The following is a 144,179-nucleotide window of genomic DNA, read 5'->3' as shown; positions in this document are numbered from 1 at the left end:
GCGACCCCAAAAACCCCCGAGTGACAAGTTTCAAGCAAAGTTAAATATTTTTGAAAATTTCCTCCATTTGTTTATAATGTTGTTTAAAAAAAGTAACTTTGGTCGCCATTTTGTGACAGCCATTTAAAAATTTAATCCCCAAAATAGTCCTATCTTGTAGCCCAACTTTTTTTGACGCGATATTTATAACAGTAGAAGGTATGCTGAAGGGTTAAGCTATAAAAAAATTTAAAAAACCAATTTAAAATTCTTAAAAAATCGTGTTTTTTGTTATAAATGGTTAAATAAAGTGTTTATTTAACATTTTTTAGTTTTTTTGAGCACGCCATTCGAAAGAGGGACTCTTGAAACATAAGAAATGTGTACTCAAAAAATTTTCTCTAAGCATTTTATTATTGAAATATATCCTTAAACATTGTTTATTGGAATTAAATTGCTCATAATTAATTATTGTACAAAATTATGGCTATGTGGATTCTAAAATTTAAAAAATTTATATGACTAAAAACAATCCATTTTTTCCATTTTGATAGTTGTTATTAGTAAATTACTAAAAAATGTTTACGTTTCATTTTTAAAAATTAGATGGCTGATAAAAAGTTATTGATAGTTTTTTAAAAAATAATAAGGAGAAAGAAGGTGTCAATTTAACTTCTCAAAATTATGAGCCTGTTATTAAAAAACAAATTCTTATGAAAGATCTCATTTAAGTATTATTAACAATTACATTTCATTATGTAAATAAAACTTTCTAATGTAAAATATCGACAAAAAAGCTATTATATTTTCATGTTTTATGTTTATAAATCAAAATTTAAAAAAAATGTTGTGAATTCCTATTTTTAGTATTTTTTTTCTTTCAATTTTTTGGACAACAACATATATTCACTTAATTTTCTTACTTAAAAAACTAATTTTACTTCATTTTTAATATGCTACTTTTTGCTACTTTTTTTCAATTTAGAAGACACTTTTTTCTTCCAAAATGCTACTTTTTCACACTTTTTTTGACCTGCTACTAGACTTCGAAGCCTGTACAGTAGATTTAGTGAACAAAACTACTTTTGTTAATTTTTAGTATCCCCCTCAACATTTGCAGCAAAACTTAAAACAATAAATTTAAAGTTAAGTTAAGGGTTACTAAAAAGTTTCTAAAATCACTAATCAAGGGTTTCTGAAATCTCTGATTTCGAAATTAAAATGGCGGATAAAAATGGCGGACAAGTTTTTAAAAATAGATCGAATTCGTCTCAAATTCGCTACTCGGGGATTTCGGGGTCGCTGGTTACGAATCCGATGTCAGATTTTGAATATTTAAAATGGTGGATTCAATAAGGGAGTGTGGGGCAAACCAGCCTTACCTACGGCTTTTTTACTCTTGTGACTAAACGAATCAACCGATTTCATTTTTCGATGGCTTGTTTGAAAGGTCATTTAATTGCGCAACTTTTTCCCAGAGACACCTATACTTTATCTTTTGTTGTTTAGTTGCTGTGTTAACTTTAAACAATTTTGCAAACGGTCCGGTTTGCCCCACCCCCTGGGGTAAACTGGTCACCTACGTTTTTTATCTATAATATTGCATTTTTATAATCTACAATAACAACAAACATAAAGAATCATGTGAACAATGGTTGTAATAATCCACTCTATTATATTAAGTTAGAGAACGACCGACCGACCGACTCACACCTCTTTCTATCTGTCTAACATCTATTAGAATACTTCACTCACACACATGTCCAAAAAACATTTACCCATGTATGTACACATATACGCTAAACACATACATGTCATGTCACGCATGCGCAGTAGTATTCCATGAATGTCACGCATGCGCAGTAGTGTTCTATTAATGTTACGCATGCGCAGTAGTGTTTTATCAATGTCACACATGCATAGTAGTATTCTATCAATGTCACACATGCAAAGTAGTATTCTATCAGTGTCACACATGCGCAGTAGTGTTTTATCAATGTCAGGAATGCGCAGTAGTGTTCTATGAATATCAGGCATGCGCAGTAGTGTTCTATCAATGTCACGCATGCGCAGTAGTGTTCTATCAATGTTATGCATGTGCAGTAGTGTTCTATCAATGTTACGCATGCGCAGTAGTGTTCTACCAATGTTACGCATGCGCAGTAGTGTTCTATCAATGTCACAATGCAAAGTAGTATTCTAGCAATGTCACACATGCAAAGTAGTATTCTAGCAATGTTACGCATGCGCAGTAGTGTTCTATCAATGTCAGGAATGCGCAGTAGTGTTCTATGAATATCAGGCATGCGCAGTAGTGTTCTATGAATATCAAGCATGCGCTCAAAACACCCACACATGTATACTCACACATATACACTAATCACTAATTACATACACATGTATACTGACTCATATGCAGATATAAAGTTATAAACTCCTACATATACACAAATCACATATGTATATAGATTTAGTAAACGATTGATAATATAAATTGTTGAATTTTTTAAGGTTCGTTGATGCACGTAGTGTCTATTGAAATTTTTTTAAATATACGTAAATACCTCACCCGCTAATGCTGCGCTGTCTGTGTTGTAAGGGAACTTATTTATTTACTTGTGTATTTACTTATTTATTAAATTTGTTTGACAGAAATCAAAAATAATTTTTTAGATGGATAATCAGTGAAAAATGACTTATATAACTGTAAGTGTAATTTTCAACTGACTTTTAGTAAAATTATTTGTTTGACAGAAATTTACAATAATAAATAAATCACAATAAAATAACAATCAATGAAGAATGACTGATATTTTAGTACTTTTCAACTGATTTACAGTAAAATTCCACTGATTATGAATCCAAAGTCACTTTTTAAAAATACAAAATGGCGAATCCAGGATAGCGGACGAAAATGAAAGATTTAGTAAGAGAATACGTAAAAATAACGGTAAGATAAGTGAACGACCATTAGTGTGAGAGAGAGAGAATAACTTGTGGTTTTCGAGTAGGTATCTACTTTATGTGCACGGCGTTCATTTTTCGAAAGAACTGGAGTGAGTACTAGTTGTTCAATATTCGCTTCTATTATTGACTTGTGTTGTGTACACTGCCGCATTCTTTTAACAATTACATGAGAAAGTAATTTCTCATTCCAATTTTTTATACTCTTATTCCCTCTTAGACTATATAAATACTCTTGTTTAAGGTATTTGTCGCGCGACTGGTCACTGTCAAGAGTTTGTATCCGTTGACTGTACTTATGAAACGATTATGAATGCGAGTTTCCGAAAAACTTTTGCGGACGTACAGTTTGACACACAGATGTTCTCAAAGTATATTCATAACCTCTCGCATGAAAAACGATCGTGGCAACGTCGCAAGTTTGGCGTATGGCCGTCTATAAAATTTCGCGCCAAAAGTAGCAGACAAGCTGTATTATTTAACAAGTGCTATTGCCACTTTTACAAATTCACCTGTCATTTACAGTAAATGTTAAAATAATTTTTCAAGTTTGATGTTAAATATCTTTTAAACAAAACGGTGAAAAATTTTCATTTTTTTTATAAAAGTTCATTTTGGTTCAATAAATAAAACTTTAGTTTTTCTAAAAAATCTGTCGATTAGTATAAGTGCAAAAATTAAAAATCTGTGGTTTTCATATGGTTTTCCTATACCGTACATGTTAAAAATCGAAACTTTGATTTCATTTTTTGAGACTTACAGACGGTCAATTTTATTTTAATAGGCCTTATTTTGTAGATAAATATCCAAAGAATAATTATGTGAAATTTAAAAAAATTCTGTCGAAAACGAATTTACGCGACAAATACCTTAAGCTGATAAATGGGATAACTTGTGTTGAGTCCCAAAGTGTTCAGCTATGAAACTTCTAATACAGTCAACTCTATGAATAGTGCCGCTATCAATAGTGCCACTTCTCCTCTTTCTCGCTCGAGCTCTATCCCCACTTTAGCGACTCTAGCACGGCTTCTGAATTTCGAGTTTCCCCTAAGAGAGAAATATACAAACAGTGGGGGTACTACAGTTCCAAGAAAAGTCGTAAACGCTGTGCAATTTTGCGGCACTATTCATAGAGTTGACTGTACTATAGTGTGTACCTGTCACATATTATTCTATAAAGGAGTACTATACTGACTGCATAAATCATTTTTCCATTTTTCTCCGTGTAATTAAATTTGTTAAAGAATTTCATTAGAAACTTTTTAACAAATAGAATTTTCAAAGTATTTTAATTTAATAATTGATTAATAATTGAATATTATAAAGAGTTAAATTCTAATGTATTCATGTTTCTTACTGCAAAGATTAATAATTAAAATTTTTATTAGTTAATTTAAAAAAATATACATACTTAAAATTGTTTAATAAAATTGAACTTTCGCAAATTTTTTTTTTTAATCTGAAAAATAAGATTGTTGTTATTTTTCAATTCTATTGTTTCAAGATAATTTACTTTTTCTAAACAAATAATTGAAATTTTTTGAAATAATTGAAATTCCTTTACATTTTTTGAAAAATAATTGAATTCTTTTAAAGAATTTTATTTAAATTTTTCGAAAATAATCAAGGGAAGTTAGTGACCGTAATTATAATTTTATTTTTAAAATTTAAAGTCCCTTTTACAGTTTTAAAGCAATTTTTTGCTTCTAAAAATATTATTGAACTTCTCTTAAATTTTTATAATTGAGGGGACGGATTCTAAAAGGGGATACGCGTGGATTCACGCGTTTAAGTTTTGTCCACTAGGTCAATTTTTGAAACTATTACAAATTGCAATTTGAATTACTGAAGTTTGTAGAGAATGAAAATGCGCATCTTTTTTCTTTAAGAAATAAATTTATATCTTTTTTAGTTTATGAAATAATGAGAAAAAACTAAATTTTTGAAAACCAAAAAATTTAAATGTTTTACGTCTTTAACTCGTGCTGGCGTTTTTGATTTTTCATATTTTGTAATCAAACAAAAACGAACTTACAGATTAAGACTTCCTGAAACCAACTATACTTTTAAAACTACAAAATCTTAATTAATAAAAAGTTTATTAATTTTTTCGAAAGACGTTGCAAAAAACGTGTTTTTCCAACTTTCAACGCTTCGTTTATCGAGGAAATTTTAAGGTACAAAAAACTTCCAGTGACAAAGTTTTTCATTACTATACGGACAAGTTTTCTGTAAAATTTTATTAACATGATATGAATGCTTACAAAGTTATTAATGTTTAAAGCGTATGGTGCGTCAGATTTCTCGCGCCTCGAACACATTGAGTCCCAAGGTGTTCGTTTGTAACAGATTAAGACTATTTTAGTTTATTCATTTGTTTACTTAAAAAAAATACAATTTTTAATGAAGTCACAGATAACTTTTGGAATCGCAGTTTAGTTAAAAACGATTATTTATTATTAAAAAGTAACTAATAATAATTAGCCAAAATCGTCTGAAGATAGTTAAAATTGACTGACATACAAATAATTAATGCATAGTTATTTTGACATAAATTTAATGTTAATTAAACTAATAATTGTTGATTAAGAATAGTAAAAATATTATAACTTTAGTTATTGACTAGTTTTTTGCTATCAAAGTAATTATTTTTAAATAATATTTAACTATGAGATTATGACGATTTGGCTAACTTTATATAAAAGTAGCATCAGTTTATTTATTTTAACATGTATTCTAAGTAAAAAACATAATATAAGAAATATTTTTTTAAAAAATATTGCAAAATAATTTGTACAATAATTCTATATTTTCTATATTCTATATTGTCGTTAAAACATATTGCTCTCTCATAGAGGAAGTATTTTTATTTTATTTATATCTGTATTTTGTCAGACATTTTCATAAAATAGAATTTTTTTGGTTATCATGTGCACTTTTCGAGGAAGTAACCCTTTTTTAAATGCTATTTTCCTCAAACTTGTGATTTGTTTTCATTCTAAGTAAAATATGGTATCCAGATGGGTCGCGGCTGCCGCGACCGTTGACTGCAAAAAAAAGGGTTCGGAAAAACCCAATACAATTTTCCCAGGATTTCGAGATTTTTTTATCACAATTGAGAAAACATTATGGCCATCTTGGTCAAGAACCGGACCAAGAAGTAATAATCCCGAAAAATGTTAAAATCAGTGAAAGCTACGCAATTCAGTATTTACCAGAATCAAGAATAAATACTTTTGAAAACTATAGATTACAAAATCCTTCCGCTTTCAAAATTGAATCAAAATGAATGATGTAAAAAGTTAAGTACGATATCTTTCTCCAAACGGACAGGAGTTTTTTAATAATTATTTTAAAAACATGAAATGTAGTAAATGAGATCATTTTGACAAAGAGTGGAAGCCTTAAACTAAATAAAACAAGAAAGTTAAATACAAGAAATATTATTGTAGTTGAGTTTTTTATATATAACAAAATAAAACATTTATGTTAAAAATAAATTTTATTAAATTTTATTTACTGTGAATATTAATTAATAATATTAATATTCAATATTAATTGACAAACACATTTTCAACGCGTTGCAAACGAACACCTTGGGACTCAATGTGTTCGAGGCGCGAGAAATCTGACGCACCATACGCTTTAAACATTAATAACTTTGTAAGCATTCATATCATGTTAATAAAATTTTACAGAAAACTTGTCCGTATAGTAATGAAAAACTTTGTCACTGGAAGTTTTTTGTACCTTAAAATTTCCTCGATAAACGAAGCGTTGAAAGTTGGAAAAACACGTTTTTTGCAACGTCTTTCGAAAAAATTAATAAACTTTTTATTAATTAAGATTTTGTAGTTTTAAAAGTATAGTTGGTTTCAGGAAGTCTTAATCTGTAAGTTCGTTTTTGTTTGATTACAAAATATGAAAAATCAAAAACGCCAGCACGAGTTAAAGACGTAAAACATTTAAATTTTTTGGTTTTCAAAAATTTAGTTTTTTCTCATTATTTCATAAACTAAAAAAGATATAAATTTATTTCTTAAAGAAAAAAGATGCGCATTTTCATTGTGTATAAATTTGTGTCATTAAATTTGAAAATTGAAAATGTTTGAAAATCGCACTATTGGTCAATAGTTATACGTGACAATCCACGCGTATCCCCTTTTAGAATCCGTCCCCTCAATTTTAAATTTCTGATTAAATGTTTATTACTTATTAAGTAAATAATTAATTATTAATGATTATTATTTTCAAAAATTTTAATAAAATTCTTCACAAGAATTAAATTATTTTCATAAATAATAGCATTCTTTGGAAGGATTCAATTGTTTTTATAAATAGTAAAATTTTTTGCAGAAATTCACTTATTATCAATATAATTCTAATAAAATTAAAAAATCAAATTTTCAATTATAATTATAAAAAGACAAGATTATTTTTAAATAATTAAAAAAATTCTTTGTTTAATTCAATTATTTTCCAAGTTTTCAATTAGAATTATTGAAAAAAACATTTTCAAAAAACTTAAAGATTTATTTATTTTCGAAATCAAATTTAAATTTAAATTTGATGAGAAAAAAAACCGGGAAAAAATTTGGACATAACCGGGAAAATCCGGGAAATAACCGGGAATTTTGTTGAACGAAAATACTAGATACCCTGGGCCCACAATTTTCAGTAGTTTCCCTGAATCAGACTTCTCTGAATTAGGGAAGTAAAACCAAAAGACAAAGTTTAAAACAATAATGTAGATCAAAATTTCTTTTGATTTTAATCAAATTTCAATTATTAAAACATAGAAAAAGCGAAATATTTTTAGAAAATGGGAAACTAATTAGCAAAACAAATAAAGTATGGGACAATTTATCACTAGAATAAATTAGATAATCGCCGAATAATAAACAAAAAATGTTTGAAAACTTTTTACTCTCTAAAACTGAATCAGTGAAATTTGACTGATTTTCAGTGACTCTATTCTCGCGATTTGAATCAGTGAAATTTCACTGAAGATCAGTTAAAAATGATTGAAATTTCAGTCATTTTTCACTGATTGGCCAATTAAAAAAACTGAAATTTTCAATATGTGTGACAGAAATTTTCAGTAGTTTTTTAATTGGCGAATCAGTGGAAAATGACTGAAATTTCAGTTATTTTTAACTGATTTTCAGTGAAATTTCACTGATTCAAATCGCGAGAATAGAGTCACTGATTCTCAGTGGAATTTCACTGATTCAGATTTAGAGAGTATAAATTTCTTCTTTAAAAAACAATTATTTTCTAGAATGTTCAATTAAGATTTTTTTCTGAAATTATTTTTACTATTCTTAAAAAATCATTCAAGATTGAAATTATTTAGATACAAAAATAAAATTTTGTATCATAATTTTAACTGTAAATCTTTATTTTTTTAAAGTAATTAAAGTCAATTATTGAAAATATATAACCAAAAATGTTGAAAATAATTAATTTAAACAAAATTGCAAAAAATTTTTTGTTAGTTTTTAAAAACATTTTAGAAAGACAATAGATTTTTTAATTATGTAGAATACAAAAATTTTCCAAATAATTGAATTTTAGTAAAATAATTTAAAAATCAATGAACTTTCAAAATTATCAGGCCTCGGATCTACTTTGAGGAGAAAAAAAGTTGCTTTAGTCGATTAAAAATACGAACAAAGTCGAAAAATTAGTTTATTTAATTCATATGAAGTAATGTAACAAGAATTTTATTTTTTAAATAATTTTTGAAAGTTCATAGGTTTCTAATTTATACAATAACAATTTTGTACAATTAAAAAAAATTAATTTTTTTTAATTTTAATAAAAAATTTTGAACTTGATTGTTTTCTCCAAAGGGTTAAAAATATTTCTAAAAAATTTTAATGTTATTTTTTTGTACGAATTTAAATTTTCGGAAACATGTAATTGAAATTATTGAAAATAATTGAATTTTAAAAAATTACAAGGAAAAAATTCTATATGTATGTATTACTTTTTTCAAAAATATTTTATTTTAATATAATTTTTAGAAGCTAATTTTTATTCATTTTCATAATTTATAAATTTACACATGAAGATTTGTCATTGAAATTTTTGAGAATTCAATTATTTTCAAAATTTGCAATTAAAACTCCTCAAAAGTTGATTGTCAAAAATTATAAAAAAATACTTGGAAAAATTAGATATTTTCAGTTAAATTTTACAAAATTTCAATTATTAAAAATTTGTTAATTGTTTATTTAAAAAATTTAATTAGAAAAATCATTCAAAAATAATTTTTGAAAGATTTGTCTATAGTTATACTTTTTACACTATAAAAATCGGAATAAATTGCATTTTATACCAAAAATACTGTTTTTGTGACAAAACTTGGAAAAGAAGTCGAAAAAGTCGCAATTTTTTAAGAAAAGTCGAAAAAAGTCGCATTTTTTGAAAATAGTCGAAAAAGTCGTAATATCTTAGGCCTAAATTATTTAAAAATCATTAAATTTTTAACTAAAATTTTGAAAATATTAACCCTAGAAGGAGTAACTGGGGTTTAAAATACGTCTCAAAACTTAAAAAATTATTTTTTCGTTTTCAAATCCTAACCATTATTTAATTTTTTTTTAATTTATGAAAAAATGAATAAAACCATTGCTTTTCTTACTAAAAAGTAAAAAACCATTAAAATTCACTAGGTACCATTAATTGACTTTACGTCAAATAGTAACCTTTCAAAACGAGATTCAAGTTTGGATTCAGCGACCTCGAAAACCTCCGAGTAGGCATTTTCAGACAGATTCGTTAACCTAAAAATTTTTTTGGGCGCTATTTTGAATTTTGAATTTTCGACAACGGATTTGAAATCAGCGACCTAGAAAAACCCCGAGTAAGCATTTTTAGCCAGATTCGTTAACTTTTAAATGACTTTTTTCGATGGCCCTATAGAGCCCATGGACATACAGGGCACGACATTTTTATGACTTTATAGAGCTCAGTGACAGTGAAGGGGTTAAATTCAAACACTTGAGTGAATTCCAGTACTCGATTAAATTAGAGCACCCTGAAAACCTCCCGGTACAAAATTTCAAGCAAATCCTGATTTAAAATGTTTTTTGTCCGCCATATTGAATACGCCATTTTGAATTTTGATTTTAGATTCATAATTAATTAATTATGGACCCTGAAAAACCTTTATATACCAAAAATGGTAGAAATTAAATTAATTAAAATAATTCGGAATTTAAAGAGTTAATGAAAAACAAGGACAAAGGACAAAGTCTCTCTGCCCTTTTTAGATTTTTTGTTAAATTATAATATTAATTAATTTTGATTGTGGAAACTTGAAGCCTAAATTGAGCCGAAATTTTTCGTACATAGAAAAAGTCTCAAAACGCCATTTTAAGCATTTTTGAAGGTGGTTCTGCCAGCTTGAAGTAAGGCTGACAAAACCATGCATTTTTTTAAAAAAATGAAGGGCCGGAAATTCGGCAATGGGGCATTAAATTAGCCCTAAATGAGCCCTTAATTATGCAATAGGTCCCATCGTGATCCGACAATATGGTTCTGTCAGGTTTACGTAGCTCAAAAATAATAACATATGACTTTCATTACAATTACATTAAAGAGACTTTCAGTGATTCTGCAAAATTACTCTACACAGATACTGACAGTCTTGTTTATCATATTACAGTGCCAAATTTTTATGATTATATTAAAAGAGATTTACATAAATTCGACACATCCGATTATCCTGAACACAACATTTATAATATACCACTTGCAAACAAGAAAATCTTGGGTCTTATGAAAGACGAAAATAACGGTAAAATTGTAGACGAATTTATAGGTTTAAGATCAAAACTATATGCATTCAAGTTATGGGGTGATGAGGAAGCTAAAAAGAAAGCAAAAGGGGTAAAATATTCAACTTTAAAAAAAATAGGTTTCGATGATTTTAAGCATACTCTCAATGAAAATGAAAACCTGATCCGATCTCAGCACTTTATACGCAGCAAAAAACATGAAGTATTTACTGTAAAACAAAATAAAATTGCTTTAAGTTGGCAGGATGATAAAAGAATTTTGATACCAGGGAAAACTGACACCCTTCCTTGGGGTTACCAACACCAAGAGCCAATGGAAATAGATGAAATTGATGTATAAAATGTTAGTTTGTATTAGTTCTCTATTGTTTACTTTGTACAATTTTTACAATAAATTATACTTAAAAATATTGTAATTTATTATAATAAACAAATGTAATCAAAATAAATGTTGTTGTTTCTTATACCTGAAAATAATAGGGTTAGGTTAGGAATAATAATTACAGTCCAATTGATATTTTGTAATTTTATTGAGGAAAAAAATTGAATACACATTTTAAACTAAAAATACTTAAATATTACAGTTTTTGCAGAACCAAGTTTTTAAGTTTATAACATTCTGAAGAGCACAAGTAAAAGTTTTATTGTTGATTAAATGTTTTGAACAAGTTCCAATACATGTTTCAATGTTTAACTTTTTTAATGAAGGACAATTTAAATCATTCATGTCGATAATTTCAATACAATATTTTTCATCGATTAAGCTTTTTAACCATTTTTTCTTCTCTAAACCTTTAACATAAATTGTCTTTGCTTCTTTAAACACATTTTCTAAAATTTCTTTTAAATAAACGTACGGTACATTACCAGCATTCCAACGAATACCATGGAAATTATTTTCTAACCAACGATTGATACATTTATATTTGTTTGTGACGCAATTCCATGGACAAGGAGGTTGGAAAACCATATTTATTGGTATTGAATCATTATTTACAGAAACTATAGCTAATTCTTTTAAAACAAATTCATTAATTGGCAATTTAAATCCTTGCACATCCATCAAGTACTGCATTTTTAAATCAACTAATCTCATTACGCTTAAAGAGTTAAATATATATAAGCCTAAAGTTAAACAATTTTTTTAACAATTCCACTGATTGGTTTATATTCAACGATGCGGTCATGCAAAACTAAGCAATAAGCTGAAGTATTGGCGGGAAAATTTTCTTTTGATTCAAATTCTAAGCGGATATCAACTGGTCCACTTTTTAAAGACTCATTTTGTTTTGAACAATCTACTACAACTAAAGGAGCATATTGTAAAAATTCTTTTTTTGATAAAATTGGTTGAGACTCTTTACTATAATAAGATGCTTGAAAATTTGTAAACATTTCATATAAAGTAGAGTACTGATTTCTACCAATATTGAGATTCATGTTACCATAAGGATAACATTGTGAATTTAAAAATAATTTTACATCAGATAAATCACAGTGATCGAAACAACTAGAGTTTTGAACTGTATTATTTTTTCTGTTTCTCTGAAACCCTAATACAATAAATCTAGGTTTCTCTAATTGACTTGAAGTTTTTACACTCCAAATATGCTTAGGAGTAATTGGTAATAAAGGATATTCATACAATTCCCAAGTTCTAAAACTTATTGGAATAGATGGATCTTTTTCAATATATTTTAATAATTTAAATTTTCGAGCATCTGATAATTTTATGTATGGTAATAACCATTCAATTTTTTCAATAACAATTTTAAACTCTTCTAAAGGTGCTACTTGCAACACTGCGTTAGCATCCGTTCTTGATCTGATTAAAATAAGCTCATGTTTAGCGTTAATAATAACTTTTTGGTAATCTTCAGCAAAACCAAAAATCATACTTAAAGGAATACAAACATCAAAATAACCTTGTGCATTTGTTAAGGTTGGTTCATTTGTAAATTCTAACCAGCCAACATTTTCAAGAAATTTATTTTGACTAGCATCCAGAGAAATATAATTTTTCATTAAACTTGTAAGACCAACATTTTTATTTTTATCAATTTCTACACCATTAAGTTCATACTTTGCTTCTTCAAATAAATGACATATGCCATTAGAAATTAAATTTGTACGCTCTAGAGCTGTTCCATCAGGTTTCACAAGTTTTCCAGTGATGTGAATCGAGCTTTTGCTTGGAAATAAGCAATGATCCTGATTTTGTACCGTGATGCGGATTTCATCACTATTGTTGTATGTTGATGAGGTGTATGGTTGTTGCGCATGAACTTCATAATGAGCAATAGATTCATCAAAAATTACTGGTGAATCAATATTTAAAATTTCCCCTTCCATAGCAAATAATAATACGTTGAAATACAAAGGCACAAATACAAGTAAAAATAACCTTAAATCTCTTTTTTACTCTCTTCCTTTTTTTACAATCTTTAGACCGAGATTTTTTAGTAGTTGCTGGTTCTGAGGTGTTAATCTCTTCAAGATTCGCCGACGACTGATTTGCTTCTGGCATGGTGTCTTAATTTTATAACCAAAACCAATCCTTTTTCTATTATTAAAAACAATACCCATTATTTTAAGGATTTAATATGAAGTCTTATTGTTAAAGTTTCCCCTCGAAAATTAACTAAATTTCCGTCTTGGTCTACAATTCGCAATTGAATATAGTCTATTGTCTTGACAGCGACTGGCAAGTAAATGACGTGATTTGGTACTTCCACTATTTTATATCCTGGTGGAACAATAGGAAAAAATTCATGAATTGTATGCACTTTTTCACCATTAATGTATGCTCCCGTTGTTATATTACATTCTACTCTTAATGAATTTATTTTAATGATTGATACTGGTTGATCAGACTCATGGTATTCTTGAGCTTTTAATTTGCGAGGAGAAAATCCTAACAAACTACCTATAGAATCATTGGGTTTAAAATTAATTTCTTCATCACAATAAACTGTACATTTCAATGTATTATTGTTTGGTTTGATTCTAAAATTAATTCCTTTATTTTTTAAAATTAAATGCAAAACTTGATCAATATCACTAACTTCATAACTTCCTGTGGTATAATAATTTCTTCATTTCCTACGTAAAATTTATTCTTTCCAACATCTATATTAGGAATAGAATTAAAAGTTAAAAATTCAACAAGACCAAGAGCATAATTTTTAAAATTAGACAACTCTATTGGTGGAAAAAATTGAGATTCTAAGATGGAAGAATTTCCAGACAATGTTAAAATAAGTGAATCGTCCATGATGAGGTCAAATTAATAACTGACATTTAAACTAAGAATATCATTTATTTATATGCAAAGTATACAAATCAGGAATATTCAATTGTTTACATAAAAATTTAAGACATAAATGTCCGCACACATATGTATTATAGTTTTTATATCGTTTATGATTATATTTTATGCTACCAACACCAAAATATTTAACAAGATCCGAAGGTGGTCGAAGATTACCAAAGCTATCAAAATATATGATTTTATTTTTATTCTTTTTATATGCACACCAATGTGTACCAGGACCATTTTTATCATCTAGATTAATAATTGCAAATTCAGTTTCTTTAGGACCACGCATAGGTAGTTCATTTCGCATAAAAACTCCTCGAAAATATGGAATTTTTAAACTTTTTGCAAATTTTAGTAAATCTAAATCTGTTAGCGCACGGTGAGGTAGCTTTACTTCAAGTTTTTTGACTTGCAACCTTGTCCTAATTTGTAGGGTTTTAGATGAAGGCCTAGTCCTGCTTTATATGGTTTTAGAAAGAGACCTTTTCCTAAGGCAATAGATTCCATTGTTTGATTATGTCGCTTGCTTTCCTCTAGTTGACGTTTTGCAGAATTTGCATCATTTACAGCTTTTGCTATGCCAGCTGCTCCCCCTGCTAGAGCCCCTGTTGCACTTAAACCCGCAAACAAAGGAATAAGAAAAGGTAAAATTCCTCCCACTTTAGCAGGTATCGGTAAAACTCGAGGTTTATTAATTTTTCGCCTGCCACCAGCAATTTTAACTGCCAAACGTGCACCCTCAAGTGCTGATTTAATAGTAGACTGTGCATTTGTATCTAATTTCATAGATTTTTTCGCTGCGGTTACAATCTTTCTCAACGTTGATTTTTTATTTTCCCTCTTTTTCTTCATATTTTCTTTTGACTTGATTCCCATGCCCAATTTTGATTTGACCTTCATTGCATTTGTTATTGCGTAAGCTGCAGCTCTTTCACTATAATTTGCGTCAGGAGCAAACACACGATGCCAAGCTTTGTCAGCAAGTACTCTATCAGCTGCGTTTCTCGCTTCTACACTTTCCCTATTTTTTGAAAAAGAAATATCGTGCTGTTTACAAGCAGCGTCGAGAGGGTTGATTCCTGGATCACCTCGTGCTAATCTTTTCGCCAATTTTGTTCCTGGACCACAGTATTGATAGCCAGGTATATGAAGTTCAAAAGGTAATTTATTGATAATTTTATTTAAAATACCTCTACCTCGTCTTACTCTTTTCGAAGTTTTCTTTAAACTAATTTGTTTTTTATTTACACCCATATTTATATTCTTTTCGGTAGGAAAACTTTTTTAAGACTAAAGTGGAAATCTATATAACCAATGTATTTATAGTTTTTTGTCATTTGACTACAAACAGTCAACCTTTAATGATCTAACAAAAAAATTATGACAGTAATAGACAATTATCACAGTAATAGTCAATTATCCCAATTGCCTCCGACAGTAGGAAACGTGGACCTTGCCCAAAGCATGAAAGAGTTGACGATCGACACCAAATCGCAAACCTCTCCTAAAAAACTAGACCTAGCAATCAGATGTTGTAAAGTAGCATGGACCTTATTATTGGACTTGCATGCAAACGTTACAAGCGACTACAGTAAACTGACATTGAAACTATTAAAAACCTTGAATATAGTCTATTGTCTTGACAGCGACTGGCAAGTAAATGACGTGATTTGGTACTTCCACTATTTTATATCCTGGTGGAACAATAGGAAAAAATTCATGAATTGTATGCACTTTTTCACCATTAATGTATGCTCCCGTTGTTATATTACATTCTACTCTTAATGAATTTATTTTAATGATTGATACTGGTTGATCAGACTCATGGTATTCTTGAGCTTTTAATTTGCGAGGAGAAAATCCTAACAAACTACCTATAGAATCATTGGGTTTAAAATTAATTTCTTCATCACAATAAACTGTACATTTCAATGTATTATTGTTTGGTTTGATTCTAAAATTTCAACCTCCTGTATTGGTCAATCAACGTCAAATTGTCAATGTGGCCCCGACCGTTGCCATCGTAGATGATCCTCATCTTCCTCAACAAGAATTGCCACCGCTACCATTTCCACAGGAACAACCAATTGTTGAGGAAGATAATGTTGCAAACGAGTTGTCTTTGAAGGCAAGTATTTTCGAAAATTTAAAAATTTCAATTTAAAAGAATAAATAAACAAATCAATAAATAAATAATTCAATAAATTAATATTAAAATAATAACTTATATGTTTCAACTTTTTTTCAGTATAAAATGTACATCACTAGAAATGAGAAAGAATATTTCAAAGAAAACTCTCCAAAAATTCTAAGTAGCTTATGCTATAAAGATCTGTCTGCGATGGGTGCAGTATTGTCCGTAAATGAGTTCAACGAACAAACAAATGTTGTACGAAATCATCGTACATTACGTACACTAGCAAAGATGCTTCCAGGAACACGGGAAGAATACGAACAATGCTACTCCAATAATCCTCAAAGCACGATTCAACCTTATGATGGTTCATTATTAAATGTAACTTGTCGTTATAAGGCTATGAGCATTAGTGGACAACGGCCTCAACAACCACAACTATCACGGCTACCTTTCACAATTACTGCTGCTGCAGCAACAACAGCTGGATCATCATCACCAGTATCAGGATCTGCTGAAGCATCAACATCCGAATTTATAAGAACATCGTAACAGCATCTATTGTTCAAGTACCAATAGCAAATCAATCTGCTATGCATCCATTGGTTGTACTTGAACGTATGCCAATTGCTAATTCCTCTCGTCCTCCTCATCATCAACAGCAAAAAAAGTGAAAAGATTTGTCCTGGACGTCGGAGAATTTTACAATTATCAGATGATGACAGCGATAGTAGTGCGATTAATGATGACGAAAATAATGACGAGTAGTGAAGTGTCATTTGTAGTTTAATCGAAATAACAATTGAAAAACTATTGAAAAAGTTAACAATTTTTATTTATATATATATATATATAAATTTTTATAATTGTTCATGTTTGTATGTGTGTATTTATGGTAAATATTTATTTTTATATATATATATATAAAATTACATATATAGAATTACATATTGAGTTCTGCCAAATACGAAATTGCTAATTTAAGAATTTTGTTCAAAACTAACAATTACTTGACACAAAAAAATGAATTTCTTTCTTGAAATAAATATGAGATTACTTCAATGTAATTTTTAATCCACTTGAAACAAATATTTACTTGTATTAACCTTCCTATTTTCTTGAATCAGAATTATATTAGCGTTGAATGAAGTAAAAACTTTTTTAAAAGAAATAAAAAAGTAGATGAGAGTCTCCAGTTGTAAGACACCTCCACTTGTGAGACAGTCAATTTTTTTTAACATGCAATATTAAAAAGCCGATTGGTTTATATAAAAACATTTCTTTTTATATGAACCAACTTTTTTGTGTACGCCGAAGCGGATATATAAACTGTTTTCGATAAATACCAACACTGTGTGTGATAATTGACTAAAAAGCGTTTTTTCAATAAATACAAAGTACTTTTTTTTCAAGTTAATCAATTGGAAAAATTAAATGTAATGCATTTTCTTTTAGTATTTTCCTTATATTTTGTGATGCAATATTGCATTGTTCCAATCTACGATTGAAAATAATAATTTAATTTTCCTTTTTCAAAATAGCGCCAATTTCTGGGTGTGAGACACAACATATCACCAGTTGTGAGACGGTGTCAACACTCATCTGGGCAGCATAAAAAATACGACTTTGCAGGCATACTATTTAAATGTTGTTTTGATTTTTTTTCTAGTATTTTTGGGCATGTCAAGTGGATAAAAGTCAATCGATTCAGAAGAAATCAATTTTAATGCTTTTTTTGAAGCTATTTAATTGTGTTTATTTGATAGTCATATTTTGGCGAATAAATATAAATATTTAGTATATAATAATATATATATTATTAATATATTTAATTATTTCTACTAAACATAACGTTTTAAGTCAAACTTATTAAATTTTAGCAATTTTTAATGAGTGTCTCACAGCTGGAGAAATTTTTTTTTTTTGAAAAAAGCGATGTTCTCGGAAAATGTATCGTAAAATTTTTTGAGTTCATCGAAACACTATACTTTCTTTTAATAAAAGTTGCGTATTTCTGTTACCTTTCGAACGGTGTATTTTATTTACAATTTTGTTTACCCATTTACAATTTACGGGTAAAAAATGAAACCCGTCTCACAACTGGAGACTCTCCCCTACATAAATATTTAAATATAAAGAAAAGAGTGAAAAAAATTTTCAACATACTTTTGAAAATTTGGTAAATAAATGAAAATCTTGTTATAAAACAATTAAAATAAAATATGATTTTTCAATAACAAATTATAATCTGAAAATTATTTTTAATTGTATTTAAAGAAATTGCTGATTCGATTTAAATTTTGACTTATTTCAAATTTTTCCAATTAGAAAATATAACAATTTTTGTTACTATTTTTACTGTTATTCTTAAATTCTATTTTATATTCTTTCTTTCTTTCATATTGGACATTTTTTTCACTCTCACTCTCACTCTCTCGTTTTTTCTATTTACTTTATTTTGGTTTTTTTTTAATTGTTCTTTTCTTTTCATTTACAATTTCTTTCTTCATTTATTTCTATTTAATTCATTCTTTTTATTATCTATAAATTATTTTTCTACTTTAATTTAAGACAATTTAGTATAAAATGAAAAAATTATAAATTTTTTATTATGAAATTTAAAATAAAAATTTATATTATTAATCATTTTTGCATTGTTATCAGGAGTAAATTAATAAGGGCAAAAGTAAAAAAGGGCATCTTTCATCTTACTCTTTTTTAACTTTACAAAATGTTTAATGCTATAAATTTTTAATAGTGCAAATGATGAGGGCAAAAGTAAAAAAGGGTTATCTCTCATTTCGCTCATTATATCATTAAAAATTTTTGAAAAAAAAGAATTTTAAATATATAAAATTAATTTAATAAATTAATTTTATTAAAAATTACTACATTTTTTATTTTTTTTATTTTTTTTTTATCTCAAAATTTTTTTTATTTTTAATATTATCCTAATGATTTTCTTTTTACTTTTTTAATATATCCAACTCTTATTATTTCCTTCCTTTGTTTTTCATTTAATTTTCATCTTCTTTCACTCTTATGTATTTTTTTTCTCACTTTAATTGAGATTCATTGTTTTTAATTTCAGAAATTCTTCCCCTTCTATTTGCAAAAATTGGTGCCTAATAGCCCAACAAAAACTGAAGAGGTAGAAGAAGTAATTGCTGGACCATCAACCTCATTCACGACGAACAGAAAACGAAAGACCGACAATGACACTTACAATGACAGAAGTAAAATTAAAATGAAAAAAAATAATATTATTCACGACAGTGACGACAGTGATGACGCCAACGACACTGTTGTGAATAATAATAAAATTAAAATTCCCCAAAATGACGAAACTGACGTGGACAGTGACGACAGTTATTTTGTTACAATTAAGGACAGTGACACTACCAGTGATGACGAACCGATTTTTAAAATTAAAAAAGACAAAAACACTGACAGTACTGATGACACAGACACTGACAGTACTACTGACAATATTGACACTGACGATGAGGAAAAATATTATAAACGTGTAGAAAAATTCACAAGCAAATTAGTAAAAAATGTGGATTTCTACTACAAAAAAGGAATGCGGATTCCGCTTGGCAATTTCCGGAAGATATTGCACAAGAAAAATAAGAGAAAGAAGCAGAAGAGTAAAGCATACTCTAAAATAAATGGAAGGTTATATCAGCCCGAGGAAATGTTAAAATTTTTTAAATATTTCCTCAAGCAGAAAGAGTTGAATGTAACCAAGTCACATTTAACTGCTCTCTCGAATGTAAGTTTAATTTTTAATGTTTTTTTCTACCCATATTTAATTCAAATTTTTAATCCAATTTTTTTTAAAATTCTATCTTTATTTATGTTTCAGACCTTGGAAAATCGGACAATCCAATCTATCAAAACATTTTTATATTCACGATTAAAAAAGCACTACCGAACATTAATTAAAGATGCAAAGTTAACAAAAGGGGAAAAAAAAATTTATTTACAAAATGTAAAGAATATTACAAAGAATAAAAAGAAATTTTCTTTTTTCTTTTTGCAAAAATTTTCTTTTTCATTTTATTTTAATTGCTCGTAATAAATGTTTGGTAGTGTTTTTTATTATTGTTTTTTCTTTTTCTTTTTTTTTTTTTGCTGAGAAGAAAATTGTCTACTTCTTTTTGTAATTTCATGTTTTCTTTATTTTTAATTAAAAATGTGAATTTTCTTTTTTCCGTATTATCTATTTCTTTATTAGTTTTCTAATTAATTTTGTTTTTCTTTTGTTTCTTTTATTATAATTCATTCCTTTTTCGTTGTTAATTTATTTAAAATTTTTGATAATTGTTAAATTTTTTTTTCAAATTTTTTCTGTTTAATAAGATATCGATAATTTTTTTCAATTTATTTATTTTTTTTAAAAACATTCTTATGATATGAAAAATGTATTAGTTTTTGTAGAAAATTGAATTTCAATAACTTCATGAAATGTTAAGATTTTGTTGTTCATTGAGTTTGTAAAACGTCGTATGGAAAAAGTTTCTGTAAATATAGATGTTTTTAATGTATGAAACAGAAATTCTAATTCGTCTACTTAAAGTGTAAATAATGTATTTTTTTCTATGTTTTTGCTACATTTATTCTTTATATAAATTATATTGTTGAATAGTAATTGAATTTTTTTACAATAAGAAGAAAATAAAAAAAATGTTGATTTCTAAAAATATAATTTCATATTTAAATGATATTTTCATTGTATCCTATCAATAAATTTTTTTTAATTAAATAATTTATATTTCTTCCTTTTTTTTCTCGTTATTGTTGTGTTTATCGTGATTGTTATTTTATGTAATGTCTGTTTGCTTTCATTTTTTTTTTCAAATTTTCTTTTTCTTTCTTCTCTTTTCAATTATTTTATTTATGATATTTTTTTAAAATAATAATTGAAAACATAATTTCATTAGAAATTATTCCAATAACATCTTTTAAAGTTATTTTAATATTTATCAGGTTTTGAATTGTCTATGTTTAAAAATATTTACAAAGAGATGAAAATTTAAAGAGAATAAGAGAAAATATAATATATAGATGAAATGATTGAAAGAGACTAAAAAACAAATTTACAGTAAATGAAAAACAAGAAGTAAACTGACAATATTTTCATCGAATCGAAATTGTTTCCATATACAGAGTTTTATTTATAAAATATTTTCAAAATCAAAATACATGAAACTTAAAGAATACAATTGGAATAAACTTTTATTGTATAATAAAGTTTTCTCATTGTGAATGCAAATAAGAGTGATTACATTTTTTTTAAAAATTGAATATTTAATTTTGTCATGAAACGTTTAAAGCTGGTTTTTTATATGGAATGAAAATATATATATATATATATATATATATATATACATTCTCTCTTTTTCTTTTTCTTTCTCTGTTTCTCACTCATTTATTCTCTCTCTCTCTCTCTCTCTCTCTCTCTCTCTCTCTCTCTTTTGTTTCTTTTGTTTCTTTTGTTTCTCTCTTTCTCTCTTTTTTTCTCTTTCTCTCTCTCTCTTTCTCTCTTTCATTCCTTTTCGTTTTATCGTAAATACCATTCAAAAATTACATGATACCATTTTGTGTGAGTGTTGTTATTCTCACCACATTTTGTTCCTTTCTTTATTTTCAATGTCATTGCTTATAACAGTAGTGCTACGTGATTTTAATAATAAGAAACATTTCCTTATTGGTACATTTCACTCTCAGTTATTCGTTTTTGTGCAGCGATATAAAAAAAATTTATTCATCTACATTTTTCATTAATAATTGTAAGTAAGAAGAAGAATTTTTTATTAAAATTTATTAAATAAAACTATTAATTGTTAATAAATTAAAAAGTTTATTTATATGTTATAAACATTTTATGTGAATTTTAGTAATTCATTAGTAAAATTTGATAATTCTACTAATTGAAAAGTTAAAATTTTTACTAATTCAGATTGAGAGAGTATGATTATTAATAATTTTATATTATTAAAATATTGCAAAAGTATACAAGCATTTTAATTAAAATTAAAAAAAAGGAATTGAAACTTGTATAGTATATAAGAAAATAATTAGTTAATCAGAATTTATTTATAAAAACGTTTAATGATTAAAATTCTTGAATGAATGTATATATATATAATATAACTATATATACCTATATATAAATTATTTTCTGTATTAAAAGTGTTAATTTCAAAATTGGTTTATTCAATTTTCTTTTCGTCTATGAAATACTTCAATTTGTACCAATTCAAATAGGTTCTTGTTGTGGCTTGTGCAGTTTTTTCTCTTAAAAAAATTTTTTTTCTCTTTTTTTTAAAATAAAGTTTTTACAATTCCTTTTTATTTTAAAAGCTATTATTGATAATGAAAATCAATGTTTATTTTAGTTATTTGATAATTTTTTTTATTTAAGAGGTTTGATTAGAATTCCTAGCTATATTTACAGCTGTGTTTAATTAATTTCATTAAGTAAACACGCCAAAATTTTTGTAAAATTAAAAGGTCAGTTGAAGTAGAAAACAAATGAATTTTACATCACATTCAATGGCTTTTGTCTCTATGGCTTTTTCACCCCCCAAGATCAGTTTTTCTAAAAGCTATAATAAATTTTAAATTCAGTTAAACGACTTGTATAATTAACCTATAAATTTATATTAGTATTATTATTACTTTTAAAAACGATATTAGCGATTATGTTTTCTGCACTGTCTTACGATTTATTTTTAACAATTGGCCGTTTGTCAACACTTCCTTCAAATTATTTTCTTTACGTAAATAATAAGTACAATTAGTAAAAAAATTCAAAAGATTTGTCAATAATATTAATTGTGAAAATAAAATTTTATAAAAAAATATAAAGTGTAGATAAAAGAATAGTATTAAAATTAATAAAAGTGTGTGGTTGGTTAAAACCGGTGGCATGGCCAAAAATGGTACATCTACCCTAAATTTCATCATAGAATAATCCTTTATTCATTTCAATATTTTTCTTGAAAAACTTTTCTTTTCTCAATTGAGGAGCTGGATTCTATAACCGGCTCTTCGCTCGAACTCACGCAGAAGATAGTCCCTTCGTCAGCTATGTCATGAAAATTTAAAAACTCAAAAAAAAAATATTTAAAAATTATGACGTTGTAGAGGAGAAAAAAATACATCTTTTTTCTATTTACAATTTTTTTCTAGAATGCAAGTTATTAATACTAAAAAATAAAAACTAAAAATTTTTTTCTGAAAAATTAATTACCTTTTGATAAATATATCGTCATTTCTCAGTCAAATATTAATGAAATGAACCGATTTTTTTTAGGCTTGCACAATATACCTTACCGAAGCCCACAAGCCAAAGTAAAGTCCAAAAAAACAAATTGTTTATTAATTATTAATTTTGAAAGTTGTTATTTACAACAAAAGGAATTTCAATTTTCAACGAGAAAAAGTATGCGACGAAATTTCACATTATGAAAACTTCTCGCGAGAAAGTTTTTTTTTTATTATTCAGGAAGTTTTTCCAAAAAGAATTAAACTGATTCGATGAGAAATAAAGAAAATAAAAGAAAAATAGCGAAACAGTATTTTCGTTCGCAGCGAAAACCCTGTTCGGCAGCCATGTTTGTCATATGACTTGTAACGTACGCACGCACACATTTCTATTTTACACAGCAGCGTGAGTGTGTGAGCGTGCGTAAGCTACGAGTCATATGATAAACATGGCTGCCGAACAGGGTTTTCGCTGCGAATGAAAATACTGTTTCGCTATTTTTCTTTTATTTTCTTTATTTCTCATCGAATCGGTTTAATTCTTTTTGGAAAAACTTCCTGAATAATAAAGGAAAAACTTTCTCGCGAGAAGTTTTCATAATGTGAAATTTCGTCGCATACTTTTTCTCGTTGAAAATTGAAATTCCTTTTGTTGTAAATAACAACTTTCAAAATTAATAATTAATAAACAATTTGTTTTTTTGGACTTTACTTTGGCTTGTGGGCTTCGGTAAGGTATATTGTGCAAGCCTAAAAAAAATCGGTTTATTTCATTAATATTTGACTGAGAAATGACGATATATTTATCAAAAGGTAATTAATTTTTCAGAAAAAAAATTTTTAGTTTTTATTTTTTAGTATTAATAACTTGCATTCTAGAAAAAAATTGTAAATAGAAAAAAGATGTATTTTTTTCTCCTCTACAACGTCATAATTTTTAAATATTTTTTTTTTTGAGTTTTTAAATTTTCATGACATAGCTGACGAAGGGACTATCTTCTGCGTGAGTTCGAGCGAAGAGCCGGTTATAGAATCCAGCTCCTCAATTATCAAAAGATTTTAATGGCTGAGAAAATGCCAATGAAATCGTCGTAATGTCGTTGCCATTTCGTAATTTACCAATCAGTCAATAATAACACTATAAAGTAACATCATCATCATCATCATTACAAAAGTTTTTAAAAATATGGACTCCTTTTGTTGAAAAAAGATTAATTTTTGGAAATTTTAAATTTGAAAATTAAAAATTTTTGAAACTTTGAAGACAATTTTTTTCCATTCAAGTTTTAAATGAAAGATAATGTTGCAATTGAAAAATGTGTTTTTTTACAGTTAACCCTCCATCCGTCGCACCTTTTTTTGTAACGCGATCCGTCGCAGGTGAGGGAAATTCTCACCCTCATAAATTAGTCCAAACTTGTTCTAAAATGCCAAATTTTTTTTTGAATGTTCATTAGAATTTCTAAACAACCTATTGGCAGTAAAATTAACTTTTATTTCCTGTTAATTATTTAAATAAAAAATTAATGACAAATGAAATCGAGTATACGCGGTCAGTCGCATGGTGAGAAGTTCCCTCACTTCACGTAAAAAATCCCCGACATTTGCTGCTTTCAAATTCAATAAGAAAGAAATTAAAATATAAAAAAACACCAAAATTGTTTTAATGTAAAGAAGAAGAGTGCCGTAAAAGGTACTGAGAATATGAAATTATAATTTTTTGTATTTTAAAAGTTATAAATAAAAAAAGAAACTGGGTGAGGGAAATTCTCACCATGCGACGGATGGAGGGTTAATAACACAAGAAATTGACAATTTCATCATCAAAATTCATGTAAATCGACGCCTCCCGTTCATATAATGTTTATTGTAAAACAAATGCAAGATCATTCTTATTCAGTTTTTAGTGCAAGACAATTCTTATTCGATTTTCCGTGCAATAAAATGCTTATTCAAAATTCTATGCTAAAAAGTACAATCTGAAATTAGCTTACACTATGAGTTTTATAAAATTTTTAATTGAATATAATTTTTAATTACAATTGCTTAAACAATATTTCTTAATACGTAAGAGATAATCAAGTATTAAATTTTCTAATAACAATAGATATGCACTGAAATTCTCAGAAATTTAATTGCAATTTAATATTAAAAAGATGATTTAGGGTTACATTTATTGTTCTGTCAATAGCAATTGTTTTGCACACAATTTTGAATAAGCATTTTATTGCACGGAACATCGAATAAGAATTGTCTTGCACTAAAAACTCAATAAGAATGATCTTGCATTTGTTTTTCAATAAGCATTATATGAACGGAAGGCGTCGAAATATTGAAAAAATAAATGAAAAAAACAAAAATTGACAATTAAACTGTATTTGTATGAAGAAGGTCAATTTAGAATCTTAATTGAAATATTTATTTTCATTCTAGTGTTGAATTAATAAATGAAATTGCTAAATTGTAATATTTAATTCGTATGTTAATTTTAATAGTTTAAATATTTAAACATTTTTTTTCTTGTTTTATTTTTCAGTATAAGAAGCAAATAAAATCGTAATGGCGCAACAATTATGGATTAGGAAATTGAAAGATAAATTTCGTATAAATAAATTTAGAAAGTTTCAAGAAGAAATCATTACCAATATTAAAAATGGTAATGATGGATTATTTGTGATGCCAACAGGAAGTGGTAAATCGTTATGCTTTCAATTTCCTACGTATCTCGACAATTACGATGACAATGGTAATGCTGTCATTAATAAACGAACAGCAATTATCATTTCGCCATTACTTGCTCTTATAGAAGATCAGGATAACTATCTACAACAGTTACGCGTAAGAGATTATATTTTTATAAAGATTTTCAAATATAAATTTTTATTACAATTTGAAAAGTTAAAAAATTTATTATATAACTTTTTTTCTTAAAATAATTAATTTTTTTTTCTATTAAATTTTCACTTTTATTTTCTAGTTTCACACATTAAAAGTGACGGGCAGCAATTCAGAAGCTAATGCATTGTTGGAGGATAATTTTTCAAGGGCAGATAAAATCAATGATATTGATTTCATTTTTATAACGCCAGAAAAATTATTTAAAGATGAGGAAGTGTTGAAGCAATTGCAGAAGGCAAATAAATGGGAAAAATTATCGCGTATAATTATAGATGAAATCCATTGCATGATGGATTGGGGTTGTCCTTTCAGAAATTCTTATCTCAAATTAAAACATCTGAAAATGTATTTTCCTCGAATCCAAATTTGTGGATTTTCAGCAACAATTACACGCAATGAAATTCCAGAATTACAAAGCATGTTGAAACTTGACCAAAATTGCATTGTGTAAGCTACTTTTTTCTGTATATAATTTTATTTAAAAATTAAAGTAAAATATTTCTAAATATTCTACTTTTTAAATTATCAATAATAACAATAATACTAATAAAGTTATTTTAGTTTTTTGTTTTAATTTATATACAGATTGTTTGGAGATTTGTATAGGTCAAATTTAAGATTTTCGCTAAATTTCAACATCAAAGAAAAAAATAGAGGTATGGAAATTCTTCATTTGATGCAAGAAAAATATAATAATAGGGAATCTGGTATTATATATTGTGCAAAAATCGAAGATACCGAAAGATACTCTGAATTATTAAAGTGTAATAAATATACGTGTGAACAATATCATGCAAAATTGTCGACATCAAAAAGGAATAAGATTTTCCTTGATTGGAAGAGTAATCGTATTCAAGTTTTGTGCGCGACAATAGCATTAGGTATGGGTATTGATAAATCAGACACCCGATTTGTTATAAACACCACAGTTTCCAATTCTCTGGCAAATTATTGCCAAGAGACAGAAAGAGTTGGTCGCGATAACATTCCGGGTGATTGCATTTTATTTTACCACTACGAGGATATCTTTGCAAAAATGAAGTTATTCATTAGTGATCGCTCGTATAGTGAGGAAATGAAAGATAAATATATAAAAGAAATGCTGTTATTACTAGGATACTGTGAAAATCAACAGCAATGTTGATATAAATTTATAATTAAACATTTTGATCCTCTTGCAGAAAAATCCTTGGATCCAAATTGGAAATGTCATAACTGTAATATTTGCAAAAAAATATTTCTTGCAAATAAACACCGTATTGACGTTTCTAAGCTTGCGAGAGAGATGGAAAATTTTATTAAAAATTTAGAAAACACATATGTTCCTAAAAAGAGACTAAGTGTCAATGATTTTGTACCTTTTCTTTTGGGGAAGACGACAACGACAAATAGACTGCCGCACTTTTGTCAAAATGTAAATTTCGGATGCCTGACCTCTTGGAAAGATGGACAAATTTGGCGATTATTTGACACTCTATTGGGTAATGGTGTCTTATCATTAGATTTTTCACCACATCCAATGGAAAGAAATTCGATCAATACAGATCATTCAGTGATGATCACTGCAGCAAATAATCACCATGCTCAACCCTCCGTGTTGGTCGAGCAACAACAAGGTCATATTGCCAATGTCACCCAGGCCGTTACCATCGCAGACGATCCTCCTCAACAACAACAGCCGCCAATTGTTGAGGAGGATAATATTCCAAACAGAGATCGTTTAAAGGCAAGTATTTTTAAAAATTTAAATTTAAAAAACAATTTGTTGAAAAGAAATGGAAAAAAAATTGATTAATTAATTTCAAACTTGATTTTTAATCTTTTCTTTGTTTGTTTGTTTTTTTTGTTTCAGATCCATTTCATTCTCACAAAAAAAGAGTTGGAGTACTTTAAAAAAAAACTTATACATATACAAACATATTTACATACAAGTAAACACACTTGTATACATTTCTTCTTCATATGGGAAATGATGGGCAATAATATTTTTGAGTCGCTTCTCGACCACTGAACGTAGTAGACGCGTCTCTTCAAATTTATATCAATCTTTTTCTATTCTTCTTTTCCAAAAATTGTAATTAAAAATAAATTCAGTGTTTGTGTATCTGTGCGTATATATTAATTAACAAAAAAACAAAAAAAAAACTAAAAACAAAAATAAAAAAAATTTGGTGTTTCATTGCTTCTCGTAGAAATAAAATAACTTTTTCTTCATCTTCTTCTTCGACTTTTACGTGTGTGTGTTTTTTTTTTATAATTTCTTCGAGAAAGACAATCTTCATAAGGATATCTATTTGTGTGTGTATTTGTTTTTATTTATTAAAAAACAATTTTGGATTAATATCGAGAAATAATACATCGAACTGTAAGTACTAATAAAATTTAGTAATTTTTTTTTTAATTAATATTATTTAATAAAATGTCAAAACATTATTTCTCTCATTATATTATGTTTATTTTTTCTTCTTTTTTCTCTCTTTATTACTCTCTCTTTCTCTCTCTCTCTCTCTCTCTCTCTCTCTCTCTCTCTCTCTCTCTCTCTCTCTCTCTCTCCTCTCTCTCTCTCTCTCTCTCCTCTCTCTCTCTCTCTCTCTCTCTCTCTCTCTCTCTCTCCTCTCTCTCTCTCTCTCTCTCTCTCTCTCTCTCTCTCTCTCTCTCTCTCTCTCTCTCTCTCTCCTCTCTCTCTCTCTCTCTCTCTCTCTCTCTCTCCTCTCTCTCTCTCTCTCTCTCTCTCTCTCTCTCTCTCTCTCTCTCTCTCTCTCTCTCTCTCTCTCTCTCTCTCTCTCTCTCTCTCTCTCTCTCTCTCTCTCTCTCTCTCTCTCTCTCTCTCTCTCTCTCTCTCTCTCTCTCTCTCTCTCCTCTCTCTCTCTCTCTCTCTCTCTCTCTCTCTCTCTCTCTCTCTCTCTCTCTCTCTCTCTAATTAAATAAATGGTGCACTATTTTTTTCGTCTTTTTAATTCAGAAAATAAAATAAATTGTAAAAATTAAATTTAATTGAAAAGACGAAAACTTTGAATAGGGGAAAAAAAATTTTGGAAAATTCAAATTTTTTTTATTAAAGAAAAATTCCATTTTTTTTCTAAATTAAAACATTTAAATGGTGCACAATTTTTTTTTTCATTCTTTTTAATTCAGGAAATGGAATAAATTGTAAAAATTAAATTTAATTGAAAAGACGTCAATTTTCAATTGGAAAAAATTTGAAAAATTCCATTTTTTTTTCTAAATTAAAACATTTAAATGGTGCACAATTTTTTTTTATTCTTTTTAATTCAGGAAATGGAATAAATTGTAAAAATTAAATTTAATTGAAAAGACGTCAATTTTCAATTGGAAAAAATTTGAAAAATTCCATTTTTTTTCTAAATTAAAACATTTAAATGGTGCACAATTTTTTTTTTTCATTCTTTTTAATTCAGGAAATGGAATAAATTGTAAAAATTAAATACCAACAAAAACATCTTTGCTGCAAAAATTTACGCCAAGTAAAAATTTTGGAAATGTCGAAATAATTAGTGAAATAAAAATTTACCAAGTAAAATTTGTAACGAATGTATTCAATTGTAACAAATGTAGAATTTAATTTAATTATTAACATAATCTTGATAAAAAATTTTTATTTGAAGCAATTTTAAGATCTTGGCCTCAATACTTTCATTAATTATGAGTTGGAAACATTATTGAGGCCAAGATCTTAAAATTGCTTCAAATAGAAATTTTTTATCAAGACAAACAATTGGATTTCATTAGCTGATTATGTTAATAATTAAATTAAATTCTACATTTGTTACAATTGAATATATTCGTTACAAATTTTACTTGGTAAATTTTTATTTCACTAATTATTTCGACATTTCCAAAATTTTTACTTGGCGTAAATTTTTGCAGCAAAGATGTTTTTGTTGGGATTGAAATACTTTTTGCATCATAATTAAATTCTAGGGACTTTTATAAAACTGTTTAGTAGTTCAGGCTCTACATTTATCTAGATGTCAAATCCAATTTTTTAGAGAAAAATATAAATATTTCAATATTTGTATTTTTCTAAAAACGTAAAATTTTTTGATATTTAGACAAACGCAGAGACTAAACTTGTAAACGGATATGTGAAATATTCTAGATTATTGTTAATTGTGTTAAAATTTCAATATATATTGCAAGAAATTCAAATACACTTTGTATTTTTTGAAAAATTTCAATTTTTCTCAAAAAAATTGAATTTTTCGACATTTAGACAAACGTAGAGACTAAATTACTAAAAACAGATTTGCAAAATATTCTAGAATATTATTGATTGTAGTATAATCTTGATATATATTGCAGGAAATTTGAATACATTAAAAAGTTTAATCTCAACGGTTGTCTAAATATCAAAAAATTTTATTTTTTTTAGAAAAATCAAAATTTTTCAAAAAATACAAAGTGTATTAAAATTTCCTGAAATGTATATCGAGATTTTAATCTAAAATTGGAAAATTCAATTTTTTTTATTAAAGAAAATGGAATTTTTTTTTTTTAAATTCTTTCTTTTTTATTTTTCTTCTTTTTTTTCCTCCTTGTTGTAGAGTCATTTTTTTAATTATCTTTATTGATTAATTGTTTCAATTGTAACATTTAATTTTCAACATTTCAAAATATCTAAAAAAAAATTTTCTTCTTTCTTTTTTTTTTTAGTATAAGCAGCAAGTAAATTCACAATAGCACAACAATTGTGGATTGGGAAATTGAAAAACAAATTCAACTTGAATAAATTTAGAGGGCCCCAACTTGACATCATTACCAATATTATAAATGGTAATGATGGACTATATGTTATGCCAACGAGAGGTGGCAAATCATTATGTTTTCAATTTCCCACATACGTGGAAAATTATGATGACAATGGTGGTCATGCTGACAATAAACGGACAGCAATCATAATTTCTCCACTACTTGCTCTTATAGAAGATCAAGATAATTATCTTCAAATGTTGCACGTAAGTAATTTTATATATATTTTTATAAAAAATTTAAAAAATTAAATTATTTATATATATAAAAATTTAAATTCTATCAAGTGTATTTATTTTTTTATTAAAGTAACATTTTCATTTATTTTCTCATTTCACGCTCTTGTTGTATGTGATGTAAAAGTATCCATTAAAAAAAAAAAAAAAAAAAAATTCAAGTGGAATAAATGTAAACGAAATTTAAATCTTTTTTTTTTTTTTTTTTTTTATAATGATGAAAAGTGAATATCTTTTAGAAATTTTAATAAATTATCATTCAACTTGATAAAAAAAAAAAAATTTCAAGGTTGCTCAATGAAAATCTAAAATTGTATTTTTAAATTTTAAAATGGTTGGATCCATTGGGGCGTATGAACGTAAAAATAATATTTTTAAAAATTGTTCAAAATGCCTTAATCTGGCTACAATTAAGGTTTTTTTAAAAACACTGAATACCAATTTTAGAGTCAAATTTTCAAAATGGCTGATGAACTTGAAAATATTTTTAAAAAATGATGGAATTTTCAAAAAAAAAATTTTTCTTCATACCTCGGTCGAAAGTACGTATTTCCCGCTGCGATTTCGCAGCAGAAAGTTAAACATTTGTGCTTTGGCTGATTTTCATACCCAACCTCTATTACAGCGGGAGTAAAAGAATTCTCTGTCGGTAAAAACACCACTGTCGGTAAATAAGAAAATTTCGAGTTCAATGACAATTTAACGAGTAATTGTTATCGCAATATAAAATGAGAAAAAAAATTATCAAGAAAACTTTTTATACTTTATAAATTTATTATCCACAAGCTCTGAATATTGAAATGAACGAAATCTTTTGCTGATATAATTATTTTCAAAAATTATTTTAATAAACATTAAAAACAAAAATAAAATAATTAATAATTTTGTAATTTCTTTTTTAATACGTACCAAAATGATATTATAAAATTGTAATAATTTGAAGAAATAATGAAAGTGTTTTCATTATAGAATGTTTAGAATTTTAGAAACATAGAATTAATTTTGTACCACCAGAAAAATTCTTTTGAAAATATAATATTAATTTATCTTTCACATTTTTTTTCGTGCCTGCCCCCGACCAGAAGCACTCGCTTCGCTCGTGCATCAAATGTCGGGGCAGGCGAATATTGTTTGCAAGAGAGAGACAGAGAAAAAACCAGAGCTTCACGAGTGTCCGCTAGAGGCGTTGAAGCGAGGAGCAAAAGTAAATAAAGATGGCCGGCTGTCAAATGAAACTCGATTGCAATTTTCTTAAAAAATAAATTACCCAGCGTACTTTCGACCGCATATAAAGAAAAATAGTATACATTACACGGGCAGAAATTCGAAAGCCCTAAACTACGCGATAATGCCCTCGGCTTCGCCTCGGGCATCATTTCGCGCAGTGCAGGAATTTCGAACTTTCTGCCCTTATAATGTAATATACTATTTTTTTTTATCAAATTTTCTTTTTCAAAGAGGACCTAATTTCCTTTTCTGTGTAATATTTACATTGCCAAATTAATGAAATTATAAAATAGAAGCAAATTTATTCAATTATATTCTTTTAAAATGTAGTTCAAGTTTTTTTTTACATTTACCCCTAATTTTCAAATTCTCTGATGTAAATGTAAACACTTGATAATTTACCAAGTAAATTGACGAAAATAAAAAATCAAAATCAATTTTTGTTGTGGCATTAAAAAGGAAGAATTACATTTTTTTATTTTGATTTTTAAATTTAAATTTTTATGCAAATGCGAGACAAAATACTGAAAGAGAAAAACTTTGATTTTCAATCTTTTTTACATTAAAAGATAACTTACACTATGGCATTGCCAATTGTCAAAATAAAATATTGGCAATACTCAAAACATGATGTATAGATTAGCTTAGATAAAAATATTGATGTCGTACTTGTGTATTTTCAAGTTTGTAAATTTAGCTGAAACATGTACTGTTTACATTTATTTCATGTGTTTACATTTACACCAAAAAGAATCCTATATTTCTTTTTAAATTTGATTATTATTTTTTTTCCTCAAATGATTATAGTCTACATTTTTATAATCTCTTGAAAATTTATTAAAAATTAATTGAATAGTTTTTAAAGAAAATTAAAAAATTTTACACACTTGACCCTCCAAACAAATTTTTTTTTTCTCTAAAAAGTTGATTTTAAAAAAAAAATTTCATTTTCATTTTTTATTTTTTAGTTTCATACATTGAAAGTAACGGGTGACAATCCGGAGGCAGAAAAATTGTTATTTGATAATTTTTCAACGGCGGAAAAAATCAATAAAATTGATTTTTTTTTATAACGCCAGAAAAATTATTCAATAATGAAAAAATTTTGGAACAATTGCGGAAGGCATATGACTGGGGAAAATTATCGCGTGTAATAATTGATGAAATCCATTGCATGTTGGATTGGGGATGTACATTCAGAGATTCTTATCTCAAATTAAGAGATCTGAAAACGTATTTTCCCCAAATACAAATTTGCGGATTTTCAGCAACAATAACTCGTGATGAAATTCCCCTATTACAAACAGAATTGCAACTCGACCAAAATTGCATTGTGTAAGTTGTATTGTTTATTTTAATAACTTTTTTTCTATTTAATTTTTTTTTTAAAGTAAAAAAAAAGAGTAAAAGAAATTATCCGTTTGATCAAAAGAAATTATAATGATGGGGAATCGGGAATTATTTATTGTGGGACAATTGAAGATACCGAATATTACAAAGAATTACTAAGAATGAATGAAATTTCTTGTAAACGGTACCATGCAAAATTGTCGAAACAAGACAAGAATGAGATTTTCCTTCGATGGAAGGAGAATGTTATTCAGGTTTTGTGCGCGACAATAGCATTAGGTATGGGTATTGATAAATCAGACACCCGATTTGTCATCAACACCACAGTTTCCAATTCTCTGGCAAATTATTGCCAAGAGACGGGAAGAGTTGGTCGCGACAACATTCCGGGTGATTGCATTTTATTTTACCACTACGAGGATATCTTTGCAAAAATGAAGTTATTCATTAGTGATGGCTCGTATACTCGAGAAATGAAAGTAAAACATATAAAAGAAATGCTGTTATTACTAGGATACTGTGAAAATCAACAGCAATGTCGATATAAATTTATAATTAAACATTTTGATCCTCTTGCAGAAAAATCTTTGGATCCAAATTGGCAATGTCGTAACTGTGATATTTGCAAAAATATATTTCTTCCACATAAACACCGTATCGACATTTCTAAGCTTGCAACAGACATGAAAAGTTTAATTATAAATTTGGAAAACACAAAAATTCCTAGAAATAAGAGACTTAACATCAACGATTTTGTACCTTTTCTTTTGGGGAAGACGACAACGACAAACAGACTGCCGCACTTTTGTCAAAATGTAAATTTCGGATGTCTCACCTCTTGGAAAGATGGACAAATTTGGCGATTATTTGCCAATCTATTGGGTTTAGGTGTCTTATCATTAGATTTTTCACCAGACCCAATGGAAAGAAATTCGCTCAATAAAAATCATTCAGTGATGATCACTGCAGCAAATCATCACAATGCTCAACCTCCCGTGTTGGTCGAGCAAAGTCATATTGCCAATGTCACCCGGGCCGTTACCATCGCAGACGATCCTCCTCAACAACAACCGCAACAACAACAGCAGCAGCAACAACAACAACAGCCGCAGCAGCAACAACAACAACAACAGCCGCAAATTGTTGAGGAGGATAATATTCCAAATGGAGGTCGTTTAGAGGCAAGTATTTTTAAAAATTTTAATTTAAAAAAAAATTTGTTGAAAAGAAATGAAAAAAAAAATTGATTAATTCATTTCAATTAATTTCAAACTTGATTTTTAATCTTTTCTTTATTTGCTTGTTTTTTTTGTTTCAGATACATTTTATTCTAACAAAGAACGAGTTGAAATATTTTAAAAAGAAAACTCCAAAAGTTCTAAGTAGCTTATGCTACAAGGAACTATCTGCGATGGGTTCAGTATTGTCGGTAAATAAGTACAATGAGCAAACCAATGCTGTACGCAATCATCGTAGATTGCGTATGGAAGAATACCAACAATGCTGCTCCAATAATCCACAAAACACTATTCAGCCTTATGACAATGCATTATTGAATGTAACTCGTCAATACAAGGCTTTGAGCATTATTGGAGAACGGCCGCAACAACCACAACCACCAGAGGCCCCACCAGCAATTCCTGCTGCTGCTGCTGCTGCCACACCAATATTGGCTGAACAAACACTTACAACACCTACAACACCTACAGCACCTACAGCACCTACAGCACCTCCAACGCTTACAACACTTACAACACCTACAACACCTGCAGCAGCAGCACCTGCAACAACTCGAGTACGAATAGCAATTCAATTTGCTATGCAGCCCTTTGTTGTACTCGAACGTCTGCCAATTGCTGGTCCCTCTCGTCCTCGTCATCAACCGGAAAGTGTTAAAAGTTTAAAAATTTGTCCTGGACGTCGGAGAATTTTAGAATTCTCCAATAGTGACGACAGTAGCGATGATAGTGATTGATGAAGAAAACAATTATGAGTAGTGGAGTGTGGTTTGTGGTTTTTTAAAAATACTATTAAAAATTGTTTTAAAAAAGTGAAAATTTTTTTTTCAAATTTTTTTTTAAATTTTATTTAATTGATTTTAGAGTTACTTTATCTATTCAAAAATAATTTGTCACAAAAAAATTATTACTTTAAAGATTTTGAAGCCGCTGAAATTTTTCAAAAACAGTTGTTGATGACGACGACGACGACAAACAATAATGGCATTATATTTTTATATTAATTAAAGATGTAGATGCATAAATGTTTTCAACAAAATTTAAAATCAAGAAATTGACATTTAAAAAAATTGCTCTTTTTAAATTATTCATCTTTTTATTTTTATTTTGATTTTTTTTAAAATAAAAAAATTGAAAAGAAGAAAAAATAAAGATTAATATCAAAAAATTAAAGGAATGAATAAAAAAGTAAAATCAAATTCAACAAGAAAAATAAATTTCTTCCAATTAATTGAATAAAGCAAAAAAATTATAAATTAATTAAATTAAAGGGAAAAAAAAGAAAGAAAAATTTTTTAAGGGGAATTTTTTAAATGTAAATTAAATAAAAACAAATTTTTCATCAATTAAATTAAATTAATGTTCCCTTCTCCTACACAACGTCCCCTCTTTTATTAAAAATAATATTAAAGAATTTGAAAACCTTCATTTGTTGAAAGTATTTATTTGGAAAAACTCCAACCTTTCAAAATTATTTTTCTTCCTACCTCGGTCGAAAGTACGTACTTCCCTCTGCAATTTCGCAGCAGAAAGTGAAACATTTGTGCTTTGGTTGATTTTCATACCCAAACTGTATTACAGCAGAAGTAAAAGAATTCTCTGTCGGTTAAAACACCGCTGTCGGTAAATAAGAAAATTTCGAGTCAATGAAAATTTAACGAATAATTGTTAGCGCAATATAAAATGAGAAAAAAAATTTTAAAGAAAACTTTTTATACTTTATAAATTTATTAACCACAAGCTCTGAATATTAAAATGAACGAAATCTTTTGCTGATATAATTATTTTCAGAACTTATTTTAATAAACATTAAAAACCAAAATAAAATAATTTAAAAATTTTTTATTTCTTTTGCAATTTTCTTAAAAAATAAATTAGCGAGCGTACTTTCGACAGTATATAAAGAAAAGTAGTATATATTACACCGGCAGAAAATACTATAATGTAATATCTTTCAGGAATTATTTTGTAAAATTTTATGCATGTTAACTTTATATTGTGTATTTATTTTTCAAAAAGAATTGACTTGCTTTGGCATTAAGGTTTGGATTTTATAAATGTGAGCCATCAATTTGTGATTGTAGAAATTTCTAGATTCTAAATTTATTTCCATTTTACTTGAAATGTTAAAAATGCAAAACTTTTGAGCAATAAAAATTAGTTTAGAGATGACCAGACATCGTCATTGTTACAATAAGACCAGCAACGATTCTATTGTGCTATTTTATAGACTATATTTATTATATTAATTTAAATGTATATTTTATTTCACATCTTAATTTCATCATTTTATAATTTTTAGTAAATTTTATATTTCTTATGTTGAATATTTTCTTACAAGATTATTTTATATATATAAAATTTGTCACAATACGTCGTGGGTAAATAATAGAATCCGTCATTTAGCTTAACGCCTTATAGCCTGTTACTTATACTAACAATGTTAAATTTGAATTTAATTATATAGTTGACAGAATTAATAATAACTCATATTGAATTGATAGAAAAAGGAAGAAGTTTTGAATTCAAGTTACAATTTATAAAGGCGATATTCTTAAGCTTAATAAAGCAATATTTTAACAACAAAAAATAATCACATTTATTTAAAAATAAAACAATGAAAATATAATAAATTATATCATAAAGAAAATAACAAGGCCAAATCTGTCACTAGGCCTGAGAGCACAATTAGTTTTTTTCTATTTAAGGAGAGAAACCACATTAGAACGCTGTTTTTTAGCCGTTTATTTCACGTTTATGTGAATTTCTACTTTAAATTATTTTTACTTTTATTTCCTTTTTATAAGGGATCTGTCCAACGTTACGTTCTAGATGTGAAGACCGGGAAGGCGTCGATCGCCCTTCGGCCTTAGCTCGCTGGATACATTATTTCAGTAGGGCGCGCAACCCTGTCGCTAAAGTAATATTCCAATTTATTAGACTGATTGACGGGTTGTGTGGTGCTACTGGCGCAAACTATCTTATTTTTAGTGAGACAACAACTAATTTTGGACTGGCCGTTATTGGGACTCCGGAGTCATGTACAAATGAACAATTTAAATGCAATCATTACTATATACAGTAATATTTATTATGAAGCCAAAATAATTTTCAGCTCTTTATGCTTTTGTTTCTTGTCCCTTGACTTAAAACGCCCTCAAGTTGTGCCTCCGGTTCTGCTCACTCCGGAACTGAGAACCAAGTGGATTTGTTATAGTCTCACTGAGTCTTGGAAACTCTGCGTCCAGCGAGCTTAAAATAAAATAAACAAAAGAGCAGACTATTTTCTTTAATTCTCAATATAGGTAATATACGCTCTCAGACTTATTACACTGGAACCATTAGAATTTACTTCATTCGTGTGATTTGTGATTTTGTTTTTTGTTACAATTATAGTAATTTACCCTTTCGGTTTTTACAATTTTTAATAAAAAAGGGGCTTTACATCCACCTCTTCACGGTCGTGGAATCTAAAGAATGTCAGAATTCAAATGGTTACAGCCTAGGCAGGTAGCTAACCGGTGCCGAATAGACGAACGAGCTTTATTATTAGTATTATTTGTCTATTCGCCTAAAAAGATTAGGCAATTAGCTAACTGGCTCTGCATTTAGCTATTCTACAAACGCAGTTTTAAGCTAATGGAAGAAAATGATACATTTAATAAAATTTTTATTTACTGAAATATTGAAACGCTTTATTTACAGGTTTTTTCTGTACTACAAAAATACAATTCTAATTGATGTATAATGTTCCTGACCTGAAACAGATAGCTAATTGCTCGAACCTTTCAGGTGAGTAGATAGTCTTTCGTCTATTCATAATAATGTAGCTCATTCGTCTGCAGCGCCAGTTAGCCAACTGCCAAGACGTTTAGCTAAATGACGGTTACGAAAATGATCATGTAACTTCCCCCTTATCGCTCACAGTTTTTTATTTAGAAGGCCAAAAATTGGTACACCTATGTATTTTGACGTGTAGATTACAGAAAAAATGCAGAAAAAAGGATTGGAGTTGATCTTTTAATTTTTTTAGCCTAAAACTAGAATTATTACGATATAGTAAAAAAAAGATTTTACCTCCCAGCGTTTACAATTCTTGGGTTAGTGGACTGCAGTTTTGCATTATTTATATATTTGCATGTCAAGAGTTTAGGAATAATATAGCAATAATATTTGGAGTTGATCTTTATATAGTTCTTAACAAAAAATTGATATTTTTAAAAATTTAGTCAAAAAGATTGTAATAGCAAAATTTTCCATTGCGATTTGTTTACATATTTATAAACTTATTTATATTATTCAGTGGAACCTCGATTATCCGAACTAACCTAAGCAAGGCCGGGTTCGGATAATCGAAAGTTCGGATAATAGAGATTAAAACTTTTTTTATATAATTAAAGTAAAAAAATGGACAGTTGAATTATATATATTTCATTTAATCCATTTTTTTAAATAATAATAAGATTTTTTTGGCATAAATTTCGTTATTTTCGTTTTTAATAATTTAATTTTCTTGAATCTCTGCTACAATAAAAATATCTTATATTCTATTTGCCCAGACAGGCTCATTTTGAGAATACAGTGGAACTTCGATTTTCAGTCAGGCACGGGACCAACACCTTGACGGAAAAAAAAATAAAATTATCAAATTTTCTAATTTTTGTCTCTCTTGACTTTAACTTTTTCAAAAATCTAGAAAAATTAAGATAAAATTTTTCTAAAAACACAGAAATCTTCGTTAGAATTTCAGCTTTAAAATAAGCCTTCGAAAATTAAGAAAGGTTAATCCGTCTTCGATATATCATTAAAAATGTGAAGCCGTGTTTCGACCAATTGGTGCATTGAAATTCAACTGTGACGACTCGATTGTGGCTTTGCGCGGCAGCGAATGAGAGAGAAAACAGGATGAAATTCATTTCTGTGTTTTTATAAAACATTTATCTAAATTTTTTTAGATTTTTGAAAAAGTTGAAGTCAAGAGACCAAAATGAGAAAATTTGATAATTTTTTTTATTTCTTTCTCACTCTACAACTCAAAAAATAATTATCGAAATGACTTTAAAGACGACTTATTTTACGCAAAATTTAATCAGCTTTCTAACCGTATTTAAGTTTTTTTGTACCTCCTTTTACTTCCGAGATATGATTGAAAAAGTGACGGCATGTTTTTTCATAGAGTCGAATGTAATCGTCCTGATACTTTTGGACGGTAGTGTATATATAAAGTTGTATTTTTATGTTCGACCCTGTTTTATCTTACGATTAGATGCCGATTTCGAAAGGAGTTTTGTAAACAAGGAATTCAGTACAAGATTTACATTCAAAATTGAAGCATCGTGTTGAAAAATTAAAATCTTTGAATTTCATAATTTAATATTAAAAGAAGGAAATAAAAAAATTTCAAATTAATTATAATTAATATAAAAAATTTAAAAAGGTTAAAAAAAGTGAAATGGATCGGGAAAATGAAGCTATTCCATCACAACAAGGGCTCGTGAGAGTGGCAAATTTTTCATTTAGCAATAGAGAGGCGTAAGTAATTTATGAAATTTTTATAAAAATTAATTTACCAATTAATGAATTTTTAAAAAAAAAATTTATTTAACATTTATAAAATAAAGTTTATTCTTTTTGAACTGTGAAAAGGAATAAAATTTTCCTATACAGTAATGTAAATAAATAAATAAATAAATGTAAATAAAAAAAAAAAATTTTAAATAAAAAAGTAAAGTTTTTAATTTATAGAGATGTGCAGCCGCAGATGCAATTGCAACAACGTCAGATGCAACACAACAGCCATAAATGAAATATTGCAACAGCATCAACAGAAGTCATAGATGTATTTTGAACAGCATAAAAATAAAAATAATGTAAGTAACTTAAAAAATAACCAATTAAAAATTTAAAAAAGCATGCATACATTTTAATTTAATTGTAATAAAAATAATGTTGATAAATTTTTGGAGTAATCAATTATTATAGCATAATAATATATATATTTATATATAAATTTAATACATAATTATTATAGAATTAAAAAAAAAAGATTTCTCCGAAAATTTATCAACAAATGATGATGATAATGCTGAAGCTAAAGTTAATGATGATGATGAACACGAGGTGCAACAGCAGCCACAGCAGCAACCAGTGACGGCGGTAGCTGTAAAAGAAGGTGGCGACATTACCCTAATTCCAAATGTCGGTCGACGAAATTACCTTAATGGTAATCCAGTCGCCGTCATTTGGAATTATTTAAATGTCGAAGAATCACAAATTCCAATGCTATACAAAGTACCATTCTTTTTTTATTATGTATATTTTTTATTTTTAAAATTGAAATAAAAAAAAATTTTAATCATTTCTCTTTATTGTCAAGAGTAAATTAAGGGCAAAAGTAAAAAAGGCACCTTTCATCTTACTCTTGTTTGACTTTTAAAAATGATTAATAATATAAATTTTTAATGTCGTGATGAGCGCAAATGATGAGGGGAAAAGTAAAAAAGTGGACAGTGACGACAGTTATTTTGTAAAAATTAACGACAGTGACACCACCACTGATGACGAACCCATAATTAAAATTAAAAATGACAGAGACAGAGATGATGACACAGACAATACTGACAGTACTGATAAATAATACTGACAATGATGACAATGATAACAAGGACGATAAAGAAAGATATTATAAAAAAGTAAAAAAATTCACAAGTAAATTGGTTAAAGGTGTGGATTTTTACTTTAAACAAAGAATGAGGATACCGATTGGCAATTTTCTTTCTTATTATTTAATTTTGATGTTTATTCCTCTTATTGTTTTTTTTTATTTATTTTAAACAATAATGTTTATTAGTTTTATTTTTTTTGTAATGTTTAATTTTTTTTTAAGTAAATAATGGAGAATCCCTTGATGAGGATTACGGAAAATGTTCCAGAAGGAATTCACTCCTTTGAGGAAATGAATTTCCAAGAAGAACTTTTAGAAAATCTTCATAATTGCAATTATGAATCGCCAACATCCTTCCAAAAATATGCAATTCCCGCCATTATGGCGGGAATGGATATCATGGCGTGTTCCCCTACTGGAACAGGGAAAACGGCGGCATTTATCTTGCCAATAATTGCAAATTTGGTCGCAAATCCTGCCGATTGTGTCTGGGGTAGGCATTCAATGCCTAGATGTTTGGTGCTGGTGCCAACGAGGGAATTGGCAATCCAAATTGCAAGGGAATTTCGCCGTTTCAGCCAAGGATTGGGATTGAAAGTGCGAGCTGTGTTTGGAGGGGCGATGGCAAAATTCCAAAAATGCAACATGAAGAACGGTTGCGATATACTTGTCGCAACCATTGGCAGATTGCAACATTTCATAGATTTGAGGGTGATTAAATTTAATTTAATTCAATTTTTAGTCCTCTCTCAACCCGACGAAATGTTGGGTTCAAATTTTTTGCCAGAGGTCAGCAAATTGTTGCAAAATACATCCATGGTGTCAGTGGAACATCGGCAAACAATAATGTTTTCCGCAACTTTCCCCGAGGAATTACAACTCGTTGCGGGGAGATTTTTAAAACCGGATTATGGTTATATCACTGTTGGAACGGGTGGAGGTGCCAACCCTGTGATTCAGCAACAATTTCATCGAGTTCCGAAAATTGAAAAAAGAGAAAAATTGACGGAAATCCTTAATCTTGCAAAAGAAATCTTACTCTTATTCTTAATATTACTCTATTGATTTTACTCTTACTCTCTTAATATATCTAATTCTTATTCTTTCCTTTTTTATTTAATTTTCTTCTTCTTTCACTCTTATTTATTTCAGGCTTCGAAGTCTAGTAGCAGGTCAAAAAAAGTGTGGAAAAGTAGCATTTTGGAAGAAAAAAGTGTCCTCTAAATTGAAAAAAAGTAGCATATTAAAAATGAAGTAAAATTAGTTTTTTAAGTAAGAAAATTAAGTGAATATATGTTGTTGTCCAAAAAATTAAAAGAAAAAAATACTAAAAAAAGGAATTCACAAAATTTTTTTTAAATTTTGATTTATAAACATAAAACATGAAAATATAATAGCTTTTTTGTCGATATTTTACATTAGAAAGTTTTATTTACATACACGGTAAATCGTTAGGTGTTAAAATAACACCAAAATAGATTAAAATAACACTAAATTGGATTATTTTAATCCTTTTTGGTGTTATTTTAATACCTAACGATTTACCGTGTAATGAAATGTAATTGTTAATAATACTTAAATGAGATCTTTCATAAGAATTTGTTTTTTAATAACAGGCTCATAATTTTGAGAAGTTAAATTGACACCTTCTGTCTCCTTATTATTTTTTAAAAAACTATCAATAACTTTTTATCAGCCATCTAATTTTTAAAAATGAAACGTAAACATTTTTTAGTAATTTACTAATAACAACTATCAAAATGGAAAAAATGGATTGTTTTTAGTCATATAAATTTTTTAAATTTTAGAATCCACATAGCCATAATTTTGTACAATAATAAATTATGAGCAATTTAATTCCAATAAAAAAAATTATAATTTTTTTTCTAGATAGATCTTAAATCTTTATAAATGATTTTTTTATTATTGAACAACCGACTTAAAACACTGTATTATTGAAAATACAATTAATATTTTTAAATTTGACATAAAGTTTGTAAACATAATTTAATAAATAATCACGTTAAATAAATATTATTTTGGATTTTTAATCAAACAATTTATATAACCAAAAGAATTAAGTTTTCATTCTTAATTGATTTTTTCTATACTTGATGAAACTTTTATAAAGTCAAAAAAGGTATTACCATTAAATTATATAGTGAAAAATTTAGTTTTTAATTTTTTTAAGAAGCTTAAAGAATAATAAAATTAGATATACGAAAAATTCGAAACGTTAAAAAGTTGTAATTTAATAAACATCCACTATTAGTAATTATTAAAATATATTATAATCACGCGTCCAATAATAAATTTAATTCACTTGGCGGGTTTTTTAAAATCTACGAAATTCACCAAAAAAACTAAAATTCTTGAATTCTTTTTTGGAAAAAAGTAGCATTTAGTAGCTTTTTAACAAAATAAGTAGCAAAAAGTAGCTTTTTGACAAAATAAGTAGCAAAAAGTAGGCTTGACCAAAAAAAGTGTCAAAAAAGTGGAAAAGTGTGTCACTTCGAAGCCTGTTATTTTCTTTAACTCTTCAATTGTGTTTCTTTTTAATTTCAGAAATTCTTCTCCTTTTAGTTACAACAATTCGACGCCTCCTGACGAGATAATATTATTTTAAACGTCAGTTCAGTATAAATCTATCTGAGAAACAAATGTTGTATGAAGTTAACTCACAAATGAATGCAAAACAATTCTAATTCATTTTTCAATTCGAGATAATGCTATCTCAAAATCGAATGCAATAAAATGACAACTGAAGCTTGCGTTCAATATGATTCTCTTTCTAAATATTTTTAATACACATTCGTGACCAAAATTTTCATAATTGTTAATAATATTAAATATTATTAAATAAATTTTTCCTATTTAGTTTCAGAAAGAAGATTTTTGTCGTCTAATGATTATAATTTTTTTTTCAAAAATACTATCTTATTTATGTAATTATATAAAAAATTGTGTTATATTTAATTTACGTTTATGGTTGGGAATTACAAAATTTTAATTATGAATTTTAGTTAATTTTAAAATTATAATTATCAATTTTAATTTCAATTATAAAATTGTTAAGTTTTCTGCTTTTGAATTCTTTGTTACAAATTTCTCAAATCGCACTATTGATTCAAAATTACTTTTTTATCTTTATTATTGGTTAGAGAGAAACTTCATTGTATTGATTTTAATGACATATGAAAATAATTATATTTGACACAGACGTTATTTTCTATTTTATGAAGTAAATCAAACGATTTTGAATTTTAACTTCGTTTTTTTGGAAATATGTAACAATATCTAGCCAGGCAAAAAAAGATTAACTTTATAATGGATTCTCGAGAAAGTACTTTAAGTGGTATGTATTGCAAGTATGAGCTCAAATTGAATAGTTTCTTTTTTGCTGTGACGAATTATTGTTTAATAAATCCTTATAATTATATTTAAAATACTTTAAATTATTGCTTCCTCATATAGAGGAAGTATTGTAATACCAAAATTTTTCGAGTTGGATTTTTTAACATATCTTTATGTTATTTGACCTCAGGAGTTCAAAAATGACATTTTCTCAAATTTTTGTTTGAACATTTTTCTTGAACTATTAAACTATTATAACAATCTTGTAGGGTTGACCCGAGATTTAATCACTTTTACCATATTTATAAAAAGTTATTCATATATTTCTATTATTATTATTATTATCTCTATGAGGAAGCAAAGTGTTCAAGAAATGAGCACCAAAATTATAACAAAAATCTATAACTTGGCAGCAGTTTTTTTATTAAGAAAATAAAAAATATTTAAATTTTTAATTTTAGTCTAAAGATGAAGTATCAAATTATAATTTAATTTTTATTGTTTCAAAAAATATCAGAAAATTCTTCAAATCAAATAACGTAGAATAACGATTATTGTCACAATTATGAATTAAAAGTTGATGTCAATTTATTCTTCGACATTATCTATTATTACAGATTTATCAGAAGAATTAATAAATTTTCTTGGTTTGGATTCAAAAAATTCTACTGTTTCAAAAGAAATAAGTTCGCTTGATGAAAATAATTCCGAAATAGTTGATGAGAGCAATTCTGTCTTGGAAAATATGGATTTTTCAAATGAAATTTCGGAAGTAGATGAAGAAGTTTATTTATCATCAGAAGATGAAAATCTTCCTTCTACATCTGAAGAGAATAATATTTGCTCCGATACAGCCAAGGATATTGCCGGGAATGCGTTACCTGTAGTTAAAAGAAAGAAGAGTTTTGATCAGCAAGACAAAATTTTAACTAGAAAAAGACTCTGCAATCCAGAAAATTGGGGAAAAAATGTTTTTAAAAAGTCTGTAAATCTTGGTCTCGAATATGTTTCACCATACACAAAAAAAACAGTTCCAAAACGCTCGATGCAAAGAACCTGCGGACCGGGATGTCGATTTAAATGCGAAACCAAAATTTCTGAAGAAACAAGACTGAAATTTTTTAATGATTATTGGAGAATTTCTGAACACTCAAAGAAATATGATTTCCTTCTGAGAAATGTAACTGAAAATCGAATTAATGATGATGATAATGTTAGTAAAAAGCAGTTCTCCAGGACATACAATATTGATGACCGAGGAAAGAAATTTATTGTATGTAGAACAATGTTTTTGAACACCTTAAATATTAGTATGCAAGTTGTAGAGTCGGCTTTTAAAAAAACTCGCAATGGAGATTCAGAGCTCATTGATGAAAGAGGAAGAGGAAAATCAGGACCGAAAGCTATTGACATTGAGAAAACGGAAAGCGTAATTAAGCATATTAATTCATTTCCCCGAGTGGAATCACATTACATAAGAAAGGACTCGAATCGTGAATATCTCGAAGAAACGTTAACTCTCAGCCGAATGTATGAGTTGTATGTCGAAAAAATGAAGGAAATCGGAAAGGTCGAAAAAAGTATTGCAACAAAACATTTTTACTATGACACATTTAACACGAAATTTAATATCAGTTTCCACAAGCCGAAAAAGGATCAGTGTGATGTCTGTGAGTGTTATAGAAATGCTTCCGAAGCTGAAAAAGAAAATTTAAATAGTAAATATGTAAGTCATATGAAAAATAAGGAGATGTCCAGAAAGCTGAAAGAAGAAGATAAAAATCAAACAAAAACGAATAAGAATAGTTGTATGGCATGCTTTGACTTTGAAAAAGTTCTCACAACACCAAGAACAGAGGCCAGCTCGCTCTATTACAAACGAAAACTTTCAGTTTTGAATTTTACCATTTTTGACACTGTTCGTCGTGAAGCTGTTTGTTATATATGGAGTGAAAACGAGGCGAAAAAAGGATCCAATGAAGTAGCAAGCTGTTTGCTTCACTACATCGAAAGAAAAGCTTCTACCGGCATTACTGATTTTTATTTCTGGTCCGACAACTGTGCTGGTCAAAATCGGAACAAGCATGTATTCGCGATGTATGTTTATGCCTCTGCGAAATTGAATGTGCAAATTAAGCACTCATTTTTGGAACCTGGACATACGCAAAATGAAGGAGACTCGGTACACTCGACAATAGAGAGACACGCGAAAAATAGAAAAATTTACTCACTAAATGAGTGGTGTGATATCATCAGAGAAGCAAAATTGACTAAACCCCATTATGAAGTAATTAAAGTAACACATGACATGATTCATAACTTTAAAGATTTATCTTCTCAAATGAATTGGTCAAAAACTTCAATGAACAAAAATAAAAAACAGACATCTAATATACCAATTTCAAAGATTAAGCAGGTTTCAGTCACCAAGGAAAATAAAAATCAATTATATTATAAAATTTCATTGGATATGGAGAATCAAACACTCGTCACTAGAAAAGAAAAGATTCATGTAAATGTGTCGAAGTATGTTCTAAAACATGCGTATGAAACTTGTCAAGGACTTCCTGCAGCTAAAATAAAGGACTTGAAAGCACTGTGTAAAAAGAACATTATCCCGCTAAAATATCATGCATATTATAATTCTTTCCAGGAAAAGAGTGCCAGTCTTTATGATGAAGATACTTGTAACGCAGAAGATTCCGATTGTTAGTTCTTCAGTACAAAAATGACTATTTTTATAATTGGAAATTTGATAAATTTATGTAATTTTCTCTTTCCTTTTATAATTGTTAAGTTTATACTTAAGAAACCATACAGTATTTATAATTGTTGTTTAATAATTCAAAAGTATTTATTATTAAATAAAAAAAGTTTTATCATTGAAAATAATATTTAATTAATTATAAAGTCTTGCATTTTTTATATTACAGTATTTAAAATTCCCCAATACGGGTTTAAAACAAAAAATACATTCATTCTCATACATAAATTAAAAAAATAAATAAAAATGTAAATAAATATTGTTTATTCACTTATATATTTCTTTTTGCTTTTTATTCTTAATCCCGTTCAGATTTAAATCATTAAATAAATAATTAGTAATTAAAAAAAATATAAAACAATAAACTGGACTTATCAAATTAAAAATAATAATTCCTTTTTACTTATACTGTCTTATTTTAATATGATTAAAACCGAAATTAAATACAAATTTAGCTTTCTTCAAAAGGAAGTGCTCTTATTGAAAATCATTTTATTTTATTTATACTGAAATTTTTGATCAAATTGTAAAATATAATAATTATGAAAATAGTTAGTATGTCTGCTCTGAGTAAATATTCTATTAAAATTTTTGATTGTATTAATTAATAAACAGTATTTACAAAAAGAATCCTATTGAACGCAAGCTTCAGTTGTCATTTTATTGCATTCGATTTTGAGATAGCATTATCTTGAATTGAAAAATGAATTAGAATTGTTTTGCATTCATTTGTGAGTTAACTTCATACAACATTTGTTTCTCAGATAGATTTATACTGAACTGACGTTTAAAATAATATTATCTCGTCAGGAGGCGTCGAATTGGTGCCCAACAGCGCAATAAAATATGGAGAAGGAGAAGAAATTGCGGGGCCATCGACCACACAAACGACGGACAGAAAACAAAAGACAGACGATGACACTCACAAAGACAGAATTAAAATTAAAATGAAAAAAAATAATATTATTGACGACAGTGATGACACCAACGACACTGTCGTGAATAATAAAATTAAAATTCCCGAAAATGACGAAACTGATGTAGTAGACAGTGACGACAGTTATTTTATTAAAATTAATCACAGTGACACTACCAGTGATGACGAACCGATTTTTAAAATTAAAAATGACAATAACAGTGACAGTAATGATGACACAGACACTAACAATACTACTGACAATATTGACACTGACGATGAGGAAAAATATTACAAACGTGTAGAGAAATTCACAAGCAAATTAGTAGAAAATGTGGATTTCTACTACAAAGAAGGAAAGCGGATTCCGCTTGGCAATTTCCGGAAGATATTGCACAAGAAAAATCAGAAAAAGAAGCAGAAGAGTAAAGCATACTCTAAAATAAATGCAAAGGTATATCAGCCGCAGGAAATGTTAAAAATTTTTAAATATTTCCTCAAGCAGAAAGAATTGAATATATCAAAGTCACATTTAACTGCTCTCTCGAATGTAAGTTTACTTTTTAATGTTTCTTTTCTACTCATATTTAATTGAAATTTTTAATGCAATTTTTTTTAAAATTCTATTATTATTTATGTTTCAGATCTTGGAAAATCGGACAACCCAATCTGTCAAAACATTTTTATATTCACGATTAAAAAAGCACTACCGAACATTTATTAAAGATGCAAAATTAAGTAAAGGGGAAAAAAAAAATTTAATTATAAAATGTGTAGAATATTACAAAGAATAAAAAAAAATTTTCTTTTTCCTTTTTGCAAAAATTTCCTTTTTCATTTTATTTTAATTGCTCATAATAAATGTTTGGTAATGTTTTCTTTGTTTTTTGTTGTGTTGAGCAGGAAATTGCTTATTTTATTTTTTTCTAATTTCATTATTTCTTTATTTTTATTTAAAAATGCCAATTTTCTTTTTCCTTATAATCTTCTTTTGATTAGTTTTATTAATACTTGTTTTAAAAATGTTGTTTTTTTGTTATATTTCGTCCCTTTTTTGTTGTTAATTTTTTTAATTTTTTTGAAAATTGTCAATTGTTTGTTCAAATTTTTTAGGTTTAATTAAAAATGTCAATTTTTTTCTTTTCTTTTGTTTCCTTTAATTTTTCATTACATTCTTATCACATGAGAAAGTATTAGTTTTCGTCAATTAATTAATTAATTTATAATTTTTTTGAATCGTTCAATTAATTACAAAAATTTATTTTCTCATTAGGGGCCGTACAAATAATACGTCACGCGATTTTTGATCATTTTTAACCCCTCTCTCCCCCTATGTCACACTGCGTCTCAAACCTTGAACCCCCCTCTTCCTACTACGTCACACAAGTAAATTTCACTGTAAATTTTATACATTGGACATTATATATTATGTCCTACACTCTAAATTACTGAATCAGTTAAAAATAACTGATTTAGATTTTGTTAAAAATAACTGATGTTTCAATACAATTGTTTTTGATTGATTCAAATAGTCACGTTTAACTACCTACATAGCACCGAAACTTTCCTAAAAATTTGTTAAAGATTAATACTAAACTAGCAGAGCTACGCGCGCTAAAGCGCGCGCAATATTTCTGTTTTTGTCTTATGATACTCAAGACCTTATTTTATTGTGTGTATATAAAAATGTGACTAAGACTTTCTGATCCGTTTTTTTCTTCTTCTGAAATATTAGAAAAAGATTACAAATTTGTTTAAAGCATTTAAAAAAAACATAAAACACGAAAACCAAAAATTAAATTTAACACACTGAACAGTTTTACGACATAAATATAATAATATTTTTTTATTTTTATAATTATTTCTTTAAATTGTCAGTTTTCTGGAAAAATGTATTATTTCAAGAATTCGTTATCAGCAAAAAAGATTTGAAAGTCACCCAAGTGCGAAATTAAAAACGGCCCAAAACTGGCCCAGTGACGGCATAGTCAGTGCCTACTCTTGGCAGACAATAGTGGCCCGACTGTCGGGAGGTTAACCGCGGTAGGCCGTCGGCAGCCAATCATCGGCCGATTCTCGGTAAACATTAATGGCCCATTATTGGCTGCCATTACTCCCCAGTGTTGACAAAATTAAAAAAAAATATATTTTTTATTTAATTAACTAATTAATTTATAATATTTATACAGCTTATTTCCCTAAATTAAACGCAAACTTACAAATATTTGAAAAATTCTTACCGCTCGCGGGGATCGATACCTGAACCTGACGCACCACAGCCTAGCACTCTGACCACTCTGCTACTCTGACTTGAAGTCGAGAAAGCAAAAGGGTTCTTATAAGCTACACTACACTGGCCGATACTGTGCCATTATTGGGCCGAGCTACGTCCCAATATTGGCAATTATAATTTGCCATCATAGATACAAAATGATAGAAATTAATGTGCTATTCCTGGGCCAAGCTACGTCCCAATTCTGGCAATTATAATTTGCCATCAAAGACACAAAATTTTTGCCACTAATGTGCCATTAATGGGCCGATGGTCGGCACATCACTGGCAATTGATTTTTGCCATTAAAGATTGATCAACTTTGCTATGAATGTGCCATTATTGGGCCGAGAGCTGACCCAGTCTTAAAAATTTGAAAATCTGACCATCGGCGCCATCATTGGCCCATCAATGGGACATTTGAACACCAGTAATGGCCCAGTAACTACTGCCAATTCTCGGCAGACATTACTAGACCAATGATGGGCCATTTTTGCAGTCTTGGCATTTCGCACTTGGGCAGTTACAAAACATGCCTTTTTTAAACTCGTATAAACTATTCTATATTGTACAATGTTTATAAAACGTTAATGCAATTACAGATCTTCTTCAAGATGATAAGGAGGTTCTTTCGCAAATAGAATTAACATTACCAATTTGTTGAAATTTGTACCACTGTTAGATAAAGGTTTTAAAAAAATGTAGTTAAATTTTTGACCTGTTGGTACTTGTGAAAAAAATTATAAGCGTCTTTGTTTTTAACTTTTAACATTGAGTTTTGTGAGAATTTGAGTACATTTTCAAACATATTTACTCACCACAAAGTACTTAACATTAAGAAATTAATGAAACATTTTTTAATACGAGACAGATATATTGATTAAGTATCTGTTAAAAAAAGTGCCATTAGGTACCTGTGAGAGTTGCAATAAATTAATTTGTAAAAATATTTTATGTTTTATACAGTATATTGATCAGTTATTTAAACGTCTGGCAACATTGCACACAATTTTCGACTCAAAACTAAATGTAAACAAGTCATACCAAACATTTGCAACACGACTAAAGAAATACAGTGTTGCCAGACTTTCAAAGTACCAAGCAAGTCAAATTACAAAATAATGGTTTTTGTTTCGATTAGTTCAGTCAAGCGATAGAAAAACTTTATATAAATTCATTATACATTAGAAGAATTATTTTATTGAAGTATTCTTCCTTCTTTGGCAAATCATTGACACCGAGATTTATTGATAGTCATGATATAAGCCGAGTATAAGCTTAGGGGCCGTCCATAAACCACGAGGACAATTTTTTATTAATTTTCGATCCCCCAATCTGATATGGAACAAAAATTTTTACTTTATGCAATTGACCTTAATTTTGTCACTCGGTGGTTTTTAGGGACTCTGCTTACGAATTTAATGTAAGTTTTCATAAATTTAAAATGGTGGATCCAATATGGCAGAATTTTCTTTTAAATTTATGCAATTCACCTTAATTTTGTTACTCTGGAGTTCTAATACCAGTCACGTAGCTATTAATGTCCTAGGAGCGCTCACTGAAAATTGACTTCTGTTTTAGCACTTGCGTCGACGCACGACCAGCGAGCGTGTATAGAAAAAAAATTTTTAATTTCTCTTTCCCATATTATATTTCCCACTTTGAAATTTTGAAAACAAACATCGTATTTGTAATCAGCGACCCTAAAAACCACCGAGTGACAAAATTTAGATCAATTGCATAAAGTACAAATTTTGTTCCATACTAAATCCGCCATTTTTAATTATGGGAATCTAAAATCGAATTCGTAATCAGCGACCACGAAAACCCCTGAGTGACAAAATTAAGGTCAATTGCGTAAATTTTAAAAAATTTGTCCGACATATTGGATCCGCCAATTTGAATTTCTTAAAAATAACATTGAATTCGTAATCAGCGACCCCAAAAGCCTTCGAGTAAGAAAACTTAGGTGAATTTAATTACATTTTGGTATTTTGAAAAATAGTGACCAACCCTTTCAAAATTTCCTTCATATTTGACGTCATATTTGGTCCGCCATATTTAAATTTTAAATTCTAATTTACGTTTCTTAAAAGTATACAATTTTTGTGCTTCTATGGATAAGAATTGAATATTATTCACGCACGTTCAATTGGTAAAAAATTATCAAACTTGAAAAAATGAAATTTCTTTTGTGTTATTGAAATTAAAACAGCCATATTTAATTTTTGGGTTGAACAAAATTCTTTTTTTCACACCGGAATCGAAAAGAACACACTAAATACCTATAAAAAATATACTTGCGGTATAAAATATGATCCGTTTTATTCATAAAAGTATAGGTTGAAATTGCGCAAAGAATTTTCTTATTTTAGGCGTTAATGGGTTAATCAATATCACCGAAATGGCGAAATTGTCAAAAGTGTTGTGTGTAGTATATATACCTTATTTTTAAACAAATATCTATTCTCAAAATGAGCCTAAGGGGCAAACCGGACATAGGATATTTTCATTGTATCAGAGTTTCATGAAAATTATTATAAATTAGAATGTTTTTTTCATTAAAATATTTACTTTTAACGATAAATAATTGTCTTCCAATGGAAGCGTTCATAAATGATGTCACGCAATTTTTCGGGATTTTAGACCACCCCTCCCCCCTGTCACGCAATTTCACATGTAAAAATACATTGTGTCACGTTTAGTAGAGACCCCCCTACTCCCAAAAACGTGACATCATTTGTGAACGCTTCCAATGAGAATTAGACCCTTTAATATTGTTTCCCTGATAATTTTAAACATTTTTGTTTGGTATTAAAAAAATTATTTATTTAATTAAAGTCCAATCCTGTATTATTATTAACATTATAACAACCATTGTTCACATGATTCTTTATGTTTGTTGTTATAGTAGATTATACAAATGCAATATTATAGATAAAAATCCTAACTGGTCGGTTTACCCCAGGGGGTGGGTCAAGCCGGTCAGTTGGCAAAATTTTTTAAAGTTAACGCATCAACTAAACGATGAAAGATAAAGTATAGGTGTCTGGGGAAAAATGTTGCACAATTAAATGATCTTTCAAACAACACATCGAAAAATGAAATCGGTTGATTTATTTAGTCACATGAGTAAAAAACCGTTAGTATGGCTTTTATGCCCCACTGTATATTAACACCATAGACAGGGAAATGTCATAAAAAAAAATTTTCAGAAAAATTAAGAAAATTGAGACTTTTCTCGACTTACTTTAAAAAATTGCCACTTTTCGTCTTTTTATTCAAACTTCAAACATCAAAATACCACAATTTTTAGTAAAAAAGTGCAAGTTATTTTAATTTTGATAATGCGAAAAGTAACTATAAACAAATTATTAAAGAATTGTTTTTGAATCATTTTTAAGACATAATTTAATTTTTAAAATGTAGGGGAGACTGGGGCGAAAAGTTAAACTGCCAAAACTGTTAAAATTCATTATCTTTCGAACGGGAATAGTTAGAGCATTGCAATTTTAATTATAGAAGGGTGTTATCACCCTAAATACATGGCCGGAGTTGTGTGCAATTCTGTTAATTTTTGTGGTGCCTATATTAAAAGTTTTATTCAACCTACTTTTGAAAATTTTTTCGAAAAAGAAAATATCAACTTTTAAGTATATTTTTTGCATTTATCCTCACCGCAATTTTTTTACTTTATTATTTGGGTCCCCCGAAGAGATACCTGAAGGTATTTGCTAAATATCTTTAGTCAGATTTTTTATATTTGTTTTTAAAGCCAAAAACGCATCCTGGGGCGAAAAGTTAAATGTATTTTTACATGTTATTACAATTTTTTTTTTATTTTTCGTTTTTTTGGGTTTATTTGTTTAAAAATATTTATTTAACATTGGGCAAGTACTCTGTCAAAAAACAAAACCGTTTACATGAAATAAACGAAAAATTTTTTTTTTCTAAATTTCAATTTTTTAACTTTACAACTATTCTAAAGCTTTTGTTAAGTAAACAAAGATCCTTTATTTACTAAATTACTTGTTTACGTATACTTTAACTTATCTACTACTTATCACCTATCAGAAAATAGTTTTAGTAGGCTAAGAATAGAATTTAAAAAAAACAAAATTTTCAAAAAAGTACAAAACATGTATTTTTAGCGAAAATATCAGGAATTTTTTTATTGACAGTTGTAGAGGACAAGTTGCCCTACAATATTGATATACAAATATTTGCATCTAAGCGGCTTATATTGCCAAAAAAATCATTTATGCAAAATTTAACTTTTCGCCCCAGTCTCCCCTATGTGTAATAAGCATCTTTTTGAATAGCTGAAATTTTGTAAAATTTATTTGAAAAATAATTAATTTCTTTTAAGTATTTTGTTATAATTTTTAAAGAATAAAAAGTCTTTAAAGACCTATATAAAAATGAGAATTATTGAAAATTAGCTTCTAATTTTTTAAAAATTAATATTTTCAGTATTTTCAATTCACATTTCCAAAAATCTAAATACATACAAAAATTTAGAATTATTTTTAACATTTTGGAAAAAACATTTATATTCAAAATTTTAATTGACATTCATCAAAAAATTAATTTTTTTAATATTACAAAAACTCTTTTAAAGAAAACAATTAAAATTTGGTAAAATCTTTTAAAAATTATAGAATTTTTATTAAAAAATATTAATAAAAATGATCAAATTTTTGGAGAATTTTAATTATAAACAGGACCATAATTTCTTTAAAAATTCAGTAAGTCCAAAAAGTAAATATTCATAAATTTTTAATTACATTGTTCAAAGATAATTGAATCTTAAATAATTATAAGAATTAGTTTTTAAAAATATTTGCGATTGTTCACAACCGGAGGCGGCGTGGGGGTCAAAAATTGGTGAAAAATTGCCTATTTGGTTTATGGAACAACGACAAAATTTATACCTCTCACTCGTACCTCGTTCTCGATCTCCCTCTCTTTCACTCCTTAATCTATCTGTGAGTGAAGAAAGAAAAATAATTAGCCAATAAGGAAATAAGACGCCCATTTCGTATTTTGGCTTGAAAGTAAAATTCCCCACTTTTCCTTCCCCTATCAAATTCTGTTCCTCTCTTTCTACCTGACACGGAAAATGGAGAAAACATGATACCCCCTTCTAAACCCAAAAAGTGGGCATTACTTTCTTAACTATTCGTCTCTTTTTCCTTCCTACACTAAACTAAAAGGAGAGACAATACCTCCCTCCCTCTCTTTCTCTCTCACTGTGAACAGAATATATAAGGAAAGACTAACTTAATATATATAGATATAATAATAATATTCGCCTCTCTTTCGCTCCTACTCTAAACTAAAAGGGCAGGCGATACTTCCCTCTCTTTCTCTCTATCAATCTTTCTCTCTCACTGCGGACGGAATGTACACGCTCTGGACAGACTGAATGAATTCGAAGATTATTATAGTTAATATTAAATTTATTAAAGATTTACTTTCAAGCTTCGAAATATTTAAATTTAAAGTTTAGTGAAAATTGTGTAAAGATTTAAATATCCCACTTCAATAAATGTTTAGCGCGAAACTTTCCTCAAAATTTAACTTAAATTTTTAGGAAAATTTTCACGAAAGTATAGTTGAAGAAAAAAATGATAAATTTAATTCTCTAGGTGTTTATTTTTAATTCTATATTTTATAAATAAAGAAAGAAATTATTTTTTCACGACTAATGTTTTAAAATTAATGATAATTTTTTAATCCCATAAATGATAAATTACCGACTGTCGGTAATTTATCATTTATAATTTTGAGTGAAGGTATGAAAGGAAAGGAAGAAAATGTTTTAAATTACCGACATGAGATAATTATTTTATAAATGAATTTTTCAACAAAATAAAAAAAATTAAATGATCAGTTACCAACAGTAGAAAATTTGTATCAATTAAATTTTGAAGAATGGAAACATTTATTTTGATATATTTTATATTTAAACAAATTTACATTTTTAATTAAATTTTTATTAAGAATTTAATTTAGATGAAAATATTAAATTGTATTGTAATTAAATTGTAATTAATTGTAAATTTGTGTAAGAAAAAAAGAAAGTAAACTTCCATGTACTCTATTTTATATAGATGTAATGTAAGTTTTTGAAAATTTTTAATAAATAAAAAATAAAAAATGGGAGATCATGATGAATTATAATAAATAAAAAATAAAAATGGGAGAGGATGGTGAATTATATTAATCATCCAAATATTCCCACGCATTATTATAATTTATTTCCTAATGCTGATTACAAGTGCGATATATATGATAATGTTGTGTTATTTGCCTACGCAATTAGATTTCCCTCAAATTTATTATGTGCAGTACTGCACCACAACTTTCCTTCAGAGTTTACGCAAACTTTTGAGGCATCATGCAACACTGAATTTTCAAATTTTTAAAAATTTAAAAGTCCTGCAACTTTTTAATTTTGGATTTAGAGCAAAATGTCATTAGATATACTTATAGAACTCTTTATGACCATGCCAGAATTCTATTCGGAACTCTCAAAATATTATTTTTATAACTATTTTTAATTTGTTAATAATTCATTGTCGCTTTTTTTGTTGTTAATCATCAGAACTATATTTAAATAATAATCGTTAGTAAGTTTCCATATATAATTGTAATATATAATCGTAACAATCAGCTAATGTTGTGAAGCTTAATTCACAATGTTGGTTGTGTCGTTCTATATTTATGAACAAAAAGTTTTGAACGTTCAAATGAACGAAATATTTTTTGTTAAAAATATTTTCATAGATTATTGATTACAATTCAAATTAAAAACTCAAGTTTTACATTTAAAAACATCATAATTAATTTGCTTAATAGTGACGCAAAATTATAGTAATAAAAATTTAATTTGAAGAAGAAATAAATAAATTTCGTTTATTTGATCGTTCAAAACTTTAACCTCCTCTATATTTTAATTATTTTCCTAATGTTGCTCTCGATAATTCACTCTAAAAAACATTGGTAAATTTCCCTCATAAATATCTGGTCGTGCGGGGGGTTCGGAGGTCTCACCCCGACGGGGTCCAGGGGAGCTAAAAAACTGCAAATAAAGCAACTCAAAAAAATAATAATTTATGACATTTCAAAGAACGACATTTTCTAATACATCAAGAGACCGGACGCGTCGTGGGGCGAAGCCCCCGAAACCTAGTCGCGTTCTTAGACATATCAATAAAAAGTATGATAAAAGAATAAAAACAGAATTTTTTACGCGGGCGATCTCATGAAGAAGGTTAAAGACTCTCAGGAAATGGCGCGAGTAGTGTAGACTTTTTTACCGACTTGCATTCTAATTTGATTTTCTTCTCACAGATGGCGCATTTTTAATTGTGCTTCCGCCGCTTTAAATAACAAATCACTACAACGTTTCTGATTGTCTGTTAAATGACAACTGTTATATACAAGTGGGTGATTCTACAAAAGAGGGAATTTTGATGTCTGAAGCATGTTTTGTATATTAATTTTGGAAAGAATAATTTTACTTTTAATGGAAATTGTAAATCTTAATGGTTTCTATTATGGCACAGAAAAAAAACCGATGAAAAAAAATATTTTTTTGCAAAAAATACACATTATAGTGCTAAATTCTCATTCGTCTGGCATGTCCCTTTGGGAGAATGACAGTTCATATTGAGAATAAATATCACTTTTCAAATGTTTTGCGGAAAATTCATACTGAATTAGTAATTTTGAATAGTTGTAGATTACTAATACGGAAATAATTATGACGTTTCTCTATATCTTATTTATAAAATATCTTCGCGAAGTTTGTCCCCTGAATTTGTTATCATTCGTCTGGCAGTGCAAAAAATGTAAAAATTATTAAAAATCAACATTCTGATGAAGTGACTGTTCGTTGTAGTTGTTAATTAAACTAAACTTAATGTGATACCAATCGGGTTTTATTGAATCTTCTAATCTATTAACCAAGATTTCTCAATTTGAGACGGAGATTGTGTTGTGACCAGACAAATTCTCATTCGTCTGGCATACATTTTTTAAAAAAATATTTTATTTTTTGGTTATTCTATAGACTTATGTTTTGTAGATTATTATTCTCTATAAGATAGTACTAAAAATATAATAAATATTGACCTGCTATCAGTTTTAATTATATATATGAAAGTAATGGAATTATTGCAAAGAAATTTATAAAAAAATTTGTAAATAATAGAATTCTTGTGAAATTATTTTATTATTTATGAAAATAATTAAACTTTTGCATAGAATATTAATATGTTTTTTTAGTAATTGGATTCTTTTAGAAAGTTTTATTAAAACTATGTAGTAGATATTGAATATAATTGAATTTAGGAAAATTTGTGTAAACCCTTGCGAAATCGTTTTACCAAATGTCTCCCCACGTGGGGAGTCATTTGGGATACATTTGGGAGACATTTGGTAAATTGCTTTATAATTCTGTTAAAAGACAGAATTTGATGAAAAAAACGATTGGAAATTGAAAAGGAACATTTAGAGAATGAAATTATGCAAAGATTTTTATAAAGAAAGCTTTGAATAATTAATAATTAACTGAAATGTGCAAAAATGTCATTGTGATTTTATAGCAATGTTATTTTTCATATTTCCTTTGTGGAAAAGTGGTAAATAAGGGAAAAAATAGTGTATATTGTTAAAAGAACGTAAAAATATTAATTATACATCTATTAATAAGACTAACTAAACAATAAAACTTGTAATTTAATTAAATTCAAATGGTAAAGTGATATTAAAGTAATATCTACTTTACCAACAACTTATTCTATTTCAGCATTAGAAAGACACTAGAACAATCAAAAGTCCCTAACGGCAGATATCCCCGCGCGGCGTTTGGTTTGACGCAATATTCTACAGGGTGTTCTTTTTTTAATGATGGCAGAGAAATGTTACTTTTATATTAAAGTAACTTACGGTTATTATTTCTAATTGTAAAATAATTACCGTTCAAATTTTTTAATTATAGTCACCATCAATATTCTCTAAAAATTAAATATTCTCACCTTTTTTCCAGGGCATGTTCCGAATAGAAAAATTGCATTTAGTAAAAAGGAGGAGTTTAAATATTATTTTTATTGGCCAAAAGTCTCTATCCTTTTTCTCTTTAAAACATAAAATAAACATTATATTTTTTAAAAATGATAAATATTCTTAGGATTTTTCTCAATGGAGCAACGAATAAAAACATTGCGCTTTTTGTAAATAGGAGGAGGAAATATTTAATTTTTAAAAAATAAAACATAATCTCAACCCCCCAAAAAAATTGATGCTTTTAGACGAATAAAAATAAGAAACAAACTCCTCCTATTTTCAAAATTAATTTTTCTATTTGTTGGTTAAGTTAAATAAAATGAAGAAAATAATAAATATTTAAAAAATAAAACATATAACTTCAACCCCCCCAAAAAAATGGTTGCTTCACACCAATGAAAATAATAAACAAACTCCTCCTATTTTCAAAATCAATTTTTCTATTTGTTGGTTAAGTTAAACAAAATGGAGAAAATACTTAATGTTATATGAAAAATAAAATATATAACCTCAACCCTCAAAGAAAAAATGGTTGCTTTAGACCAATCAAAATAATAAACAAACTCCTCCTACATAAAGAAAGAAAATTTTCTATTTGTCGCTTTAGTTAAACAAAATATGAAGCGAATATATTAAATTTAAGCTCAACCCTTTACAAAAATATACTTCTAACCAATAAAAATAAGATTCAAACTCCTCCTTCTTAAGGGGTCTACCCACTTTAGACGCGCTAAAAAAAGGCTATTTTCATTAATTTTTTTAATAGGTTTATATTATAAATATTTTCATGTGAGGTATTACACATCTTAAATACACCCTCAAAGTGCAAAAAAAAAATATTTTGATTTTTTTCAATTTGTTTTTTTATTTAAACGCGTTTTTCTCAAAACAACGTTTTTCAACCGCTTGTTGATGATATCTCCGAAACTACTGAACCGATCCTTACCAAATTTATACCACATATTCTTTGGGACCATAGCTCTAGCGCATATCAAGGGATTTTCAAAATTTTGATTTTAAATATTTTTTTGGGGCCCAAAACGGTCAAAAAACCACGTTTTTTTTACATTTTTTTCGAAAAATGTCCGCCATTTTGTCAATTTTGAAAAAAAAAATCGTATGATATGCGCTAGAGCTATTAACATGCAGAATCTAATACCGTTTGAATTTTTTTTTTCAGATCATCCACGCCAAAAATTTCATCAACAGCGCACACCCTTTTCTTTTTTAAACATATTTTTTAACAATTATTTTTAAATAAAAAAACAAATTGAAAAAAATCAAAATATTTTTTTTTTTGCACTTTGAGAGTGTATTTAAGATGTGTAATACCTCACATGAAAATATTTATAATATAAACCTATTAAAAAAATTAATGAAAATAGCCCTTTTTTAGCGCGTCTAAAGTGGGTAGACCCCTTAAAGAAAGCAATTTTTTTATTCATTGGTTCAACAATACAAAAAGGGAGTGAATATTTAATTTTTAAAAAGTTACATTTAGTCTTAACCCATTAAGAAAAAAAAACTTCTGGCCAATAAAAATAAACTCCTCCTATTTTCAAAATGCAATGTTTTATTTATTGGTTGAGTTAAACAAAATGGAGAATCGAATTAATATTTAAAAATAAAACATATAATCCCAACCCCCTGAGAAAAAATAGTTGATTTAGACCAATCAAAATAACAACCAAACTCCTCCTATTTTCAAAATCAATTTTTCTATTTGTTGATTAAGTTAAACGCAAAATGAAGAAAAAATTAATATTTAAAAAATAAAATATATTTTTCCAACCCCCAAAAGAAAAAATGGATGTTTTAAACCAATTAAAATAAAACTTAAACTCCTCCTTCTGAATGAAAGATATTTTTCCTTCGTGTGTTCAATAGAACAAAATGGAGAAAATATTAAACTTTAAAAAAATATGAAATTTAACCACAACCCTTTCCGAAAAAATAGGAGATTCAATCTATTTTTGTATAGTTCATAGTAAACTTTAATTTTAAGTAGTTTGAATAGTTAATAGTAGTTAGAAGGGGCCGTCCATAAACTACGTCACGCCTTAGAGGGGGGAGTGGAATTCATTTTTTGTGACGTTCTATAGAAAAAATGGCGCTAAAGCATGTAAAATTTGTGACGTGGGGAGGGGGGGGGAATTATGCAAAATCGTGTGACGTAGTTTATGGACGGCCCCAGAATCTTATTTTTAGTTTGAATCTTATTTTTATTGGCTAGAAGTATATTTTTTGTAAAGGGTTGAGCTTAAATTTTATATATTCGCTTCATATTTTATTAACTGAAGCGACAAATAGAAAATTTTCTTTCTTTATGTAGGAGGAGTTTGATTATTATTTTGATTGGGTTTTCATTGGTGTGAAGCAACCATTTTTTTGGGGGGGTTGAAGTTATATGTTTTATTTTTTAAATATTTATTATTTTCTTCATTTTATTTAACTTAACCAACAAATAGAAAAATTAATTTTGAAAATAGGAGGAGTTTGTTTCTTATTTTTATTCGTCTAAAAGCATCAATTTTTTTGGGGGGTTGGGACTATGTTTTATTTTTTAAAAATTAAATATTTCCTCCTCCTATTTACAAAAAGCGCAATGTTTTTATTCGTTGCTCCATTGAGAAAAATCCTAAGAATATTTATCATTTTTAAAAAATATAATGTTTATTTTATGTTTTAAAGAGAAAAAGGATAGAGACTTTTGGCCAATAAAAATAATATTTAAACTCCTCCTTTTTACTAAATGCAATTTTTCTATTCGGAACATGCCCTGGAAAAAAGGTGAGAATATTTAATTTTTAGAGAATATTGATGGTGACTATAATTAAAAAATTTGAACGGTAATTATTTTACAATTAGAAATAATAACCGTAAGTTACTTTAATATAAAAGTAACATTTCTCTGCCATCATTAAAAAAAGAACACCCTGTAGAATATTGCGTCAAACCAAACGCCGCGCGGGGATATCTGCCGTTAGGGACTTTTGATTGTTCTAGTGTCTTTCTAATGCTGAAATAGAATAAGTTGTTGGTAAAGTAGATATTACTTTAATATCACTTTACCATTTGAATTTAATTAAATTACAAGTTTTATTGTTTAATTAGTCTTATTAATAGATGTATAATTAATATTTTTACGTTCTTTTAACAATATACACTATTTTTTCCCTTATTTACTACTTTTCCACAAAGGAAATATGAAAAATAACATTGCTATAAAATCACAATGACATTTTTGCACATTTCAGTTAATTATTAATTATTCAAAGCTTTCTTTATAAAAATCTTTGCATAATTTCATTCTCCAAGTGTTCCTTTTCAATTTCCAATCGTTTTTTTCATCAAATTCTGTCTTTTAACAGAATTATAAAGCAATTTACCAAATGTCTCCCAAATGTATCCCAAATGACTCCCCACGTGGGGAGACATTTGGTAAAACGATTTCGCAAGGGAATAATTACCATTTTTCCGAGAATTTTATTAAAATTTTTGAAAATAATTGAATTTCGAAAAAGAATTTCATTATTTATAAAGAGAATTGAAATTTTGACAAATACTTTACATTTTTTAATATAATTGAATTTCTGAGAAGAAATTTATTATTTTTGAAAATAATTGAATTTTTGCGCAATGATTTGAAACTTTTACAAAATTCAGATATTTTTTTAGTATTTTTTGAACTGAAATTCTTTGATAAATTCAATATTTTTAATAATTAATTAAATATATATTATCAGGATTCCTACAGAAATCCGAATTTAAAATTCCATACCATTTCCATGATTTCCAGTTTCTGTAGGAACCCTGAATATATGTATATAGGGTCAGTAGTTGAGGTAAATAAAAACAGATTTGCCAAGTTTCACCAATAACATAAGTTTTTTCTTTTAAAACGGAACTCTCTAAATCTGAATTAGTAGAAATTTTACCTTTTCAATTAGTAGGTTAATAGTTTACTAATGAATTAGTAGAAGTATCAATTTTTTACTAATGAATTAGTAGAATGACTATGCAGTGCCTATAACTAATGGCGTCTAAATATGCGCATGCGCAAACCTGCACCTTTTGCATTTATCATTTTACTAATTCAATTAGTATAATTACCGTAAGTGAGGCTAAATTCGCTCAATTTTTCAATTCTTTTTTAAATAACTTCGGGAAACGATAAAAATAAACATTGGCACTGAAAATATATAATCTTTAACCCTTTATCTTTCCTATTACTATATAAAGAAATTAAAATATGTTGCAGAAAATTATTTATAAGCCGTTTTTTGTGAGCGACTTTACCTTTAAATGATGGGTAAATTCGCTCACCATTATTATTCTGGCAAAATATATTATAATCTGCAAAAATGAAACTAAATATTCTTTAGAATCAATAAAGAAAAAAATTAATAACAATATACAAAGTTATTGGAATAAACATTTAATATTGTTTTATCAATAAGTAATTAGATTCAATCAATCAATCAAACGTACTCATAACCATAAAAAACAAGGTTAAGTTTGACAGTTTAGTGCTTAAACCGTTTTAAATTGTTTAATTTTCAGTTATAAGAGTACTATTATTTAAAAAAATCAAATTATAAATTAAAGTAATTAACATACAGTACCGTCCGAAATTGTCAGTCCACCCATTTTCAAAGGAATGACAAAAATTTTTTAACATAAAATTCATGAAAAGTAAAATTTTTTTTGGTTTATATTTTGAAAGACGATAAAATTTTGAAAAGAATAAGACCTTACAGAAGTCATTTGGCCAAAATTTGTAGAAGATATTCTTAAAAATCGTCATTTTCAATGTTTTACAAAAATTTGAATAACTTCTAAAATAATGAACGCTTTTTAATAATCTTAGGCTTATTTTAAAGACCATTTTCTACAGAATAAGAATTACTTATAGGCATTAACCTGTAATTTTTAACTTGGAATAAGCATGACGTCAAAGTTGGACAAAAAAATTCAAAAAATTTGAAATAATATTATTAAAAGAAAAATAATTTTTGAAACTCAAACATATATTTTTATTAAATTTTCTTGAAAAATCTACACCATATCATGTTTTATATATGTTCTAGAATAGTTTTTAGTACAAAAAATTGATTTCAAATTTTTCCAATTTTTTTGTCTAATTTTGACGTCATGCTTATTCCAAGTTAAAAATGACAGGTTAATGCCTATAAGTAATTCTTATTCCGTAGAAAAAGACCTTTAAAATAAGCCTAAGATTATTAAAAAGCGTTTATTATTTTAGAAGTTATTTAAATTTTTGTAAAACATTGAACATGACGATTTTTAGGAATATCTTCTACAAATTTTGGCCAAATGACTTCTGTAAGGTCTTATTCTTTTCAAAATTTTATCGTCTTCCAAAATATAAACCAAAAAAAATTTTAGTTTTCATGAATTTTATGTTAAAAAATTTTTGTCATTCCTTTAAAAATGGGTGGACTGACAATTGCGGACGGTACTGTACTTAAAATATCCAGGCCCAAACATCTTTTTTGTAGACTTATTTCCTGAGCGAATTTACACAACAAATTTGAATTTTTTTTTAAATTGATTTTTTGCAGAATCTGTTTATTGCTTTAATTTTTGTGCTTTATGAAAATCATGTTGGAGATACAGGAAATGTAATGTTCAGAAGTATTCAACTTAAAAATTTTGAAGTAAAGCTTATTATTCCCTACTTTTTCATACTACTTGTTCAATATGAAAATTATTCACTTGTGTTTTAATTAAATATAATTTCTACTGAAAGTTACCAATGAATTTGCTGCAAATAAATTTTAAATTAAAGTTTAGCATTTATATTAACCAAAACAATTGTAAATCTTAAATACTTCTGTCTAAAAAGTATGTTAATCGAATTTTAAAAAATAGACATCGGTTGAGCGAATTTACCCTACATGAGCGAATTTAGCCTCACTTACGGTACGTAATGACTATTTGAATTAGTAGTTTTCTACTAATTCTAGATGGACGACTTTTCCCCATTTCAATTAGTAATATTCTACTAAGAATTAGTTAGAATTTTACTAATTCAGATTTAGAGAGAATACTTTCGGTTTTTTTGTGTATTGAGATATTATTACACTTCTATGGAACAATTTTAAGGCGAAGTAAAAAATATGAGTGTCATTAAATCGCAATAATCAACCGTTTCTATTTACTCTTAAATTTTTCAACTTTGCAAAAATTTAGGGGTATGTTGATTATTTCTTACAAAATTTAAGAAAAAATCAATTTCAAATATGAAAATGTTAAAAGATACAAAGAATTACATAAAAAATTGTGTTATTTAGAAAATAATTCAAAATAATAAATAATAATGCATTACACAAGTTTAAAAATAAACCATGTCAAAAGTTAAAACACATTACACAAATAAAGGTTTGTTCTGTATTTTTTTCTTCTATTCTCTCTCATTCTCATATATATAATGCTGAAAATATTGTTGTATTTTGATAGAAATAATTGCCTCATTTATATAAGAAATATTATTGAAATTTCTGCTGTTTCCATTTACCCCGAATTTCCAGTTTTTAGAGGTAAATAGAAACAGTCTCCTATTTTTTATTAAAGTTTGCGAAATGAAAAAATCAAAGTTGATTTTTGTTGTAGTATTAATAAGAGATAATTATAAGTTTTAGTATGAATTTTTAGTTAATTTTTTTCCAAATGCGAGTCAAAAAAGTGAAAGGATGTCTTCTTTAATTTTCAATTTTTTATGCAATAGGAAATATTTTTGTACATACTGCTGCTAATTGACGAACGGAAAATGGGAAAATACTTATGCCCGGTTCCACCAACTCGTAGTTAATGGTTCGATTAACTGACGGTCTGCTAAAGTTAAAGGCGCTGTTAAGTTGGCTTTAACCGCCTGTGCGTTCCACCAACATGTTATAAGCCATTGTTATCTAAACGTATACTATGTTCGTAATAACATTACTTTCTCTATTATGATTGGTCAATTCTAACGCAAAGTGTGCGTTTTCTAGACAGAATTTTGACTGTTTCCCTTATCCCTTTTTAAAAAATGGAAACAGTTCAAAATAAAATTTGTTACTGGACCAAACTTCTGCGTCTATTATTTTTAAAAAATTACTATAAAATTCTTTATAAATTCTATAAATTTTAATAGAAATTATAAAATTATTTTACAAACTTCAGGGTGGCCGCAAGATTGACTTTATCAATTTCCCTGACATTTTACTGACATAACAACGAATTTTCCTGACACAAATTTTTTTGTTTAGAGCAAAAAATGTATTGCATGACCGTCTTAATTTCTTTAATTGACCTGACAAAAAAATTTTTCCTGACATTTCCCTGACTTTACTGACAAAAATTTTTTTTCCCTGACATTTCCCTTCTTCTTTAATTGCCCTGACAAAAAAAATTTTCCTGCCATTTCCCTGACTTTACTGACAAAAAATTTTTTTCCTGACATTTCCCTGACTTTACTGACAAAATATTTTTTTCTCTGACATTTCCCTGACTTTACTGACATGTGGCCACCCTGAAACTTTCAATTACTTCTTTATCAAATTTCAATCATCTTCAATTCAATTATTAATAACAAAATTGAAATATTTTAAAAACTTGAATTTTTAGAATTTGAAGTAAAATTTTCCTAAACTTTGATTAAATAAATTATTAAATTTAAATTATTTTAAAATTTACTAATTAATAAAAATTGTGAATTCAATTATTTATAAATTATTAAATAAAAGTTTTTTGAAACTTTGGTTTTTGTTTTAAATTTTTAATAAAGTTTTTTAACAAATTGTAATATTTTTAAGACAGTTTCACAAAATTTAAATTAATTAAATAATTTTTTAATAAAATTATTTTAAAAATTCAATTATCTTTAAACAATTTAATTAAAATTTGCAATTTTTTCAGAATTTTAAATAAAATTATTCAATACTTGATCAAGTTTCAAAATAAGTATTGAATCATCAAATTGGGGAGCTATCAATTTTGCTGTATACAGGAAAAGTGCACATGAAAAAACTGCACACATGAAAATTTAAAAAATAAAATCATTTAATTAAATAACTGTAAAAATTTAAACTGACCACGAGAAAACCGCACACTGTTAGAAATTACAAATTTTAATGATGAATTAAAATTATTTTCAACTGTATAAAAGGGTATCCGGACAAGAAGTCCAAAACAAAAAGTCCAAGCTAAAAAATCCAAAAAAATAAAAATAAAAAAGTTTCACTTTGAACTTATTTTTTGGTTTTTTGTCCTGATCAAAAAGTCCAAAGAAATTAAAAATCCAATAAAAAATTTGAGATATAAAAATTTAAATAGTTGTCTTGAATGAAATTGTCCTTTTTTGAGTTGCTCATTTTGTTGACTGTGAACCGAAAGTAGATATAATTTAATGATTTTATTTTTTAAATACAGTTTACTAGTATGCATTTTAACTTGTGCAGTTTTCCTATATATACATTTGAATTGTGGGAATTTAATACTGCCTCAACAAATTTTACTATTTTTATGAAAGTTTAATAAAATCTCAATTCAAAATTTCAATTAATGTGTTTTATTTTTTAATAAAATTTATTTTAAAAATTCAATTATCTTTGAACAATAGGTTTAAAATTTCTTTGACTTTTCCCTATTGATGCACTTGAATAGCCTAAAACTGACTGTTTACACACACTGACTGTTTTAAACACTTGATAATTTATCAATACTGAAACAGAAAAACTTTTTGATTTTCTATCTTTTTTGCATTAAAATATAACTTACACTATGGCATTGCCAATTGTCAAAATAAAATATTGGCAATACTCAGAACATCTTGTATAAGTTAGCTGAGGTAAAAATATTGACGTCGTACTTGTATTTTCAAGTTTGTAAATTTAGCTGAAACATCAACTGTTTACATTTACCCCAAATGACCATAATTGAAATTAAATAAAAAAAATGAGTTTTAAAAACTGACAATAATTGATATTAAATTGAAATTAGGATTTAAAAATATTACATCTGACTTTATTGACATTATTTATCAAATATTGCAGATTGTATACGACCTATGTAATTATTTAATCAACACTCTTTTTTATTCTAAATGTTTGAACAAATTTAATAAATTTAAAACTGAAAGTAAATGAATTTAATTTTCTTTATTCCTAATTACAAATTAATTTATATATTTTTTGTCTTGTTTTGATAAAATATGCAAATTATTGTGACTCTCTACAATTTATTTTTAAATAAACAGAATTATTTAGATTTTGAATATTTTTTCAAAAATTAAAAGTTTGCAGAATTTCTAATAAAATTCATTCAAAATTGAAATTTTACAAAATTTAAAATCTTTTCAAGTTTATCTATAGATATTTATGAAAATTGTAAACAAAAATATTTTAAAATTCAATTAATTTAATAATAATAATATTTTAATTATTTGAATGTTAATTAATTATTATTCTAGAGGTCTGCATTATGCGTTTGAATGAACCAAATTTATCAAATTCTTTACAATATCTACATTACTTGAATAATTAACTTAGAAAAAACTAAAAAACTTGACAAACTTGATAATCTAAATTAGATATACATGTTATAACATTGAATTTAAATTTTATGATTACACTTTGAAAAAGATTTCAGAAAAAGAAAAAGTTGTTTATTTTTGATAAGAAAAAGATGAAAAAGAGGATATATTTGAAATAAGAGGACGAAAGGGGAAAAGGGGACAATATTTTGGCGCTGCATGTTTATATATTTCCGCACGATTTAGAATTTCTCCGAAAAAGGAGAACGATTTTTATTTGTCCGACGCCCAATAACATTTTCAAAACATAATAAAATTCTACCCAGAAATTCAATTATATTAAAAAATTTTAAGAAATTCTCGTCAAAATTTCTATTCTCTTTTTAAATAATAAAATTCTTCTTCGAAATTCAAGTATTTTAAAAATTTTTAATAAAATTCTCGGCAAAATTTCATTTACAAAAATTTTCCTAAATTCAATGATATTCAATATCTACTACAATTTTAATAAAATTTTCCAAAAGAATACAATTTTAATAAAATTTTTTTTAAAAACAATTTTAATAATATTCTACGCAAACGTTGAATTATTTATATATACCAATGGATTCGTCTTGATGCAAAGAATAAGATTTTAATATATATTAACTTCAATAACCAACTCAAAGAAATTTTTTTGAACAAAATTTTTTTTTTATAAAAGTTAAACAAAAAATTTTTTCTGAGAATTTTTTAAATTCTATCAATCTATTTCGAGATACTTTTATGATAAATATACCTGGTAAACTTCAGCCAAATTCGTTAAACCTCTTCTTCGATGTTCACAAAAATCGGGATCCACACACACACAATTTAAAAAAAAGAAAAAACCGGCACTTTCCGATCCAACACGCCCGTCAAATTGAAAACACTATTGTTCACTTGAAGCAAAAATGTTTAAAATTGCTAAAAACATAAACTAAAATTATACTGCAACCACAATACACATAACCGCAATTAACACTCGTATAAAAAAAACTTCAAGCTTAAAAAACACACTTTTAAAAAACGATACTCTTGTATATTATTCTTTTAAAGAGAATATTTAAAACCCGTTTACGCGACCATTCGCGAGCGCGGCTAAAACAAGACTGAACCTGCAAACTCGCTGTCTCTCACCGCGCGGGTCTATTGCAGAGTGAGTGGTATGGAAGGAGTGGGGATGAATTCATGTACGGTTGTAAGGAGAGAGGCTGACCCAAGGCGCACCAATAACATTTCCAACCGTATCTCTCTCTCTTGCGCGCGATTCAAAATATGGAAACATTAAAGGACATAAATCTCTGGAACAATCAACTTTTTAATAAGAAACCATTTTTTAGTTTGTTTCGAACACATTATTGAAACTCTCTCTCCATATATTTTATGAACAACAGTGGCGGATCGAGACAAGGTTTTTTTTGGGGGGGGGGCCATCCATTCAAAAAAATCTATATAATGTTATCTCTTTCTATCGCAGAGGAATATTTGACTGACTCTTGGGGGCCAAGCACGCGTGCCCCCCCCCTGAATCCGCCACTGATGAACCAAGCTTCAAATTCTACAAGTGATAAGCTATAAAACGATGAATCGCCTTCGAAAAGTAGTACATTATTTAATGTTGCGAATTATTTCTAACCTGTCTAAAAATATTCAACAGGTGGTTTGTTTTTAGAATAGAAAACAGTTAAAAGTAATTACCTGAGGCGTTATTGGGATCAGAAATCACGTAAAACTGACCCACCCCTTGGCCTTTTTGTGGCAACCATCTTGGATATTTATCTCTTTCTTGAACGTATGTTAGAGAGAGACGAAACGAAAAGATGGCTACCACAACAAGGCTCTCACTAGATGGCGTATCGTAGTATTTCAGATCCCAATAATTAATAATATTATTAAAAGTAAAAGTACTAAAATAAATTCCCAAGATTATTATTACTTGTCAAAATCTTTTCAACCAAAGCATGCACTGCAAAAAATGGCATCTAAGAATAAGACGTTTAGACGTTTATATACTTCAAAAAAGACGCTTATTTGAGTGTCTAAAAAGTGCGACCACGTAAACGTCTTAAACCAAGACGCTCTTTTTTTATACAGTGTGAACTGCGGGACAATATTAACATTATAGATATTTTTCGTTTCATTTCATTGTGGACGCATTTAGGTCTCTTGCAAAATTAAATTGGTGGAATTTTGGCAGCAATAGAATTTTAAATGATATATTTAGTATAACTTTAATCAATTTAATTTCAATTTGAATAAATTATTATTAAATTATAGTCAAAGTTTAATTTTTAATTTAACCAAATAATTGCAGAATATGTGAGAATTTTCTCGTAAAATTTAATTCTTTTGAATACCGTTCTAATATTTTAAGCGGAAAAAAAAATTTGTCGGTTCAAAGATTTGAACCCTCAAGTTTTTCACTGTCGGAAACAAACAGCTTGTCCGCTCAGCTGTTTAAACTGTACATATATCTACCGAATTTTAAAAGCACTTGACTCAAAGTGTTGCAAATTTTAAAGGAATTAAAAAATTACAAAATATTAAAACGGAATAGACAAAAATAAAACTTACAGAATAGTATTTTGGAATTTACAAAAATTCAAAAATTAAAGAAATATTGAAACGGAATTGATTGGAATTTACTTTCAAGAAATCCTTGCCTCAAACATGGGAATACATATAGGAATTGGACAGAAACGGAATTCAAAAAAATTGATAATTTAACATTTTGTGTAAAAAGTTAAAAATATTCAATTTTTCTCAATTCCTGACTTCTTACTGGGTAGTTACGAACGATATTTTTCATAACAAGGTGCAAAAAAGTGCCCTTTTTAGCACCGCGTTATGAAAACTTTAATATATGTATCAATTTAACACTATAACTTTTTCATTTTAGTTTTTCTGATGTATTAATATTATATTTTTATAAATTGGTTTATTAATTTTATGTTTAAAATTATTGAAAATTTATCTAGAGAATATAAATAATTTGTACAATGTAGAATAAATTGTATTATTAAAACTAATAATATTAGCCAGATGTAGTAGGTAGTATAATTGCATATCCATATAATAGCAATTAAAATTAGCTGCGATTGCTAAGAATTAGTTGCATTAGCCAACTTTTTTTCTCCGCGTGTAAAGACATGAAATTGGAAAATTTTAAAATGGTTGAAACTTTAGAAAATGAGTAATTTTGCTTAAAAGAAATTTGATGTGAATGTATAATTTTTGTTTTGCTTGGACTTTTCGTCCATATAGGATTGAGATTTCTATAGGCCATAAAGTTATTGCTTTTGAAACAATGAAAAATTTGTCATTATTTTTGTATCTTATAAACTAATGCTTTTTACAGTGTAGGTTACTTTTTAATAATATTTCACAATGCGATGCTTATTTAATTGTAATAGTTTTCAAGTATTTAATTGTTTCATTGTTAATCTAAATTATTTAATAATTTAATTAAGAGAGTAAATTTTTAATCGTTGTAAAGGATGGTTTAATCAAAATTGCATTAAAAAGTGCTAAAATTTTATTTATAATTATTGTATAAAGCGAATCAAGTTTTTAAAAAATTGTTTTGTGTTTTGATGCTTGCATATATTATCCTTATAAAAAAAGTATTTTGAAGTTTAATGATTGAAAAGAGGTGTACGACTATTGCTTGATACACGTTTTGAAGCATCGAGTTTGCGCAATATAAATAGGTAAAAAGATTCGGCGCAATCGTATGCTTAGAAAGAGGGTCGAACGAGCAACAGGGAGGATTGTTCAGCTGCTGCTGCTCCTGTTGCTGCTGTTTCTGCTGCTACTTCTTCTATAGTTACTGTGTGTGTGTGTTTTATTGACACAAGTCTGTCAGAGATTGTGATGAGTAATTTAAAGCACAAGTATGTTTTATATTATATTTATTTATTGGTATATGCTTTTAATGTTTTATACATTTGTAATTATTTATATTTGTTTATTAGTTTTCATCAATATAAATATTTACTTGATTTTACATTTTTGTTGCACAAAATGTTCATGTTTTAAATCAGTAGTCTTGTGGTCACGTATGTTTACATTATTTTGTCTTTTTGGAATTTTTTATTTGGAAATTTGGGATTAAAATTTTACATGTGCTGCCTTTTTTGTGAGAAAAATATTTTATATATTTATACAAAGTTACTACTAACCATGAATTATCAAGTAATTAATAGTTTTAGCAGCATTTAAAGCATTTGTGTGTTTCAATAATATAATGAGATGACAGAATGCATATATAGGGCAGAATTAAATTTCTACTTTTTAAAAATGTTGGTCAACAGGTGGGTAAAGTGTTATCTCTCTCCCTTTTTCTCTCTTTACTTGCGCGACTATTGAACGAATATATAGTATCTTTTTAAGTGGTCGAATGTTTATATTTTTAAAATATGAAGCAGTAAACTATTTATTATTATAAATGCAATAACTGATAATTATACTTTCTTGTATAATTCAAGTTTTTAGCAAATATTATTATTTACGTGTATTATGTTTTTATAAAAATTCGTATAAAGAGATTCACTTGCATTTTTGTATAATAATTGAAAATAATTCAACACGGTAGTATTTTTCTCTATATATAGGTAATTTAATAAAATTCAAAATTGTTTTTAAAATGCAGTACAATTTTACTGCACAATAATGACAAAATATAAGCATTATATAACATGCGAGAATCTTTGGAATGAGATTTTATTGTATCAACTTGGCATGAACAATGTTTGATCAAGTTTGATAACTATATATATATATATAGTTGATTTTGTTGAAAACTGATGTTATAAAAAAGCTACAATATTTTCAAGGTATTCAATGATATTCAATGAGTAAGTTTAAAAATGATTTTTTTATAGGAGAAAAGGCTGTTGCAAAATTGCAATTTTAATGTTGGGTTTGTTTACCTAACTATTCGTTTGACCTTTAAAATTAATGTAATGTTGCAAATATGAAAAGTTGAAAAGTATGAATGTCACATCTAGTCTTTTAATTTTCTCATAACAAGGGCGCGAAATGGATGATTGCGGAAAAAGAGTCAATCACCGCATATACTTTGCGCTCATGTTGCGAAAATAATTTTACATAGAATATTGTATATATTAAAAATGGTGGTAATTTTAGAAATTATAAAAAGAGGTACAAAATCTACAACTGTAGTATATATATACGCGGTGATATGGTTTTGTTGATACTCTTTTTTGTTGATAATCTAATAGTTACATAAAGAAAAAGTGTAAAAATGATCATTTTTATGGGAATGTAGGCTGATGAAAAATTGCAATTTCAGTGTTTGGTTTATTTACATTTTCACAACTTGGGCTAACCTATATACTATATTTCGCAATATTATTAAAAACGTTTTATATAATTTTATTAAACATTACGATATTCATTTTGAACAGTTGGAGATTAGCAAAGTCATGAATGTAGCTGAATCTACGTGTCATTTGGTGTGCAAGAAATTTAGGAAAATTACTAAATAGCGTTTCTTTAAAAGTTTGTGGCGAGGATTTTCTTCATGTCATCATGCTCAGCCCCAAAATGCAAAGGACTGGTATGGACAAATGTAATTTTAATTAATTAATTTAGAATAAATTATAAACTAGTAAGAGTTTTTAATAAATTTTCGCATTATCCTTTTATTTTTTAAAATAGCGAAATTTAATCCAAGTAGCACACGTAATATTAATGACAGTCATATTGAAATGTCCGCCTGATGATAATATTACCTGCATTAATATTACTGTAGTATATTGCCCGTTAATATTGTACTGTAACATTACACGGTAATATTACTGTATAACATTGACGCGTAACATTACTGTAATATTAATGCAGGTAATATATTGCAGTAATATTGATGCAGGTAATATTACCATCAGGCGGACATTTTAATATTAATTACTGTAATATTACGTACGCTACACTTTTTATTTTTTTACTTTTATAAAACTTGTATGTGTTTAGTAAATACACACTACTAAATTGTGTTGATCATGTTTTTAAATTTTTGAATTGGAAAAACTTTTTTATGCATTTTAATAATTAAGAATAATAATAATGATTTCATGTATTATTCTGATGAAAAGAAATTAAATGTTGATAAATTTATATTATTTAAACTTTGAATGAAAATGTTTAATATTTCTTGCACACAGTACGTGTTAACGAATCCCAGCTGTTGATGTTGTCGGAAAAAGCTCGTTATGACCACTCAATTTCTGGCTACCTGCATAAACGTACGTCAGACTCTACAAAATGGCAAAGCCGATGGTTTGTTCTTTATCAAGTAAGTAATAATAATAATAATCATGATGATTAACATGTCGAAATATGGGAGTTGCCCAAAGATTATGTGCGTTTTATCCAAAAACGCATGTAAATTTCTTTGTTTATATAACATGCAATTGATGTAAAATTTAAAGTTTTTTGATTAATTTTCTATAGTTTTCCATTATTAAATATTGATTAATAATAATATTATACGTAAATTACAATTAAAAACAATGAAAAATTAACATTTGTTGTTTTATAATATATTGAAGATTTTTTTTATTTTTGGTATTAATCATATTTAGTTGTACACACATTTCATTTCATTTTGTTTTAATTATTCTTGTTTTGAAAATTGGAATTTTTTTCACTAATTTAGAAAACATTTTTGCGTTTAGATTAAATTAATAATTTCATTTATTTTACAGAATGTACTTTTTTATTATGAAAATGAATCATATTCGCGTCCTAGTGGTATTATTTTGTTGGAAGGTTGTTACTGTGAGCGAATTATAGCCTCTAAAAGCAAGGAGCTAGATAAACAGGTGAGAGTGATGTGTAAAAAAGTTTTTAAATTTTATTTCTAATGTTTCGCAGAGTTGTAGATTTACAAAAGGTATTTTTATTAAAACTAAAAATTTTGTCTCTTTTATAGTTTACAATAATAAGAATGCAAAACAATCAATTTATTTTATGAAAATTTCGCTATTCGCAACAAGAATGTGGATGATTGATTATATATAATACCATATCATTAGCATTACAAAATTAATTGTTGTTAATAATAATACCTTTTGTAAATGTGTAAATTTTCACATGATTAGATTCGAATTAAATTCGAAAAAATGAAATTGTGCTAAAAGAATTTTTTTTAATAAATGAAATTAAAATCATTTAAAAATTTCAACTAATGATTTCTAGAGATTATAATAATGCGTTTTGCAAAAAATTATTGATTTATTATTATATACATTTTTTTTTCATTGCAGCATTGTTTTGCCATCTCTTATAGACGAGAAAACTTGAGACAATACGAGTTGAAAGCTTTAACTGAAACAAGTTGCAAAATGTGGATAGAAGCAATTTGCGAAGCCAGGTATTTTTAAGTATTTTAATTTTTGAAATTGAAAGATTAAATTATTTTACGACATGTACATACACATTCCCCTTTAGTGAGAAATGCTTACAGGATTTTTTTTCTCTGTTGATTGTTGCAGTTTTAATAAAGTTTTATTACAAAAAGAAGAACTTGAACAGAAACATTTACATTTGTTACAAATAGTGGAAACTGAAAAAACAGCAAAATGGCAATATACTCAACAATGTGAGGATTTAGCATCTGAAATTAAGAAACTTCGTGCAGAGGTTTGTTTTTTTCAATTTTTTACGTTTTTAGTTTCAAAACATTGTTTTATGATTGCGACTTGATTGCGTTGGGGGGTTAGTGCAACAATAACATTATCGTAACCGAGACAATTTACAGTATTTGGCGCAAGCATATAATGCATATTGTTTCAACCAAATATAATTTTACTTGTCTAAATTATCAAAAAAAACATTGCCTAAAGAATTTTTTTTTTGCTTGAATCAAATTGTTTTTGTTTTACTTTTTTTTACTTGAGATAGAAACGGCAAATGTTGTTCTTGATCCAAGAAAATGTGTAATTTCTCTTGAAATAATTATGAAATTTTTGAAATAAAAGAGTTTTTGAAAACTGTACATTATTGGATATTGTTAATATATAGTGATGGTAGCATAGCGTGAACGTTTGTGCTTAACCCTTGTTCTTACATTTTGATCAATTTCTTGGTCAAATTACACATTTTCTTGGATCAATATTTTTTATATTTCAACATCAATACAATACTCTATTCTTATTATACTGACGCGAGAAATTTTTCAGCTATGTGCTCTTAAAAAAGAATTGAGACCCAGTTCGGTTAGTATGGGTAGTGCAGCAGTAGCAGCATCTTTTACGGGATACGGCATGAGGCGACATTCTATCCAGAAAAATTTTTCACAATGCATTTGTAATTGCAACAATAATAATAACAACACAAGAGCTGCTTCTGCAACAACAGCCACAACAACACAGGTTTCATCCTTACTCTCAGCCAACTCTGAGTTTGAATGTGGTAATAATAGCAGTACTAATGGTGGTGGTGGTGTCAGTCGGCACTGTTTTAAAGAAATTAGCGAAGGCTCTATCGAAATGCAGAAAATTAAAAAAGTACAAAGTTTTTTTCGTGGATGGTTATGTAGACGGCGTTGGAAACAAATAGTAGAACAATACATTAAAAGCCCGCATGCAGAAAGTATGAGAAAAAGAAACAGGTAATCATCATAAATATATATTTAAAACTTGAGATATTTTGCCTCTCCCAATGTTGTGTCACTATATAAAAGGTTTTAATTTTATAGCTTTACATGTTTGCGACTACTTTTTACTTTTGAAAAAATATGAAATATTTCAATGATTTGCGCGCGCGACATCACACAATCAATTAATATTAAAATAATCATGATTTTAAATTTTCAGTCTAGTTTTTCAAATGGTAGAAGCTGAAGAAGAATATACAGAGCAAATGGAAATACTTGTTAGTTGTTTCTTGAGGCCTTTTAAAATGGCAGCGAGTTCAAAGAAGCCTCCATGTAGTCATGAGGATGTCAACAGCATTTTTTTAAATAGTGAAACCGTTTTGTTCTTGCATCAAATTTTTTTAAAAGGTCTTACTTCTCGCATGGAGAGTTGGCCAACTCTCGTTTTGGGCAAGTTTTTATTACAACAACAATGAATTTGAATTTTCATGTTTTCACACTCGTTCAATTAAATGACCCTGTATTTTTATTTGTTTATTAGGTGACTTGTTCGATATGCTTCTTCCAATGTTATCAATATATCAGGAATATGTTCGAAACCATCATTATAGTCTTCAAGTGTTGACAGAATGTAAACAATCGTCATCGTCATTTGCAGCATTATTAAATCGACTGGAAAAGAAATCTGCATGTCACGGAAGGTCTCTTGTAACTTTTTTAACCTACCCTATGAATCAGGTAATAACATTTTTAATTTTACATGAAAAATTATTGCATTTTTTTGTATTTATTCGCTAAAGATAATGATACGAATCAACAATGTATAGTAGGATATAACGTGTTGACACTGTGAGAAAAGGAAAAAAAATGTTTTACACAAAATACTACTCTTGTTCAATAATATTGTTTCTTTTTTAAAACACAAAGATTTTTTTAATGTTTTTTGCATTTAACCTTGTATTTTTTTCGTTCAAAATTTTTAAATTACAATCCTATATTACAATATTTAAAAAAATTTTAAAAGTGGATTACAAATTACAAAAGAAACAAAAACAATAAAGAAATATTAAACTTATGTAAAAAGTTGAAATACTTGATAAAAAAAAAAGTGACAAAATTTCATAAAAGAAAAAAAAATTAGTAATTTCATTGCGAAACAAATCAAGATTAAACTATATACGTAATCTGTATTCACAAAAAACACTAGATTTTAAAGCGTACTTTTTTGTTCTGGTGTGTACCTGCTGTTGTTTATTATAATCGTATTAAATTTTCTTTTTAGATTCCACGATACATAGTGACATTACATGAATTATTAGCTCATACACCACACGATCACGTTGAACGTAAAAGTTTACAAAATGCTCGTCAACAGCTAGAGCAACTTTCTAGACAAATGCACGATGAGGTAAATTTGTTGTTGTTATATTGGTTACTCAAGTATATTTTATTTTTGTATATCCTTAATAGTAAATTTCAAAATTTGTTGTTTACGAGCGTTTATGAAGCTTAGAAGAAGCGAGTGCACGGGATACACATCCAGAATATCGTTTTTTTGCGCGCATCCTTTTGAATTAAAGTCATGCGCGCAGAGTGTTTGCCACTCAAAAAAATATATTTTTCCGACTTGCAAAAATTGACAATTTCCAAATTGCAACTAAATGAAAATGGGTGTGGCAACCACACAGTGAGACCTTCGCGTACGAAAAAGACGTGTGATCTCGAAGGATTGTATCATTTAAAAAAAATAACCTGCGAGAATTTTGGTAAAAGTAATGAAAGGGTTAAATATTAATTATTAATTTAAATGAAGGAATAATAATCAAAAGTATAACATATTTAATCAGAGAGAATTACATGATTTATTTTTTGAAAGAATTGATAAAAATTATCCACATAATTTTAAAATGTAACGACACATAGTTTTATAATTAGTGATCGACAAGATTTTTATTTTAATAAAAGTTTATTCTATTGTTACTCAAAAACACGCAATTTACAGGATGCATTTTTGTCCAAATATTTTGTAGGTGAGCGAAACGGAAAATTTACGAAAAAATCTAGCTGTGGAAAGAATGATTATTGAAGGATGTGATATTTTACTAGATGTTAATCAAGTTTTTGTTAGACAAGGTAGGTAGGTGGTGACTCTATATCATAATATATAAAATAAATAATCCTTGAACATTTATCATTAAACATTTATTTATTGTTTGTTTATTTACTGAAATTCGTTTAAAAAATGAAATTTTTAGTCATTTATCAACTTTTTAAAGAAAGACCCCCAGCTTATCATGTTTGAAATTGAAGAATTTGTAACTTTTATATTTCATTAAAATTGTTTTTACATCATGTAACTTGCATTTTATCGTTTGGTTTTTATTTTCTCATTAATTAATGTTACGCAATAGCTCTCTGATTATTGTGTGTGTGTGTGTTTATTTACATTAGCGTTCACAAATGATGAATACTTTTTTATTGTATAAGTCACATTTTTAGGTGCACTGATGCAAGTACTAGAGAAAGCTAATCATCGCGGTACAAGGAGAAAGAAGAGTTCAACGTTTGGTGTAAAAAATATAAGCGACAAAGAAGCTATTAGGCAATGCTTTCTATTTTCAAATCATTTAATACTTGCAACTAGACAATCAGATGACGATGGTCGCTTAAATCTAGTTCCTCAAATTGGAAAAATTCCTTTATGTGATGCTGTTTTAATTGAAGATCCCAGTGATCAAACTGCAACAACAGATGATGATGGTCAGTATAAATGGTTTTATTTTTAACAAGATGTGTAAAGATAATGAAATAATAGAATATGAAAATAATAAATTTTTTTAGAATTATCAATTTGTTCAGTGTCAAGCGGCGGAATAAGCGAAAGTAGTGGCAGTGGTAGCGGCGGCGGTGGTTATTCTGGGCAAATACAAAATCGAGATTTTAAAATTATTCTTGATTTGAAAGCAGCTGGAGGTCAAGTAGCAGTCCATTTGGTTGCACCTACAGTGCAGGTTGAAACAATAATAATAATAATAATGATTGATTGATTGTTAAGCAGTAGCAAGATACAAGAATAAAAATGTACAACTAGAAAAAAAATTTTTTTGACAGGAGAAAGCTGCTTGGATCAGTGATATTAGTCAGTGTATGGATAATGTGCGTTTTAATGAGTTTTTACATAGTTCACTGTCTGAAACTAGTTCTGTGTCAATGCCTCGATCTATTAGAAATGATCCAAAACTTTTCAAAGATGACGTTGATATTAGATTTAGTCGCACTTTAAACTCATGTAAAGTGCCTCAAATTCGCTATGCTACACCAGATAGAATACTGCAAAGACTTACTGATCTTAGATTTTTAAGTATTGATTTTCTCAACACTTTTTTGCTTACATATAGAGTTTTTACTGATGGTGTAACTGTATTAGAGGCCTTGAAAAAAGTCTTTAATGACGCTGAACCTCCAGATGCTCCTCAAATTTACCCTAATAATAATGTCGGAACAGCTAATTTATTCTCAATTGGGTAAGAGTCATCTTATAAATGGGTATATTGATTTGTTTTTAAACAAAAATGCGCTTCAATTTATAATTTCTTTTGTTTTTTGATGACAGTAATAATCATCAGTCCCAGCAACAACAACAACAACTTTGTGAAGATGATTGTATAAAAAGTAATAATTTCAAAACACCAAGACGACAGAGTGGTGCTAGCTCCGTATCTGGTGAGTTTTTAATTTTTCTAAAAATTTATTATACAAAAGTAATATTTTTGAAATATCGCTTACTCATGGGAATCATACACTTGATGAACATCAAGAGAATACCTTCTCGTTTTTGATATGAAGGAAACTGCCGCCGCCGCATCTACTTTTGCGAATATTAAAGGAATCATATCGCAACTCTGCGGTGACGAGTTATAATTGCAACACTGTGTCCCGCATGAAACTTGCGCAAATATTTTCATAATTTTCAAGAAACTTTGCATTTAATTTCTATATAGTAAAACATAATTATTACATTAGGCTATGGATCTGAAATAAGTGAATGCGGCAAATCAGAAATGCCAAAAAGTCATGCAGGATACTTGGAGCTTTCAAGTGCAATGGACACCACTACGAATGCAGAGGGAACTAATGCAAATTCAACTTTAATTGCTTTAAAAAGTTCTCATCACTATTGTTCTGGATTTTATAAATGTAAGAGTAATAATTAACAAGTATATAGAGATATTAAGTAATATTTTTTTATTTCAATTTGCATTATTGCATTTTTGTTTAGGCTTTGCCAGATGAAAAGTTTTATTTAAATAAAATGTGAAATTTATGCAAAATTATTTATTTAGTAACATTCTTTATAATAACCAGAGTTGATTTTTCCATGTAATTATTAATAGCAAATAGTGTTTGCACAAGAAAATAATAATTTTTAACCGCAAGAGTATTTTGAGCAAATACTATATGCTATTACTACTTTAATAATAATACATTTTCAATTTTTTACACCATCACATATAGTGAAAGAAAATGAGCAAGAGTATCGTAACATTCAACAATCAATTAAAATCGACCAATCAAGAGCTCCCATTATTGATATCAGGTCAGATCAATCTTCACAGCAATCATTATCTAATAATGAGATTCAAGAAGAACCAACAATCTTTATGGACAAATTAGGCAAGTGTACAAGTACTGCTACTGATGATTTGGTATATTTAAAAATCCCCAAGGTTATAGCAGTTTCCTCTAGCGCTGAGACACTGACTGGTAAGTTTGTCTACTTTGCTATAATCGTTACGAATATGTTGATTAAAGCTCACTGTGTAAAAAAGAGTGTTTTATTAGAGCTGCAATTTCAGTATTAATAAAACATGGAAACATAAAGGACGATTTAGTACCTTTCATATTATGTATTGTGCGCGTGTATCTTCAAGTTTTATTCTTGCAGATAATACCGTTGTAAGTGCACCATCCTCTCCAAGTAATTTGAGTTCAGTTACATTAGTCGGATCTACAGGTTCTGGATCGGGTTCTGATCTAAATACACAACGAGGAGATATTGATAAAACTTGGTCACGTGGAATTTCTGACGAAACAATTACAAAAGATGCTCCTCCAATGTTGGAAATGGAAAAAGTCCAGTCAAAAGCAGGTCTAAAATTTTTGTGTAAAGATTTTAGAATCAATCAGTTAAAATTCATATTATAGAGTCTCAAATGAATACAAAAAAAAACAAGAGCTCTCTGTTAAATGTTGTAAATTGAAAATTAAAGCTGTAAAAGGAAAAACGCACAAGACTTGATCGCTGGCTGTTTTGACATTTTTATTTAATTTATATTATTAATATTATTTCCAAAAATAGAGTAATTAAGATATATTTTTATAATTTTTCAGATGAACGTATAGTTTATGAAGATTTGCCAGAGCCTCAACATGTTACAACAACAACAACAGCAATAGCATCAGGGGCGTCAACAAGAAGCGGTTCTTTTTCTACTACTTTTAGTGGAGTATGTTTTACACTAATATACAAAGGATATATTGTTGTTTTGAAACCCTAATAGGTTGTTGTAGTACAAGTTTCAGTTGTAGCAATTTTCCATTTAAAATTTTTTTTTTTTTTATTGACCGTCAAATTTATTGTCTTTTATAAATGAAAATTTGTTTTACATTTTCAAAACATTTAATTAATTTTAATTGTAATGGTTTTTAGAATTATTGGTCTGGAAGACGATCAATTCCGGAAAATGAAATTTACACTTCTTCTTCCCAACAATGCAGTGTTCAACATGATACACAGCAAGCTTCTAGTAAAGCAGGTGTTGTAATAACAAGTTTTCGTCCTGATCGTCGCAGGTGTGTCTCTCTCTCTCTAATTTTATTTATATATTTTGATTAATAGCAACTATAATCCTTACTAATCCATTGCATTTTATACTATTCAATTCAAGAAACAGTAACTCAACTGCAGCTACTGCTTTTGCTATTGCAACATCAGCATCAAGCAATCCACCAGATAGGGTTCATGAACGTCGTCACCACATTATAAATGATGGGAGCAGCAGCAGTAATCGAGTGTGTGCAGGATCATGCAAAGAGAAATCAAAACGAAAAGAATCTGTAATGTCTACTGCCGCAACAATGCGTATTTTAAATGTACTTGGACACTGGGTGTCTAAACATGCTCAAGACTTTGAATTGGATTCACAATTGAATCAATTGACGATTGAATTTTTAAAAGATATAACATACAGTTCCAATTTACTTCCGTCTGAGCACAAAGCAGCTAATCGAATTCTTAGACTATTGACTATTAAAGAAGAAATGGATGACAGTAAAATAGACTTGACTCAATTGCTTGCTCCACCTACGGTAATTGTATAGCATATATTTATATATATTTCTATTTGACAGCTATAATGGAGATTATTTTATCGCAGAAAAAAAAAACTAGACAATTTTCTGCCATTCCCTATATATATGAATAATATATGCTCGCAGATGGGATAGAAATGCTAAATTGTTTTTAAAAATTAGAGTCACAATTGTAGTTTCTTTTTCCTCCTAAACAAGAAGTAATCTATCTAATTGCAATGTTATCCCTACGGCAGACAGACATATACAGATTCATAATTAATAATAATTTATTATAAAACCAATATTTAGTATACTTTCAGAGAAATTTTATTAATTCTTATTATTATTATTATCATTATCAGATTCACACAAAGGAGAACATTGAAACGCTGTCTGCTTTGGAAATTGCCGAACAAATGACTTATTTGGATCATCGAATTTTTGTCTCAATTGCTAGCGAGTATGTATCGCAGTAGATTAAAAATCGGCGTAAACAAAACTTTCATTACTTGTATTTCTTAGGATTTTCTAGAAAATAATTATTAATCATTCAAAAAAAATTTTAGAGTAAATAAAATAAGAATTTATTTTAAAAAGAGTGTTTGTAAAGTATTACATTTTTTTAAAACTTGGTTATAAAACAATTGGTAATAAATAACAAGTAAAAGAAGGATTTTTTTTCATTTTTGAACATTACAACATAACAAGGTGTATCTCATTTTCAATGTGTGTAAGTTTTTCTTTTTTTTATTAAATTCTAGAGAGTTTCTCAGTCAAGCATGGATGAAGGCTGATAAAGCCACGAGGGCGCCTCACGTTACATTGATGACTAAACGCTTCAATCATGTTTCTTTGCTTGTTGTTTCTGAAATTGTTAGAAGAACTTCCATGTCTGCTAGAGTAGCAGCTATAGAAAAATGGACAGCAGTTGCAGATATAAGCAGAGTTCTTCGCAATTATAATGGTGTATTACAAATATGTGCTGCATTCACAAATAGCAGTGTATACAGGCTAAAAAAAACGTGGGAGAAAGTATCAAAAACGGTATGTCTATTATGTTGAAATATATTACCGTTTTTTATTTAGATAATATATAATTATATATTTGGCACTATTTAATATTATTAATTTTTATTTCTAATAGACAGTGTAAAAATATAGATGTATATATTCAAATTTTTTGTTCCAGACAAAACAAACAATTGAAAGGCTTCAGATTATTGTGTCATCTGACTGTAGATTTCGCAATCTGCGCGATGCTTTGCATCGCTGCGATCCACCGTGCATTCCATATCTCGGCATTTATCTAACTGACCTGTCTTTTATTGAAGAAGGAACTCCCAATTTTACTGAAGATGGTTTATTGAATTTTTCAAAAATGAGAATGGTATGTATTAGAAATTATATTATTGTATCATGTATTATGTAAGCTTGCAGGCAACTTGCAGAAAGTTTGCAATTTATTTGTCATGTACAATCAATTTTAATTGTTGCTTAATTATCTATTGGGACAAAATTTCTGGATCCACACATAATATACACTATAGTGTAAAAAGAAGTGTGTTACTGGAATGCACTTCAAGTGCATAAATTTGTCCCAATTCTGAACACACTTTGAGTGCATTATTCTCATGCACTTTGACGTCAAAGTGTGTAATTCTTATGCATTTTATATTTTATGAACTTCAAAGTGCATAAGAATTACACACTTTGACGTCAAAGTGCATGAGAATAATGCACTCAAAGTGTGTTCAGAACTGGGACAAGTTTATGCACTTGAAGTGCATTCCAGTAACACACTTCTTTTTACAGTGTATCGTAACCTAGGGAGCGTTCTTCACAAGTGATGTCACGTTTTTGCGGGTAGGGCATGAAATTGCGTGACAGGGGAGGGGGGGGGTGATAATCTCAAAAAATTGCGTGACATCATTTGTGAACGCTCTCCCCTACGCAGGTATACATTAACCTGGATAAAAAATTTTAATTTCGAAAATTTTCTAAAGAACATGGTTTTTCGCAATATTGTATTGATATCGTGTACACCTACTATATGGTTCAAGAAATACTGCTTGAGCAGTATTACTACTCCTTCTCTTTATTTTGCAAAATATTATTTTTTTATTAATGTTGTGATTCACGGAATTGCTTGATTTTATTTTATTTTTTTTTTTTTATTAAAATTGAAAAGTAAATTAAACTTTTGTTTAAACATTTAACTGATGGGAAATTTGCATGCAGCAGTTGACCCTGTAAGATAATCAATGTGTTGAATTATTATTTTAGTATATTCGACACTTTTTTTTTTAAAAACTATCCGTAACCGCCGAAAATTGACAAAACTTTTGGGTAATCACAACTGTTTTACTAATATAGTCGTGTTACATCACGTATGGGGATATTTAAGATTTGTATAATTAATTATTGCACTAGCATTAGATACACGCGCTTGCACTTTTCAAGTCGCAATTATTGAAAGAATCCAATTTACAATATTTAGGTTTTCATTTATTTTACACTCTATAAATTTAGGAAATCAAGTAAGGACAAAATTTGTCAATTGTTCCAAAACCATTTATTATTGTCATGTTCATACTTTTTTAATCTTTGTGTATAAAATCAGACTTTAAATTTTTTAAATTTAGTATTTGATACTCTTAAATTTAAAGATTTTTAATTAAATATATGTCGTATATGTGGTATGAATATAAGAAATGATTAAGATATTTTTAATATGTAACATTAAATCAGACGATTCCGTGGATTTTCTTATATTAATATCCATGTTTTTCGTTATTAATTTTAATGGTTTGTTATTTTTAATATGATTATAGGTAGCACATGTTATTCGAGAAATTCGACACTTTCAACAAACCCCATATAAGATTGAGTTAATCAAAAAAGTAACAAATTATCTTTTAGATCCATCTCTTTTATTAGATGAGGATGAAATGTATAGTATGTCCTTGACAATTGAGCCCAGGACATCAAGGTTAAGTAATGTAGGATTGACTAATCTGTACACGTCACTGATAACTTCTTCAACAATTAGTACAACAACTTCTACTATTTCAACGACAATCAAAAGCAATAACAATCAACATTTATCGTCTGTGTAATTAATGAAGCTATTCGTTTCTTCAATGATGTATCTAAAAAGATTCACTTTCACAAAATCGCGCGCGCGCGTTTTCTAAATTCTTTTCTTCTTAACTTGCAAATATTGAAAGGTAGGGTTGATTATTATTTTGGTTCATTGAAACACGCAATTTTCAAACTTTTTATATATATCACTTTGACTTTTCTACAAGAAGAAATTACTACGCGAGAATTTGAATTAATATTACTTGTGCTTTTAATGCCCATATATTGTTTTTACCCTTCATATCTTTATAATTTGGGCGCGCACTCTTTTTCACTGTGCCAAAAGTTGAGTCCTCTTGGGTATTAGGCCAGTCGGTGAGTGCAAAAACTGCCCAAAAATACAAACAGCAAAGTCTCAACGGTTTCTGGTAGTTTGGGGGCTCCTTATAAGAGCCCCACAGTTTGCTCTCGATTTCCGGGTGCGAAAAACAGTGTAAACAATCGCCAAAGTTTGGAAAACAGGGTTTTTCGATGCTCGTTTCTTCCGGTTAAGTTTTAGGGGAAAACGTTGTTATTGAAAGTTATATAGAGCTTGGAAATACCTTTCAAATGATGGGTCATACGTTAAAAAAGGTTAATTAGTTTAGTTGCAAATGAATTTAAACCATTAAAAATAGCACTTGTTTAATTGTTTAATAACTTTGTTAATAATTATCGAATTTGTTCATAACTTACCAGGAATGTTCTCCTTGCGTAGCTGAATAAATCCCAAAAAAATTAACTAGATCGGAGAAATAGTTTATGCATAATTCCATTTGTTAACTAAAAACATGTAATTGTTCAACGGAATTTCCCCACCTTTGGTACATCCAATTTCGATTTTTTTTGGAAAGTACACTTAAGAAGTCAAACTTTCATCCTATTTAAATTTAAATGGCCAATTAATTTTTTTTATCTAAGTGCAGGAGTATATAAAAAAAAAATTAGATGAAATAAGATGTACGAAGAAAAATTTTTGTTAAATATAATAAATAATAATAAAAATTTGTTGTTAAAAAAAAATTTTATTTCTACAAAAAATATTTTATTTAAAAAATATATAAATTCATATTTGGATTCAGCATAAAAAAATACATGGAATTAAAAAAAAAGATTAAAATCGGTCAATAATTAACGAAGTTGTGACCATTTTTGTGAATTTGACGGCTGAATTCTGTTTGTGGCGGGCGAAATTCCCGCGTACCGAGTTCCCCCACTCCGCCGTCCAAGGGTTGAAATAAATATTCAAGTACTTTCACTTGATATAAATGAAAAATATAAGCACAAAACGTTAAGTTCAATTTTTTTTCATAAAATACATGTTTTGAACTAAAAGTCGTGCGAGTTTCAATAAAAAATATTAATAATTAACTTGTCAGGAATTTCTTTTTAAAAAAGTTAACTCCCCCCCCCCCCCCTTCAAGTTAGGTCGGATTTTTTTTGAAAAGTTTTGTGGAAACAAATGGAATTATATGCCGTTTATAGCTAATTGATAAAGTGAAAATTGGCTGAGTAATTCCATTTGTTTATGACAAAAAAATACACTCTTTTTTAACCCTTTTTATTATGCACTTAGATAAAAAAAATCAATTGGCCATTTAAATAGGATGAAAGTTTGACTTCTTAAGTGTACTTTCCAAAAAAAAAAATCGAAATTCGATGGACCAAAAGTGGGGAAATTCCGTTGAAAAATTACATGTTTTTAGTTAACAAATGGAATTATGCATAAACTATTTCTCCTATCTAGTTAATTTTTTTTGGGATTTATTCAGCTACGCAAGGAGAACATTCCTGGTAAGTTATGAACAAATTCGATAATTATTAACAAAGTTATTAAACAATTAAACAAGTGCTATTTTTAATGGTTTAAATTCATTTGCAACTAAACTAATTAACCTTTTTTAACGTATGAACCATCATTTGAAAGGTATTTCCAAGCTCTATAACTTTCAATAACAACTTTTTCCCCTAAAACTTAACCGGAAGCAACGAGCATCGAAAAACCCTGTTTTCCAAACTTTGGCGATTGTTTACACTGTTTTTTGCACCCGGAAATCGAGAGCAAACTGTGGGGCTCTTATAAGGAGCCCCCAAACTACCAGAAACCGTTGAGACTTTGCTGTTTGTATTTTTGGGCAGTTTTTGCACTCACCGACTGGCCTATATTATGTATGGCTATACACTGAGAGAAATTTCCATCTCAAATAGTATTGAAACACTGAACGTACTTATTGTTGGTATGCCCTTATAGTCGTGAGTTTTAATACGAAAACATACCGAATTCGCTCAGGGATAATAACAAAATAGCGTTAAATCTACGAAATGAGTATGTTTTTCTACTAATAGTGGCGCATGGATTTGCAAAAAGAATAGCAATACAGTTCATGCTATTTCATTTATTAATTTCTCCAAGTGTATAGATTCAATTTTTACACTAGATATATATTAAATCTAGGATATATTATATTATTCTTCTTATTATATATGTTTATGTCCGCTATCGGAAAGGGCCCACTTGGTCGGTTTAATTTTTGGAGATGTTTTTAATTTTCTACAATTTACTAATAATAATTGTGGATTTTAACTTTCTTGATTTTCTCAAAATCAAATTTTAAGACACTTGTCCAACTACTTAAAACCCTTTAACTTGGCGAATTTTTCACCTATAGAAGATTCCAAGATTATTTTGCTGTAAATGTTGAAAAAATTTTACAATGATTGATTAAATTTTCAAATGTTGAAAAATTAAAAATTTTTTTTTGTAATGTATATAATATATATATATATATATATATATATATATATATATATATATATATATATATATATATATATATATATATGATTGGGGTACAAAAGTTACAAAACGGAAGTTCCAATCGAAAATATATATTATATATATAATGCCAAAATGAGTCCTTTTCATATGCTAAAGATAGAATATGCTATATAGAATGAATGAACGGATTTTAATTCTTTGTGATAATAATTTATTAAAAAACAATAATCAACACAATTTTGTGGAGGAAATGCATGACAGCACATCTGTATTTGTCATTATTCGAGATAAGTGAATTTCAAAGTGCTCTTATTACTTCCCAGCGATATTCTTTCAAATCAAAAATTGTATCAAAATTGCAAAAATGTTTCAACATTTTTTTTTTTTTATTCTGGAACTATTAGTACTATTTAAATGCGATTTAGTGACCATAAAACTTGTACATTACTAAATAAACTAATGAATGATAAACATGCCAAAAACAAAGAGGGCATATTATTCAACTAAATGATACGAATGTGTTTTGCTATATAGTGAAATTTATCAAGTAAATATACAAATGAAAATGCATATCCAAAAAGAGTCTGCGAATTATATAAACATTGCATAAACAAGTGTCTGAATAAAAAAGTCTCAAGATCCAAAGTAGTCTCAAATTATTCACTACACACACAACAGAATCAAGTAAAGTGGAGATGAGGATAGTAATTGAATGTAAGAAAATCTAAATTATGCCACAACAGTTTAAAATAAATTGGGGCAAATTTTATATTGATATTTTTCTGCCTTTAAGAGAAATTTCTGCCTCAAATTCTACTCTCTGATGATGTCGTGAGTTTTTATTACAGGAATATATACTAAATTCGATCAATTCAAAATAGCATCAACTGCTACAAATTTAATATGTTACTTACTATAATATTGTGTGTTATGTTCATTTTGATTCACTTACAAATTTTTGTCAGTATAGTTTAATCTCTGATACTCATATGTGCAGGCTATTACAGATAAAAAATTATATTTATAATTTTATCGTAATCAAGTTGTAACTGCGCGCAATACTTTTTGAATCTTGTAAATTCCCAGTGGGCAAAAAACCATCATTGTTTTAAAAACGTTCCAAAAACGTTTTTAGAACGTTTCATGTCTGCTAAATAACGTCCCAAAAACGTTATATGGTTTTAAAACGTTTGAAAAGCAGTGGAACGTTTTTGGAACATTATTTTGCAGACATGAAACATTCTAAAAACGTTTTTGGAACGTTTTTAAAACAATGATGGTTTTTTGCCCACTGGGTTACTACTGGTTAAATAAGCGGAATTTTCACAATTATTTTGATGGTACTGTTAAAGTTAAGTTATTTTCAAAAATAGATCAATTTCTATAAAAATATCATTTTTGGAGAAATTCAAAAATAAAATGTATTTACAAAATGCGCGTGTTAATTAACTGTCAACTTGAAACAATATTTACTTATATAACTAAAGCACATGATCTGTTAAAAGAAGGTTTGCTCGAAAAGCAAATACAATGTTCGAAAAAATGTATTGTACTTGAAAATATGTATATACACCATATACCTCAATTTATATACATGCATTGGCATATGGCAATTTCATGGCAGATAATTAAGTAAAATCGTAGTTATCGATCTATACATTACAGCACTGAGAATTTTCTCTAGATTTCTATGTAAAAAATCATTCAAGACAAACAATAAGCGTTTTATGTGAGAAAGTGACATACAATGCGTTTATTCGATATACATGTTGCGACTATATACATGGAAAGTTTCCCATTAAAAAATAATTATTAAAAGTGGGTGTTTTTATAAATTGTGGAAACCAAAAAATATAATGCCATTATTCAGATTTTAAATTTACACTTTGAGAAAAGTGCTTATGTTTCTTTTGTTAATTTCTAGTCTTAATTTTGCACATAGAACGTTATACTTTCAACGTAAAAAGCGTTTTCTATTAAAACCATGCAAAAAGTTTTGCCGGAATAATGAACTGTCGTCGTCAAACATATATCGACTGGGTTTTATTCAGTGCATTCGCATTGGCAGTTTGCATTCTTATCTAAAACAAAACGCCCACTTTTGATACTATTGTTATTTTTGCCAAGATCCTTAATTATACTGATAGGTGCAAAGTTGGTCAATATTGTAAAATATTGCTAAGAAAAAGAAACATGATTAATTAAATAATTTGTTACTATCTAAAAAATTTAAAAATTATAAACATTTATTAAATTAATCATCTTTTATTTTATAGTTTTAGACTAGAATGTGCGTTCTTTTTAGACAGCAATGTTTCGCTTATCATTGTCTAAATTAATAGAAATTTTCAAACTGCACAATATTTCTGTCCGCAGATGAATGCGCGCGATATTGCACTCTGTCACATTTATTTTCCTGATAGTGGAAAATATTATGATAACAATTATGATTTGCATTTGTTTCTCAAGTTTTTGTTTCTCAACTAGAACGCAGAATTCTTGTTGGTCAAGGACAGAAAAATATTTATTTGAATGTATAACGTATTTTCCCAAGTAGCACGCGTAATATTTGGTATTGTAATATTAAATATTATACGATTGTAAAAAAATTTAATAAAATGTAAATTTAATGAGGAAAGAAGGAGGAAAACTTTTTTTTCCTTTTAATCATTAGATATGCATTTTAATTACTTTATGTATTTGTGTAATATTTAATTAAACTTTAATTAATGTTACCTCGCAATATATTACCATCGCAGGTGGACATTTTAATACTACTAAGTGTAATAATATCACGTGCTACTTGGGTATATATGAAATAAACTTTTATTTGGAGTGATTATCTCATTGTTATTAGATTGTGTGCCTTCTCCAGCGCAGATAGCACAATATTTTTCAGCAAGTTTGCACTGCGCAACTTTCTAGTAAACTCTTGTGATAGATAGCAAAATGTTACACATATGATAAGTTTTTCATTATAGTAAATTTTTTAAAAAATTTGAAGAAAGAAATTGTTTTTCTCAAAATGTAATATTTTGATAAAAATAGTGCTCATCGCCACAGAAAATTAATGCTTGTAGGTTTTACTTTGCTACGCAAATTTCCTGCATGGTTGCGCGCCGCGCAATCTTGTCGCAAAAAGAGACATTTTGCTAATGTGCTACAATAAGTGTGCTGCAAACTTGCAAAACAGTAAGCAATCTTTCAAACTTTGCTTTGCGCAAACTTGTTGAAGAATGTAGTGCCATCTACTACCTATAGATATTCGCATCAAGTTTGTTAACAAAGTCAAGCTATATATTATTATTGTAAGCTTACCGAGAGTTACTTATATTATCCTTTCTTAAAAAAGACATGGAATGGAAAGGTCGAATGTATCGAAAAGTATCGAAGTAAAGAATGGGCAATGAGAATGTAAAATCTTAATAGAAGGGTGTTTTTAAAATTGTTTGTACATGTGAAGGTGGCGCTGCAGTCGTATGTTATTTAAAAAGAGCGCGAATATATAAATTTTATTTTTGTTAAGAGAAAGTACTCATAATAAATCTTATTTTGCATTGTCAAAAAAAACGTCAACATTTCAAATATAAATAAGCAAATTATTAACTGAAAAAATTTGAATATTATTATTAATGAAATAATGGACTTGGACAATGGACATATAAAAAATTAAAAACTAGCACCGTAGACGGCCGCTTGCGGCCGTCGGAGGAGCTAGTAATAATAAACTTGACGAATATCCTTAGTACACTTATGAGAAGATTGCAGCAAGATAATACGCCATGTGGGTATATATTCAAGTATCCGATATTACTTCCAGTAACTGCGATTTATGTATCATATTGTTTATTTATAATAACAAGATTTTTCTTTAATACATACCCAGATAACAATAGTGCGTCGCACATAAGTGTCACTAAATGAGTCTCATTTTGTGCATGCATAAAATCTGCTTAAATGCATGAAAATAAACTGCACATGACTAGCACGATATGCGTCTCATTTTCTGCGTGCAAAAATTATGTTTAATGCCATTTTTTAATGCGAGTACATTGTCGCACGATGGTTGCACGTATGTGATGGTAATGCGAGGCATTTTGTGTGTTCAAAAGAGCACCTTAAAGTTCTACATAACGTGACTTACGACAATTTGCGTTTTGTGCGTGAAAAAGTGCACCTTAAATGAGCGTGGTTCACACTATTGGGACTATTCGCCCATTATCGATCTAGCTGTCGATGCGTCAACACATCCTCGTGGTTGTTATTATTATTTAGTGTAATTTAGTTTGGTGATAGTGGTGTTAAGTGAATTGGACTTGGATTATAAGAAGTTTGTCAAAAAGGTAAATACTGCAACAAAATAATACATTTTTGTCCTAAAATTCAATTTATAACTTTTTTTATAATGTAAATGTAAATTACATTATAAAGGTTAGGGTTGCCACAAGTCAGGGTAATCATGGAAAATTCAAGGATTTTTATTAAAAGTACTAGAAAAAAATAAATTTTTAGAATTCATAAGAAAATTCTGAATTTTTTGTCTTTTTTGTTTGCCTCATAATCTATAAAACTACACTGTAAAAATTTTTCTTGTAACTTTACAACATTTCAATGTGGGTCTGAAATCTTACATACTGTGGAAATGTCAGGAAAAAAATTTTTTGTCAGTAAAGTCAGGAAAAATTTTTTTGTCAGGGCAATTAAAGAAGAAGGGAAACGTCAGGAAAAAAAATTTTGTGTCAGTACTGTCAGGAAAAATTTTTTTGTCAGGGCAATTAAAGAAATTAAGACGGTCATTCAATACATTTTTTGCTCTAAACAAAAAAATTTTTGTCAGGGAAATTCGTTGTTATGTCAGTAAAATGTCAGGGAAATTGATAAAGTCAATCTTGCGGCCACCCTTTGAATAGTGACATTCTTCAAGAATTTACTTAAAATTGTATTAAAAATAATTGAAATCCTGTGAAGAATTTTATTAATTTATGAAAGTAATTGAATTCTTGCAATGAATTTTTTCAAATTTTTTTTTAAATAATTGAAATAATGTAAAGAATCTTATTATTTATGAAAATAATTGAATTCCTGCATAGAATTTTATTACATTTTTTTTTGTATAATTGAATTCTTTTGAGAACTTTTATTAAAAAAGTAGATTGTGAAAAATTTCAATTTCAACGAAAAATTTCATTATATTCGTGAAATGTAATTAAATTCTTACAAAAAAATTAAGAGAATAATAATTACATTTTTCTAGAATTTACTTTAAATTGCATTATAAATAATTGAAATCCTCAGAAAAATTTTATAATTTATGAAAATAATGGAATTCTTACAACGAATTTTATCAATTTTTTTTAAATAATTGAATTCATGTGGAAAATTGTATTACTTGTAAAAATAATTGAATTTATGCAACGAATTTTATTACATTTTATTTAAATAATTATATTCTTTTGAAAACTTGTATTAAAAATGTAAATTTTTGAAAATTTTTTAATTTCAGCGAAGAATTTCATTATTTGTGAAATGTACCTAATTTAATTCTTACAAAAAATTTTTGAAGATTTGTAATTTTATTTTTCGAGAAATTTATTTAAAATTGTATTAAAAATAATTGAATTCTTGCTTAAAATTTTATTATAATTTTTGTAAATAATTTAATTTTTTTTTGAAAAATTTCATGGAAATTAAAATTTTTATAAAACATGAAGATATCAATCACTCCAAGTCTTCGACTCGGAAATTCGTAAGTTAATTTAATAGAATGTTTTTCTGAGTATCTAATAATTTTTAGAGTGAATCAGAATATTCTTTATGGTCAGGGAAAAAGTGAAAATTTTGTCTGGAAATTAGGGAAAAGACGTTGGTGAAGTTCACAACGTTTATAATCAACGATTTAGAAGAAAAAATATTTTCTATTCAAAATTTTTACATATTTTTGCACAAAAAAACTCTCGTGAATTTTTTCATCATTAATTTGAAATAGATAAATTTTTGAACAAAATATTTTATTGTTTTTGTCAAGAAAAATATTTTATTTCTTGCAATCGTTGATAATAAACGTTGTAAACTTCACCGTCGTGGGAAAAGTCAGAGAAAAATTAAATTAAATTTCTGTGGCAACCCTGTATTTCTTTTATTTTTTAAAAAAACTCATGATTTTTAACAGCTCTGATATATTAGTATTATACAATTTATAGAAACAATCTTAAATATTAAAATTTGTTGAATTTATTTTGACTAATTATTTTGCTTCAGCCGCAGCAAAGACAGAGATAGAAGACGTAGGACACGCAGTCGTTCCAGAAGTCGTTCACCACGAGACCGAAGAAATTGGGGAGGAGGTCGTGATCGTGACCGTGATCGAGGAGGAAACAGTTGAGGGGGACGAAATCAACCAGGTGCAAATTTAAAGAAGCCCAGGTGGGATCTAAGTCGTCTTGAACCATTTAAGAAAGACTTTTATATTCCGAGGGACGTCGTTCAGAACAGAGATCCTCGTATTATTGAACAGTACAGAAGTGATAAGGAAATTACTCTACGTGGGCGTAGTATTCCTAATCCTGCATTCTATTTCGAGGAAGCAGAATTTCCTGAATACGTCATCAAAGAAATAAGGTACGTTTAAAGTATTTATTAAATCTAAAGTTTCTTTATTAGCAATCTCTTTAGCAATGCTATTTTACTTGTCTATTAATAAAATAATAAGTTTAAAATATTGTACAGGGTATGAAATCCCGTGAATATTCAGAAAGTGTGCATTTTCGAGGAAAATGTTTACAGCCATCACAGATAGTCCCTTATGTCCCGTTTTTCAATTTTGTCACCTTTTTATAATAAAAAATAAAGAAGTTTTTCTTTGCTTCGAAATCTTTCTCAAAGTATAATAGATGAATTTTAGTTAAAAACACTGAAGAATTGAATTTTGGAGAAGTTACAAATGATTGCAGAAATTCAATTATTTTCAAAATTAATAAAATTCTTCACAGAAATTCAATTATGTTCAACATTTTTTTTAAATTCTCGTCAAAATTTCAATTATTTTTATAAACCATAAAATTAATTTATTTTCAAAAATTTTAATAACATTCTTGTCAAAATTTCAATTATTTTCAAAAATTTTCCTCAATTCAATGACTTTTTATATAATAATATTTTAATAAAATCACCCAAATTTTCCATAAGAATTCAATTATGTTAATAAAATTCTACGCAAACATTTAATAATTGTTTTCATAAATAATAAAAATTTAACAGGAATTCAATTATTTACAAATTTTTTTGATAATTATTCTTAAAAATTTTTGATTAAAATTCGTGGAAAGAATTTGATTATTTAAAAATTTGTTGATAAAATTCTTTGAGAATTTGATTTTAAGAAACATTCAAATTTTCAATAAATTAATTATTCTTCTATTAAAAATAATTGAATTCACGTAGAATTTTCTAACAAAAATCGAATAAACATAAAAATTTTTTCCAGAAATTCAACTATTTTCAAAATTTTTTTAAATAATTCTCATCAACATTTCAATTATCTTTATAAATAGCAAGGGAAATAAAAGTTTTGAACGTTCAAATGAACGAAATATTATTTTCTACTGCAATATTTTTAAAAATTACTGAACTGAAATGAAAAAAAATATAATTAAATATTTATTTAGTTAAAAATGATTTTTTTAATTATGAAAAACAATATTTTGTAAATAAAATTAAAATTTAAAACGGTAATAAAAATATCGTCGTTCATTTGAACGTTCAAAACTTTAGGGACATAATAGCAAAATTATTCGATGAAGTTCAATATTTTGAACAAAAGGGCTTTGTGCCCGTAAACACATATAAATATATAAATAAATATTATATTTAGGAATTTTTATAAAATTCATTGCAAAATTCAATTATTTTCATAAACAACAATATTCATCACAAGAATTTAATTATTTTCAAAATTAATAAAATTCTGCGCAGAAATGAAATTATTTACAAAAAATCTAAAAAAAAAATTGTCAACATTTCAATTATCTTTTTAAATGAATGGCAAAATTTGATTACTTTCAGGAATTTTAATAAAATTCATTGCAAAATTTAATTATTTTCATAAATAATAGTATTCATCACAAGAATTCAAGTATTTTAAAAAATTTTAATAAAATTCATGGCAAAATTCCAATTATTTTCAAAAATTTTTCTTAATTTAATAATTTGTAGATAATCTATTATTTTAAGAATAAATTTCCCAAAAGAATTCAATTATTTAAAAACAATTTTGACAAAATTCTACACTAATATTCAATTAATTTCTAAAACAATGAAAATTTCACGGTAATTCCAGGTATCACAGTTGGTCCCTTTTTCCACTTTTGTCCCCTTATTTCAATTTTATCACCTTTTTTTGACGATTTGTCACCTTTTTCACCTTTTTCTAATAAAAAATAAGGAAAAATTATTAATTAACATTCAAATAATTAAAATATTATTAAAAGTTTTTTATAGAAAAACGAAAATTCTAATCAGGGTGGCCACATGTCAGTAAAGTCAGGGAAATGTCAGGGAGAAAAATATTTTGTCAGTAAAGTCAGGGAAATGTCAGGAAAAAAATTTTTTGTCAGTAAAGTCAGGGAAATGTCAGGAAAATTTTTTTTGTCAGGGCAATTAAAGAAATTAGACGGCCATGCAATATATTTTTTGCTCTAAACAAAAAAATTTTTGTCAGGGAAATTCGTTGTTATGTCAGTAAAATGTCAGGGAAATTGATAAGTCAATCTTGCGGCCACCCTGATATTATAAAGAGTTAAATTCTAATGTATTCATGTTTCTTACTGTGTCATTGTAATTTTTCAATTCTATTGTTTCAAGATAATTGAATTTTTCTAAACAAATAATTGAAATTTGTTTACATTTTTTGAAAAATAATTGAATTCTTTTAAAGAATTTTATTTAAATTTTTCGAAAATAATCAAGCGAAGTTAGTGACCGTAATTATAATTTAATTTTTAAAATTTAAAGTCCCTGTTACAGTTTTAAATAAATTTTTTGCTTCTAAAAATATTATTGAACTTCTCTTAAATTTTTATAATTTTAAATTACTGATTAAATGTTTATTATTACTTATTAGGTAAATAATTATAATTATTAATGATTATTATTTTCAAAAATTTTAATAAAATTCTTCACAAGAATTAAATTATTTTCATAAATAATAGCATTCTTTGGAAGGATTCAATTGTTTTTATAAATAGTAAAATTTTTTGCAGAAATTCAATTATTATCAATATAATTTTAATAAAATTAAAAAATCAAATTTTCAATTATAATTATAAAGAGACAAGATTATTTTTAAAAAATTAAAAGATTTATTTATTTTCGAAATCAAATTTAAATTTGATGAGAAAAAAAACCGGGAAAAAATTTTTTACATAACCGGGAAAATCCGGGAAATAACCGGGAAATATCCGGGAATTTTGTTAAACGAAAATACTAGACACCCTGAATTCAATTATTTACATTTTAAAAATTTTTTTTCAAAAATTGTTATAAAATTCTTTAACATAATAAATTTCAGTCAGATTTTAATTAAATTTTTAAAAAGAAATTAAATATTTTTAAAAGTTGTTAATAAAATTCTTTGTAAAACTTAAATTCCAAGTTTTTATTTTCTAATATATATTTATCTGGAGATTTTTCAAGTAATCGAAATTTCATAAAATTAAATTGTGAACAGATGGATTTAAAAATTCTCAATAAGAAAATTTTCAAAAATTGTTAAAAATAATTAATTTAAAGAAGAATTGTAGTTGAAAATTCTTGAAAATGTTTATTGAATTGAAATAATGAAAATAATTTTGACGAAGTTAAATTAAAAATAGTCTTTTATAATACAAAATAATTTTTTTATCACACCGTCATTTTTAATTATTATAAAATATGAAAAAGCTATTACTCTAATTCCAATTCCAATTGAAAAATAATAATGATTAAATATTTATTTAAAGAAGAAGTTATTGATGTTTTCGTATAATTTTGCAATTAAAGAAATTACTAAATAAATGTATTAGAGATTTTTTTTGAGTATTCAATCATTGTTAGAGTGAATCACAATATTTTATTAGAGTCAGGGAAAAAGGCAAAATTTCATCTGGAAATCAGGGAAAAGTCAGGGAAAAACAAAGTTAAATTTTTGTGGCAATCCTGAATGTGCAAAATGTTTTTTTTTATATTTTCTGCCCATAAATTTCTACCCTCTTAAAAAAACTTTCTGAAATTTTCAATTCTAAATTTTCAGTTTTGTGGGAGTTATAGAGGAGGAAAGAAAAATCGAAAAACATATTTTTCTTAAAAACTACTATGTATATCGATTTTTATGAAATTTAAATATTTATGTTAAAAAGACATTTTTGAATTTTTTGAATTTTTTTTTCAAAAAATTTTTGATTTTGAAATATTCAAAACCTAAAACCTAAACTGTCAGAAACTTAAGTGCATTTCTGGTAACTTTTACTACTTTCAGAGTAAATTTTACTAATTTTTTACAAATATGTACCTTGAGCGTAGTAAAAGTTACTTCGAACGTAGCAACATTTACTCCGAAAGTAGTAAAAGTTACCAGAAATGTACAAAAGTTTCTGACAGTTCAGGTTTTACTATGAAAGTAGTAAAAGTTAGTTTCTATTTTCTCCATGCGACTGTACCTTTTATTTTGGAATGAAAATTTTTTTTATAAGATAATTAAAATTTCCAAATATATAATTAAACAATTATTTATCAAATAATAAATTTTTTAAGTATTTCATTAAAATTTTTTGAAAAAATTATATGGTCAGTTGGAGTAAATCCAGACTCAAATTAAGCATTTCAAGTAACTTTGATAGAAAATCGCATTCAACTTCATTTTATCTGTTCGGTCGCATATTGGAAACTTCGAAAAAGTCACTCAGGTAAAAAGAAACTATTATCAGGGTGGCCACATGTCAGTAAAGTCAGGGGAATGTCAGGTAAACAAAATTTTTGTCAGTAAAGTCAGGGAATTAAGAAAATTGAGACTTTTTTCGACTTATTTTCAAAAATTGCGACATTTTCGACTTTTCTTCCAAACATTGAAACAAAAAATCACAAATTTTTAGTAAAAAAAAGTGCAACTTATTTTGATTTGTATAATGCGAAAAATAATTGTAAACAAATATTTCAAAAATTGTTTTTAAATAATTTTTTAAGATAAATAAATATTTCAGTTATATCTATAATAAAAATCTTTTTGAATAATTGACATTTTGTACAATTTAATGGAAAATAATTAATTTTTTTCAAGTAGTTAAAAAAAGTTTTTGAAAATCAACTTTTGAAGAATTTCCATTCCAAATTTTGAAAAGAATTGAATTATCAAATATGTTAATGAAAAATCTGCAGATGTAAAATTTTTAATTTTAGAATTATTTTCAACATTTTGGAGAAAAAAATCATGTTCAAAATTTTTAATTAAAATTCATCAAAAAATTAATTATTTTTTTTAAATTATACAAAAATTCTTTTAAGAAATAATTATTTTGGAAAAATTACATTAAAATATTTTTAAAAACTAATTATTAGAATTATTTTACAATAATTGCTTAAGATTCAATTATTTTCGAACAATGTAAATAAAAATTTTCCAAATTAAAAAAACTATTATCTTTCAAAAATTGTTTTTAAAAAATTAATTGGAAGAATTTTTTTATAATATTTGGAAAATATTGTACCTTAATAACTTAAAAAAAAACTGGAAAGTTACAATTATTATAAAAAATTGAGTTTTTGTATTAATTGTATTCTAGAAGAACTTTTGGGAAATTATTTAAATAATTTGATTCAAAGATGAAGTTTAGTTGAAAATTGTAGAAAATAATTGAATTCAGGAAATTTAATTTTTAGAAATTATTAAAATTCATAAATTTTACTCATTTTTCGTAAACATTAATATTTTCCTGTAAACAGTATATCACTCTAAATCTGAATCAGTGAAAATTTCACTGATTTCAATTCAGTGGCTCAGTTTCTTTGATGAATCAGTGGGATTTCACTGAAAATCAGTAAAAAACCACTGATTGTCAGTGAAATCGGGGCTCGGATTGTGCGAATTTTTCGACTTTTTTCGACTTTTCTAAGGAAATGGGACTTTTTTCGAGTTTTTTGTAAAAATATGCGACTAATCGACTTTTTCGACATTTTTTTTTAGTAAAATGCGAATGAAATTAAAAATTTTTTTTTTAACTTAAAGGAAAAAGTTTGAGTCAAAAAAATGTTCTGTTACATTTATTTACAAATTTCTTTCAAATTTTTCGAAAACATCAATTATTTCTTTTTTAAATAAATATTTAATTATTATTTTTCCATAGGAAATAAAATTCTTCAAAAGATTCAAATTTAAATCTTTTTGAAATTAAAAAACTTATAAAACATGAAGAAATCGATCACTCCGAGTTTTCAACTCGGAGCAATCGATGTCTTCATGTTTTATAATAATTAAAGATGACCGAGTGATAAAATTATTAATTTATATTAAAAGACTTTATAAAAAACAAATTTTTTTTCAATTATTTTTCATGCAAATAATTGAATTATTGGGAAGAAATTTATAAAACATCAGTAAGTAATTGAATTTTGCAGAAGAATGTTAATATTTACAAAGATAATTGAAATTTTGAAGGGAATTTAAAAAAAAAATTTTGAAAATAATTGAATTTCTGTGAAGAATTTTCTTACTTTTGAAGATAATTGAATTTTATGCAAAAAATTGTATCAAAACTTTTGAAAATAATTAATTTTCCAGGATGAATTTTATTTTTTATGAAGATAATAAAAATTTCAACGAGGAATTTAAAAAAAATTTTGAAAATAATTGAATTTCTGCGAAGAATTTTATTACTTTTGAAAATAATTGAATTTCTAGGATGAATTTTATTATTTATAAAGATAATTGAAATTTTGACAAGAATTTTATTAAAATTCTTTGCAAATAATTGAATTTCAGAGAAGAATTTTATTATTCACAAAGATAATTGAAATTTTGAACAGATTTTTTTAAAAAGTGTTTAAAAGTAATTGAATTTTGCAGAAGAATTTTGATATTTATAAACATAATTGAAATTTTGAGGAGAATTTAAAAAAAAAATTTTGAAAACAATGAAATTTTTATGATGAATTTTATTATTTATAAAATTTTGGCAAAAATTTTTTTAAAAATTTTGAATATAATTGAATGTTTTCGAAGAATTTTATTACTTTTGAAAATAATTGAATTTCTAGGATGAATTTTATTATTTATAGAGATAATTGAAATTTTGACAAGAATTTTATTAAAATTTTTGTTAAATGATTGAATTTCGAAGAAGAATTTTATTATTTATAAAAATAATTGACATTTTAAAGAGAATTTTTAAAAAAATGTTGAAAATACGTAATTCAAATTTAGCAATGAATTTTATTAAATTTTTAAAAATGTTATTTTTTTGTTGAGAAATGTGATTTATTTTTACAATTTTGACAATTTCGTGTTTTTTTGTCGTTTTTTCTAAAATTTCATGCGACTTTTTTCCGACTTTTTTGGAAATTTTATGCGACTTTTCTTGACTTTTGTTGTAAATTTATTCGACTAAAGCGACTTTTTTGAGTCTTAAAGACGATTAATTGTCAGGGAAATTGATAAACTGAAACTTGTGAACACCCTGTTTATGTTCACGTCGAATTTCCTTTTTAATCTGTAAGTGTAAATATTAAGTTCCAATACCTTTTGTTCGCATTTACCCTGATTGACCCTAATTTCAAATTTTTTAAAATATGAAATTCTTGAAAATAATATTGGAAAAGTCCAAAATTCTTTTGAGAAATTTAATTGTTTTTAGAAAATAACATTACTCTCTAAATCTGAATAAGTGCATATCCACTTATTCATGTTTCAAAACTCTTCCACGTAAAAAATAAGTGCATAGGTATACACTTAAAATAAGTGAAATTTCACTTATGAGTAAGTTGAATTTCACTTATTTCAAGTGTATAATATGCACTTATTTTTTTACGTGGAAGAGTTTTGACTTATTCAGATTTAGAGAGAATTCTACAATAGTAAGACCACCTTAAATGTAGAGTTCAATGTTTAGAAAAAATAAATGAATATATTTACATTTTTAAACATTCATTTTATTAAATGTCAATTTCTATTCAATTGTATTTTGTTCCTCAAAAATTGTCAAAAATTAACATTAAAAATTTTATTTAGTAAATGAAAGATAAATAAAGTTTTTAATTAACTGAAATTTATAAATGATAAATCATTGATTTAAAAAAGCATTAAAGCCGTTCAAAAAATACATAATGCTTTTTCTTGAAAATTTTAATCCACTTTTCTTTACATTTACAAAATTTTCTCTTCAGACCTTCGCAATTAAGTAACCCCCCTTCTCTTAAAAGCGTTACGAATTTTTTTAAATGGTCCCATATGTAAAATACGACTTTTATATTTAAAAAACATTTTTCAACTATTTTTTACCATGTTCTGTACACTTTATTTCATTTGTGCGTAAGAATTTCTGAAACGTGCCACCTATAACTTGAAATTTTTTATTTTTTCCTGAATGTAGGCCTCGGATATTATGATTTTTTCGACTGTTTTCAAATAGTGCGACTTTTATCGACTTATATTAAAAAAATGCGAGTTTTGCGACTTTTTTTCCAAATTTTGCGACAAAATATCATATTTTTAGTATAAACTGCTGCAACTTTTTTCAATTTTTACGCGCATTATAAAAAATAGCTGTAGATAAATCTTTCAAAAATTATTTTTGAAAATTTTTTTTAATTCAATTTTTGAAATATACAATTAAAAAGATTTTGAATAATTGAAATTTAGTAGTAAAATTAATTGAAAATAAAATCCTTTTTTTCAAGTATTTTATTATAGTTTTTGAAAATTAACTATTATAGAATTTTTATTGAAAATTATGGAAATAATTGAATTTTTAAAATTTTAATGAATAATCTTCAAGTGTAAATTCGATAAAAAATGAAAATATTAACATAGTTTTGAAAAAAGTAATTCTCTGACAAAGTAATTTAAAATGTACTATTTTAGAATTTTTGAAAAATTATTTATAATTAAAATTCATCAAAAATTTGATTATTTTTAAAATATTTTTTAAAAACTCGATTTTTTATTTGCTTCATAAATTTATCAAAATTTAATTCTTTAAGGGAATTTTATCAAAATTCTTTGCAAAGTTCAATTATTTTCAGGAATTTTAATAAATTTTTTGTCTAAATACAATTTTCAGGAATTTTAAAAAAATTTATTGAAAAATTAAATTATTTTCATGAATTTTAATAAAACTTTTTGCAAAATTCTATTTTTTTCCAAAATTTTATGAAAATTTTAATTCATTTATAATTTTCATAAAACTTTTTGCAAAATTCAATTATTTTCAGAAATTTTATTAAAATTTTTGTCTAAATTCAGTTTTTAGGAATTTTATTAAAATTCGTTACAAAATTCAATTATTTTCAGAAATTTTATTAAAACTTTTCAGGACTCGGATTGTGCCACTTTTTCGACTTTTTTCGACTTTTTTGTGAAAAATGGGACTCATTGACTTTTTTCACATCTTTCAATTACTGTTTGACTTATAACAATTAAAGATGACCGAGTGATAAAATCATTATTTTATATTATAAGACTTTATGAAAGAAAATTTTTTAAAATTATTTTTTAAGAAAATAATTTAATTATTGCGAAGAAATTTTTAAAAAATTAGTAAGTAATTGAATTCCTGTGAAATTTTCTATATTTATGAAAATAATTAAATGCTTGCGTACAATTTTATTAAAATTTTTGCAAATAATTGAATGTCAGAGAAAAATTTTATTATTTATAAAGATAATTGAAATTTTGAACAGATTTAAAAAAAAAATTTTAAAAGTAAATTGTATTTTGCCCAAGAATATTGATATTTATAAAAATAATTGAAGTTTTGAGGAGATTTTAAAAAAAAATTTTGAAAATAATTGAATTTCTGCGAAGAATTATATTACATTTGAAGATAATTGAATTTTGCAAAGAATTTTATCAGAACTTTTAAAAATAATTAAATTTTCTGGGATGAATTTTATTATTTATGAAGATAATTAAAATTTTAAAGGGAAATTTAAAACAATTTTTGAAAATAATTGAATTATTTAAACAAATGATCATATTATTCTTAAAAATTATCGTAAAAAAATTTTTAAAAATGCGTTTTGATTTTCTGAACAACTGTATCGCTTTAAAAAAACCAAAAAAAATTTAAAAATTTTTTTTTGCAATTTAAACATTTTTAAAACATTAACAAATTAATTTAATAAATTTTTTTTATACAGTGTTAAAACTCAGGAAAAGAGCTTTAAAAAGAGAACTTTTTGAGCTTTTTATCTTTAATAATAAACAAAATATAAAACTTTTTGTAAACTGTTTAATCGCTGTAGGGTGGACAATAGTTATTAAGCGGCACTGTAATACTGTACATAATAAAAAAAGTAGTTATTATTTTCTTTTACTAAAGGTGAAGGAGAAAAATGTCTAAAAGACATAAAAACTTTTTGGATTTGAGTTTAAGACAAAAGCAGAGGCGGTTGCTTAATTTTCCAGCGAGAATTGAAAACAATTTTGTCCAAGAAGAGAATGACAAGAGACTTCATGAAGAACTAGAAGAGGAAAATTATGAAATTATTGAGCACGAAGACTGTGGAAGTTCTGACGTTCCTAGAGAACCTTTTGCTGGCGAAGAACCTGAAAATTATGAGCGTGATGATGATTTTTATGATTCTGATGATTTTTATGATGATGATGAGATTAATACTTACGAACATGCTGATGATTCTGATCAATCCGTCGATCCTGAAGAGCCTGATGATCCTGAAGAGCCTGATGATCCTGAAGAGCCTGATGATCCCGAAGAGCCTGATGATCCCGAAGAGCCTGGTTTACCTGAAAATCCTGGAAATTTTGGAAGAAGATTATTGAAAAATGCGTTTCTTGCCGCAGACTTGAAACACACTCAAGGAAACATCATTTTAAAAACATTAAGATCGCTTCCTTTTAATTTGATATTCTTACCTAAAGATACGAGGACGTTACTGAATACTCCTACGGATGTTGCTAGTAGACGTGTGGATCCGATAGTAGGTGGGGAGTACTTACACATCGGTTTGAAGGCAACTATAAAAAAAAGATTAGAAAAACTACCTCCTGATAAATTGCCACCATTTATTGAAATTGATTTGTCTACTGATGGTGCAAAAGTAGACAAAGGATTGAGTCAATTTTGGCCCCACCAATATTGCATTGTAAATATTGAGGATAAGAGACCAATAATCGCGGGAATTTATAGGGGAAAAACTAAACCGTCGAATGTTTACGATTTTTATGAAAAACTCGTTGCAGAGTTTGATGAAATCCGTCAAGATGGTGGTATTCAAATTAGGAATCAGCTGCTTCCATTAGTTGTCCGATCGCTTATTGCAGATGCTCCAGCTAGGGCTTTCATTTTAAATCATTATGGACACAACTCTGTGTATCCTTGTTCCAAATGTAAAGTGGAGGGTGAACGAATTGATGGAACAATGGTATTTTTAGGCCTGGATAATGTAGCGCGAACACATCGAGATTATGAACTTGCTGTTGATGACGATCACCATAAAGGTAGAAGTCCTTTAGTCGGTGTTTTAGATTTGGTCAAAAAAGTCCCATTCGAAATTATGCACTCAGTTTATTTAGGCACTGTAAAGAAGATTTTCACGGCAAAAATAGATGGGAAATTTGGACAGCAAAAATTACAAGTCAGAAGAATTAATATTCTTGATTCTAGGATGGAACAACTGGCATTATATTGTCCTACAGAATTTAATCGAAGGCCTAGAAAAATAAGCTTATATTCGCATTTCAAGGCAACTGAATTCCGACAGATGTTGCTTTATATTGCTCCTGCTGTACTAAAAGATGTCTTCGATCCAGATTATTATGAACATTTCATGATGCTTCAGTGTGCCTTGCGTCTTCTTGTTTCCAATGAAACGGATAGAGAATTCTATCATTTCTGCGAAGAACTTCTTCGGAGTTTCGTGACATTATCTGTTACTTTATACGGGGAAAAATTCATTTCCTACAATTTGCACTCAATGAGTCATTTGGTTGACGATGTTGAAGAGTTAGGACCATCAGAAAAATTTAGTGCGTTCCCTTATGAGAACAACATGACAACATTAAGAAAATTGATTCGAAAACCACATCTAACTCTTCAACAAGTTTACAAACGACTGTGTGAAAGAGACGAAACTTTTTATGCACCTGAAATTAACGAAATTAATATTCGGGCTTCGTTAAATCATGCAGATGGGCCTCTAACAGACGACATTGCTGCTGGACAGGTTTACCGACAATTTCATAAATTGGAAATAGGTAAATTCACAATTTCCACCAACTTGCGAGACAATTGTTGTGCCCTAGACGATGGAAGAATTGTCCTACTGGAAAATATTTTGCAAATGCAAAATACTTTTCTTCTCATTGTCAGGGAATTTAAATCAAAATTACCAGTTTATAACGTTGGATTGGAATCGGATGCGGTCGGTGTTTTCCAGTGTGAAAATCTAGCAGAAAGAGTAGAAGCAGTTGATTTGCGACATTTAAAAAATAAAATTTATAGAATGCCTCAATGGCGTAGCAGGGAAGGAGAGGAAGAACACATAATACAAAATAAGTGGATTTGTGTTCATTTATTGACACCAATAATTCTTCCTCAAATTTAAATTTCTTCTAAATTTGTGAGTAATAGATCATATATATAGCTAGTTGTGCTTTAACCTTCTTTGCACTATTTATGGATTTTAAAAAAAATTTACTCTCTTGGGTGTTTTGAATTTTTTGTTAAAAATAAAAATAGGGATTAATTTTATAAATATTGATAAAAATGTTTAGCATATATTTTTAACAATTCTTATGCCTTATTTTAGTTAATGGTGACCGGAACATACTTTCAAAATTTTACAATGATATATTCTAAACTGAATTCTTCAATATTAATCACTTAAAATTTACTGCATGTTTAAAAAAGTTACTTTTATATTAGACAATTTCCCTCATTTTAATAAATTGTCAAACGAATGTTACCAGATTTTAATTTTTTATATGAACATTTATTTCAGAATAATGGCTCATCTTGTTCAATTAAAAGGAAAAGAGAGATCGATGGCCAAAAGGGAAGTTAGAATTTCCAACAAAGGAAGACCTATCATAGCGCCTCACAAGCTTTTATCATCAGAGGATGAGGCACCAAAGAGAAAAAACAGTAAATCGACAACACAATTGAAAGCTGAGCTAAATAGGCTAAAAAGTGTTGCAGCAAAACGAGGGTTGCTTGAAAAACTTTCGTCAGAAGGAGATAAAAAGGAAGCAATTCAAAACAACGAAAATGAACCAAGTACAAGTTTATCATCAGATGTGCCTAAATCAAAAAGAATAAAAAGTAATACTTTGACTTTAACACCAATTGAACCGTCAATCGTTCCCACTCTGGATCAGCATGTGGAAAAAACAATCGAGAAACCCTTGATAAATACAACTGATACGTAAGTAAAAAATATTTTTTACTAAAAAGGAAAAATAAAAACACTCTGAAATTAACAGGATATTTACTCAGGGTTTCTACAGGTCAGGGAAAAGTTTTCGTTTGCTTTAAATTTTGAAATTACCAAGAATTTTCACGCAAAACCTTAAATAATTCTACTTTTGACAATAATTTAATTTTTGTGGAGTTACAAATAATAGCAATTTTTGGAAATTATTGAATTTTAAAAATGTTACAAATTAAAGTTTTTGAAAATCTTAATTCCAATTTAGTTAAAAATTCTAGAAAATAATTGAATTTTGGGGAAGTTACAAATAATAGCATTTTTAAAAAATAATTAAATTTTGAAAAGGATTCAAATTCAAATCTTAGTAAATTAAAATTTTTAATGTTTTTAATAAACAATTTTGTCCAACTAATATTTTTTTGAAATTAGTTAAATTACTTCCTCATAGAGGAAGTAATTTATATATTATAGTATTATTGTTATTAATTATTATAGTATATTTAATTGAACAATTTCTGAATAATCAAAATTTCGTATAATTGAATTGTAAACAAATGAATTTAAAAATTCCCAAAGAATTTATTCAAAAATTCTTAAAAGTACAGGCTTTACAGTCTATCCCCTAGTTCCCTAAAGGTCCCTTTTTTTAATTTTGTCCCCTAAACGTACCCTATTTGAAAATTTTCCCTAAATTTCCCCTATTTTTTCCGTCGCAGGATATCAATTGTTTTCAATATTTTTTAAGTAATTTTGCAAAAGAATTCAATTATCTTGATAACCAACAAAATTCTACCGATAAAATCAATTATTTTTAGAATTTTCACGAATTCAATTATTTTTATAAATTTATAATGAATATCTCGTCAAGAATTCAATTATAAATAACAAAATTCTTCACAGGAATTCAATTATTTCTATAAATTTTAATAAAATTCATTGCAAAATTCCATTACTTTTATAAATAACAATATTTATAACAAGAATTCAATTATCTTCAAAAATAATAAAATACTTTGAAGAAATTCAATTTTTTCAAATTTTAACGAATATCTCGTCATGAATTCAATTATCTTTACAAATAGCAAAAATTTTCCTAAAAATTATCTTTAAAAATTTAAATAAAATTCTTTTGCAAAATTTTAATTATTTTCAAAAGTTTTTCGCAATTTAATAATTTTCAATATTTACTATTTTCATAAAATGTATCAAAAGGTTTAATAATTATTGAAAAAAATAGAATAAAATTCTTTGCAAGAATAATTCAATTATTTTCATAGAAAACAAAATTCTTCAGAGACCTTCAATTATTTTTAGGAATTTTAATAAAATTCTTTGCAAAATTATTTACAAAAGTAATAAAATTCTTGGAAAAAATTCAATTATTTTTATAAATTCATAAGAATATTTCGTCAAGAATTCAATTAGCTTTATAAATAACAAATTTTATCGACAAAAATTTAATTATTTTTGTAAATTCATAAGAATATTTCGTCAAGAATTCAATTATCTTTATAAATAACAAATTTTATCGACAAAAATTTAATTATTTTCAAAATGTTAAATTAAATTCCTTTGCAAAATTTTAATTTTTTTCAAAACTTTTTCGCATATCTATAATTTTTAATATTTACCATTTAAAATATTGAAAAGAATTTTTTATACAATTCTACGAAAACATTCAATTATTTTTATAAATATTAAAATTTTATTTAGAAATTCAATTATTTACATTGCAATATTTTGAATAGAATTTTAAATAAACTCTTCGAAAAATGTAATTATTCTTAAAAATTTTATTAAAACTTGAAGAAAAATTCAATTTTAAGAAACATTCAATTATTCAATAAAATAATATATTTCGTTGCAATAATGCAAATATTTTTACCAATAATTTTTCATTAGTTGCAGAAAATCAATTATTTTTCAAAATTTTCAAAGTGATTCTGCAAAAAATTCCAATTATTTTGATAAACAACAAAATTGTTCCCATAAAATCAATTATTTTAATGAATTTTAATTCAATTCTTCTCAAAAATTGAAGTATTTTGATAAATATAAAAAGTTTATTATCAGAATTCAATTTTTTTAAAAGGAAATAAAATAATTTGCGGAAATTAAATTATTTTCATAATTTTTTAAAAATTATCGTCAAGAATTAAATTATCTTTATAAATAGATAGGGAAATTCTTCTCAAGAATTAAATAATTGCCAACAATTTTTTTTAAATTCTTCACAAGAATTCAATTATTCTGAAAAATTTTAGTAAATATCTTATCATGAATTCAATTGTTTTCAGAAATAATTAGAGAAATGAGGGAAAAGTCATGAAAAAAATTAAGTTTTTGTATCAACTATGTTACTAAATTTTGTTATTTGCATTCCTGGCTACTACCAGATTATTTAAATTAATAATAAATTAATTAATAAGCTTCATATTAAAAATAAATTATAAAGCAAATACTACTATTTTTCGAATAAAACCTTAAAGGGTATGTTTTTTAAAGAAAAAAAATTATGTTAGTTTAAATAAAGTATTTAAAAAATAATATTTTTTTGGTAATCAGAACATGATAGTTGTTCACTAGCGAAAAAAAATTAAATAAACTAGTGGTTTTTTGACACAAAACAAAATTTTGATAACTTTTTGACATTACGTCTTACTACCTGGATATTTCAGTTTTTTTTCAGCATTTTTTCGTTTCCTGCTTTGTATATACCCTGATTAAAGTTTATGTTTTCTTTTTAAGTCAAAAAATTAAAATCTACAAATTTAATTTGAAGCAAATTAAAGAAACTTAATTAAAAATAATTTATTATATTTTCAGATCAAAATGAAAACTGTTCTTTTCCATCGAATATTACAAAATTATTTTTTTTATTATATTTATTTTCCATTTATATAGGTTACAAACACCATTGATTATCGATCCAAATTTCCTTTTGAATGATTTGGAAATATTACAAAACCCTGTAGACTATTCTACAAATTTCCATAATATTGAGGAGGTTTTGCAAGAGACATCGAATCGTTTGAGGTATGTTACTACTAATATCCACTGATTAACTCACTAGATTCTAATTATTTCTTGAAATCTGTTTAACTTAAGAAATTTTACTGATTTAAAAAATGTATTTCCTAATTTTTTATTATCATTTTTTAAAAATCAATTATTTTCAATTATATAATTCCAAAAATTCAAAATATCTGCAAAAAATCATATTAGAATTTGTTTTTAAAATCTGATTTTTTTTAGAAATGTTGAGAATCTATATACCGAAATGTCGAATGACATAAAAAAAATCTACGAACAAAATCAAAAAATACTTCAAATCTTGGAAGGGAAAAAAAACTATGATGAAAGAAACCTTGGACGAACGTTATTTCAATCGCCTGAAGGTTTCCCTTTATCGAGTATGGAGGAATACGAAGACTTCAAAGTATCCGAGAATAATGAAATTATTGTGAATTTGGTAAGCTCTTCTATTACAAAATACATTTTTTAATTATGGAAAATTCGTTTTTTAATTTTCCGATCAAATTTTATTTCAGAAAAATCGATTGATTCAAATTGGCGGAACCAAACTGCGAGAATTTTTAAATTATGCGTTAAAGCAGTTAATGACTGATGAACTTGTGAGTCAATTTTCCTGGCCCGGAAGCATAAAGAGTGAGAAATTCGGAGACACTAAGATTTCCAATCTTCTCTTTGGTAAGTTTAACTTTTAATAGAGATTCATTCTTTGATCTACTTAATGGATTGTTAAACGAATGCTTGAATTTTGCAATATTACATACATTTTTCGTAGAATCTAGGAAAAATTAATTATTATGTTTATCATTAAAAAATACGTAAACTAAAATTTGTTCTTTAACATTAATTAAGTATATTAATCTTCATATTCTTTCATTAATTCTGTCCGCAGTTAGAAGTTACTTTTTATGTATGCTTTTGTTTTTTTTTCTTAAAAAAATATTATTTGACAAATCGAAAATATGCAGTTATTTTTTCATGACTTATAATAAAATAATATTATAAATTAGAAAATTTTTGTTTGTTGTATGCTTTTTTATATAACAAAATTCGTTTGACTCATCTAAATTATTATGCAAATTATTCTCCTTTTTATTTTTAAAAAATACTAAAAACTTGTTTATTGTTAAAAAATTTTTATTAAAAAGTAGGAAATATACCCATTTTATGCATAATTTTAATTTCTCAATAACAATATTGTTTACAAAATGATTTTTTTTTCTTTTGCAAAGAAAAGCATTATATATTCCTGTTTCTTAATATTTTTGTACAAAATTCTCACTTTCATAAGGAAATAATTTGCATCAATTATATTACTTAATTTCAATTGTTTTAATAAAATTCAAAGTTTTTAAAAATAAAGGAAAAAATGTTTATGAAATAGAGTTGTCAATTAGAAAATTTAATTGAAAAAGAAACTGAAAATTTTTTAATTTTTAGAAAAGAAAGAAAAAATTTTATTGAAAGAAATATTTGAAAACAATAAATTATTTTTTATATATTTTAAATATTTAATTATTATCCTTTTCACATAGGAATTGAAGGGCTACATGAAATAAGGGGACGAACGCATGGTTGAAAGGGATAGTATCAGTCAGGTAGCAGCGAGCGGCTCAAGGCTTGTCACTCCTACCCGACTGGTAGAGTCGAGCAATTCGAAAGTCGAAACTTCGAATTTTCCGATTCGAATCGAAAGTTAACCGAGTCGAATCGTGCAATTCAGAATTCGAAACTTTGAATTTCGAATTGTCCGATTCGAATCGAAAGTAGACCGAGGCGAGTTGTGCAATTCGAAACGCCGATTTTCCAATTTTTTAGTTCGAATCGAATTATCTCCAATTCGAATTTTCTGTTGTCGAGTCGATACGAATGTTTGGTTCGACTCGATTAAATGCACACCTCTAAATTAAGATTTTCAAAATTTCAAATTCAAACATTTTTGAAATTAATCAACTTTAAAAATGTTTTATAATAATTAAAGAGGATCTAATGTTAAAATCATTATTTTATATTATAAGAATAAGAATATTGTTACTGTAACTTCAACAAAATTATTTTTATATTCTATTATTATTTAAAATTTAAACTAAAATTCATTTTCAAATCAATTTTTATTAAAAAATTCTACGAGAATTAATTGAAAATTTTAAAATAGTTACATTTTCCAAGGAATTCGATTAAAATTGAAATTCTACAACGCTCTAATACTTTTAATATTCAATTATTATTTAAAATTTTGAATAAAAAATTATTTTAAAATCAAGATTTACTAGAAAATTCTACGAGAATTCAATTATTTAAATACAAAAAAAAAATTTATTGAACAATTGAATGTTTCTTAAAATTAAGAATTTTATTATTTATAAAAATAATGAAATTTAAGTAAAATTTTGATTATTTATGAAAATAACTGAATTTTGAAGAAGAATTATTTAATTTATAAATAAAGATAATAAATAGTATTTTGTCAAGATATTTTTGTAAATTTTAAACATAATTGAATTTTTTGATAAGAATTTTATTACTTTTGAAAATAATTGGGTTTCTGCAATCATTTGTAACTTCTTCAAAATTGAAATTTTTGATCTTAATTGTAACTTAATCATTTAATTGTTTTTTCAGAATCAGCGAAACAGAGCACTTATTTTGTTGGGCCTCACAGCATTTCCGAATTCAAAAACGAGATGCTCGAAGTGCTCCGAATTACTAAACAAAGGTACAGAAAGAAGAATAGTAATAAACAAGAAGTTTTGGAAGAAATGAATTCAGAGGAGATTTTAGAAGAAATTAGGCGGTTACAAGAATTGGATGAGGTCAGTGATGCAAATGACGGGGACGACGAACTCATCGATGACACTGTATAATGTGAGTTCCCAAAATTGATATAAAGTGAATATTTTCGACCTATCCTTTTATTCAACTAAAAATGCGAGGTGTCCTCTTTTTCAAACCAAAATTCGAAGTATCCTTTTTTTTACACTAACACAGTGATTTTTACTACAATTTCAATCAAATTTCTTGAAACAATACAATTATTTTTAATAATATTATTTAAATTCAATTATTTTCAACAATTCTGATAAAAAATTCTGCGAAACAATTCAATTATTTTTATAAATTGTAAAATTCTTGGCAATAATTCAATTATTTTTGGAAATAGTAACATTCTTCTGAGAAATTTAATTATTTTCAATACAATTTAAATAACATTTCTGGGAAAAATTCATTTATACTCATGATAATTTTAATAAAATTTTTCCAACAGATTCAATTATTTTTAAAAATTGTGATAAAATTTTTTAAAACAATTCAATTGTTCTCAAAATTTGTTAATAAAATTCTTTGTAAATTTCAATTATTTTAAAAATGTTCAAATAAAATTATTTTTCAAAATTACAATCGTTTTACCAAGTTTGTTTAAAAGAATTTAATATTCATTGATTAATCTGAATATAATTTAATTTCAATTCAATTTTCATTAAAAATTATTTTTAAAAAGTTCATTATTTTAAAGAATTAAAACAAATTCTTGCCAAGAATTACACTGAGGTCAAAAAGTTTCAGTACATTTGTACTGATTACTTTTAAATGCTCGCTCCACTTAAAATTCAAATATTTCTGTAAAAATGGATCTAAGAGCTATCAAAGTAGGATCATTTAAAAGTTCAATAAATTTAGAGTAAAATGGGCTAAGATATAACCAATTTAATAGTGTAAATATTGAAAATATTATAATTCTTTAAAGTTGGGGTTTTTTTGTGAAAATTGCGATTTTTGAAATCTGGAATTCAAGCGTACGCCAATTGAAGAAAATTTTTTTTTAAGTTTTGATAGTTGCACAATAAAAAGTACAAATTTAATTCTTTAATTCTAGACCAAAATAATTCACATATATTAAGTATTTTCTTCAAATTCTATAAAAATAACTTCCCTTGCTCTCGAAATTTTTCAATTAACGACACTTTTGAAAAATATGCACCTTTTTTTATTGAAAAATAAAAAAATAGACACCTAGAATGAAAATAAGGAATAATGATAGATTTAAAATTTGTAAAATTATAAGAAGAGGGATAAATTTCATGTAAATAACTTAAATTTCCTAAGATGAAGAGGTTCTATATTTTTCAAAAGTGTGGTTATTTGATAGAACAAGTGAATGAAAACGACAAATTTGCAATTTATATTCTTCGAAAAATTTAAAGCAAGAGATATTATTTTTATAGAATTTGAAGAAAATACTAAAATATATGTGAATGATTTTGATCTAGAATTAAAGAATGAAATTTGTACTTTTTATTGTGCAACTATCAAAACTTAAAAAAAATTGTTCTTCAATTGGTGTACGCTTGAATTTCAGATTTCAAAATCGCAATTTTCACAAAAAATCTCTAACTTTAGAGAATTATATTTTTAATATTTACACTATTAAATTGGTTATATCTTAGCCCATTTTACTCTAAATTTATTGAACTTTTAAATGATCCTACTTTGATAGCTCTTACATCCATTTTTACAGAAATATTTGAATTTTAAGTGAAGCGAGCATTTAAAAGTAATCAGTACAAATGTACTGAAACTTTTTGACCCCAGTGTAAGTTCATTTCAACATAATTCTAATTATTATCGAATGGATTCAATTATTTGAAAAAATGTTGATAAAATTCTTGTAATAAGTTCAATTATATTCAAATTTTTTTTATAAATACTTTACAAGAATTCAATGATTTTTAGTAAGTAAATTTTTTGAAAATAATTGAATTCTTGAATAGAATTTTATTAAACCTTTTTAAAATAATTGGATCCTTGCCAAAAAATTTATTATTTCTGCAAATAATAGATTTTTTGTAAAATTTTAAAAAATAAGTAAATTTAATGAAAATTGTATTTAAACTATTTAAAGTATTTGATCATTTAAAAATGGAATTGAAAAGAATTGAAATTCTGATAAGAATTTTATTATTTATATATAAGAATAATTGAATTTTTTTACAAAGATTTTTATTATTTATAAATTGAATTTTTGCAAAAAACTTTACTATTTTCAAGAATATTGAGATAAATTCTTAAAAACAATTCATTTATTTTAAAGAATTTTAATAAAAACAGAGGTTCGGATAATCCAAGTTCCACTGTACTTATTTACTTACAGTAAATTAACAGTTGAGTTGATATGTAAGGGAGAATGGGGTAACCCCAAACACTAAAGCTTATCGATTATCCAAAACGGTTTTCAAGTTTTTTAAAAATAGGAAATAAAAAAACTGAGTCAATATGTCAAAAATAAAATTAATAATCTGTATTAAGTATCATTTATAATTTATTTCAATAGTAAAACACATTATTATATTAGAAATTAAGAGTTTCCGGGGATAACCGCTGTCCGGGGCTACCCAATTCTCCCCTACATTTTATTTATTCTTTATTATAATTTATAAACTCTTCACAATTTTACCAAAAAATGTAGACTGTAATTGTTTATATGTAGTTAAATAGTTATAACAGAAAATTGTTTGTATACCGTTATATAGTTATAACAGAAAATTTGTTTAATAAAAAAGGTTATATTTTCTATAATTGTTTCGTATGTATGTATTTATTTATTTATCAAGATATTTTAAATTGTTCAAAGCTAAAACTACCTAATATTTCATCTTGAACACTGTCCACAAACAGATTATAAATCTTGAATCCGCAAAGTTTTGCGATAATAATGTAATTTTTAATGTCCAACAATATTTATGAAAAAAGGATTATGAGGGCGCCTAAAAGTCAGAGAAGTCAGTAAATTTGAAAGATTTTTATTCAAAGTAAGGTAAGTTTTTATAAATTTATAGAAAAATTAAAATTTTTTGTAAATTTAAGAATTTTCTAATTTAACAAAATTTAAATTGTTTTTATTACTATGTTTGTTACTATCATCAAATGTTAATTTCTTGTTAAATGTCAGTAACCATATTTCTGTCTTAAGAAAGTAGAATATTTAATTTCTTTTGTTGTTTTGTTTACAATTTCATTTTACGAAATTTCGATTATTCTGACATTCTTCAATTAAATACATATTAGAAATTAAAAACTTGAAATAATTAAAAAAAACTCAATTAAATTTTTTGAAAACAATTAATTCTACAGAATTCTTAATTAAAAGTATGAAAAGTTCAAATTTTTAAAGATTTTAATTTCAAACCTTTTGAAAATTCAATTATTTCTAAAAATCCACAATATAATTATTTCAATATTCAATTGTAATCTGAAATTTTAACTGAATTTCATTTTTAAATTATTATTATTATTTTATTGAAAATAATTGAATTCTTGAGACGAATTTTATTAAAAATTTTTCTTAAATAATTGAATTCTTTTGTAAAATTTTATTGAAATAGTAGACATTAAAAACAATTGAATTTTGACAAATTTTGGAAATTGAATAAATTTCTACGAAGAATTTGATTAAAATTATTTTGAAAAAATTTGAATTGTTACAAAAAATTTGATTAAAATTTTGGAATATAATTTAATTCTATGAAGAAATTTCAATAAAATTTGTAAGAATAATTATATTTTTCGAGGAATTCCATTAAAATTGCATTAAAAATAATTTAAATTCTACGCAGAGTTTTATTATTTATGAAAAAATTAATTCCGAAAAAGCATTTAATTATTTATGAAAATAATTAAATGAATTCTTTTGGCAATTTTTTATTAAAGTAGTAGATATGAAAAATAATTGAATTGAGAAAAGTTCTTGAAAATAATTAAAATTGTAGAAAATAATTGAATTTTTGAGAAGAATTTGACTACTTTTGAAAATAATTGAATTTCTGCAATCATTTGTAATTGCATTAAAATTCAATTTGTTTTAGTTTTTTTAACTAAAATTCTTCTATAAATCCATTATTTTTAATAATCAACTAAATATATTAAAAAATTTAACTAATTTCAGAAGAATTTTAGTTTCTAACATTTTTTAAAAATCTAGGTTTTTTTAAAATTCATTTAAAATTGAAATTTTACAAAATTTCAAATTAATTAATTTAAAATTAAAAATGTAATAATAATAATTATTATTATTTTAAATGTTAATAACTATTTCATTTATTTAATGTAAAAAGCAACAAAATAAGTAAGAGTAATTCGTGTTCTTATTTTTTCAAAATTTTGAATAAGCGCGCCATATGCGGCCATCTTTCCACCTTGGCCAATCAAGTGTGTAATTTTTCCAGTTCAACGAGTAAAAAGCCTGTAATTAATTCAAAACGCAACATTTAATATTATTTTTCTGGCCCTTAATAAACTCTCTTTTCGTGCTGGCATTTTACCCTCACGCGTGCGACTCGCACTTTGTGACAAAAATATGCGACCACATGGATGACACTTATGGGTGGTCATTTGCCCTCACCAAGTGAGACTTCGTCGCACGCTGTGGGTGACGCTTTACAAGCATATGCGCTCACTTTTGTTATCTGGGTATATTATGTAATACATATATTATGTAAACGTTTTTCTAGAGCACGTACTCTATTGTCTGTGATTGAATTGAGCTGTATCCAAATAAAAAGGCTCAACACTTGTTCTCTATATTGTTAAAATCAAAACAATGTGCACAATATTAAATATTTTTAATAATCATGTTTAAATGCATATACTGATAAGAGTTATTGACTGAAAAAACTTTACTCTAGAGTGAAATGTACTTAACAAGCGAATCATCTTACAAATCTTTATATACTTATGTAGTCAGATAAGAAATTTAAAGAGACATATGGATATTTTAAAGATAAATAGAAAATATTCAAATATACAATGAAAAAAATGTTACAGAAATTTATTTGCTTTAAGGTATTAGTCGCGCAGTTCGCTCTGGTCAAAAATTTACCGGGCCGCTTACTAGAGTGGGGCAGTGAGAGTGAGAGAGATAGTTTAACTCCCCACTCTATTCGTTCGTATGGAAATTCATATAATTTAGGTATTTTTTTAACTTTCTGTCAATATATTTATAGTTTGGCGCGGTCAAAAAATGTCATGTTTTTTCTATTCATTTGTTTCATCTAATTGAATACTTTGGTAGTTTTATTTCAAAATCTGACGATTAGTTATCATATAAATAATTATTAAACAAAATTAATACATGCATTGGGTGCTCCCTCCATGCAAAATGTATGAACTTTGAATTCATTTTTTGAAGCTTTGAAACGGTCAAAATTAATGAAATTGGTCTCATTCTGTAGATAAATACTTCAGGAATAAGTATGCAAAATTTGAAAAAAATCTGACGAAAACCATTTTACGCGACTAATACCTTAAACCGTTAAAAAAACATTTCACATATACATCAAGAAGCAGGAAGAACTGCACGGCATATTATATTTTTATTTACAATTTATTCGAATAAATAATTATGATGATACTTGAATGCAAAACAAAATACTATTTATTTGTATCTATCTAAAGTACGCATTAAAAGTCGACCTTTTAATAGAGCAGTTCTGATTACTTGAAAAATAATTTGATGTTTCTGTAGAAAACAGTTCTTTTTTGAATTCTAGTAGAGGTGTGCATTTAATCAAGTTGAACCGAACATTAATCGACTCGACAACAGAAAATTCGAATCGGAGATAATTCGATTCGAACTAGTCAATTCGAAATTCGAAGGTTCGAATTTCGAATTGTCAGTTCGGATCGAATTTTCTCTCGATTCGAATCGGCCAATTCGAAGTTTCGAATTTCGAATTGCTCGACTCGACTCGATTTTTGAATAATTCGGCCAATTCGAAACACAACATACTGCATACACTACATAGCAATTCGAAAGTCTAACTTTTATTTTCGAATTGGCCGACTTTATTCGAAACTCTAGTCGAGTCGAGCAATTCGAAATTCGAAACTTCGAATTGGCCGATTCGAATCGAGAGAAAATTCGATTCGAACTGACATTTGATTCGAAATTCGAACCTTCGAATTTTGAATTGTTAGTTCGAGTCGAATTTTCTCTCGATTCGAACTTTGCACACCTCTAAATTCTAGCATTTTCTTAATTTTGTTGTATTCTCTTTTGAGCGACTAATTTAGGATTAAATGAAGCGCGTTTATAGCGACGATAATAATCAGCTGCATAATACTTGACGCATGATTTTATCAACTTTTAATAAATAAAGAGATGGGAATTTAAAATTCCATATACATTACAATAAAAAGAAAATTTTAAATCAAGATAAATTCAGCACTGCCTGCGTTTACACGCAAAATTACTCAAAAACCATTGCGTAAATTTAGCATTGATTATATATCTTAAACTTTTTCATCTTGGTAAAAAGATTTTTTTTTTTCAGTCTTGAATCAAGTCTTGATTCTTTTTAATGTAATCTTGATTTTATTAACCCGTTAGCACTCGCGCTATAGAGAAAAAGACTCACGCAACACTACTCAACCTATATAGGGAACTCTTGGAGTGCGAGTAAGACACTAAAAAAAGCGATAGTGCTGACGGGTTAAACATGATTTTCATTTATAAATTTTCATCATCTTATAGAATCGACTATACACATAGTCTTTCTCAATTATATATAATTCAACTTTTTGAATTCTTTTAAATATTGAATTAAAATATTCTCAGTATACAGTTGATAAAATTGTACTGACAAGATTATAATTATTTTTAAGGTTGTACTGTCGCGTTGCTTCCGATTAATAAAAAGAATATGCAAGTTTTTAGAGTTGATAGAAATTGAAAATTTTTAATAGACATTTTTAAATTTGTCAAATTTCGAAACCAGAGTATTGTTTGTTTTGCATTCAAGTATATGCGAACATAAAAGCATGTGTATATGGTTTACTGCAGAGAAAAAAATTGAACTCCTAATTATTGTGCGATATTCATTTTGATAAAAGTAGCAAAAAATAAGACTCGTTTGTTGTTATTGGCGCCACGTCCTACAGCATTTAACATTAATTAAATAAAAGATTCCGCTTCAAAAATGAGCCTATTATATGTATATGTTTTTTCTCTACAAATATTCTCTGCAGTTTTTCTCATAAAGTACTACTACTGATGGGCTAAACTTTTGTGAAAAAGTTTAAAAGATTATAAGAGAAGGTTGTGATGTTCAATTTGTAGGAAGAATGATGCTCCAACGATTATTATTGTCTTGATTAATAATAATAAATAATAATAATTTACTTTCAAAGAAGAGAGAGTTGACTTCTTTTTCTTTCCGCAGACTCCACTCTACAAAACTCTTGATTAATTCAAGTTGTTTTAGTTTCTTCCAAAATGTATTTTTTTCTATATTAACCCGTGTACCTATGCAGAAATGTTATCATAAAGGCCCTATTAGGGCCTCATATAGGATCAAGTTGGAGCCTGAAATGAAAACTGATCGAAATCTCTAAATAGCACGTAATCTTGCAACAAGCTTGTCATTGCAAGCGCGGTTGGTGAGTATATATGCCGTTGTATAGTTGACGGCCTAAGCTTATGCTATAAAAATACGTGCTGGTTGATCGGAATAAAACCCTTGACTCCCGAAAGAATCCAGATGTGGAAGGCCTTAAATTCAGACTTTTTCGTCTTGGGACAACCACTTGTTTCTTAATTTGTGTTGATAGTTTTTACTCGAGTTTTACTTACTTTTCACATGCGTGTCATCGTGCGCAACATGATCAACTTGATAATATATACAAACAAAAATAGACAGACTATGAAAAAAAGTTGAAATCTAAAGTCAAAATGACAATTATGGTGCAGATGGAACTCTTTATTGGTTTGCCCCTAAATTTTTTCGGTCCCGGTCTGAGGCAAGAGAAAAGGCTTTTTTTTGTTTTAAAATGGCAAGTCAAAGCTCAACGTTATGTTACTCTGGTTAAAATGAAAAATTGGCTCTAAAAATGGCAGTTTATATGTAAAAGTGCGTAGAATTTTGGAATATTTGTACGAGTGTTTACAATATTTCAAGATCCGACGAAATAAAAAAGTTGAAACTTTTAATGTTTCCAAAAAATTTAGAAAATAAACACTTGTTAATAAGAGTAAAAGTTGGTCTCTACATTTCCTGCATAATTTTGGAAATTGATAATAATACAATATTGTAAATGTAATGAAATAAAAAGACATTATATAAATCAGCTTTTGCATTTCCTGAATAAATATTATGCATTATGCTACCATTGCAATAAAAGTTGAAATAATTATATATGCAGTATATCGACTTTTATTATTATATGATGATGGGCAATTTCCTTATATAAATTAAAAATATTTCATTTTCATAAACTTGGGTATTCACACATGGATTCATTTGAAAACTATATAATAATAATTTATTGCATTATTTACTTGATGAATAAACAAAAAAATGAATCAAGTAACAAACTTTTCATGATGTATAATAATACGTTTTTGATAAAAATCTGTAATAATTCAATTTGTTGTTGTTGTTGGCAGAAAAGCATTGGTAATAACAAGTATTTTATAAACACAATTTAATGCAATATTTTAGAAACAAAATAAATTTTTCTTGACATTGATACATTCAATGTATCATATACAATATTCATCATTCAACATTTTTAATACATACAAATTTTTATATACATTAATACTCTTATTATTAGTTTAGTGGTAAATGTTTACATTCAAGTATACACTATTTTTTTTAAATATTTAAATCAACAGAAACTCTGGTTTCTTCTTCTTCTAATAAAGTCGATATTGGAGAAAAATTTCTCATTATATCAACTTTGTATAAACCAGTTTACCCACAGTTTTTTTTTTTTTGAAAATCTCGGGTGACAAATTTCAAGTTGTGTCACTTTTTATAGAATTATATTGTTTCGTTAATATTATAATCATTTCAACAGTTTATAGAATAAAAGTTCATCAGTGTATCACTCTCACTTATTTCTTCAATTTTTTTCACCATCTCTATATTATTTCAGGCAAAACTCATCTTATCATTATCCTACTATTAGAGATGATTATTTTCTTTTATTCATTAGCAAGTAGCAAAAGAATAAATTTGTCTCTAAAACTAAAACTCAATCGTATATAGTTCCCACATAAAAAACTCACACACTCATGTTCAATATATATATATACATAGACTCTTTATTAATGAATACTTAAACAATTATGTATAAATTTAATAAAGAGCACGTCAATGCTTTGTTCTCATTGTCAAATCACTAATACATATATGCGGAGGATATAATTAATCTACAAACAGTCTATGCGCGTGTGTGATCACACTTGATTCAAACTATCAAGTTGTAGAACATATTTTACATAAATAATACTACGCTCTTCACACAGTATCGCACCCTAATACTCTTTGATTCTTCATGACACATTGATTTTTATATTACACACAAGTTTTTCAGGTTTAAAGCTTTCTTTATGCACTTACATAATATATTTATCAAATACATGCACAATAGTCATCTCATGACAAAAAACAAAACAAGAGTGTGTTTTACGAATAAATGTATAGCTATGGAGCTTTTTGTATCAACTTTTAGTCTAGCGTAATGAGGGTAAAATTATAAATGTTTTATAGATGATTACCGTACGTTTTTTTGTAAATATGTATTAACTTTTTCTTTCTTTCTTGAAAAAGTAAAAGGTTTATTTTTCAAAAAAATAATGATTAAAATAAAAACATTCTATAACACCAAAATTAAAAAAAAATAAAAAGATGTGTATTCTGTTTCACATTTCAAAAACTAATACATTATTAGTATTTGTATTCAACAATTTTGCCTGTCAAACTTTTAATCACGAACCCAGAAAATTTTCTATAGTCTAGATTCTATCGAGTTGATACAAATTTTCTTCTTATGCAACTCCACAATGGTATACCATAGATTGATTAAACAGAAAGCTTTCATAGAAGATAAATCTCACTTGCCAATCAACATTCATAACAAACGCGATGCTTGTGCCAATTATTGAGATTTTGTGAAATGAAAATTATGGCAAATTAGTGGTAGGTGTAGTGTGGTTTGATCCGAAAGATGCGTAAATATACCCAACTATTTGTCTTATTGTTATTGTTTACTATTAGAGTTTTAAACTCTAAACATTATAGAGCATATTAAACATTCACATTGACTTACGCCCCACTAATAATAGCGGTGTGTTGGAAAAATCAAGCAAAGCATTAAACACTTGAGCCTTCGTGACAGAGGTTCGGGGGGTGGTTAAAACAATAGTCTTTTAAACAATGTTTTAAAATAATGACGCATCAAACAAGATATGTATATGCCTATCTATCTACAAAATCTACAATTACAGTATACATCTCTTCTTCCTTTTGCACAATTTATATTCACAAAATTTGATTGATGATAGCCAACGCGTGCGCATTAAAATTGTATTCTCTGGACATTATATTTTGTTTAAAAAATGGATTTAAATTTTTCAAAACTTGATAAAACCCAAGTAATTTTCTTTTTACTTTTTTTTAAAAAATTACTTCCCAAGAAAATATCAAACGCTATTAATAGCATATTTAAAAACTGTACATACATGTTCTAAAATAATATAAATTCAACAAGTCCATGTAGAGTATACCATATAAATAGTATTTGTGGGAAGAAGCTGGATTGTTGCATAAATGTACTATGGTACTATTTATGGTGCAACAGCAGACTCAAAAAACAGAAAGGTGCATACAAAAACGTATTTCATTATTAATTTTCGTATAATTTGAGGAGAGTGGAGCAAAACCGCATGTAAGGGCGGGCACTCTCATTTTTTTAACGTTCATATATATATTTACATCTTTTGTATCACAATAGATGTGAAATTAATCATGAAAACGCTACACGCTTTTGACCCACTCTACCCATTTAGATCATTCTTTATAATTTAAATTGATAAAATTCTTGAAAATCAGAATTTAAAGAATCAATCTATTTTTGCATAATGTGTATCATTGAAGATGTAAAATAAACTATTTATTCAACTAAATAAAAAGTATACATAAAAATGAATAGGTGTAGTATACAATGTAGAATTAAGCTGTTTCAAAATGAATCAGCTTAATTCTTATATAAAATATTTTTATCCCACACAGGCATGAATGTAGTGCATTTATAAAGTAAGCTGTTTTTATTTGTTGGATTTTATGAAAATGGCGATATATTCATTCCAAGAAATGAATTGTTGTTACTGTTGGTCGCCACTTTTATATATTTGAAAAAAATGTCTCAACATGAGTAACATGAAACGTAGAAAAGAGAGGTTGCTATATATATTTAGCATTAATTATTAATTAGTAATATATATATATATATATATATATATATATATATATATATATATATATATATATATATATATATATATATATATATATATATATAGTGTTGTTGTTGGTATATAATAATAACAAATTTATTTAGCAAACAATTGACTGAGGGGAAAACGCTACTAAAACTATAGCACGCATATTTGCAAATGTTCAAAAACAAATAATATGTAAAACTTGATGTGATATTTGTTCACTTAATAGCAAAATCAAAAAATGAACTACACATTACATTAAATTAATTACAGCTCCTTATTAACATATGTGAATGTGTCTGCTATAGATTCAATAGCATTTTTTTTCAGTATTCAGGTCTTTGTTGTAGTATCGCATCAAGTTGTCTGCGCGTTCAATAAAGAAAAAATATTGCAGTAAATTGACAATTTCCAATTCCAAATAAAATGATGAATATTATTTTTTTAACAAACTTGATGGTAGTGGTATTGAGAAATTAGAAATGATTTCAAATTAATTTTAATGCTCAAGTATTATTGTATCAATAATTTATTTGATAACTCTGGTCTTAAAAGTTGTTAATCACTATTAATTAAACAATTCTCTGTTAATGTATAGAGCTCGTGTCATTAAAGTGAAATAAATTATAAAGCCTTTGAAATTTAGGATACATTGTAGTAATACAATTTTCAAGAATGATGCGGTTCAAAGAAAAAGTATGCATCATTAAATTATCATGTTACACATTTCAATGTTGTTGGATTTTATTATAATTCATAAAAAATAAATACTAATGTAATACAAAATTTCTTTGAATTGTTTTCCAACAAATTTGTTATTCATCAAATATGCTATGCTTGCTTAATAATATCACACAGCACAACTTTTTTTTTTTAAAGTATTGCCAGTCGGTATAAGATTAGCTTGCTTGAGGTACATATACATATATATATTCAAGCATTGCTAATGATGAAAAAATTAGTAATGTGTGAGATTATTTCGATTTGGGATCTTAATCACGTTTATTTTTATACATACTTTACAATACATCAATAGTAATTAATTGAAATAATAATTCAATACTACATTTGAAGGAGGATCGAATAGTGCGTAAAAGGTCAATAATTCAATTATTTAACAAGTATAAACAAAAATTTCTTCTTCTCCTCCAAATCATGACCATGTGAATTATGTGCCAAAAATAAAAGATCCCAAGAATATCTTGAGCTTAAAATGAATAAACATTAAGAGTTTAAATTTATAGAGTTTTGCCAATTATAAATTGATGTTGGTGTAATTTATTATTACTAGACATGGTATTTTAGACTAGGTGGTAACAACAAAAGTGTAATTTTTTTTCCATTGTTTTGTATAATTTTTAAATGTTTTACAAAAAAGATATTTTTCACGAAATTTTTTTTTTAAATGTGCGAATCGCAACGATATTTGGCATTTATTTTTCGAGATGTAGTTTCGCGACACACGCTATTCTTGAAAGTAGATCAGCAGCTGAGCTACTTTGTTTTTATACCTTTCGCGTTGATCCACAGTCACTAATATAAATGACGGACGCACATGACAGTGGAAAGACGTGGTGGATATTGGCCCAAGTTTAATGCGTGTCGCGATCGAATAGTCACCTCGTCACTCCAGCGTGTATCAGTAGAAGGAGAAGTGCTAGGGTGCGAGTTGTCGCTCCACTGTTGCTGGAATTTCCGTGCTGCATTGCGGCAGGATGTTCTCCTGGAATGAATTTTTTTTGTTTATGTATAATTTGAAATGTGCAGTAATGTTATAAAAAGATGAATCAAGACATTATTGAAAAACACATGCGACTTTTTAGATCAAATTCCGCTATTATTACATATTATAGTTGAGGTGAATAATAATAATAATAATTGCATGCATTATACAATTGACGAAACCATCATCTAATATATGCAATGAATATTAGCCATCATTTCACGTAAACTTTGCGCAGAAAACATGTAGTCGAAAACTATATATACATATATATTATATGAAATGGCTCCTCTACATCTGACATGACGCTTTCTATACTGTTTTATACATATACTCACTCACCATTAAGTACGTGGACTAGGACACTGGCTGATTCAGCTGTCGAAGGAGCACACGTGTAATTGCCTGAATCGGCTGGAAGTGCTCTTGAAATTAACAAGCGCGACGTTCGCGTTTGCTTCTCTGTAACTACACTGATACCACCACGCTGACTGTAATTTATTACATTTTCGCCTCTATACCTGCGAAATCAAAAAAAAATATTAGACAAACTACAATTTATGAAAACCTTTTTTTGAAATAGTAATCATTGATGAGTGTCATATGTTAAATGTTTATTATTTCTCTACTATGTTGTGCACAGTAATTCGAGCGGTGGTTTTATTCTACACAAGTGAAAAAGTATAATTATTTCGGATGCCTGGAAATGCATTAGTTGTTAAATAATTATGAGTTTATTAATTAATTTTATAATGACTCAATATTTATATATAGTGATGATTGAAAATGTGGGACTTTTTTTCTCCCACATTTTTGCTGACATTTATATATGTATGTATAGATATTGATGTCTATAATTGAAAACAAATCTATGCTATAGACTAGAACTTTTAATATGTACTATAATTCTGCAGACGTGAGTTCAAGAAGCTTGTTTGCGATAGAGTGTTAATGAATGTAAGAGTTCAGCACTCGTATAATCCGTTGGAGATGATGGAAATTGGATTCGAGCGAGAACCCAATTAAACTCACCAGTAAATGAAGGACGGTGGCTCAGGTGTCTGTTCGACGACACAGGTTAGGTTAATGTCGCTTCCACTCTTAATGTAGAGTTCTGCATTGGCAAGAATCTTTGCTTTTGAAACTGCATAAAAGATAATAAGGTATGGTTAAAAATTAATAAAATCATCGCGGTTAATGTAAGTAATAATGGTGTTGAGATGTTTTATTTTGTATGTTTTATTTGCATAGATTCGACTTTGACAGTTTACAAACCATATATAAAATGATACATTCACTGCTAAACTATTCAACTTATTGTTTAAAAGATACTAACCTACTACACTGAGTTTATAGGCCAAACTGATTTTTGGTTCTGTCGAGACTTGGCATTCGTATATGCCACTATCACGAACTTGAGATGAACTAATTTTTAATGTCCACTCGTCGCTTCCATCACTGTGCAACGATTGAAAGCGTTGATCATTTGTGTATGTTAAGATTCCTACAGTGAGAATGTGCAGATCTCTTTTTCTAATCCATGACACCTATATGCGCGTCCAAAAGACAGTAAAACAAACATCAAGTTGTTGGATTTTTTAAATATTTCTAGTTATTAATATCATCATCATCAGTATAACATAATATTAAATATATTAAATAAAGAGATGAAAAATTTATTTATAGTCTGCCAATACTCATTGGCCAATAGTTAAAATTGGTACATGTTATTTGGTTTAGAGTGAATCTTGTATATTCCATCTATACGTGAAATAAAGTTTAAAATAATTACACAAATAAAAACTGACATTTAAATTTCTGCGTACACGGCAAAGGTTGTACGCCGTGTTATAATAGATGCGAGACAAACTTTTTAATTTTCGTATTAAAATTGAAATTATATTGACACAATACACCGCGCACTGAAAATCCCAAAATTATATAAACATCTTTTAGAAGAAAGATATTAACCAAATACATTGAATATTAGAAGAAACAGTTTCTGCGTGTATTAATTAAAAAATTTAAAAAAAACATTTGCTAAAAAATTTAGTTATGAAAATTATTTAAAATCCATCAGGTCGTAATGCGCCCCCCCCCCAAAGATGAGACCAAATTATAGACTACAATTATATTGACTTTAATCGCAGGATGTATACTATACATTTCATTTGGAAACGTGAGTTTAATCAACAGCTTTAATTAAAAAGGATCAGCCTTTTTTTACTTACAGCACGATCGCCAAGATTACGAACTCTACAGTGTAGATACGCTGTTTGACCAACAGTTGTGATTGTCTCTCGTTTTGTTGTATTATCAAAATAGGGTTGACTAAATGGTTGTTCCCAATATGAAGATGGATGATGTTCAACTATTGAGCCACCTCCTCCTTTCGCTGAACATTCTGGAAAAAAAGTATTTGTTAAGATTTGGGGTTAGGACAGTAATAACATTAATGCACACAATTTTTACGATTTCTGCGTCAATTAATTAGTCAATATTTTAATCTACGTGAAATATATAATTCTTGAAAATGGTCCAAGAAAATTTCCGGGAAATTCTTTGCATCATATTCCCGGGAATCATATTTCACGTGGAGTATTATTAGCAGAAGATTCGTACAGATAACCCACACTGAGAGAAATGGATGTTTAAATTTTGATGTAACAACCTATGCCATCATTATTATGTTACCGAGTCCTGTAACGATTTTTTTAATATTTATTTATTTATTTATTTAGAAAAAAACAAGTTCCTAGGGCTAACAAGCCCTCAAAGGAACAGTACATAGTAATAATCATATTAGTTTTAAAAAAAAATATGTAATATAACTCGTGCTTATTATTAAAGTAGTATACAGTCAAACTATCTATTATTTAATGTAATATGAAAAATAACAGTAACAAAAAAGAAATATTATTATAACAATCAATAATTAACTCAACAATAGTTTATACTTTACTTTCAGAAGTAAGTGACACCAATACTATAATCATAATTAGTGAATCGCTAACAATAAGTTACATCAAATAATTTCCCATTATCTTGAAATAGGAAATTAAAAAACATCTTTTTAAAACAGAAACGATTCGACGATTCTCTAATTTTAATAGTCAACTTGTTCCAAAGCCTTGCACCTCGAATAATAATACCCGCTTCAATTCTAAATTTTGTGATATGCTCAGTCTTTGGTAAATTATATATGAATCTAATACATGCATTTAAGGCTCTTTCTAATTTATGATTTAATTCATCAGTAATATCATCATAAACAGGACAGCAGTAATCAAATATACATTCGCAATTCATCTCACGACTTGATTTGCCATCTCTTTCATTTTTAGGAAAGCATAATGGCTAAAGATTAGATTGACAAATTAATATATATAGTCATCGAGAATTATCACGAACAATTATGGGACGATCGAGGCACCGTGATTTGTTCCGACTTCCGAGGTTGTCCCTTATTTTTTATCAAATATTTAAACGTTATCCTTGAAATCGCCATAATTTAGGATTACCCAAAAACGGCCACACTTTACGTAAGAAAACAAAAAAAAACAAGTAAGAAATAAATAAAAAAAATAAACTAAAACTTACAATAAGCATATAGCCGTCGTTGAACCTGAGATCGATGAATCGCAAAAGTCAATTAATAAATTGATTATTCACAATCTTCTTCGACCCCAGAATTCAATCCGCCAATCCCCACTCTCTAGCCCGATTATCAGAGAACGCGGAAATTAACTCGAATTTAGCAAATACTCGAAAGTCGGAACGGTCACATTTTTCAAGAGTCAATGACAATAATCTCCTACGAGATCATATCGCTTCAGTACCATCAATGATGTTGAAAAAATATTGTCATGTTATTCTGTACAATCTTATTGTATCTGATACAATATAATTCTCTCACTGCAGCAATTTGAAAATTTTGACTAAATTCAACAACTATTGATATTTTCAATCGTCTAATTCATTTTTTAACGCTCTTTTTTTTAAAGAATTTAAAATGAAAAAGTACCTATTTTAAAATGCAACTTGGGGTTTGTTATATTCGGAATGGTCTTGACAGTAAATCTCTAATACCGACTTTCTCATATCAAACATTTTTGATTTAAAGATTACAAGTAACGAATATATTAATTTAAAACGGGATCGATGCTTCTTGTGAATATATTAAATACATGGTTGCAAGATTTTGACTGATGCTTTCCGATAATATATACATTTATCACCGCCATTTGATTAATATCTATAAGAATCCCATAAAAATAATTGAAGCATAATTCAAGTTGAAAATTTCCAAAATATTTCAATGAAATATTTTCTAAACTTTCGCGTCAATATTTCACATAGGCGGACATTTTCCTATTTGCAGCAATATTTCAAGGACCTTGCAAATGTAATATTTCAATCTTTCATTGAAATATTCAGGAAATATTTAGGAAATATCATGTGCTGTGTGGGATGGTTTGCGTATGGAGCATCATTGTTAATCCTGGAAAACACAAGAGACTCCCGTTATATGCGTCTATTAATGCGCACTGGGACTTGTTATATTTGAATTTATCTATGATAAAATTTCAAAAATTTTGTGCAAACAAATATTTTCAAGTACATATCAGCCTTAATGAAATAATGGAAGAAGAGAACAATTTAAATCACTTATATAACTTGCATCTAAATCGTTTCGATTTGCATTGCATTTCATTATTAATAACCCCATACCTAACATAAAGTAAGACCTTGAACAATTTCAATACTCACTCTTCTAAACATCATAAAATCCACTTACAACAACAAGTCAGTTTTACAAAATATTCAAAATAGCAGATTCAATAGGGCAGACAATTTTTTTTAAATTTACTCAAATTCCCTTCAACTCGCACTATTCAGGGGTTTTTGGAGTCGCGCTAATTACGAAACTGAAATCAGATTTAATAAATTGAAACTTTTGATTGTTAATAATAAATCTCCACTTGTTTCTAAACTACTATATTTTAAATGAGTCATTGTAATCGCTATAGTCACCACAATAGCAACAGTCGTTTGTTTTATAAGCTTAGTTCAAATTTTCAAAGTTTTTTAAAACTGACTTCAGATTCATATAATAATCAGCGTGCGCATCCGCCGAGAGACTTCTTTCATCTGCAATTTTCGATTAATAAACTTGAAATCGCAACCAATTTTTTTAATATGAGGTGGATTATTTACTTCTTTATTAGGGGAGCGCACACAATTATATGTAAAATCGAAATGAAAAAGAAAATTCAAGATGTCAGCACTTCTTGTGCTGCTAATTTTGTTCCAGGTGCACCACCACCACCACCACCATATATAACAATCAAAGTTTTGAGGGCGATAGACGATAAGTGTTGCGTTTCGTGTTGCCATCTCGATAAGAAGTTGGACATTCGGCCGACACCTCTACTCTGCTTGTGACATAAAAGGATAACCTTAGTAAAGGCCTTTTATTAGGAAGTAAATGGCGCAGCCCAATATGGTGATGGAAAATTTTTTACATGCGATTCTCTACTTGACTAAAATTGTCGTGCTGGATATCTTAATGTAAAAAAACCTACTCAAGTCTTTTTTATTCCTTGTTTTACTTTAACTGTTCTAACGCTCAAATTATACACTTAAGTACACGTGGTCAATTTCTTATCTTTACATTAACAATTTTCAAAATCTTTTACGAAAAGTATATATTATATATTGTAATATTCTTTATTTCCATATAATTGGCAGAGGTATATTGAGTGTCAAGTTTTCAAGTTTTCTCTAAAGTAGACTTTTATATCATTATATATATCATCAGATTATTCATCTATAGATAATGAGACATGTGTTTTATTAGGTGGCTTAAATGAAATGCTACAACTAAATATACAAAATGAATCAATGTTTGAATGCGGTCATCTTTTTTTTTGCTAAATTCCTACTGCGAAAAAGTTGAGAATTGTAAATTTTAAAAACAAGAAATAAATCAAGTCTTGATACTTTTTAAAAACTAACATTATCTATAAAATTACTTTTTCATTTAAGCAAGGTTGAATATAATAAATGAATGCAAAGAATTTTTTTTTTTTGGAGCTTTAGTACGCTGCTTATGACAACTTTCATCATCACTGTCAACTGTTTTCCGCGACGCACCGAAAAGAATTTTATGCCGAGATAGTCATTGTGGCAGTTGGAAACGACGACAATGTTGACTAATATTACAACCAACTATATATAAACACGTAGACATAATTCATACATTTTAATTTAGCTGTAGCTTTTAATATAGGTTTTCTTTATTATTATTATTATTATTATTAAAAAGGTTTTGCTTTTGGATTTGAACAAAAAAATAAACTGATACAAGAAAATATGTGCCTGAGCAAGAATTTAAAATTTGTTTACATCCAGAATAAGAAAATGTTCTTGTACAAGATCGTGTACAAGTACAGAAACAAGATCTAAAGGCGATTCGAGTTAAAATTTATTTCGAATCAAATATAATGTTTAGTAAATGATATATTGCTTGGTATCACACAAGAAATCTTTAAATAGTAGAATCAAATCGAATTATTCCCACATCTCTACTGTGCGTAAATGTATTTATGCAACACTAAATCTGAATCTGTGAAATTTTCATTGATTGAGATTTAGAATGAACAAGGCGTTCCTCTTTAGTACCCAGCGCGAGTAGTCGTTGGGAAGTACACTCATTATTACCCAAAGGCAATAATAAATCCATTATTGACCTGTGAACAAGGGTGTAGGGTAATAATGAGAATACTCCCCACCATGATTACTTGCACTAAACAATAAGGAGAAAATTAACATGCGCAACTCTGCACAGGAAGTGCAGAGTGACCACAACTATAGCTTCCGTTACATAAAATATTGTATGAACCTATTAGGGTCCTCTAGGTGCGTCTTTTGGTCTCGGGTATAGTTTTACAAAACTTGTGTCAATTTGCTCGACTATAAAGACACACCTAGGACCCTAATAGGTGCATACTAATATATTATCATTTTATATTGAATATATATGATTACTCATGTAAGTGCGAGGGGAATTGAATATCACTTAAAAGTTTTATCAACACCTTCAGAGAAATGGACCAATTTTATCTACAATAGAGGCTAAAATTATAAATATTAACCTTCGGAGAACACACCTCTTTTTTAAATCATTTTTCAATGCTCAACCAATTTTGAACTGTTCATCTGATTAACCTAAAGATTTTTTAAAAATTTAGTTTAAACTCTGTAAAATAAGTCTGTGGACTTTAAAATCCTTATAAAAAATATTAAACAATAGATAAAAAGCTTTTCGCAAAAAACCGTGGGGTCAAAATGACCCCATGTGTTCTCCGAGGGTTAAATTCTTATTTTACGCGAACTGATAATTCACCAACTAGGTTGTCAATAAACTTTAAAAACAAATTACAATAGACTAAGAAAGCGGAGGTATTTTGAAAAATATGTCTTTATATTTGTTTTATTCCTTGCGCACATACTGAATTTAAATAATAGAGATGAATGAATTTTTGTCAAGAAAAATGCAAAACTTGTAATTTGCGGTTTCTTAATGCACAAATATTGAAGGTATTTAAAAGTGTTCATCCCATTAAATCAAATTTTTTACACTTTTAGTCTCACAGTTGTAGTGCGATAAGCGAGTAGGACGTGCAAGGGAATTTTTTCCTACTTTTTTTTTAAGCCAAAAGTTTTAATAAGGGCAGAAGATAAGAGATATAGCAGAACGATTTTTACAGAATTATATCGACTTAACAATTTACCATTTACAAAATTCTTTTGAACCTTTTTAAAAAGAAGATTTATACAAGAAAAAGGTCAAGATTTTTTTTCTAAAATTCATATAAAATGAATAACAATCATTATAATTATTATGAATAAAAACTTGCAGGATAATCAGTCAATATTTGTACTGAGAGAACAGCGCAGCTTTCTCTAGATTGCATCGGTAGCAATCCAGATTGTACAGAGTGACAACTTTCGATTATTGTACTTTTGATTAACATGACAATATTTTTGTAACATCTTTTGATGGTACCGCGGCGCGGCGTCTACAAAACGACTTGAAAGTTTCATATTTGTCTCTATTATATACTTTCAAAAAGAACATTTAAAAGTGAATTGGATTGATTTTTTGACAATGCCAATTGCAAAAAAAAGTCCAAATATTTGTAGTATACATATAGTATTCCTCTATGAGTAAATATATACCACTAAGAATAAAAATAAATTGATTTTCCGCCTAACGAGACGGAAACCAACAAATACAACTGCTATGTCGTGCATAGTCCTGGCACTTTGCCAACCAGCAACCACACACGATCACGTTTTTACATTGAAAAGCCAAATAAAATATTCCCACCCTCTCTATGTATGCTTGCGCAAAAAACGTGATGGTGCAGTTTGATTCCATTCTATGAAGCATTTATTTAAACTTAATATGTGTATATGACTAAATTTTCAGCCAACATGTAACGCATGAAAGTACTGTGTGAATCTGGTTGACGATTTTAAAGCCATTTACAACATAAGAAAGTGATGTTTCAACTTTATATTATATTTCTACTATTGACTCTTTATTTTTAAAATGTACAGTTTTATGTAAAACTATATATAGATGTTTTATCAAGTGCCATTTAAAAAAAAAATTCAAAATGGTTTCAGTTGAAAAATTTCATTATTGTTTGCATGTTTTCGATCATTAAATATGTAGACTATTGGAAAAATTTGTGCTAAATTTAAAAAACAATAATTATATGAATCAAGTATCATATAAAATTTTTTTCATAAAATAAATACATTTTTTTATTTCAACGCTTTTATGTCTGAAAGTGAATTATGAATCAAGTATCATATAAAATTTTTGTTAAAGAATATTAAAAATCAGGCTCGTAGTATCAAATTCCTCCTTCAAAAAAAAGTACTTTTGCTCCCCGGTAAGAAGAGGTTGATTAAAATAGATTGAAATGTTTACACAAAATTTCAAAAATGACATTGGTTTGGCATTAAAAGCCTATTGAATTTTGACCATATATGTACTCATTTTAATGCATTTTATTACCTTTTCATTAAAACGAATTAAAGTGTCAGCAATATTTAAGTCATAAATGAAATTCTAATGATTACAAATTTTATGGTATTAAACAGAATAAAATTGTTTTCAATTCTAATTACCCAATAAGAAGTAAAATGTATACCGAATTAAATAGAATATAAATGTGTGCAGATGAATTATCTTTAAAGGAATTAAAACATGGAAGTTCAAAAATGACATAAGTTTGGCATTGAAATGATTCAGAATTTAGCGATATTTGTATACATTTTAATCTATTTTAATCAACCTCTTCTTACCGGGTCTCTAAAGTTGAATCAGTTGAAAATCACTGTTCAACTGCGGACACAGTCAGTGACTGACTTTTTGCTTTTGCAAACAGTAAAATATAACTGATTGGTAGTGAAAAAATGACAGATTTTGTCAGTAAAAAATATGGCCCAAGTGATAAAAGATTTATTTGATAAAAATTGTTAAATTCAAAATATTTATATTCAATATAAAGGTGAATTAATTCTTTTTTCCCCTTAGCCTCACGCGTTCAATATCTCTCACTATTTATTTTCGTAAATAGGACAACTTGTATAAAATGTACGTGATATAGTGATAAATTAGCTGCAGCACTTAATCGAGTTGACTTGTGAGTTTTTAATTAGCCTCCTCCTGTTTCTCAAATTCGAAACAACATTCTCTCAACGAGCGCAGTACTTTCTCTCTTTCTTACCTAAATGATGAGACAAGACAGCTAGAAGCGACCAAACAGCGCTGAACCACCTTTTGCGGATCTCCTGCATTCCTGGTAATGATTCTCGTACTTAAAATCCAGATTTATACACTTTTGAAAGTTCAACTTTATTCTTACACCAATCAAATAAAACTACTGAGATCTCCATTTATATAATTTTTTCTCTATACACATCTTTATTAATGTTTTGCCATTTTTTCTGTTTTAAGCAGTAGTTTGTGATTATCACAAACTAACATTGCAATCTGACTCACTTTTAGAATTTGCAAGTTTTGCACCACGAATTTTCCAGGCACTGAATTTCATATGATAGTTTACCTTCACTTAAACATACACGACATTGTTCACACACTATTTTGATGCAAACTCGGGTGAATTTTAACTTAAAATCGCACCATTATAATTAATTGTAAATCCATTAAACATCCAAGTCCCAATTTGCAACGAAAACTTATTTTTCACTTTTTCCATTTTTCTTCATAAACTCCTTCAGATAAAATGATTTACCACTCGTTTAAAAGAGATTGGTAGTCTAGTGCTTCAAACATTATGCTTCTGTTACCTTAAATAAATTTTCTCCTCAATCATGTTTCTATTATTTTCAAGTAACTTGACGTGAGCGCTTGATGATGATGATGATGATTGCAGTTGATCTGTAACAAAATCAAGTTTCTTGTTCAAATAAAGTATTTATGCCAAGGCATGTTTTAATTTAATTTTATTAAAATATATTAGAAATGAAACTTGTCTATTGTATATAAATCTACAGCCAGATAATTATTTAATAATGTTTTTTCAATAAGCAATCATTTAAAAAAATATAAAGTTTCCTGCAATACCTCTACCACTTGAAGATATTAATAATACATAATTATCGATAATATATTAATATTCTAATGATGATGGATTGTCTTTAGAATGCTTTTAGAACAACATCCTTATACGTGCATTTAAGATGAGCAACGTTGTTATTAAAATAATGTTGATGTTAATAATTCCCATTTATTATATATTCTTATATAATTGAACATGCGTCTAAATGAACTTGAAATTTGTGACGATCATGTACTTGATATTAATGTTTATATTGAAGCTTATTTCAAGTTATCAAGTGTCTATTCGTAAAAATATAATTTCTTTGGTACAATCTTTTTATACCCAAGGAGAACATTCATTCGTTTCTATAATATATCATATTAAAATTGACATACATTATAACAAGAAAGTAAGCCATAAATATTATATAAACAAGATTAACAAATTTTTCAAACGCCTCTTCTCGAAACCTCCCACTCAACTGTACTCTGCCGAGTTTTATTGATTTGTAACAGTGCTGAATTAAGTTGTGTTTAGCAATTTTCGAGTTTCGGTATTCTATATATCATAGAGCTGTCAACCTCTACTATCACTAACGTACAAACCATACCGAGTAAATTCTATTCTTAAAGTTTACTTTTTTAGTGTGTAAAAATTAAAAAAGGAGAATTATTTAATCTAAAGATAATATTTATATATAATATTTTTTGAATAATTATCGATATGCTAGCAAACTTTTAATAATAATTATAATTGGAAGAAATAATTAGAGTTACTTTTGTTCTGTGATCTGAAAGTTTTTTTTAGAAATTAAATATATCTACATAAAATTATCTGTTTCGTTGGAAAACATCCATTTTATAAATAGAGGATCTTCAATATGAATGTGTCAAGTACTAATGCCATAAATAATCGGTAAACTGAAATTGGTTTGAAAAAGCTTTGTAGGCATATATAACTTGTGTTACGATGTATAAAAGAGAGGAAAATGATTCGATACTCCGGATGCAACTACCACGAACAAAGAATCTTTAGCTACATAGCTAATGAAAAATAACTGTACAATTATTTATTCAATAGTCTATTGAATAAGGGTCAAAAAAATAACCTTATCGACAATTCGATGTGATCGAAAATTTTAGAGTAGCAACCATTTTTGCATGTGCACAAAATACAGTTTATCTTAAACTAAATAAAGGTGCACAACTTTAGCATAATAAGCCAAACTGCATTTTCCAAGTATATTTGTATATAATTGACACTTTACCGATTCTCAGTGATTCTGGAATTTTAAATCTTGAAATTGTAAACTTTTCACTCTCCGTACAGGTACTACTACTGTTGAAATAAATTTGATGATTAACAAGAAACAATAAAGGATTAAACGCGTCGGATAAAAAAACATACGACCAACTATGATGGTTTTCCGCGACTGCTGAGCAGCAGCTCACTCACGGGCCAACCCCCTGAGCTTATTTCTCGATTCGACCATACTCGGCGCTGGTATCGTCATCACCACCACAACCATGCGCCAAAGCTCTGCCGCCTGCTGCACCTCTATGTCCTACCTACATTGCTTGTAGGTGTAGTTTGTCCCAGCATACATCTCTGTTTCTACACAATCATAACATTTATTCTCACACACACAAACAACTGCTGCGGAAGCATAGCAAAACAAGGGTTCATATACTATATCCATTTTATTCAGTTATTGCTCTCAGTCATTTTCTACTTAGTGTCAGATTTTTACATCTCATTTCACACTACTCTATAATCCGACCGAGTCATTCAATTAACTTGCATGTGAATTGAGTCAATCAATTAACAACAGTAGAAAATGACTTAATTTCATCAAACAGCATAATCAATCGTCCAATGGAGTGATTGGAGATGGTCATTCTGGTCTGACTCGACCTATCGTTTGTCAACAATTTAGCTGCTTTGGCCCTGTTTACAATTGTACTTTTTATTCCAAAGACACAAGTGTCGATTCTAATCAACAAACGTCAGGGAGTAGAGTCGAGAGGTAGTTTATTATTTACAAAAGGCCCCCCAGAGCATGTTATTGTTTGAGCCCTTTTTCAAGTTGATGAAAATGTGAAGAAATTCAAAACAGTTTTGGGTTTTATTTTCTAAAAATTTATTAATAGCTATTTATATATGTATATATATATATGTATATATATAAATAAATAATTAATTCAGGTAATTTAATTTAGAGTATAAAAATGTTGTATATTATTTATTTATTTATGCAGATTAAAAGTTAAAAGTGAATAATTATTTTTCATTTGTTCTTATTGATCGCGCAGATTTTTTGTGATTACTTTAGGGCACATAAAAACGTAATTTACTGTATATATATTATACTGTGTGTCACACAGAACTTTTTACTTTCGAATTATAGCACAATGCTATCTTTAATTACATCTTCACACGTGTATCTCGCACATAAGTCGTTGGTGTAATACAGCACGAGTATAGTACCTAGATTATTATCTTAATTGTGTCGCAACTTTCATTCAACACACCTCCAAACCACCATGGTCTGCAATTCATTGGCTAACATGAAGGAGTTTTGTCGATGTACAATTGTTTTTAAAACATTAAAGAATAAAAATTTTCAAATGAAAAAAAAAATTGATATAAATTAAAACGAAATATTATTAATGTGAATAATTAATATGTAAAATGGAAAATTTTTCAACTCGGACAACAAAAGACAAATTGTTTTGATTTAAAAAAAATTTTGTACTTAATTAAAAAGAAAAAATTGAAATAAAGAAATTTGTAAAAGTGTTTTAATCAATTGTAATTTATACTTATTTTATTGTTTGAATTTAAATTTAAAAAAGTAGTTTTGTAAATTAAAAAATTGAGAAATTAAACGAGTTGACAAATTTTTATCGCAAAATAGAAACTATAATAAAATATTTTATAAAAATCGAAAATCGCTCTCTCGATTCATTCACACACACACACCGAAAACATTCACGAGGGCTGACTTTAGACTACAGTTTGAGCTAGAGACAATTCGCATCGAGAACTCGTAAACATTGTCGAAAAAACAAGAAGAAAGTGCATAACAAAAGCCTTGGCGCAAAAATGATATAGCAAATTAAGGCACGACAACAACAACAATCATTGTCGTCGTCGTCATTAGATACGAATCGTGAATCATCAAAGAGAAATAAAAGGCTGTGCAACCTTATTTGATTCAATTTGTCTCAATTATACTGAGAAATTATAAAACTTTACTGCATGTACGCGTCTTCAGCATAGTGGTTTGTCTATAAAACCTATAAGGTCATTGGTTCGATTCCCCTCGTGCATCATTTTATTTATTTTTTCAAGTTTACGTTATTTTTCGATATTCTAATCAATAATTGTAGGAGAACTTGAAAATTTCATGCACACACCTATTAGGGTAAGTGCGTCAATTGCTGCGCGTTTGTGAAATGTGTAATTATTTATTTTTTAAGAAAATATTAATGTTTAAAGAACATGAAAAAATTATTTTGAACAATATTTGATCCAATTCCCTAAAAAGATATACATTTAAAATATAATAAACATTGTCAGTTTTCATCTTTAATATAATTTAATAATCAGGAAAACGAATATTTATTCGAAGAAAACTATATATACTTCCTAATATTATTTACTCTTTTGTTGTTAAATTATTTGCAACTATCAAAACTCATTTTAAAAGCGTAATCAATTACCATATTATTATTAGCAAGTGAAGCAAGATCGTCTTCATTAGTTTGACAGTGTACAGGTCTTTTCTAGAAATGTGCAGAAGCACTGCTGCCCTTTTACCCGGGTAAAAGAATGCTGCTGCAGTGACTGACCGTGTATATATAATAATATACCGGTAAAATGGAAAAAGTAGGAGCTCTTTCTCTTTAAACGAATAAGAAAAAGACTATGAATTACCAAGAAGTTGCTAAAAATGAAATTTCAATGAAAAAAGTAACTCGGAATTCTGGGAAAATCTTGGACAATAGGGAAAAAGACAAATAGTTTTAACGATAAAGCAAGTGACAATTCTGAAATAAACGGAATGTAGGTAGAAGCAATAAATTTTGCAAGTTCGATGACAACTGAAAGGGATGCCGCCCGTCTTATCGAAAGAGTTTGATAGCAATATCGCTGAAAATAGTGGTCTATACTTTAAATTTAATTTTAAAAT

General features: G+C 27.3%; 7 protein-coding genes and 1 long non-coding RNA gene across 13 annotated transcripts; 6 read left to right on the top strand and 2 right to left on the bottom strand.

Annotated features, from left to right (window-relative positions):
• The first annotated feature begins 16,797 nt into the window (after window positions 1-16,797).
• LOC122507596 (fibrinogen-binding protein-like) lies at window positions 16,798-20,152 on the top strand. Its single transcript, XM_043620394.1, has 3 exons — window positions 16,798-16,874; window positions 19,337-19,854; window positions 20,073-20,152. The coding sequence occupies exons 1-3, from the start codon at window positions 16,798-16,800 to the stop codon at window positions 20,150-20,152; spliced, it is 675 nt and encodes a 224-aa protein (XP_043476329.1).
• A 5,886-nt stretch (window positions 20,153-26,038) lies between these two features.
• LOC122507595 (putative ATP-dependent DNA helicase Q1) lies at window positions 26,039-35,294 on the top strand. Its single transcript, XM_043620393.1, has 6 exons — window positions 26,039-26,317; window positions 26,457-26,637; window positions 27,880-28,107; window positions 33,879-33,945; window positions 34,043-35,050; window positions 35,279-35,294. The coding sequence occupies exons 1-6, from the start codon at window positions 26,039-26,041 to the stop codon at window positions 35,292-35,294; spliced, it is 1,779 nt and encodes a 592-aa protein (XP_043476328.1).
• Window positions 35,295-35,371: 77 nt separating this feature from the next.
• Window positions 35,372-35,935, top strand: LOC122507594 (protein hunchback-like). Its single transcript, XM_043620392.1, has one exon. The coding sequence runs from the start codon at window positions 35,372-35,374 to the stop codon at window positions 35,933-35,935; it is 564 nt and encodes a 187-aa protein (XP_043476327.1).
• Window positions 35,936-42,090: 6,155 nt separating this feature from the next.
• LOC122507592 (probable ATP-dependent RNA helicase DDX4) lies at window positions 42,091-42,984 on the top strand. The gene has a single exon (XM_043620390.1). It carries the CDS (start codon window positions 42,091-42,093, stop codon window positions 42,925-42,927), a length of 837 nt encoding a protein of 278 aa, XP_043476325.1. The 3' UTR covers window positions 42,928-42,984.
• A 30,598-nt stretch (window positions 42,985-73,582) lies between these two features.
• LOC122507599 (ras-specific guanine nucleotide-releasing factor 2-like) lies at window positions 73,583-88,215 on the top strand. Of its 3 annotated transcripts, none has more exons than XM_043620399.1 (25): window positions 73,583-73,692; window positions 75,229-75,380; window positions 75,985-76,115; window positions 76,528-76,644; window positions 77,089-77,195; window positions 77,317-77,464; window positions 78,004-78,434; window positions 78,640-78,869; window positions 78,961-79,157; window positions 79,702-79,827; window positions 80,450-80,552; window positions 80,919-81,179; window positions 81,279-81,430; window positions 81,531-81,943; window positions 82,033-82,142; window positions 82,443-82,616; window positions 82,935-83,183; window positions 83,365-83,568; window positions 83,811-83,926; window positions 84,130-84,272; window positions 84,368-84,788; window positions 85,136-85,233; window positions 85,535-85,817; window positions 85,963-86,160; window positions 87,605-88,215. In XM_043620399.1, the coding sequence occupies exons 2-25, from the start codon at window positions 75,353-75,355 to the stop codon at window positions 87,887-87,889; spliced, it is 4,725 nt and encodes a 1,574-aa protein (XP_043476334.1). In that variant the 5' UTR covers window positions 73,583-73,692; window positions 75,229-75,352; the 3' UTR covers window positions 87,890-88,215. The 3 variants fall into 3 exon arrangements, with proteins under 3 accessions (XP_043476334.1, XP_043476333.1, XP_043476335.1); XM_043620398.1 differs by having other exon boundaries at window positions 81,261-81,430; XM_043620400.1 differs by lacking the exon at window positions 76,528-76,644 and having other exon boundaries at window positions 81,261-81,430.
• On the bottom strand, window positions 83,096-94,785 carry LOC122507602. The gene is made up of 3 exons (XR_006302127.1): window positions 94,555-94,785; window positions 83,315-83,453; window positions 83,096-83,235 (listed from the first exon to the last, which is right to left on the bottom strand). It is a non-coding gene; the product is annotated as an uncharacterized LOC122507602 (long non-coding RNA).
• An 88-nt stretch (window positions 94,786-94,873) lies between these two features.
• Window positions 94,874-116,429, top strand: LOC122507600. Of its 3 annotated transcripts, XM_043620402.1 has the most exons (7): window positions 94,874-95,015; window positions 96,931-97,290; window positions 109,876-110,298; window positions 113,209-113,340; window positions 113,560-113,776; window positions 113,856-114,015; window positions 115,960-116,429. In XM_043620402.1, exons 3-7 carry the CDS (start codon window positions 109,880-109,882, stop codon window positions 116,199-116,201), a joined length of 1,170 nt encoding a protein of 389 aa, XP_043476337.1. In that variant the 5' UTR covers window positions 94,874-95,015; window positions 96,931-97,290; window positions 109,876-109,879; the 3' UTR covers window positions 116,202-116,429. The 3 variants fall into 3 exon arrangements, with proteins under 3 accessions (XP_043476337.1, XP_043476336.1, XP_043476338.1); XM_043620403.1 differs by lacking the exons at window positions 94,874-95,015; window positions 96,931-97,290 and adding an exon at window positions 109,353-109,494; XM_043620401.1 differs by lacking the exons at window positions 113,209-113,340; window positions 113,560-113,776; window positions 113,856-114,015; window positions 115,960-116,429 and adding an exon at window positions 107,235-109,494 and having other exon boundaries at window positions 109,876-110,017.
• Window positions 116,430-127,678: 11,249 nt separating this feature from the next.
• On the bottom strand, window positions 127,679-142,211 carry LOC122507603 (T-lymphocyte activation antigen CD86-like). 2 transcript variants are annotated; one of them, XM_043620404.1, is made up of 7 exons: window positions 141,252-142,211; window positions 139,148-139,821; window positions 131,570-131,742; window positions 130,675-130,885; window positions 130,371-130,482; window positions 129,681-129,859; window positions 127,679-129,338 (listed from the first exon to the last, which is right to left on the bottom strand). In XM_043620404.1, the coding sequence occupies exons 2-7, from the start codon at window positions 139,215-139,217 to the stop codon at window positions 129,232-129,234; spliced, it is 852 nt and encodes a 283-aa protein (XP_043476339.1). In that variant the 5' UTR covers window positions 139,218-139,821; window positions 141,252-142,211; the 3' UTR covers window positions 127,679-129,231. The 2 variants fall into 2 exon arrangements, with proteins under 2 accessions (XP_043476339.1, XP_043476340.1); XM_043620405.1 differs by having other exon boundaries at window positions 139,148-142,211.
• Window positions 142,212-144,179: the final 1,968 nt, after the last annotated feature.

This window comes from Leptopilina heterotoma, unplaced genomic scaffold (assembly GCF_015476425.1).
Source record: "Leptopilina heterotoma isolate Lh14 unplaced genomic scaffold, ASM1547642v1 Lhet_475, whole genome shotgun sequence".
Taxonomy (NCBI): Eukaryota; Metazoa; Arthropoda; class Insecta; order Hymenoptera; family Figitidae; genus Leptopilina; species Leptopilina heterotoma.
This window is presented reverse-complemented; position numbering and strand designations above follow the sequence as displayed.

Excerpts from the sequence above, each read along its gene's own strand:
- LOC122507596 (XM_043620394.1), top strand. The coding sequence starts at position 16,798 with ATGCATCCATTGGTTGTACTTGAACGTATGCCAATTGCTAATTCCTCT. Across the intron at positions 16,875-19,336 it reads CATCATCAACAGCAAAAAAA|CCCAACAAAAACTGAAGAGG; the intron begins GTGAAAAGATTT and ends GGTGCCTAATAG. Across the intron at positions 19,855-20,072 it reads TAAGAGAAAGAAGCAGAAGA|ACCTTGGAAAATCGGACAAT; the intron begins GTAAAGCATACT and ends TTTATGTTTCAG.
- LOC122507595 (XM_043620393.1), top strand. The coding sequence starts at position 26,039 with ATGGCGCAACAATTATGGATTAGGAAATTGAAAGATAAATTTCGTATA. Across the intron at positions 26,638-27,879 it reads TAAATGGGAAAAATTATCGC|ATTTTTCACCACATCCAATG; the intron begins GTATAATTATAG and ends TCTTATCATTAG. Across the intron at positions 33,946-34,042 it reads CTCGACCAAAATTGCATTGT|AAATTATAATGATGGGGAAT; the intron begins GTAAGTTGTATT and ends TTTGATCAAAAG.
- LOC122507594 (XM_043620392.1), top strand. The coding sequence starts at position 35,372 with ATGGGTTCAGTATTGTCGGTAAATAAGTACAATGAGCAAACCAATGCT.
- LOC122507592 (XM_043620390.1), top strand. The coding sequence starts at position 42,091 with ATGGAGAATCCCTTGATGAGGATTACGGAAAATGTTCCAGAAGGAATT.
- LOC122507599 (XM_043620398.1), top strand. The coding sequence starts at position 75,353 with ATGCTCAGCCCCAAAATGCAAAGGACTG. Across the intron at positions 79,158-79,701 it reads TAACCTACCCTATGAATCAG|ATTCCACGATACATAGTGAC; the intron begins GTAATAACATTT and ends TTTTCTTTTTAG. Across the intron at positions 83,569-83,810 it reads AAAAGTCCAGTCAAAAGCAG|ATGAACGTATAGTTTATGAA; the intron begins GTCTAAAATTTT and ends ATAATTTTTCAG.
- LOC122507600 (XM_043620401.1), top strand. The coding sequence starts at position 107,248 with ATGTCTAAAAGACATAAAAACTTTTTGGATTTGAGTTTAAGACAAAAG.
- LOC122507603 (XM_043620405.1), bottom strand. The coding sequence starts at position 139,217 with ATGCAGGAGATCCGCAAAAGGTGGTTCAGCGCTGTTTGGTCGCTTCTA. Across the intron at positions 130,886-131,569 it reads GTAATCTTGGCGATCGTGCT|GTGTCATGGATTAGAAAAAG; the intron begins GTAAGTAAAAAA and ends ACGCGCATATAG. Across the intron at positions 129,339-129,680 it reads CCTAGTCCACGTACTTAATG|GAGAACATCCTGCCGCAATG; the intron begins GTGAGTGAGTAT and ends AATTCATTCCAG.